Source organism: Capra hircus, chromosome 2 (genome assembly GCF_001704415.2).
Source record: "Capra hircus breed San Clemente chromosome 2, ASM170441v1, whole genome shotgun sequence".
Lineage (NCBI taxonomy): Eukaryota > Metazoa > Chordata > Mammalia > Artiodactyla > Bovidae > Capra > Capra hircus.
Genome location: NC_030809.1, coordinates 49,089,752 through 49,233,930, shown reverse-complemented (window position 1 = coordinate 49,233,930; position 144,179 = coordinate 49,089,752).

The window sequence follows — 144,179 nt, the reverse complement described above, 5'->3', positions numbered from 1 at the left end:
GGTTTTAATTTACATTTTCTATTGGCTAATGTTTTCTATGTTATTTACCATCAGTATATCTTTGGTCAAATGTTCAAAGTTTTGGTCAGTTTTTAAGAAATGGACTATTTCCTATTAGAGGTTTGAGAGTTCTTCATTCTGAATACAAGTCCTTTTTCAGAGATATGATTTACAAATACTTTCTTGCTCTCACTAGCTTGACTTTTAATTTCCTACAATTTCTTTGTTGTGCTAAAATTCTAAATTTTCATGAAGTATAATCAATTTTTCTATGACAGACTATGCTTTTGTAGTGTCCAAGAATGTTTTTCCTCAAAGTTCAGGAAGATTTAAAATTTTTTATAGATTTACATTTTGTACTTAGATTTATGATCAACTGAGTTAATTTTTGTATACATTGTGAGGTATGGGCCAAGGATCCAGCACCATTTGTTGAAAAGACTTTCCTTTCTCCATTGAATTGCCTTTGGATCTTGGCCATTTTCCATGTCTCTACTTAACATCTTTAACCTTTTCTCTAATTAACTGAATGTATGGACTATAGTTATAACAACAGTTAAAATGATAAAACAATATAATAATTATTTTACTATCCTTGTCTGCTATTTATCATCCATATAATTTCTGGGTCAAATCTGGTTGATTGATTTTTCTTATTCTTATGGGTTGTAATTTTTTCCCCTTGCTTCCTTGCCTGCCTGGCAACTTCTGATGGGATGCCAGGCATTTTACCTTATACCTTTGTGGATTCTGGATATTTTGTATCCTTTTAAATATTATGCAATATTTATTCTACAATATTATGCAGGGCAGCTAAGTTATTTAAAATGGTTTGACATTTTTGTGCCTTGCCTTTAAGGTTCATTAGAGTATTTCGGTTCAGTTCAGAAGCTCAGTCCTGTTTGACTCTTTGCAACCCCATGGACTGCAGCACACCAGGCTTGCCTGTCCATCACTAACTCATGAAGCTTGCTCAAACTCATATCCATTGAGTAGGTGATGCCATCCAACCATCTCATCCTCTTTTGCCCCCTTCTCCTCCTGCCTTCAATCTTTCCCAGCACCAGGGTCTTTTCAAATGACTCAGCTCTTCACATTAGGTGGCCAAAGTATTGGAGTTTCAGCTTCAGCATCAGTCCTTCCAATGAATATTCAGGACTGATCTCCTTTAGGATGGACTGGTTGGATCTCCTTGCAGTCCAAGGGACTCTCAAGAGTCTTCTCCAATACCACACTTCAAAAGCATCAGTTCTTTGGTGCTCAGCTTTCTTTATAGTTCCACTCTCACATCCATACATGACTACTGGAAAAACCATAGCCTTGACGAGAAGGACCTTTGTTGGCAAAGTAATATCTCTGCTTTTGAATATGCTATCTAGGCTGGTCATAACTTTCCTTCCAAGGAGTAAGCGTCTTTTAATTTCATGGCTGAAGTCACCATCTGCAGTGATTTTGGAGCCCCAAAAAATAAAGTCTGACATGGTTTCCACTGTTTCCCCATCTATTTGCCATGAAGTGATGGGACCAGATGCCATGGTCTTAATTTTCTAATGTTAAATTTTAAGCCAACTTTTGCACTCTCCTCTTTCACTTTCATCAAGAGGAACTAAAGTTCTTCACTTTCTGCCATGAGGTTGGTGTTATCTGAAGTTATTGAAATTTCTCCCAGCAATCTTGATTTCAGCTTGTGCTTTATCTGGTCTGGCATTTTGCATGATATACTCTGCATATAAGTTAAATAAGCAGGGTGACAATATATAACCTTAAAGTACTCCTTTTCCTATTTGAAACCAGTCTGTTGTTCCATGTCAAGTTCTAACTGTTGCTTCTTGACCTGCATACATATTTCTTAAGAGGCAGGTCAGATGGTCTGGTATTCCCATCTCTTTCAGAATTTTCCGGAGTTTGTTGTGATCCACATAGTCAAAGGTTTTGGCATAGCCAATAAAGCAGAAGTAGATGTTTTTCTGGAACTCTCTTGCATTTTTGATGATCCAGCAGATGTTGTCCATTTGATCTCTGTTCCTCTGCCTTTTCTAAACCCAGCTTGAACATCTAGAAGTTCATGGTTCACATACTGTTGAAGCTTAGCTTGGAGAATTTTGAGCATTACTTTGCTAGGGTGAGAGATGAGTGCAATTGTTTGGTAGTTTGAGCATTCTTTGGGATTGCCTTTCTTTGTGATTGGAATGAAAACCAATCATTTCCAGTCCTGTGGCCACTGCTGAGTTATCCAAATTTGCTGACATATTGAGTGAAGCACCTTAGCAACATCATTTCTTCTAGGATTTGAAATAGCTCAACTGGGATTCCATCACCTCCACTAGCTTTTTTCATAGTGATGCTTCCTAAGTCCCTTTGACTTCACATTGCAGGATGTCTGGCTCTAGGTGAGTAATCATATCATAGTTGTTGTCTGGTCATGAAGATCTTTTTTATATAGTTCTTCTGTGTATTCTTGCCATTTGTTCTTAATATCTTCTGCTTCTGTTAGGTCCATACCTAACATGTCCTTTATTGAGCCCATCTTTGCATGAAATTTTCCCTTGGTAGCTCTAATTTTCATGAAGAGATCTTTAGTCTTTCCCATTCTGTTGTTTTCCTCTATTTCTTTGCATTGATCACTGAGGAAGGCTTTCTTATCTCTTTTGCTATTATTTGGAACTCTGCATTCAGATGGGTATATCGTTCCTTTTCTCCTTTGCCTTCCACTTCTCTTCTTTTCTCAGCTATTTGTAAGAGTTCCTCAGACAACCATTTTGCCTTTTTGTATTTCTTTTTCTTGGGGATGATCTTGATCCCTGTCTCTTGTACAATGTCATGAACCTCTGTCCACAGTCCATCAGGCACTCTATCAGATCTAATCCCTTAAATCTATTTCTCATTTTCACTGTATAACTGTAAGGTTTTGATTTAGTTCACACCTGAATGGTCTAGTGGTTTTCCTACTTTCTTCAGTTTAAGTCTGAATCTGGCAATAAGGAGTTCATGATCTAAGCTACAGTTAACTCCCAGTCTTATATTTTGCTGACTGTATAGAGTTTCTCCATCTTTGCCTGCAAAGAACATAATCAATCTGATGTTGGTATTGACCATCTGGTGATGTCCATGTGTAGAGTCTTCTCTTGTGTTGTTGGAAGAGGGTATTTGCTATGACCAGGGCCTTCTCTTGGCAAAACTCTGTTAGGCTTTGACCTGCTTCATTTTGTACTCTAAGGCCAAATTTGCCTGTTACTCCAGGTATCCCTTGACTTCCTACTTTTGCATTCCACTGCCCTATAATGAAAAGGACATCTTTTTTGGGTGTTAGTTCTAGAAATCTTGTAGGTCTTCATAGAACCATTCAACTTCAACTTCTTCAGCATTACTGGTTGGGGCATAGACTTGGATTACTGTGATATTGAACAGTTTGCCTTGGAGACGAACAGAGATCATTCTCTTGTTTTTGAGATTGCATCCAATTAACTGTATTTTGGACTCTCTTGTTGACTATGATGACCTTTTTCTTCTTCTGTGTAGCTATCACCTTTTCAGTACTCTCTTTTGTGAACTCAAGCTACCTTTTGTGTCTTAGATCCCCAACTTTATTTCCTCAACTCAGGGGGACTACTGAGCTTTGCTTGGGTTCCTCATCACTGCAGCATGGCCTAGAAACTTTCTCTAGGCAGTAAACCCAGGTGTTCATAGCGTTTATCTCATTTATTTCCCATCTTCCAGAGGTCACTGTTCTTTTTTGTCTAATACACAATGTCATGGGAGATTTTGTTTCATCTGTTTTGCTTGTTCTTGTTGTCATTGTGTGTTGGAGGATAAATATGGTCTCTGCTATTTCATATTGGTCTAAGATACAAGTTGAAGATCTGGACTCCATTCCTCTTCTATTTCCTTATCTTTTTTCAGCTTACAAGTCTTGAATCCTTCCATATCCCTAGATGCGGAATTGAGAGGACTTTGTAGAAACAGCCTCTGGTCCATAACCTCCTGGGAATGTGTGTTTGGCTGAGTTTACCAGGTGCCAACCCTCCTGCTTTTGATACCTGTCTAGTTAGGCCTGACACTCTGGGCTCTAACATGGAGCTTTAGATCTGTGGAATGGCTACCAGGTAATATTCCCATCCAAGAGGGCTAACATAAGCCTTTTTCTGTTGCTGACAGCCCTGTACATGAGCTATTTCTATCATCAAGCAAATTTTATTTTTATTTAAATATAAGGCTCTATTTTTAATTTTTGCATAAACATTTAATAATAATTCCTAATCAGAGTAGTCCAAAGATGACTTTACTGTAGTATGTCTTTAAATAAAGAATAAATGGTATAAAGAGAACTTGAAGTAGAAAATATGGTGGTGCTGCCCTTGGTTTAAGGGACCCCAAACCTTGCCTTTTATAGGAACGTAAGTGACCACACTTCCTTCCTTCTCTTGGTACTAACCTCAGGTTCTCCTATGATAAACACCGGGGCCCAGGATGACAACTGTTCTCCTGGAGCATGTCTTTAACCATTGCTTCAGTAGAGCACATGGTGCCCATGAGCTAAACAATATTTTAACCAGTGCCAAATTTACTAAAGAACTCTAACAAAATAAAAGTAGAGTAATAGAAATAGAAGAAACAAAGACAGCAGTGTATTATTGTGCTAGGGTCGTCATAGTAGAGTACCACAGGCTAGGTGACTTGAACCATGGCCATATATTTTCTCACAGTTCTGGAGGCTGGAAGTCCAAGATCAAGGTGCTGGCAGGGTTGGTTTCCCCTGAGGCCCGTCTCCTTGATTTGCAAGTGGCTGTCTCTGTCTGTGCTTTCACATGCTCTTCCTCTGTGTGAGGGAATCCCTGGAGTCTTTCCTGTGTCCTAAACTCTTATAAGGACCCCAGCCAGATTAGATTGGTACACACCCCACTATTTTAACTTAATCACCCCTTTAAAGGACCTGACTCCAAATATATTCATGTTCTGAGGTATTAGAGCTTAGGGCTTCAACATATGAATTTTGGAGAAGCAATTCAGTTCCTTACAAGCAGAATGTTGCTCACTGTCATTCTGTATGACGGGTACATGTGTTGCAAAGAAGCTGATTCTGACTCCATGTTGGAATTGCTTCTTTGACTTATTTTTTTGTTGTTGTTGCTTTTGTTATTATAATCATACAGAAAGGCCTGCCTCAGAATCCTGCCACTCTGCCAGGCTCAGAGTACCTTTGCTCAGAACCCTGTCCACCTATAGATAGCAGGAAGGAAGAAATGAACAGATCCCTTGCCTGAGGCTTTCTAGGAGATGTTTACGAGATAAACGGCCTTTTTACTTTGCTTCTTCACCTCCCCCCATCTCTGATCTGTAAAAGAACGTGGTATCCAGACCCAGTGAGTCAGTTATTTTGAGGTGCTAGCCTGCCATCTTCTTAGTCAGCCGACTCCCCGATTCAAGTCTCTCAATCCCTTGTCTCTCAGATTCATTGACCTGTTTTGTGGTGAGCAGAGCAAGCTTGGACTTGGTTTTCAGTTCAGTTCAGTCGCTCAGTTTTGCGACCCCATGAATCACAGCACGCCAGGCCTCCCTGTCTATCACCAACTCCCGGATTTCACTCAGACATCCATTGAGTCCATGATGCCATCCAGCCATCTCATCCTCTGTCATCCCCTTTTCCTTCTGCCCTCAATCCCTTCCAGCATTAGAGTCTTTTCCAATGAGTCAACTCTTCACATGTGGTGGCCAAAGTATTGGAGTTTCAGCTTTAGCATCATTCCTTCCAAAGAACACCCAGGGCTGATCTCCTTCAGAATGGACTGGTTGGATCTCCTTGCAGTCCAAGGGACTCTCAAGAGTCTTCTCCAACACCACAGTTCAAAAGCATCAATTCTTTGGCACTCAGCCTTCTTCACAGTCCGACTCTCACATCCATACATGACCACTGGAAAAACTATAGCCTTGACTAGACGGACTTTAGTCAGCAAAGCAGTGTCTCTGCTTTTGAATACGCTATCTAGGCTGGTCATAACTTTTCTTCCAAGGAGTAAGCGTCTTTTAATTTCATGGCTGCAGTCACCATCTGCAATGATTTTGGAGCCCCCCAAAATAAAGTCTGACACTGTTTCCACTGTTTCCCCATCTATTTCCCATGAAGTGATGGGACTTGGTTTGGGATTTCATTATATATTTCTCTCCACTTTTGCATTATAATTGAGAATTTTCTCAAAAAATTGTTTAATAAATTACTACTGAGGGTAAAGATACTTGAGCTAACATGAGAGAGAAATTCTGCCCAACAAATATTTCTTTGTATAGTACTCCTTGAAAATATTGTTTTCTATTTATTGTCCTCTTGTGAAATTGACACACATGTGTACGTACACACACCCCCCCTTTGTAACCTTAGGCACTGTAAATTCTGAGGACATAAACTGTCCTGTCTACAACTGTATCTCAGCCACTGCAAAATAACTTTGACAGTAATAAACAGCAGTGGGAATTGACAGGCTTTTGAAAAATGATAGTACATATTTTTTCATACATTTCCTGTGTCTCCAAGAGGCAGGCAGTAGGAGTGATACTGTCCCAAGGTGAGAGTGAGGAGAGGACCTCTGGGCCCGTGACTCACCAGATCATGCAGGGTAGAGTTTGCAGTACCAGGTCAAGTCTGATTCCAGCCTCAGCGACTTCTCTGTGCATATGTTTCCTTTGTGATGAAACAAGGTGCTATAGCTCCCACATTATTTTGTTCTCTCTGTGTTGTAAGAAACTGGTTGAATAATGATACCTCTGGAAATGACCCTTTTTCAATTGCTGCCAGTTTTTCTCAAATGTTACTGCTTCAAACTGGCACTTTAATCCATCAGTACCCAAACCTACTTTCATGTTTAGCTGATCGTGTTTAATTTCTGAAGTGCTGAGCTTTAAGAGGTTTTTATCTTTTTGGAAAGATTGAACTTATGAAGTGGACACAGAGGACAGTTTTATGCTATGTTGTATATTTTGCTTTTTAATGCAATAGGCACTTTTAAGTATCACTTTTCTTAGGAATATTGCTTTCTCAGGTCTATTAATTATCCTGATATGAACTGAATTACTGTTCATTTCAAGGGAAGGCTGAGCTATAAATAAGGAAAATCTCTTTCATGAACTTTTTACCTTCACATCTTTCCTCTGATATATCCTTTCATCATTTTACTTCAAGAAACAATTTTATATGTATTGCAAGAATTCAGAGTTTTCCACCCATGGATGAAAATACCAATTCTTCTATCTCAAATAACCATGTGCTATAGAGTGAACTATTAGAAAAAGGAAGATGAAAACTGTTTTCCTCCTTTCTGTGGACTCACTCTCTCCTCTCACTCCCCATCTCAGGAAGGAGACACCAACCTTGGTCCCTGGAGGCTAAGCTCTGTCCCTGTCTCCTGTTCCCTGTCCCTACCCTACCCTCAGTGTGCTGGGTGGAGTAAACAGTTGAAAGGTTTTTAGGTCATCAAGATGATTAGCCTGGTTTTCCCAGAGGTGAATGGACTTGTGGGTTAGATAAGATAGAAATGGACAGACCTAAGAGATAGAAAGTTGCCATCAGAAAATGGGTGAATACTGGGCCTAGGGGGTTCCATGAATGGCAGCCCCACATCCAACTTGAGTGACAGCCAGGCATGGGCTATGGCAATGGATGCTGAATGCTGAGGCCATCAGAGCAGTAATGAGGGACTGACTCTTTGTGCCTATATGGGGGAGAGCAGAGCTTAAGGGACAATGGCAGGCCAGACACAACACAGTAGTGCTGGGCCAGGGAGAATGGCACCAATAAGGACAACCCACATGGATGACCGAGTCCCTGTCTGTTTACATCATATTCATTCCATCAGTTATTGTCGTCTTCTCTCTCCTGAAAAACTTCTCCTTAAGTATTTATTGAATGTATAAGAAGTGATTCAATGAGTTATTTTTGGGAGCCATTAAAGCTCCCAGATCCTTAGATGATACTAGGGAGAACCCTCAAGCATGTTTAGTCCCAATGTATTGCCACCGTGCGGTTTCTGTGTGTGTCTCAAGCCTCAGCAACACCATCTCTCCTGTTACATCAGTACAGGCCCTTGGAGTGGCCCTGGCCCTCTCTCCACTATGCCACCTCAACACGTTTCTTCAGGAGACACATGTGTAAAAGACATTTGTTCACAGCTTCTAGATCTTTATATCATCTGGAATGCTTTTGGCTGTGTTTTGGTTTTCCATTGCTGCTTAACAAAAACCCAGAAAACTGTCCTAAGACAACTTATCATTAGCTCTTGTGGCTTCATCAGTTGACAGAGCTCACCTGGGTGGCTCTTAGGATATTTCATATGGTTGCCGGGAGATGACTATAATTTACATGTAGTTCAAAGTCCTTTCCACTTCTGTTATCTCATACAGCAATAAGTTAACTATAACATGAGGTATAATTAGACAAGCAGGCACATCTAGAAGGTGGCTAGTTTAAGAAAGACATTTACAGGAGGGTCTATTAGAGCACAGTCTTGAAGGAAGAATATGATTTCCATGAAGGTAAAAGGTGGGAGGAAGGACTCTCTACACTGGAGGAAGACCATGGACAGAGATTCTAGAACATTCAAGTACCCCGTATGGGGAAAATGATCTAGGAGCTAGAGTAAGGGATGAGGAAGATAGACTGGATGAAGGAGATAGTTTATGAGGCGGAAGTGAAACTTTGAGACTTACTAATTGGAGAGAGAAATAAATTGGAGAGATTTCTTCAAAATTAGGAAGTTCTGGCTAAATCTGATGTTCAGAGATACAGATCTGATTACAAACCATGTCTTCATACACATGACTTTTATCACATTAATAAGTTGGCAAATTTACTTCTTATTCAAAATGGTAGCACCTATACTCTGACTAGAAAAGGTTCCTTGGTGTCAGTTCATCAAGAACAGGTCTCTATAACAATGTCACACATTATTAGTGATGTGAGGTAGATACTAAGCCCAGCACAGGAGGTAAAAATTATGAAGCATTAAACAACTTTTGAAAATCCCTTAGGAAGTTGTCATGGTGGAGATCAACATACTGTTTCTAACAGGTCCCATGGAGCTTTACAACAGATTTCTGTTTCTCTAATTGAGTATCAGATAAAGAACTTGGGTTTATATACCTTGCATGCAAAAAGTTAAATATTTGAATGTGGCTAAAGCAAAAGGGGACTCATACCTCCCACTTGAAGACACTTACTTCAAGGAAACCTTGGTGGTTATTTCTAATTCATTCATTAGTATGCTCTACCTTTCCCATAACCTCCTCCCCCCCTCCCCTCCCCCTCTCCATCTCTCATCTCTTCTAGCCACTCCTCAGTTCAGTTCAGTTCAGTCGCTCAGTCATGTATGACTCTTTGCCACCCCATGGACTGCAGCATGCCAGGCCTCCCTGTCCATCACCAATCCTGGAGTTTACTCAAACTCCTCTCCATTGAATTGGAGATGGTATGCAGCCATCTCATCCTCTGTCATCCCCTTCTCCTCCTGCCCTCAATCTTTCCCAGCATCAGGGTCTTTTCAAATGAGTCAGTTCTTCTCATCAGGTGACCAAAGTATTGGAATTTCAGCTTCAACATCAGTCCTTCCAATGAACACTCAGGACTGATCTCCTTTAGGATGGACTGGTTGGATCTCCTTGCAGTCCAGGGGACTCTCAAGGTCTTTTCCAACACCTTCAGTGCTCAGCTTTCTTTGTAGTCCAACTCTCACATCCATACACGACTACTGGAAAAACCATAGCCTTGTCTAGATGGACCTCTGTTGGCAAAGTAATGTCTCTGCTTTTGAATATGCTGTCTAGGCTGGTCATAACTTTCCTTTCAAGGAGTAAGTGTCTTTTAATTTCATGGCTTCAATCACCATCTACAGTGATTTTGGTGCCCAAAAATATAAAGTCTGACACTGTTTCCACTTTCCCTATCTATTTGCCATGAAGTGATGGGACCGGATGCCATGATCTTAATTTTCTGAATGTTGAGCTTTAAGCCAACTTTTCCACTCTCCTCTTTCACTTTCATCAAGAGGCTTTTTAGTTCCTCTTCACTTTCTGCCATAAGGGTGGTGTCATCAGCGTATCTGAGGTTATTGATATTTCTCCTGGCAATCTTCATTCCAGCTTGTGCTTCTTCCAGTCCAGCGTTTCTCATGATGTACTCTGCATATAAGTTAAATAAGCAGGGTGACAGTATACAGCCTTGACTTACTCCTTGTCCTATTTGGAACCAGTCTGTTGTTCCATGTCCAGGTCTGACTATTGCTTCCTGACCTGGATATAGGTATCTCAAGAGGCAGGTCAGGTGGTCTAGTATTTCTACCTCTTTCAGAATTTTCCACAGTTTATTGTGTGCCACACCGTCAAAGGCTTTGGCATAGTCAATAAAGCAGAAATAGATGTTTTCCTGCAACTCTCTTTTTTTCAATGATCCAGCGGATGTTGGCAATTTGATCTCTGGTTCCTCTGCCTTTTCTAAACCAGCTTGAACATCAGGAAGTTCACGGTTCACGTATTGCTGAAGCCTGGCTTAGAGGATTTTGAGCATTACTTTACTAGCATGTGAGATGAGTGCAATTGTGCGGTAGTTTGAGCATCCTTTGGCATTGCCTTTCTTTGGAATTGGAATGAAAACTGACCTTTTCCAGTCCTGTGGCCACTGCTGAGTTTTCCAAATTTGCTGGCATATTGAGTGCAGCACTTTCACAGCATCATCTTTCAGGATTTGAAATAGCTCAACTGGAATTCCATCACCTCCACTAGCTTTGTTCATAGTGATGCTTCCTAAGGCCCACTTGACTTCACTTTCCAGGATGTCTGGCTCTAGGTGAGTGATCCTACCATCGTGATTATCTGGGTCATGAAGATCTTTTTTGTACACTTTGTCTATGTATTCATGCCACCTCTTCATAATATCTTTGCTTCTGTTAGGTCCATGCCATTTTTGTCCTTTATTGAGCCCATCTTTGTATGAAATAACCCCTTGGTATCTCTAATTTTCTTGAAGAGATCTCTGCTGCTGTTGCCATTGCCTTCTCTGGAAGAGATCTCTGGTCTTTCCCATTCTATTGTTTTCCTCTATTTCTTTGCATTGATCGCTGAGGTAGGCGTTCTTATCTCTCCTTATTATTCTTTGGAACTCTGCATTCAAATGGGTATATCTTTCTTTTCTCCTTTGCTTTCCACTTCCCTTCTTTTCATAGCTATTTGTAAGGCCTCCTCAGACAGCAATTTTGCTTTTTTGCATTTCTTTTTCTTGGGGATGGTCTTGATCCCTGTCTCCTGTACAATGTCACAAACCTCCATCCATAGTTCATCAGGCACTCTGTCTATCAGATCTAGTCCCTTAAATCTATTTCTCACTTCCACTGTATAATCATAAGGGATTTGATTTAGGTCATACCTGAATTGTCTAGTGGTTTTCTCCCCTTTCTTCAATTTGAGTCTGAATTTGGCAATAAGGAATTCATGATCTGAGACACAGTCAGCTCCTGGTCTTGTTTTTGCTGACTGTATAGAGCTTCTCCATCTTTGGCTGCAAACTATATAATCAATCTGATTTCGGTATCAACCATCTGGTCATGTCCATGTGTAGAGTTTTCTCTTGAGTTGTTGGAAGAGGGTGTTTGCTATGACCAGTGTGTTTTCTTGGCAGAACTGTTAGCCTTTGCCTTCCTTCATTCTGTACTCCAAAGCCAAATTTTCCTGTTACTCCAGCTGTTTCTTGACTTCCTATTTTTGCATTCCAGTCCTGTATAATGAAAAGGACATCTTTTTGGGGTGTTAGTTCTAGAAGGTCTTGTAGGTCTTCATAGAACCATTCACTTCAGCTTCTTCAGTGTTATTGGTTGGGGCATAGACTTGGATTACTGTGATATTAAATGGTTTGCCTTGGAAACGAACAGAGATCATTGTGTGGGTTTTGAGATTGCATCCAAGTACTGCATTTTGGACTCTTTTGTTGACTATGATAGCTACTCCATTTCTTCTAAGGGATTCCTGCCCACAGTAGTAGATATAATGGTTATCTGAGTTAATTCACCCATTGCAGTCCATTTTAGTTCGCCGATTCCTAGAATGTTGATGTTCATTCTTATCATCTCCTGTTTGACCACTTCCAATTTGCCTTGATTCATGGACCTAACATTCCAGGTTCCTATACAATATTGCTCTTTACAGTATCGGACCCTGCTTCCATCACCAGTCACATCCACAACTGAGTGTTGGTTTTGCTTTGGTTCCGTCTCTTCATTCTTTCTGGAGTTATTTTTCCTTCTTCCCTGGTAGCATATTGGGCACCTAATGACCTGGGGAGTTCATCTTTCAGTGTCCTATCTTTTTGCCTTTTCATACTGCTCATGGAGTTCTCAAGGCAAGAATACAGAAGTAGCTTGCCATTCCCTTCTCCAGCGGACCGCATTATCAGAACTCTCCAACGTGACCCGTCAGTCTTGGGTGGCCCTACACGGCATGGCTTAGTTTCATTGAGTTAGACAAGGCTGTGGTCCATGTGATTAGATTGGTTAGTTTTCTGTGATTGTGGCTTCAGTCTGTCTGCCCTCTGATGCCCTCTCTCAGCACCTACCATTTTACTGGGGTTTCTTCTACCTTGGACTTGTGGTATCTCTTCCCGGCTCTCTAGCAAAGCACAGCTGCTGCTCCTTACCTTGGATGTAGGGTATCTCCTCTAGGCTGCTCACCACTCCAGTGCCCTGCAGCCGCTGCTCCTCTCTACCTCTCAATTCCTGCTCCCTCTCACTCTCTGCTGTGTGGTAGAAATGTGTGAATGTGTAGAAGCTGAGCATGTGTGTGATGTTTGTCTCATGATTGTAGGCTCCTGCCAGACATCTTTCTTCCCTGGAGAGCCTGGGCTGAATATGCTCAAGGAAAATTTTGGAAGCTTCTTTTTCACTCTACTTGTCAATCTGACAAGCAGCCAGCTTCTCCCTCTCTGCCCTGCTCCACTTCCTCTTAGCACTCCAGAACCAAAAACAACTCACACACTGAAGGTATCCCCAGCCCCTAGATGCACCTCCAGCTGCCAAAACAGCCACTAGAGGCACCAAAACAGCTTCCCGGGGCTCTTAAATCAGCTTCCCCACTTGACAAGCATTTATTGAACTCCCTATGGTGCCAAGCTCTAATAATGTGGCAAGGACACTGTGGGAAACAAGACTTAGTCACAGACCATGGTGTCTAAAAAGTAAGTCTGACTTCATGCTATTAGCCTTGATATCATATTTTATATTGAATAGTTCTGCGTATTGTGTGTATAGATGGTGTTACTGCTTTTGTCTTTTAACCCCCTACCAGTTTTGTGTGTTGATAATTTCCCACCTTTCTTTTATGTTGTCTTTACCAGTGAGTTTTTCATTTCATGATTTTCTTGTTTCTAATGGTGGCTTTTTCTTTTTCTTTCAGTTATTGTATTCTTCCTCTGAAGTTCTTCTCCTGAGGCTTTTTTCTTTTTCTTTTTCGTCTTTTGGCTGTGCTGGGTCTTCTTTGCTTTTGCATGGGGTTTCTCTAGTTGTGGCAAGTGGGGGCTGCTCTTCTATGTTGCAGGGCACAGGCTTCTCCTTGAAGTGGCTTCTGTTGTTGTGGAGCATGATCTCTAGGCACACAGGCTTCAGTGGTTGCAGAAGGCAGGCTCCATAGTCATGGCATGTGGGCTTAGCTGCCTGTAGCATGTGGGATCTTCCTAGATCAGGGATTGAACAGGCGTCCCCTGCATTGGCAGGTGGATTCCTATCTACTGTACCACAAGGGTAATCCTCTCCTGAGTTTTTAAATCATCTTTACCATCCTTAGTCTGAACTTTTTCTTGGTTAGATTGCCTATCCTTCTTAGATTTTCTTTAGGATTTTATCATGCTGCTTCATCTGAAGCATGTTCCTCTGCTGCCTCATTTTATCTGTAGCTGCTATTCATATGTATATGGTAGATTAGTTATGTTTCTCGACCCTGGAGAAGTGGCCCTCTGTAGGGGATGTTCTACACACCCCAGCAGTGCACCCTATTGTGTTCACCCATTGTATTCCCTAAGGATTCTCTCTAAAAGGGCTGCATGGGTCCTTCTGTCATGACAGGCTGACCATGTATGTGGTCTGGAGGTATAGTTGGCCCCTAGTTCGGTTGGTTGCCAGGCTCTGCAACCAACATTTTGCGGCTACTGCTGGCTGACAGCAGGACCTGTTATGAGGTGGCTGGCTGCAGAACCCTAGGGTTCTCTGGGGCTTTGGCTGGCTCACTGGTGAGCAGAGTCAGGGTCCAGAAGACTCTGGAGCTATTGTGGGTAAAGCCAGGTCCTAGGGCTGGTGCTGGACCACCGGCAGGCAGAGCCAAGTCCTGTTTCAGGGTGCAAGGGATCCCATAAGGGTTTAGTTGCTCAGTTGTATCAAACTCTTTGTGACACCATCTACTATAGCTTGCTGGGCACCTCTGTCCATGGAATTCTCCAGGCAAGAATACTGGTGTGGGCTGCCATTTCTTCCTCCAGGGGATCTTCTCAACCCAGGAATTGAACTTGGTTCTCCAGCATTGCAGACCGATTCTTTACTGTCTGAGCCACCAGAGAAGGAATCCCATAGCTCATGTCAGATTACATACCCAACTGTGTCATTCCCGTCTGTAATCTGGGGTGTCCTGAAGCTTGCGTTGGCTTCTAGTGAGAAGGGTCGGGGACCAACTGGTCCCAGGTAGGGTCTGGCCTGCTATGTGATTGTGTTTTCCTTGTATCTGTTGTCTGCCTCTTGGTAGATGAGGTTGTGTCTAGGGACTTGTGCAGGGCATGTTTCCTGGCAGAAGGGGCCATGCCTACCTATAAGTGGGCTGAGGTGGATCCTGGGCCACTGGCGTACAGGCCTGCACTAGAGGTGTGCAGCCTCTTTGCCGGAGGGTGGGCCTGTGTTCCTGTCCAGTTAGTTATTTGGCCTGAGATGTCCCAGCACTGGCCCCACAGGCTGAGTCTTGGCGAACCTGAGATGGCGTTGCTGGTACTACAAAGCTCCCACATGTGGCTGCCCCCAGTGTCTCTATCCTCAGGGTGAGCTGAGGCCACCCTCACCTCCACTGGAGACCCTCCATGACCAACAGATAGGTCTGGCCCAGGCTTCTGTCAAGTGACTGCTTTTGTCCTGCATCTAGATTTGCATCAGTTTTTGTTTGTGCCCTTTAAAAGTGAAGTCTCTATCTCCCAGGGCTCCAGAAATTAGGACTCACTGGCCTTTAAAGACAATACTCTAGAGGCTCATCTTCCTGGCACAGGACCCCTGGGCTGAGAAGCCCGTTGTGCACTCAGAGCTCCCATTCATGTGGGAGAATTTCTGACCTGTAATTATTCTCCAGTTTGTGGGTCGCCCACCCTGAGGGACATAGGATTCAATCATATAGTGAGTCTCCCTCTTACTCTCCTCACCTGCAGGAGTTCCTTCAAGGTGGTTCCTTCTTTGTCTTTAGTTGTAGAAGATCTTTCCTGCTAGGTTCCCATCTTCTTCATCGATGGTTGTTCTGCAGACAGTTGTGACTTTGGTGTAATTGTGAGAGCTGTTGAGCCCAGGGTCTTTCTGCTCCACCATCTTGGCCCATCTCCCTGTATGCCGGCAGTCTTTGTACTCAAAGGCACATGTAGTAAGAAACATATTTGTATCACACTCCTGCAGGGCTATATGGTAGCTTTCTGTGGACTGCTCTCCTTACATCCTTGCCAGGACCAGTCTTGTGAAGTTTAGGGAAGGAGGAGGAAAGAAGATTCATGCTAGCTCAGCTTTCAGGCTGGGCCTTGTCCCAAAGCCCCTTGTTGCCCATCTCAATGATGGTTTTTGGTGTTTGTTTTTGTTATAAGTGAGTTGTTTACTTTTTGTTCTTTTAATTCTCTAACAGTGAGGCCAATAAAATCAGCTCAGAAACACCCAAGACCCTTTCTCCTGCCTGGCTACACCTCCACTTCTGTCTCTTCCCCAGTGCAGTGTGCCCACCCTTTCCTGTCTCGCAGGACCAATGACCCTCATGGGCAGAACACATGCATGCTGGTGGGGAATTGAGCAAGCATGGGTGGGCTAATGTCTGTGGGAGTTGGGAGGAATTAGGAACAGTCGGAATCTATTATCTCCTGTTTTCTTCCATGATGATAGAGACATTGGACATGACCACTGTTCCAAGCTAAGACTACCTCAAGGGTTTCTTCTTTCTTGTAGCACTTGTTTTTGGAAGTGAGAAAATGGTCCACATTCTCTTTTCAGTCATTCACACCCATTTCCATGGATGCTGTAGGATGAGCAATAAGTAACTCTCTGGTTTTCTCTTTGTCAGCTTCCCAATATCCTCTGGCTTTTAGCATGTCTACAATTACCTCTGTCCAAGTTACTAAAAAGAGATTTTTCTCAGCATTCTAGGTCCCCTTCTGAGCTCAGTCTTATTTTAAAATTATACACTCACTGATGCTGCTGTAGTTGAGTTTATCATATTTTATCATTTGGATTATTTTAATATTTTTCTAAGTGGTCTTCTACTTCTCATGAGTCATAACTGTTACTCCCAGCACTAAACCATCCGTTAAAACTAACTCTCAGAAAGGGAAATCTCATCAAGTTGCATCCCTACTGATAGTCTGTCAGGAACTTTTTCTGCTTGTGAGAGCAAGTCTTCCCTCCTTTAAGTTTCTGTGTAAATAAAAAATTATCAGAAACATCTTCCCTTACTAGCCTGTTTCAGATAACACTCACCTCCTTAGTCTGTGTCTCCTTGAAAGTGAAGTCGCTCAGTCGTGTCCAACTCTTTGCAACCCCATGGACTGTAGCCTACTAGGCTCCTCCCTCCATGGGATTCTCCAGGCAAGAGTACTGGAGTGGGTTGCCATTTCCTTCTCCAGGGGATCTTCCCGATGCAGGGATCGAACCCTGGTCTCCTGCATTCCAGGCAGACACTTTAACCTCTGAGCCACCAGGGCTGTGTCTCCTTATATTGGTTTATTTTCCCTCTTAGCACTTATCATCATATGCTACATTATATATGCATTTCTTGCCTGTCACCCTTCTCTAGGATGTAAGCTCCATAAAGAGTTTTTGCCTCTTTTAGTCATGGCTATGTGCTGCATGTACTAGATGTTCAATACCCAGTGGTTGAATGAAAATTAAAGATATTTTTCAGTCAGTTTACCACTCACCTTGAGAGTTTCTAACCCTACTATAGACTGCCCTGAACCCCCTTACTACCTTCTGCACATACAGAATATACCATGTACTTTCAGATATCTACAATTTGGGACAAATGTTTATCTTTGCCTGGACTTGTCTTTGCTTCCTCAACATCCCCAGTCCCCAACCGAACATTTATATGGAAAATCCCTTCCCACCATCCAAGGTGAAACCCAGTGTCGCCTCTTCTCTAATCACCATTTGCCACTTACTCCCCAGTCCCACCCACACACCTTCACTTCTCCCACCTGGGCAGGATATTCCTTCCATTCTAGTCCTCTGGCATTTGGAACAGAGTTTTCCTTTCCCATGGAACACTTTGGTTACCCTGTTCTTTGGGAGACAGCAGAGAACATTGGTTATATGCGGAATCTAGACTTGTATTACTAAGGTCTAAATGATGGCTATACCATTTCTTGTGACTTGGGGCTTATTATGTCATCTGTTTCTCAGTGTGCTCATCTATTCGGATGAGAAGAATAATGGTAAAGATATGGAGAGGAAAGCCTGGCTCATAGTAAGTACTCAATTAATGTTTAGTGATAATGATGCTGTTATTCTCTTCTATGACTATGAGTGCATCTTGGGCAAAGATACTATTCTCTTTCTTGGGTCTAACAAAATTTCTGTCCTCAAGGAAACTAATCAATACTCTTTCTTTCTATTTTATTTTTTTCTCGCTCCCTTTTCCTTCCCATCTCTCTTTTCTAACACAAACTATGACTCAGTATCTCCCCCTGGTATACAGGGAAACAAGTAAAATGCTACTTGCATATTTATGAAAAAAGAGTTCCATTATGGGCAAAAATATGTTAATAGAGGCAGAAACAAAGTATTGTCTTTGGAAATTAGAAACCGTCATTATGGATGAGATACCACATGAGATAAAATTTGAAAGACAACTAGAATAGAGACTGAAGTTATTTAGAAAGTGAAAGTTATTTTGTAATAATAGTTTAAAGGACATTTAATGCGAGGGGATAAAAGCACTATACACAAATAAAATTTCATTTTTAGTATCTTTGGTCTTTAAAGAAATCTCACATGATTATAATTTAAGACCTACTGATTCTGAGCATGTGTTGGAATTTAGTTTTGATTCTAGTTAAGGCTACTTTCAGGCAACATTTCAGTAGCCAACAGATAAAATGGAACATCTGGTTCTCTTTCTTCTTCCTCTTTTCTTTGGCCTACACCCATTCTTACTCCCCATACTAGCTTTCAACTTAATCTATCCAAGTGGTTTCAGGACCTTTAGAAATTGTGTTCTGCAATCAGTCTCCTTGTTATTAAAATCTTTAACAATTCAGTCTTTATTTCTCACACCTTTAATGAGTGGGAATATTTAAATCTACTATAGACTTTTCCATATAGCTGAGGACCTTGTGTGTGTGTGTGTATGTTAGAAAAAGCACAGACATGGTAGTGTGTCTGCTACACACTAGCAACTTGCTCTTGGACAAATTCATCAACTTCTCTAAACACTGATTTCCTTATTTGAAAATTGGGGCTAATCATATTTATCTCACAGAATTAGCTTTTTGGGGAAGTAAATCTACTGATAAACAAAGTGCTTTACACAGTTCCTGACTTGCAATGCAGGCAGTTTAGGAAAGCTTGAATCCTCAGTGACAGTGGGAAACTTAATTTTACAGCTCAAAATTGTGGTATCAATTGTTTATTCTCCCTAGAACAGATGACTTTGTTTTATTAACTTTCTTATCTAGCCTCATTCCAGCCTTCCTTCTTGCCAGCTGGCTTCAGTAATATTGTCAGACAAATCTAGAGACAGACCTGGAGCGGAGGAGGAGAGCATGTTCATGAAAGCCCAAGGTTCTTTGCATAAGGGACAAGCCCTAATTTTGTTCTGCCCTCATCCATGATGTCGCTTGTTGTAAATTTTTGGAGAACAGTCACCAAATCCTATTTGGATTCCTCATTAACTTCACCTCATTTTTGCACTGGGACAGGCATTAGAATAGTAACTACAGTCTGCACATACACATAATGTTTTAGGGACCCTGTCATGATAAGAGTGCACCAATAGGGTATCTCACTAGCATGGGAATTCCTTAAGCCTCTTAATCTTGGCAATGTTGGGAATGTGGAGAAATCAAGACTGGAGGGAGGGCAAAGCAATGCCATTGAAGGCTGTTTCCTGCTTCTTCCTTCCTTGCTTACCAACAGATTTTATGAAGAATGAGAATGAGGAGGAAACAAACTGAGAGATGCCAGCAGAAAATTTCTTATTCTGGGCATTTCTACAGATTCAAAAAGAGCAAATGAATAAAATTAAATAAAGCTGCTAAGAGGACAGAAACGTGTCTTTCTCCCATTACTAGTCCTGGCCCTGTATCACATACTTGGATGCACACCAAAAGTAGGAAGCTTGCTCTTACATGGTCAAATCTCTTTGGTTAAAATAACCAAAATATTTTAGTATATTGTACTCTCTTAGTTAGCTAATTGCTAGAATCACAAATTCCTAGTAGTTTTAATCTAATGTTAGTGGTAGAATATCAGTGATATTATACTGATTCTGATTTAGCAAGGTTATAAATGATGGAAGTTTGCTGAAGCAATTACCAAAGTTTGATCACAAACCTGTATCATTACTGTAAAAAGAGCAGCTGGGTAAGCAATGCCAAGGAGATAAGCTGGTGTGATCTGCTGTGTACATAAGCTGATCTATATCAGCGGTGCTTTCAGATCCCTAGGTGTTAGTAAGACTTTATTTGGAAGGAGTAAAGTGCATTCCCAGTTCTGATGCACCAGAAACAAACATGGACAGCCAAAGTATTGACACATACTTTCTCAAAATTGATCATTGCTGTGGTGGAGATTACTAATTATCCACTGAAACCACTTTTTGCTTTTATAGTGAGCACATGGCTGGACTATATTTCCCAGACTTCCTTTCAGTTAAGTGCAGCCCCATGCCTAAGATCTCATCATGGAATGTGACTTGAAGTGAATTTGCCCACTTCACCTGGGACCCAAGGCAATGGATGATACTCCTTTACGTGCTCTTCTCTTCTCTGCCCCCTTCTCTTTTCTGTTGTCCTTTCTTCTGAAATGGTGTCAGTTCTATGTGTCAACCTGGCTAGGCTATAGCCCTCAGTTAGCAATACTAATCTAGGTGTTGCTGTAAAGCTATTCTGTAGATGTGCTTGATATCTGAGTTAACTTTAAAAGAGAGTATCCTCGGGATGGGACTGATCCAATCAGTTGAAAGGCTGTAAGAAGAATTGAGATTTCCTTGAGGAAGAAGAAATTCTACCTGGGAACTGAAACTTCAGTTTCTGCCTGCAAATTTCCAGCCCACCCTTGTGGGGAGACTGTGTTATGGATTTTAGACTTGCCTAGCCAGCCCACATAATCTCACAGACAGGTTCCTTGCAATAAATCTCTTGATATATATCATCTTACTGGTTCTGTTTTTATGGTGGAATCCTTCCTGATACATCCTATAGGTTCTTTTCTTCTCTATATACCTTCTGTCCCATATTCTCTTCTCATTTCCCACTGGCTTGAACCCATGGCGATCCCTGTAGATAGTGAAACTATCCCCAAGAGTGAAAGAACACTATGAGGGGAGGTACTTGGGTCCCCAAATGCCCATACAGAGAAAACTGCCCAGGCAAATTGGACCACTGACATCAGAACTATTATATGAGTGGGAAATAAATGTTTTTGTTCCTTAAGCTACTCTCCTTATGAGTCTCTTTGTTATAGCTACCAACTTTTCCTCCCAACTAATATGATTACCATTTCAAAAGTACTATTGCTTTTGGTGTTCTGTATATGGATATTAACGTGGCTGAGACTCTATTATTGGTTTTTATATAGGATACTTACATAGGTTTTGTCTGTAGTCAAATCAGTGTCAGAAACTCATCAACACTTGGGTGCTAACTTATACCAAACAGTCTGGAAATACCACAGCATACAAGTTAGATGGTGTCACTGCCATTACTGAGCTCACAGTCATAAGCAGTAGCAGATAGAGTGCATAACTTGTTCAAGGAATGGGAAGATGTACAGCTTGGACTGAATACCATACACGATGGGCCTAGGGAGATACGCAAAGAATAGATACTATTGGGCCTTGTAAGCCATAGGAGGGTAGTTGGGCTCTATCTTCAGAATAATGGAGGAGTTATCTGTACTTTTCCAAGATCAATCTGGTTGCACTGTGGAGAATGGGCTGGAGAAAAGCAAGGATATAAGGAAGGGAAGCAAGTAGGAGGCCAAGTCAGTAATCCAGCCAGATGATGACACCTGGCATGCGAGTAGCAGCAGTGGGCATAGGGAAAAACGATCTGATTCTAGAGATCACTGATGGCTGGCCCTGCCTGATATTAGGAGGAAGGACCCAGGATTGGCAAATTTCCCTTTGAGGTAATTAAGCCAATGAGATAATCAGTAAGAGATCAGAGCTGAAGAAGGAGGTTAGGTGGTGAGGGGGAGGGAGAGAAGATAGTGCTTTGTGTCTTGGTTGGGTTTGACAAAGATGTGGAAGCAGTTAGGTAAATGGGTCTATATGAGTTTAGGTAGATAATGTTAGCTGCTGAAACAGACAAACTCTTACTAGTTTAGCACAATGAAATTTTGTTTCTCACTCAAAAGTGCAATGTGGGTTGGAGGGGTGAGATGTAATCTGCTCCATAAAATAATTCAGACTCTCTAGGTCTTCTGTCTAGATAACTGGCATTCTTTCATTTATCTGACAGAATACGTTTTGCACATGAGGGTTTTATGGGCTAACCCTAGAAGTGGAGAATATAAATTCTTATTTCTACTGTCTGCAACCCACGACATAATCACTCTGAACTACAAAGGTGGCTGAAAAATACATTTTAGGCCCGTGCCCATAAAGAACAGGTGAATTCAGATATCGGTAAACATCAATAGTCTCTGACAAGGTTTCTGAGCCTGAGAAAGAATGAGGCAGAAATATACAGTTAATTGCTGTGGGTCTAGGTTTGCATCTAGTTATTTGGTTTATAAATAGTATTTGAAGTAAAGAATGCAGAAAAAAATTGTCAATGTAAACTCTATAGGAGTGGGCTTAGGATAAAATTATTAAAGAATATTAATTTAAGGAATGAACAAAGAAAGAACTTAAAAAGAAAATTGAAAAGCAGAGCCAGAGATGTCAGAAACGCCAAGAAGAGAGTATTTCTAGGAGGAAATGGTCATCAATGTTAAAGGATTATCTAAAGTGTAGGGTATGGGTTGGGGGAGGACATTCCTGCCCTTGGCCACAGGTATCAGAGTGGAAACTATATTTTATAAAGTAGCAGGACACTTGGGAGATTATAAGGCAGAAGCAGTGAAGGTAGTTGATCTGTCAACTCTTTCTAGAAAATAGAAACAAGAAACACATAGAAAATAATTTAAAAAAAAGATATCTATGATATTGTGATTTATAATAAGAACTATGTATTTATTTGGTCTTTGTTCCTGGCACAGAGCTCCTAAAACCCCCGCAATTTCCTAAGTGAGAGGAGCCAGAAAGATGTAATGACAATAAGGCATTGTAATGCCAATGAGGTGACTTTGGGACCCCCAAATAAGGATAGGAGCTTGTTGCCATGTGAGAACCAACCATGTAATTAGAAGAATGTAACTTTCAGTCCCAGCCCCCTGACCTGTCGGGAAGAGAGGAGTCAGAGGTTGAAATCATGCTTGTATGATGAAGCCATCAGAAAACCCCAAAGGAGAGTGTTTGGAGAGTTTCTGTGTTGGAAAGTACATGGAGAATTGGGGAGAGCAGCATGCCCAAAGAGGGCATGGATGCTCCCCATCCTTTCCCCACACCTTACGCTATGCACATCTTCCATTTAGCTGTTTCTGAGTTTTATTTATCCTTCTATAATACACTGGCAATCTAGTAAGCAAAATAGGCTTCTGAGTTCTACGAGCAGTTCTGGTGAATAAATTGAACTAGAGAAGGGGAATCATTGGAATTTCCAGTCTATAGGTGCTTGGTAAGAAGTCCAGGTGGCAACCTGGATTTTGATTCACATCTGAAGTGTTGAGGGTGGGGAGCAGCCTTGGAGGACTGAACCCTTAACCTATGGGCTGATGCTGTCTCCAGATAGTGTCAGAATTCAGGAGAATTGTTGGAGAATTGGGCTTCCCTGATAGCTCAGTTGGTAAAGAATCAGCCTGCAATGCAGGAGACCCCAGTTCAATTCCTGGGTCATGAAGATCTGCTGGAGAAGGGATAGGTTACACCACTCTAGTATTCTTGGGCTTCCCCTATGGCTCAGCTGGTAAAGAATCTGCCTGCAATATGGGAGACCTGGGTTCAATACCTGGATTGGGAAGATCCCCTGGAGAAGGGAAAGGCTACTCACTCCAGTATCCTGGCCTGGAGAATATGGAGAATTGCTTGGTGTGAGGAAAAAACCCACATGTTGCAATTGGTGCTTAGATTGTAATGCCATTTATAGTAGCATCAAACATTTAGTAACAAATATAGCAAAGCCTGCTCAACCCTCTCTTTTTATTCTCCATTTGCAGTATCCCATAGAGGTTTAGAGGCTTTTGATTTATAGAAGGGAATACTGTGGAAAATTCTTCAAGAGATGGGAATACCAGACCACCTGACCTGATTCTTGAGAAACCTATATGCAGGTCAGGAAGCAACAGTTAGAGCTGGACATGGAACAACAGACTGGTTCCAAATAGGAAAATGAGTACGTCAAGGATGTATATTGCCACTCTGCTTATTTAACTTCTATGCAGAGTACATCATGAGAAACACTGGGCTGGAAGAATAACAAGCTGGGGTCAAGATTGCTGGGAGAAATATCAATAACCTCAGATATGCAGATGATACCACCCTTATGGCAGAAAGTGAAGAGGAACTAAAGAGTCTCTTGATGAAAGTGAAAGAGGAGAGTGAAAAAGTTGGCTTAAAGCTCAATATTCAGAAAACGAAGATCATGGCACCTGGTCCCATCACTTCATGGGAAATTGATGGGGAAACAGTGGAAACAGTGTCAGACTTTATTTTGGGGGGCTCCAAAATCACTGCAGATGATGACTGCAGCCATGAAATTAAAAGACACTTACTCCTTGAAAGGAAAGTTATGACCAACCTAGATAGCATATTGAAAAGCAGAGACATTACTTTGCCAACAAAGGTCCGTCTAGTCAAGGCTATGGTTTTTCCAGTAGTCATGTATGGATGTGAGAGTTGGACTGTGAAGGCTGAGTGCCAAAGAATTGATGCTTTTGAACTGTGGTGTTGGAGAAGATTCTTGAGAGTCCCTTGGATTGCAAGGAAATCCAACCAGTCTATTCTGAAGGAGATCAGTCCTGGGTGTCCTTTGGAAGGACTGATGCTAAAGCTGAAACTCCAACACTTTGGCCACCTCATGCGAAGAGTTGACTCATTGGAAAAGACTCTGATGCTGGGAGAGATTAGGGGCAAGAGAAGAAGGGGATGACAGAGGATGAGATGGCTGGATGGCATCACCGACTCAATGGACATGAGTTTGAGTGAACTCCAGGAGTTGGTGATGGACAGGGAGGCCTGGCATGCTGCAGTGTATGGGGTCGCAAAGAGTCAGACATGACTGAGAGACTGAACTGAACTGACTGATACAAATTAAATTAGTTTAATCAGAAGCAAACTGTAAATTTCATGCAGTTTTTGGAAAAGAGTGGCTCTTACTTGGGGGATAACAGAGACTGTTGGATATACGCTTGGAGCTTCACACTGTAAGTGGAAGACCTACCTTGGAATAAAGTCAATATAGTGGAAGCTGAGAGATGGGCAGGGACCTGAGCTCCTGGGTTCATCCAGTTTAAAAATCTACTCTTGACCTGTTCAGTTACACAAGTCAATATGTTCCATTTTATTTCCCCTTAAACTAATTTGAGTTGAACTGCTGCAATTCATGGGGTCGCAAAGAGTCGGACACAACTGAGCGACTGAACTAACTAACTATGCTCTTTGCAATAAAAAAATCTTCATTTCCAAATGCATCAGTAAGATTTAGCTGATGTAAATAGAGGACATAGGTGGAAAGGAATATCCTCCTTCCTGAAGAGAATTACAACTTGATTGTCAGACAGCTTGCTCTGTGTATCACTAGTGTAGGTTGATTTAAAAGAGCAATGAAAGTTGCCATTCCTTTTCAAATTATCTCTATACCAGCCTATTTGGATATATGACATCCTGTGATTAGGAATCTATTATTTTAAGATATTCCTTTCCTAGTATATTTTATTCTCATATTTTATTTCATTTCATGATTTTATTTTGCTTGTGGTTTCCATCTTAATCACTATTTATGTTTTAACACTAGGTCGCAGTCTATGGGGCTGCAAAGAGTTAGACATGACTGAGTGACTGAACAGCAATACAAAATGTTTTAACAGAAATATCTTGAAATTAACCTGCATGGAATCCCAGTGTACATATTGAAAAATGGGAACAGAGATATTTTGGTGGCTGGGAATGGTGGGACCTAAAACACCTCCATTTAGACCTGGAACCCATAGTATATAGTTTGGAAACCCAGGTTCGATCCTTGGATTGTGAAGATCCGCTGGATTAGAGAATGGCTACCCACTCCAGTATTCTTGCCTGGAGAATCCCATGGATGGAGGAACCTGGCAGGCTACAGTCCATAGGTTGCAAAGAGTCAGACCCAACTGAATGACTAACACTACTACTACTAAGGTGCAGAAGTCTTTTAGGTCTGTTTGCTTTTCTTTCTTGTCAAATAAGCATGTTTTTAAAAGTCTTATAGAATTTGAAGATACATAATAAAAGTAAGTTAAAAAGTCAGTGAGAAAATGACTTATTTTTGCTATCTTCCCCAGAAGACATTCCTTAAGCCTCTCATGCACACTCCCAGTCCCACTCCTCAGTGAAGAAACCACTTTCAATATTTTTAGCTATTGCTACTGATATTAATTCCACATTTTAAATGAAATGCTTGAATTGTCACTTCCTTTAGTTCTTAACTCTAGACATCATCTGTTGAGTTTCACTAGTGGACTAATTAGCTTCTATATAACCGTTGCTTCCAATCCTTTTTCACTCATCTTCCCAATATAGTCACAACAGAGTAATTTAATAGCTAGTATTTGTCTGAATTATTTTGGTTATTTAATATTACTCTGTGCTAGTCAGACGCTCTACTGTTTTTATATGTTTCATAACTCCTTGCTTTTCCTGGACTTAATAACTGCTTCAATTTTTCCATTAGCTTAGTTTTCAAAATAAATGAGCCTATTATTAATTAGAACCCAAATTCAAATAGCTCTGTTAACTCCTGTCACTATAATTTTCTAAATGGTTGACTAAAGAAAATCTTCCATTTCTTGTGTCTCACCTGCAGAGCCATCTCTTCTTTTTTCTGTCTATAGAGGATACTATGATGACCCATTGCATTATTTTCTGGGGAGGTCTCTCACCATCCTTTTAGAGTTTCTCTCTACTGATAGCCTGTGTGTTGAATCTCCTATATACAGGATCTCATATCTTTTCCTTTCTAAATTCATTTGATTTGCTGTATAGCTTCTTAGTAGTTTTATGTAGGATGCTCACAGAAATTAATTAAAAATCTGTGTATGTTTGGGAATGTTTTTATTCTGTCTGTTACTTGGTTGATAACTTGGCTGAGTATAGAATTTTAAGTTGAAAATTATTTCCCTCAGTCTTCTGCCATTACTTTATTGTCTCTTAACTGCTAATTAAAAGTCTGAATAGATTAGTTCTCCCCTGTGTAAACATTTAAAATCCTCTCTTTATTTTTACTCATTTCTCATTTTGGGGAGCCAGTTCTCCCTGGGTCTCTGGCATTTCTACAAATTTTATGAGCTAAGGCACTGATAGCCTGTTGTTCTGAACAATCTTTTCAAAGACATTTGTATAGAAAACAGCCTTGGGAGATATAATGTTTCTTCAGTGAAGGGCATATTTGGTTGTCATCCAGGATATTAAGGCAGGGTTTCGCTTTTATGCACGGTTTGGGCAGGTTTGCTTGAAGCCCACTATGAAAGAGTCGATTTTGCCAAGCTCAGGGTTTCTCAGCTGTGACACCCACAGCATGTGCAGCATCACCTGGATCGCTCTGTGTTGCCTCCATGGGACTTAGGGAGCAAGGAGAACCATATGAATATGAAACTCATCCTGCTTGTTGCTTGGTAATAAAGTCCGTTGTCTCTAACTGAGAAATATTTAATCTTCTGCCAGACCTATGAAACTCTGGCAGGCTTGTTTGCTTAGAAATTGGATAAAATTTCAGACCCTTCTAGTTATTGATGGTGGTGACTGGTTATGAAACTTTTAAATTTATTTTAGGGGCCCTCAGTGAGGTCTTTTGTGTTAATGTTCTCCAGAAATACAGAGCCAATAAGGTAAACACATGCATATACATGTGTGAGTGTGATATAATGAATTGGCTAATGCTATTACAGAGGCTACAAAGTCCCAAGATCTGCAGTCAGCAAGCTGGAGACCCAGTAGAGCTGATGTATAGTTCAAGTCCACTTTCGAAGGTCTGAGAACCAAGAGGGCTGATCGTGTATATTCCAGTCCAAAGGCGTTGGACTAAAGACCTGTGACCCTTTGGATTAGGGTCTTTTTGACAATCACAGCCTTTTTGTTCTATTCAGGTCTCCAATTGATTGGATGAGGTCCATTCACATTAAGGAGAATCATCTGCTGTACTTGGTCTACTGATTGAAATGTTAATTTCATCCAGAAACATCTTCATAGACACGCCGAGAATAATATTTAGCCAAAAGTCTGAGCACCCTGTAATGTAATCAAGTTAACATAAAATTAACCGCCACAAATCCAACCCTTGTCAACTTGGCACCCAATGTGTCTTCTTAAATCATATTAATTCCCAAATAAAGATAATCATAATTCCATCTAACCCCTTCTTCAGAAGAGAGGGAAAGTCCATGAATAATGTTCATTTTTTAATGTCCTGTAAATTGAATACTGTGATGTAAAGGAAGTGCATTTTATATTACATGATAAGAGAATAAGAGAAGGAAGAAAATAAAGTTATTTGCTTAACATACACACACATATTCATAACAAAATAAGGAGAAAATACTCATGACAGTTAACAGTGCCCGTTTCTATACCTGGTCATGTGGTTGTAGCTGGTAGTAGAAGAACCAGACTTCTGCCATCCATTCTACAGTCCTTTAGCAAGCACCTCAGTCGCTCATGGTTCTTTTTCTTGTGGGGTGGCATGAATCTTCATTCCTGAAGGATCTGGGTCATTAGTAGTCCTGCTTAGATTGAGTTATTATAGTTTTCCATTAACATTAATCACAGGGCATGGTGATACCAAGAGAGGTCTTAATGGGCTTCCTGTACTCCATACGTAATGGGCATTGCCTCCATTACTCTATTAGGGAATAGTAGTTCATTTCCCCTGTGGTAGTCCAGATTAATCACACCAGCTAGCCCTGTAACTCCCTTCTCTGCCTCTTGTCCATCATTGTTAATATTTTGCATTGAGGTGATTCAAATCTCAATATTTAATCTTTATATCTCTTAGTTCAAATTCAGATTTTTATTGGCCATCAATTAGCCAGTCTAGTCTCTTCATCCTTCTCAGGTGCCACCAATGATGCAATTAATAGTGCCTAGGGGCTTATATCCTGTAATATAGAGATGGCTGTAGTGGTTCGCTCTGTTGGGTAAGAAGGCCTATTAGAGACAGGACCATAAATGGGAAGGCACCCCAAATGGTATCAGCTACTCAGATGTAGGAGTAGTTATCCTACATTGCATGAAGTTATTAGCATACTAGCAGAGATCTGTCCTCAGGACAGAGGATAAAGTAGTTAATTTTAGTCACTGTAACTAAGGGTCAGGAACAAAACTACAAAATGTATACAGAAATGGTGGAAATATCGTGTTTACACAACCAGAGTTATCATTAAGGGCAGGCAGGCTGTGTACAGTGCAACTCCAGGCACCACCATCTGCAACGATGTGGATGGTGCACCCCTGGTATTTTGAAAAGTGGTAACCTTATTCTCCACTTGGCATAAAGACTTATTGAAAAGTGGTAACCTTATTCTCCACTTGGCATAAAGACTTATTCTACGTTGAAATCACTTGTGTAGTATTGACAAATTTCCTACCACAAGGCTAGAAGGGTCGTGAACCAGGTTTTACCTTTTCCCATGTCTGTGCGTGTGTGCTAAGTTGCTGCGATCATGTCAACTCTGCAACCCTATGGACCGTAACCTGCCAGGCTCCTCTGTCCATGGGATTCTCCAGGCAAGAATACTGGAGTGGGCTGCCATGCCCTCCTCCAGGGGGTCTTCCCGATCCAGGGTTCAAACCCACATCTCTTAAGTCTCCTGCACTGGCAGACAGGTTCTTTACTACTAGCACCAACTGGGAAGCCCTTTCCCATGTCTATCACCCATAAATGTGATGAAGCCACAAACAGAGCCTTCGGTAACTTAACAGAGAGAATGTCTTTAAGAGACACCAAAAAGCAATAGAACATAGACAAGAGGGTTCAAGACCTAGTCATTTGGAGAAAGCACAATACATTTAAAATATTAGCTCTGAGCTTTCCTATGCACAATAAAATGCCTATCTGCTCATTACATACTGTCTCTGTGAAAGGAAGAAACTTCACAAAGATTTTTCAATGACTGATAATTTTAGTAAAATTATTGTCACTTGGGGAGGTCTGTTTTAGCTTGTCAGACAAGCAGAGGGTAAGAGCTTTTATAGACCCTGGGAGGGGCCTACATGCAGGAACAGCACAGTCAGCTCTGACAGTCCTCTTGAAATTTGTCATGGGGTGGTCTGACCAGCATCATCTTGATTGTTTTAGGTACAGTTAATCTTCAGTCACAGAGTTGGTTTGTTTCCATTTCCTTGAGGCCAGTTCTTGGATTTGTGGCAGCTTATGTTATGGCTACAATCTGGTCATTGTGTAGTTAACTTCTTCCACATAACAGAAGTCTATTTCCCACAGTTCTGGAAGCTGGAAATCCAAGATGAAGGTATCAGCAAGGTAGATTTCATTCTAAAGACTCTTCTCTTTGCTTTCAGGCAGCCGCCATCCAGCTCTGTGCTCACATACCATCTTCTTTACGTAAGTGTAAATAGTGATGGTCTTTATCTTTTGGTCCCTTGATCATTAGCATCAGCATCACCCAGGAACTTAGATATCCAGATTCTCAGACTGGAAAAAGTTTGAGAAATGCTGCATCAGAATCACCTGATGGACTGTTAAAACACAGCTTCTCTCCATCCCCCATTCACCCTCTCTACTCCAGACCTGATTTAGCAGGTCTGGAGTGAGGCTTGGGAATGTGCTATTATTGGAGAGAAAGTTTTCTTAAAAAATAGTTTCCACCCCAAGATTGGTAAATGTATTAGGAAAAGTTTTTTTGGACTAGTGAAACAGCATATGTTTCATATAATCCCTAAGAGGACAATTTCCAGACAGTTGGATTGTCTACATCAAAATACAAAGTTCTAAATTTGGCAAGATTTCCCATTTCTAATGTTATTTGCTTTGGGACTGTGAAGTCTTCAGAAATCTTTTATAAAACATTAACACAGAAAAACTTCAAGAGCTCACAGAGTTTGTTTCAAATTTAGCAGAAAAATCAAATAAGACCCTGTATATTACTCATGTAAATGGTCACTATTAACTGAATTTGAAAAGTGGTTTCTAATGAGTATAAAATAAGCAACCAAGTTCATATTTCAGTGTCATTTGAGAATCTTCTGCCAGTATCCTAGCAAAAGAGGAAATTAAAGACTGGTCCACACACTTCTTACAAAAGTTTTTTCTCATTCTTTGATAGTATAATACTGTTCCTAGGCCCAGCAATGGCTATCTGTATGCATTAGAGGACTGTGTGGTTACCAGCACAGATGCACCAAGCCAGTGAAATGACTTTGGAAAAACAGTGAATATGTTAGGAAACTGCGTATCACCACCCCATCCATTAGGTGGGCTTCCCTTGTAGCTCAGTTGGTAAAGAATCTCTCTGCAATGCAGGAGATGTGGGTTCGATTCCTGAGTTGGGAAGATCCCCTGGAGAAGGAAATGGCAACCCACTCCAGTATTTGCCTGGAGATTCCCATGGACAGAGGACCCTGGCAGGCTGCTGTCAATGGGTTTGCAAGAGTTGGACATGACTTAGCGACTAAACCACTACCACCACTCATACCATAGTAGATACAAGAGTTATGTTTTGTTGTCTTTGAGAGCAGCCATGATAGGCTGGTTCCAAATTGGGAGAGGAGTACGTCAAGGCTGTATATTGCCATCCTGCTTATTTAACTTATATGCAGAGTACATCATGAGAAACGCTGGACTGGAAGAAGCACAAGCTGGAATCAAGTTTGCCGGGAGAAATATCAATAACCTCAAATATGCAGATGACACCACACTTAGGGCAGAAAGTGAAGAAGAACTAACGAGCCTCTTGATGAAAGTGAAAGAGGAGAGTGAAGAAGTTGGCTTAAAGCTCAACATTCAGAAAACCAAGATCTGGTCCCATCACTTCATGGCAAATAGATGGGGAAACAGTGAGAGACTTTATTTTGAGGGGCTCCAAAATCACTGCAGATGATGACTGCAGCCACAAAATTAAAAAACGCTTGTTCCTTGGAAGAAAAGTTATGACCAACCTAGACAGCATATTAAAAAGCAGAGACATTACTTTGCTGACAAAGGTCAGTCTAATCAAAGCTATGGTTTTTCCAGTAGTCAGGTATGGATGTGAGAGTTGGACTATAAAGAAAGCTGAGCACCGAATAATTGATGCTCTTAAATTGTGATGATGGAGAAGATTCTTGAGTCCCTTGGACTGCAAGGATATCCAACCAGTCCATCCTAAAGGAAATCAGTCCTGCATATTCATTGGAAGGACTGATGTTGAAGTTGAAACTCCAATACTTTGGCCACCTGATGTGAAGTACTGATTCATTTGAAAAGACCCTGATGCTGGGAAAGATTGAAAGAGGGAGAAGGGGATGACAGAGGATGAGATGGCTGGATGGCATCACTGACTCAAGCGACATGAGTTTGAGTGAACTACGGGAGTTGGTGATGGACAGGGAAGCCTGGGGTGCTGCAGTTCATGGGGTCGCAGAGTCGTACGTGACTGAATGACTGAACTGAACTGATGATAGACATTTCCCTGCCTTTCGTAACTTAATTACTGACACTGCGCATTATTATCATCCATTACCACAGATTCCAGAATGTGGAAAGTCATTGGAGCTGGAGCAAAGGAGCCAAGTGAAACACCTGTAAGGGATTTCAAAAGTGATACAGTTTAGCTGCAGATGATGACACGAAGAAGCATTGGTTCTTTCCTCTGGCTCGGTGCAATACTGTGTCTGCATTTGCCTTGTGACATCCATCGGCCCCGCTCCCTCAGAGCATGCTTTACTCATTCACACATATGGTCATTCAACAAACACTTGTGCCTGATAAATATTTACTAAAGAAAAATGATCAATGTCTGTTAGCAACAGTTTTTGGAGCAGATGCTGTTTTCAGAACTTGGTAGTCATCACACAGATGACAAGAGTATAACACATTTCTGGGCTTACACCTGTCAATTGTATGATTTTACTCAAATTCTGAAGGAGATTTCTTATATAATATTTTATATTACCCTATCCCCAAGCCTGGGATTAGAACAGAAAGCAATGATCCACACCACCACCACCCCCCGCCCCCTGCCAAGGAAGAAACAGAAACCTGTGCTGAGTGACTTGACCAAGGTCTCAGGGCTAATAAGTAGTGGGGTGGGCACGAATATGTAGGTTTTTCATTCTCAAGTTCAGCAAATAAGTTAAAGCACATAACAAAAGCAATGCTGTTAGGATTCATCTTTCCTTTCTAGAATACTAGGGCAAGCATTTCCCTTTTTCATTTGGCAAATGAGAGCAGATTATTTTTAATCAATTCCTTTCTCAAGATACAACTGGCTGCAGAATTAAGGACAGAGGTGAAAAAGTGGTACCTTGGTTCCCAAAGTTCAGGTATATTCCAGGCTTTGGGGTCCCTGGTGTTTGGTACAATGGTTAGGGAACTGTAACTGTTCAGTGGAGGTTCCTCTCACTGTCCTATCTGCCTTCTTTTCTAGTCTCAGCTGCTCCGACCCTGGCCAGGGCAACCTACCAAGAAGGTGTAATTTCTATAAAACAATGTGTCTTTTTGTAAAACTAGCTTTAAAGGCTTCTCCTCCTTCTGTATATGCTGAAAATTTTCTGTTTCTAGCTGGAAAGGGACTGCATCAAATGCCTTATAAAAAGAGGGGCACAGTATACATCCTATCTGTGGTACAGCTATTGGTTTTGCTGCAGGGGAATCTGAGAAGTTTCCTTAAGATTCCTCAAATTCCATAGTTGGTTTCATATAAGCTAAAGTAAAACTAGACAAACAGAGAAAGTATATCCAATTTTAGCTCAGACTATAAAATAAAACAAAAATAAACAGAACATGATTCAAGCTTTCCCTTGAGGTGCCTACAAGTCTTGCACAAAGTATATTGGAATAAATAAAGTCATATTTGTGCCTGGTGATGTAGCTAGGTTATATTTCTAAACATTTTGTGTATACAGCTAGTAGGAGACATTACATGCTTACTTTTAAGCTTTATTTTTAACATCATATTTACTGATCATGAAGCATGCTAGACATTAAAGTCTTATTTTTAGCAAAAAAATAAATAAATAAAAATAAAGCCCCCAACTGTTTATTCTGCCACAGAAGTACAGATCCGTCTTCACATATCCTGAAGAGCTCTATGCAAGGCACCCCTTTCAAGGCAGACAGTGCTCTGGTGGTTTTGGTCAGGGCCAGGAACATAAATTTCTCTGCTTAGTTTAAGCAAAAATGGGCTTGTTACAGGACTATAAACAGTTTACAGAATTGTTAGGAAGGTTTAAAAGTGAGCCTCAAAGAATTGCCTGAAGAGCCCAAAGGCTGATGAGAAATTAAAGAATTGATAGGCTCCTGGTGCCAAAACCAAGTGTCCCTGTCACAACCAGAAGGCCCCGGTGGTCAGGAAGCCCCAAAAGCAAAACAGACATCTTCAGGAACTGCTTGCCAGCAGAACCAACTGAAACAGCAGAATGTCAGCCTCTACCTCCTTGTTGATGTTCAGTCGTTAAGACATGTCCAACTCTTTGTGACCCCATGGACTGCACCATTCAAGGCTCCTCTGTCCTCCACTCTTGCCCTGAGTTTGTTCAAACTCATGTCTATTGAGTCAGTGATGCTATCCAATCATCTCATCCTCTGCTGCCTTCTTCTTCTTTTGCCCTCCATCTTTCCTAGCATCTGGGTCTTTTCTAATGAGTCAGCTCTTACATCAGGTGCCTAAAGTTTTAGAGCTTCATCTTTAGCATCAGTCCTTCCAATGAATATTCAGGGTTGATTTCCTTTAGGGTAGGCAGGTTTGACCTCCTTGCTATCCAAGGGACTCTCAAGAATCCTCTGCAGCACCACAATTCAAAAGCATCAATTCTTCGGCACCCAGCCTTCTTTATGGTACAACTTTCACATGGCTACTGGAAAAACCATAGCTCTGACTATATGGACCTTTGTCTTTTGTGGCTGCAGTCACTGTCTGCAGTGATTTTGGAGCCCAAGAAAATAAAATCTGCCACTGTTTCCATTTTTTCCTATCTATTTGCCATGAAGTGATTGGACTGGGTGCCATGATCTTAGTTTTTTGAATGTTGAGTTTCAAGCCAGCTTATCTTACTGCCTTCCAAATGTCATGAAATTCCATCTGACAGAGTTGCCTCAATCAGATCAGAGCCCAAGATGCAAAGGAGTCTAGGGAAATGTGATTTTTGCCTTTAAGCTTTCTAGCACTGAACTCAGTATTATCCATCACACTTTCCCTGTCTGCTTGCTTAGTATGGGCATATGAGATTGTTTGCTTTCTGCAACCATAAAACTTTCATGAAGGTTCTTGTGGACTGTATGATATTTTCTCTGGGATATACCCAGGAGCAGGATAGCATGGTTAAAGGGTATATGCAGTTTTGTGTTTTTGGCTAAGTACTACCAGAATGTCACTCTAGAATGGTTCCGCTAGTCTAACTTTCAAAAGTTTAACATATAAATAACTACATTTATACATACTATCATCATAAAATGCGAACAGTTTCTACTTTCAAGGAGGAGCCTATTTACATTTAAAAGCAGACAGCAGATTTCTAAGTGTTAGGTCTGAAACAGTATAGAGAAGATATTAAATCAGTAGGCTAACAATAGTTTCTTGAAATTTTATTTTCTTTCATAAAAATGGGCAGTAGAGAGAGCACCAGAGGCTCTTGTGTCTGAAGAATCTTAGAATCTCAGATCAAAGCCTGCTTGTGAGACATTAGTTAAGCTCATTAACTTCATTTAAGCCTAATTTCTTTGAATATCAGTAAAATGGTGGTAACGATACTAAGGATGTTGTTGAAGGATTGGAGTTCATGGATAAGAAGGAATCAAGACAATGCCTGGCAGGTGGCCCTTGTGCGAGAAATGTCAGTTATTCTTATTCTGATGATCACCCACAGGCTTATCCTTGCAATAGCTCATTTACATTTCCCCGATGAATGAATTTCAGAGCAAACAGAGACCTAGATTGTTGACTGCAATAGCTGTTTCTTCTGGCTGGGCCCTTCTCAGGGCTGGAAGAGTTACAGAAATAAAGATATGGTTTTCCTTGAGGGACTCAGAATGTAAAGGAGATAGAACACAAATACCTCCATACATTTATGGATGGTGGATGACAGTGGAGAAACACTTGAAAAGGAGAGCAAAAGGTGTCAGCAACCCTGGAGTGCAGGCTTCTGCTCTCTGAGTGGGAGGTTCTGGGTTGCAAGTAGTGCCAGCCTTCCCATCACACTGTTTCACTCACAGATCTGAGCCAGAGAAGGTAACTCCTGTCTAGGTCAGGGGCTGATCTCTATCCTCCATAACAACCTACATTCCTTTTCCTTTGAAACATAGCTTAGCATATTGTACTCTACTCTTTCACTTATGAGAGACTGAATAGATTTATTCAGTTATTTGGCCAAGCCCATGTTTGTTCTTCCTTTCTGGAAGGTTCTCGAACTTCGGATGACATTTTATTTGAATGATTTCTGTATCAGGTCAGGGGCAGTCAGCAGGTAGACATAGATCAGTTATTTGAAAAGAGTGAATGTAACATAGAGAATCATGAACCAGTTATAGTGTATAGTCGCTAACTAGGTAACTGAAAAGGCACAAAGAGACTAATGATGTAGCTCAGAGGTAGCAAATCTGGGGAGCAACAGCTCTCACCCTTAACTGAAGCTGAGGGTAAAATGCCAGGCTAGAAATTACTAAAAGGCAGAGGCACGGAGGTGTCATTCAGGCCCTGGAAGGGGGCTGCACAGGTGGTACTAAAGCCAGGGTGCAGTGAGGCTGGCCATGCCGGCATCAGAAAAACTGCAAACCATGTTCAGCTGCTGGGGTAGTGCTGGGAGGAACTGCCAGGCCAGGCGAAGAGTGCTGCTGGGGTTACAGTGGAACTGCAAGTTTACCGAAAGCTATGGAGAGCCAGGAGGGGCGAGCACTACCTCCTCCTCTGGCTGATGTGCTGCCTCTGCTGCTGCTGCTGCTAAGTCGCTTCAGTCGTGTCAGACTCTGTGCGACCCGATAGGTGGCAGCCCATCAGGCTCCCCCGTCCCTGGGATTCTCCAGGCAAGAACACTGGGGTGGGTTGCCATTTCCTTCGCCAATGGCCTCTAGCGCCTCCTATTGACAGGGTCTAATGGGGGGGTGGTGTGTGTGTGAGTCACTTAGTTGTAACTGACTCTTTGTGACTCCAGGACTCCATCAAGCTCCTCTGGATTCTATCCACGAGATTCTGGGAGGCCCTTAAGTCTAACAAAGTCAGCAGGAAAAGAAGAAACTGGATTTAAAGAGTCTCAGTCCCATGGGAATACCAGACCACCTAACCTGCCTCTTGAGAAATCTGTATGCAGGTCAGGAAGCAACAGTTAGAACTGGACATGGAATAACAGACTGGTTCCAAATAGGAAAAGGAGTGCGTCAAGGCTGTATATTGTCACCCTGCTTATTTAACTTATATGCAGAGTACATCATGAGAAATGCTGGACTGGAAGAAACGCAAGCTGGAATCAAGATTGCCGGGAGAAATATCAATAACCTCAGATATGCAGATGACACCACCCTTATGGCAGAAAGTGAAGAGGAGCTAAAAAGCCTCTTGATGAAAGTGAAAGAGGAGAGCGAAAAAGTTGGCTTAAAACTCAACATTCAGAAAACGAAGATCATGGCATCCGGTCCCATCACTTTATGGGAAATAGATGGGGAAACAGTGGAAACAGTGTCAGGCTTTATTTTCTGGAGCTCCAAAATCACTGCAGATGCTGATTGCAGCCATGAAGTTAAAAGACACTTACTCCTTGGAAGAAAAGTTATGACCAACCTAGACAGTATTTTCAAAAGCAGAGACATTACTTTGCCGACTAAGGTCTGTCTAGTCAAGGCTATGGTTTTTCCTGTGGTCATGTATGGACATGAGAGTTGGACTATGAAGAAGGCTGAGTGCCAAAGAATTGATGCTTTTGAACTGTGGTGTTGGAGAAGACTCTTGAGAGTCCCTTGGACTGCAAGGAGATCCAACCAATCCATTCTGAAGGAGATCAGTCCTGGAATTTCTTTGGAAGGAATGATGCTAAAGCTGCAACTCGAGTACTTTGGCCACCTCATGCGAACAGTTGACTCATTGGAAAAGACTCTGATGCTGGGAAGGATTGGGGGCAGGAGGAAAAGGGGACGACCGAGGATGAGATGGCTGGATGGCATCATGGACTCAACGGACTTGAGTCTGAGTGAACTCCAGGAGTTGGTGATAAACAGGGAGGCCTGGCGTGCTGCGATTCATGGGGTCGCAAAGAGTCAGACACGACTGAGCGACTGAACTGAACTGAACTGAACTGAGTCCCTATTGGTCTCAAACAGAATATAAAAGGGTGAGTTTGGAGCTGAGAGACAATAGCATAGTAATTGACACATTTCTTAAAATGCTTTATGTTACATTCAAAAAATTAGGGCACATATCCAATGTTCATTCACAGATGAAAGAATAAACAAAATGTGGTATATATATATTCAGGAGAACATTATTCAGCCCTTTCTGGAGAAAGGGAAATCCTGCCACATGCTACCACATGTTGTTGTTGTTTTAGTTGTAAGTCACGTTCGACTCTTTCGCAACCCTACGGGCTGTAGCCTGCCAGGCTCTTCTGTTCATGGAATTTTTCAGGCAAGAATACTGGAGTAGGTTGCCATTTCCTTCTCCTGGGGATCTTCCTGACCCAGGGATTGAATTGTGTCTCCTGCATTGCAAGCATATTCTTTACTGCTGAGTCACTAGGGATGCCCAACCTGGATGCTGCAACTTGGATGATGCTAAATGAAATGAGTTGGTCACAAGAGGACAAACACTGTGTGATTCCACTTATACAAAGTATCTGAAGTAGTCAAGCATAGAAGCAGAAAGAATGATGGTTGCTGGGAACTGGGTGGCGGGGGTGGGGTGGGGGGAGGAAGTTGGGAGCTGCTGTTTAATGGATATAGAGTTTCAGTTTTACAAAGATGAAAGGTTCTGGAGATCAGTAATGAGAATACCCTTAACACTGTGTGCATGCTAAGTTGCTTCAGTTGTGTCTGACTCTGAAACCCTATGGACTGTAGTCTGCCAGGCTCCTCTGTCCATAGAATTCTCCAAGCAAGAATACTTGAGTGGATTGTCATGCTCTCTTCCAGGTGATCTTCCTGACCCAGGGATCAACCCTGCATCCCCTCCAGCTCCTGCTTTGGCTGGTGGGTTCTTTAGTGCCACCGGGGAAGCCCACCATTAACACTACCAAACACTTAAAAATAGTTTAGATGACACAGTTTCTGTTATTTTTTTTAACCACAAATAAAAAATTCAGATATAAAGACATTAGGACTCACAAGTACTGGTTATTTGTAAGCCATTTTAGGTCTCTTTATTAATTGCTAGGCCTGATTTCTGCATTGCTCTCTGGAGAATTCTTGATCTTCTTCCCATAAGGCTATGGGATTGATCTCCATTGCTACTTTGCTCGGAGAAGGCAATGGCAACCCACTCCAGTACTCTTGCCTGGAAAATCCCATGAACGGAGGAGCCTGGTAGGCTGCAGTCCATGGGGTCTCAAAGAATTGGACATGACTGAGAGACTTCACTTTCACTTTTCACTTTCATACATTGGAGAAAGAAATGGCAACCCACTTCAGTGTTCTTGCCTGGAGAATCCCAGGGATGGGGGAGCCTCGTGGGCTGCCGTCTATGGGGTTGCACAGAGTCAGACATGACTGAAGCAACTTAGCAGCAGCAGCTACTTTACTAACAATCATAGACACAAATGGTAAAAGCAACTATTTATGAAATACAGTTGCACAATAAGACACAGTCATCCTGCAAAAGGGCTCTGCTTCACAACAGCTTTTAAGATCCAATATCAATAGAATGGTCCAAAGTAAAACAAATTGTTTAGGAAACCATCAAAAACATTTTAATTGGGTTTACAAGACACAGTGAAATTTCTTTGTTGAAGTCGTGTGTAGTGGAGCCAGGTTTCTGCTGTTCGTGGTCCACTCTCAGTTAAATTGCCTGCTGGAGCCAATCTTTGCCATGCTACCTCATAAACTTGTACAGTAAATATTCCATTATTAGACACTGGGGTGGAGAGTGATGGAAGGGAATGTAATTGTTTTAGCTTTAAATTTACCCTGGTCCAAATCTGTCTTAGACATACAGCACAAGACGAGCCTGTAAGTCATGAAGGCGTTCACCTCTCTCGAGGCCAGATTGCATTTAAGCCATTCCAGGCAGATGAGGGAAGTGCCCCTGAGGAGAAGGGAGAAGTAATCCCACAACCTCCCTTAGTAACTCATCCTCGTGTTTGACAAATCTTGCCACCAGGATCTTTGTAATTAGCCCATGTCTCATCTGCTGCAATTTCCTCCCCCCTTTCCCCCTTCTGGTTACATCATTAATGGAGATTGGAACCAGCTGGCCTCTTTCTTCTGTATAAGAGGTTTTATAGATGTTAAAATGATTATTCCGTTTTTCTCCAACTACTTCACTGAACAATGCTTTCCTCTAACTTTGCCCCATATATTTTATTTTTCATATCCTTCAGTGACCCTTTTGATACTTCTCTAAGCCCTTTGAACTTTTACCATGCTGCTCTAAAATTGTGGGATTCCAGTTTTCCATGGAATTCTAATACATTTCTAAACATTTTTTAGATAAATGGAAGGATTACTCATTCCTATACAATATTCATTTAGAAATAAATATCATTATTAAATCACCTCCTAAATCTTCATGGGTTTTCTGACAGGAAAGGAAAAAATGTCACTCTCACCATCTTCTGCAAAGCTGCAAGCCTTTGTAAACTCAGGCAGAATATTAGCTTCTCCTTGAGAGATTTTTAATCTACGTGAAAAATAAGACAGAGATAATGGAAAATATATAAATATATATTGGTGGAAGTGGAGATCAGTTCAGACGAAAATAACTGTAAGAGACTTCGCTTATATCACAAGAATATTTTGTCATTCTCTTATTTTCTTAAAAAGTATGTTATAGGGATTTCCCTGGTTGTCCAGTGGCTAAGACTCTGTGCTCCCAGTGAAGGAAGAGTGGGTTCAGTCCCTGGGTAGAGAACTAGATCCCACATGTCCCAACTAAGACCTGGGGCAAATAAATAAGTAAATAAAATAAAAATATGAATAAAGAAAGTTAAATTAAAATACCTAAATTCATACCATTTTGAGGTATCAGGATTTAACATTTTAGTGACCACCATTTTGCTTCTCTTTATTTTCACATATTTATAATTATCTTGAATGTGATCATGTTATTTTATTGGTCATGTTTTAAAAACATTTTTTCTGTACATATTCTTATTTCTTATCTTCATATAATCTCCCTCTTCCTCATATGATCTCAAATAACTGATGTATCCTTCCATTTCTTTTTCATAGATATGTAACATCATATTCTAATATGCATTTAAAGGCTTGTCAGTGTCTGTTTTAGAAAAAATTACAGTCTTGTTTATATCTTTCTTTTCTCATTAGACAAATACTTTTGGAAATTTCTGCCAGGTAATCTATATAAATTTAACTCATTAATTTTCTTGGCTGCATAGTGGTATGAATATAATTCAATTCAGCCAGCCTCTCATAAATATTTGTAATATTCATATTAGCTATATCAGGTTAGATCTTCAGAATGTGGTTCAATAGCTTTTACTATATCAGGAGTATAAAGGGTATTAAATAGCAATGGCAATAAAATAAATGCAAGCAAATTCTATACCTTACACAAAAATCTAGAGTTACAAAGGAAATAGAAAAGCATAAGGAATGAATTAATAAAGATAAAAATATAAAATAATGAATTAAAACAAAATAAGAGAGAAAGAGTGAACCAACGAAAATGTAAAAAAAAAAAAAAAATTGGGGGAAAAAAAATCAACAAAATAGAAAACCCACTGGTCAAACTAACAAAGAAAAGAGGAAACCTAGAGTTACAAAATTAAAAATCACAAGATAGAAGTTTAGAAGAGAGAAACCTTTAAAAATTATAAAAGACTACTTTGTACAACTCTGCAAATTTAAATTAAATAATTTTCTGGTATAATAAATTCACCAGTAGATATGGAGTCTATAAACTGACCAATTTTCTTAGAAGAGATAGAAAAATCAAACAGCACTCCAATCTAAAGGCCAGATGACTTCACATAGGAATTTATTAATATTCAACTTTAAAGATCAGTTAATTGTAATAGTATTTAAGCATTACAGAGCATGGTCTAAGGAAAAAAAATTCTAAATTCTTTCTATAAAGTAAACTGATTCCAAAATCTGACAAAATATGTGCTAAAAAAATAAAACTACCAGTCAATCTCATTATGATCATAAATTAAAATGTTCTAAATAAAATGTTAGGGAAAAGAACATAACAGCCCATTAATAAAATAATACATTATGACCATATAAATTTTCTTGCAATGTAAAGCCTCAACATGAGAAAATCAGCTAATGTAATATATTATTTTAATAGAAATAAGCATAAAGATCATATGATCATCTCTATATATGCAGAAAAATACTTTGACAAGATTTAACACTTGTTTATTAAAACAAAATGAATACTTTCTAAACAATATTATATACATATATACATTAGAGAATTTCTTGCTAAAATGACAGGGAAGGCAAACATTTCCACACCATTTTGGAAGCACTAGGCAATGAATTTAGATAACATAAAGTAATTAGAACTATAAGAATTGAAATGAAGAAACAGAACTATATTTACTTGCAGATGTTGTAATTATACAGCTTGAGTCCCAAAAGAATCAATTGAAAAACTAAACAAAAATAATTTAGTAAACTAGCAGTTAATGAAATCATCATGCAAAAATTAAACAAAAATCAATTCCATAGGTAAATACATATTTAATGCTCAACAGAATTCTTTTTGCCAGGCCTCTCCAGTTTCTAGAAAAGCTCATTTTCTAGAAGAACTCTCAGAAAGTGCTGATGGGAACAATATTTATTTATACTTAAAGGTCAGTTTCAGTGGATATAAAATCCTTGGATCACATTTTCTTCTCTTAAGCAATCTCAATACATTACTCAGTTGTCTTCTGGTATAATCATTGCTGTTGAAAAGAGTGATATCATTGTTTTTTTCCCACTTTAAAAGTGACTTGGTCTGTTTGCCCTCCCTTTTCTTTTTAAAATGTCCAATAGTTTTACTAGGCAAAGTTTTGATGTTGACTGCATGATTTGATTTTTTTTCCCCCAAGTATACAAAATGCCCTCTAAATATGAAGAGTCAAGGGTTCTTCTATTTTAGGAAAGTTTCACTGAATTATAGATTGTTTGGTCACTCCCACTGCATGTATGATGAAACTTCTTTGCTTATCTACTACATGTATTGTTTCCTCTCAAATTTTTACAATTTTTTTCTTTTCTGTTTCCTTTTAATTTTTTTCTTCCTATTAATCTTCTTTTATGGCATAATTATTTTCTCTTATGTTCCTTCTTGGAGAAGGCTCCTTCTGTGCTGTGCTTAGTTGCTCAGTCCCGTCCGACTCTTTGCAACCCTATGGACTGTAGTTTGCCACCCTTCTCTGTCTATGGGGATTCTCCAGGCAAGAATACTGGAGTGGATTGTCCATGCCCTTCTCCAGGGAATCTTCTTAACCTAGAGATCGAACCCAGGTTTCCCCACACTGCAGATGGATTCTTTACCGTCTGAGCCACCAGGGAAATCTATCAATACTGGAATGGGTAGCCTATTCCTTCTTCAGGGGATCTTCCTGACCCAGGAATCAAACTGGGGTCTCCTGCATTGCAGGTGGATTGTTTTTTACCAGCTGAGCTACCAGGAAAGGCCCTGTGTTCCTTCTAGTTGGTCTTAAGTCCTGACATACTTCTTATGAGTTCTAATATTTCTTTTCTGTTGGCTCTTTTTTGTCCAGTCATCTTATTTATGAGGTTTTTAAAATTTTGAGTTATACTATTCTTTTATTGCTTCTATACTTTTCTTATCTTCTTTTAGCTTACTTTAAAATGTAATAAATACATTTGTATCCATCCACAAATTTCCAAATGTCTTTCTTATTTGCAGCAATATTTTTCTGATCTTTGTTCACTTTCTGCTTATCATAACTATAGGAAAATCACTTATGATTGTCTTTTGTTGCTAGTGTGTAAGTGAGATGTGGTTTCCTGAATTTCTCAGGAGAGAAGGATGAAGAGTCTGTATAGTTTGACTAACTTTGTCACTCTGGGACTCTCTTTTGTCCTTATTATGAGGTGTTTCAAATATGACAACTTTTTGTACTTCCAGAGATCTGTCTACTGCCCCTTTCCCTCCCTCTCACTACTCTGCTCTTGCTGAGTCCACTGTTGGAATGTCCACCACTGATGTAATTCATTCTCTTTTTTTTAATGTTTATTTGGCTGCATCAGGTCTTAGTTGCTGCACACAGGATATTTTTTGTCACTTGAGATCTTTCACTGTGACGTATAGGCTCAGTAGTTCCTGGGCAGCATATGGGATCTTAGTTTCCCAACTAGGGATCAAACCCACACCTCCTGCACTGCAAGGTGGATTCTTAACCATATGGCCACCAGGGAAGTCCCCTAATTCACTTCTTTTAGCATAGCCCATAGCTGAGGGCTCATCCTGCTGACTCTTGCACCCCAGACTATGGTGGAATTGCAGCTTCCTCCAAGATTTAGGTGTGACTCTCACTGGAACCTCTGGAATTCCTTTTCATCTACTATCTTTATTAATAGGAGTGCTTCCTAAAGCCCACTTCACTTTGTTCTCCAGAATGTCTGGTTCTGGGTGGCTGACCACACCATTGTAGTCATCTGGATATTTTTAATACAGTTCTTCCATGTATTCTTTCCATCTCTTCTTGTTCTCTTCAGCATCTACTAGGTCTTATTCTAGTAGAACTATTCAAAACCCTAAAGGATGATACCATCAAGGTGTCGCATTCAATAGGTCAGCAAATCTGGAAGACCCAGCAGTGGCCACAGGACTGGAAAAGGTCAGTTCTCATCCCAATTCACAAGAAGGGTAGTACTAAAGAATGTGCTAAGCATCAAACAATTGCATTCATCTCGCATGCTAGTCAGGTATGCTTAAATTTTTGCATACTAGGACTCAGCATTATGTGAATTAAGAACTCTCAGATGACCAAGCTGGATTTAGAAAAGGAAGAGGAACTCAGATCAAATTGCCAACATTTGATGATCACAGAGAAAGCTAGGGAATTAAAAAAAAAATCTACCTCTGTTTCATCAATTACACCAAAGCCTTTGACTGTGTGGATCATAATAAACTGTGGAAAGCAGTTAAAGAGTTGGGAATACCATACCATCTTACCTGTCTTCTGAGAAACCTGTATGAGGGTCAAGAAGCAACAGTTAGAACTCTGTATGGAACAACTGATTGGTTCAAATTGAGAAAGGAGTATGACAGGGCTGTTTACTGCCACGGTGTTTGTTCAGTCTATACATTGAGCACATGAGCAATATCAGTTTATTTGAGTTACAAGCTGGAATCAAGATACGAGGGAGAAACATCAACAACCTCAGATATGCAGATGATACCACTCTAATGGCAGAAAGTGAAGAGGAACTAAAGAGCCTCTTGATGAGGATGAAGGAAGAGAGTGAAAGAGCCGGCTTAAAACTAAAATTAAGATCACGGCATCCAGCCCCATTACTTCACGGCAAATAGAGGGAGAAAATGCGGAAATAGTGAAAAATTTCCTTTCCTTGTGCTCTAAAATCACTACGGTTGGTGACATGAAATCAGATGTTTGCTTCTTGGCAGGAGTGTTAAAAAGTGGAGACATTACTCTGCCAGCAAAGTCTGTACAGTCAAGGCTATGGTCTTCCCAGTGGCCACGTACATTTGTGAGAGCCTGTAAAGAAGGCAGAGCACTGAAAAATGGATGCCTTTGAACTATGGTGCTGGAGAAGACTCCTGAGAGTCCCTTGGACTGCAAGGATTTCAAACCAGTCAATCTTAAGGGAAATCAACCCTGAATACTCACTGGAAGGACTGATGCTAAAGTTGAAACTCCAGGATTTGGGTCATCTGATGCAAACAACTGACTCATAGAAAAATCCCTGATGCTGGGAAAGATTGAGGGCAGAAGGAGAAGAGGGTGTCAGAGGATGAGATAGCTGAATGACATCACTGATGCAATTGACATGAACTTTAAAAACTTCAGGAGATGGTGAGGGGCAGGGAGGCCTGGCATGCTGCAATCAATGGGTCACGCAGAGTCAGACACAACAGGACAACTGAAAAACAACTCACTGAAACCTCATTTTTGGTGGTCAGTTCTCTAGTTCTCTGTTAGGTCATTTTGTCTCTGTCCAGTGCAACCTCCCCTTTCTAAAATTTGGCCACTGGAGTTCTCAGCTCTCTTTAGTGCCTGCCTGCCCCATGCTACTGGGGAGCTGAGGGAGGCAGATCGGGGTGGCAGTGGTGCAAGGCAATTTCCTTAGACCCTTAGTATTTGTTTATATCTGTCCTCATCGCTCTCAGGCTGTAAGGGTTTCTCTTGATGCACCACTCATTCTTCAACATTTGTGTTTTCACTCTGATTGGGGTCAGCAATAGAGCCCTTTAAGAGAATTCCCTGTCCTCTCTAGTCTGACATTTATTTTCTCTGTGTGCGAATACTGTTTTTTTGTGTGCGTTTATCCTTCTTTTTTTTTTTTTTTCTATTCTGAATGCTCCAAATTCTCAAACCTTAAGCTCAACACATGTTTGATCTTACAAAAATTCTGGTTCTTGCAATGGAAAATCTGGCTTTTATTCCTTAAGTTTCCTGTGATTGCTCTTACTAGGCATTTAATAGTAATATTTAGAAATGTGTCCACCTGATTTTTTCTTGCTGTATCTCACTTCCCTCAAGAGCAGCATGTATAAAAAAACTGTCATTGTTGCTTAAATGCTTGAGAAGAGGGTAATGAATGTAAGTGTATCCTAGAGGTGGTAACAGAAAATCGTCCCAAATCAGATCTGATCTGGGACAGAAGGTTTTTGTGATGTAATTCACAATCTCCAGGGGGAAAAAAAATTCCTGATAAAAATGTTGAAGCCATTTATTTCCCGAGGAACTTTAATTAAAAATCTAAGAGTCCAGTCACTTATGTACCCAAATGATGGCTGTCAGAAGTTTGGCAAATTTAGTAACTTTTAAAAAACCATTCTTGTAGATTTAAGTTTCAGTTCAGTTCAGTTCAGTCACTCAGTCGTGTCCGACTATTTGCGACCCCATGAATTGCAGCACGCCAGGCCTCCCTGTCCATCACCAACTCCCGGAGTTCACTCAAACTCATGTCCATTGAGTCGGTGATGCCATCCAGCCATCTCATCCTCTGTCGTCCCATTCTCCTAGTGCCCTCAATCCCTCCCAGAATTAGGGTCTTTTCCAATGAGTCAACTGTTCACATGAGGTGGCCAAAGTATTGGAATTTCAGCTTCAGCATCAGTCCTTCCAATGAACACCCAGGACTGACCTCCTTTAGGATGGGCTGGTTGGATGTCCTTGCAGTCCAAGAGACTCTCAAGAGTCTTCTCCAACACCACAGTTCAAAAGCATCAATTCTTCAGTGCTCAGCTTTCTTCATCATCCAACTCTCACATCCATACATGACCACTGGAAAAACCATAGCCTTGACTAGACGGACATTTGTTGGTCAAGTAATGTCTCTGCTTTTATTTTTTATTTTTTAAATTTTAAAATCTTTAATTCTTAAATATGCTATCCAGGTTTGTCATAACTTTCCTTCCAAAGGGTAAGCATCTTTTAATTTCATGGCTGCAATCACCACCTGCAGTGATTTTGGAGCCCCTCAACATAAAATCAGCCACTGTTTCCACTGTTTCCCCATCTATTTCCCATGAAGTGTTGGGACCAGATGCCATGATCTTCGTTTTCTGAACGTTGAGCTTTAAGCCAACTTTTTCCACTCTCTTCCTTCACTTTCATCAAGAGGTTTTTTAGTTCCTCTTCACTCTCTGCCATAAGGGTGGTGTCATCTGCAAATCTGAGATTATTGATATTTCTCCCGGCAATCTTGATTCCAGGTTGTGCTTCTTCCAGCCCAGTGTTTCTCATAATGTACTCTGCATATAAGTTAAATAAGCAGGGTGATAATATACAGATTTAAGTTTAGTGGTAATCTAACCCTTCCACGGGGCTTTCCTGGTAGCTCAGCTGGTAAAGAGTCCACCTGCAACACAGGAGACCCTGGTTTGGTTCCTGGGTTGGGAAGATCCCCTGAAGAAGGGGTAGGCTACCCATTCCAATATTCTTGGGTTTCCCTGGTGATTCAGATCATAAATAATCTATCTGCAATGCAGGAGACCTGGGTTTGATCCCTGGGCCAGGAAGATCCTCTGGAGGAGGGCATGACATCCCACTGCTGTGTTCTTACCTAGAGAATCCCCATGGACAGAGGAGCCTGGTAGGCTCACAAAGAGTCAGACACAGCTGAGCAACTTAGCACAGCACAGCAAACTCTTGGATCTCTACCAGAGGTAATTTTTTCCCTAGGGAACTTTTGGCAATGTCTGGGGATGTTTTTGTTTGTCTTACCCTGGTGGAGAGAGTGTCGAGTGTGTAGAGGTCAGCAATGCTGCTAAACATGCTATAATGCACAGGACAGCTCCTAAACCCCCAAAGAAAGAATTATCAAGTACAAAGTGTCCATAGTACTGAGCATGAGAAACACTGATCTAGCTATTCTCTCTTCAGGTAATCACAGTGGTGTGATCACTCACTTAGAGACAGACATCCTGGAATGTGAAGTCAAGTGGGCCTTAGGAAGCATCACTATGAACAAAGCTAGTGGAGGTGATGGAATTCCAGTTAGCTATTTCAAGTCCTGGAAGATGATGCTGTGAAAGTGCTGCACTCAATATGCCAGCCAATTGGGAAAACTCAGCAGTGGCCACAGGACTGGAAAAGGTCAGTTTTCATTCCAATCCCAAAGAAAGGCAATGCCAAAGAATGCTCAAACTACCACACAATTGCACTCATCTCATACGCTAGTAAAGTAATGCTCAAAATTCTCTAAGCCAGGCTTCAGCAATATGTGAACCGTGAATTTCCAGATGTTCAAGCTGGTTTTAGAAAAGGCAGAGGAACCAGAGATCAAATTGCCAACATCTGCTGGATCATGGAAAAAGCAAGAGAGTTCCAGAAAAACATCTATTTCTGCTTTATTGACTATGGCAAAGCCTGTGACTGTGTGGATCACAATAAACTGTGGAAAATTCTGAAAAAGATGGGAATACCAGACCACCTGACCTGCCTGTTGAGAAACCTGTATGCAGGTCAGGAAGCAACAGTCAGAACTGGACATGGAATAACAGACTGGCTCCAAATAGGAAAAGGAGTATGTCAAGGCTGTATATTGTCACCCTGCTTACTAACTTATATGCAGAGTACATTATAAGAAATGGTGGGCTGGAAGAAGCACAAGTTGGAATCAAGATTGTCGGGAGAAATATCAATAACCTCAGCTATGCAGATGACCCCACCCTTAAATGAAGAGGAACTAAAGAACTTCTTGATGAAAATGAAAGTGGAGAGTGAAAAAGTTGGCTTAAAGTTCAACATTCAGAAAACTAAGATCATGGTATCTGGTCCCATCACTTCATGGCAAATAGATGGGGAAATAGCGGAAAAAGTGTCAGACTTTATTTTTGGGGGCTCCAAAATCACTGCAGATGGTGACTGCAGCCATGAAATTAAAAGACGCTTACTCCCTGGAAGGAAAGTTATGACTAACCTAGATAGCATATTAAAAAGCAGAGACATTACTTTGCCAACAAAGGTCCGTCTAGTCAAGGCTATGGTTTTTCCAGTGGTCATGTATGGATTTGAGAGTTGGACAGTGAAGAAAGCTGAGCACTGAAGAATTGATGCTTTTGAACTGTGGTGTTGGAGAAGACTCTTGAGAGTCCCTTAGACTGCAAGGACATCCAACCGGTCCATCCTAAAGGAGGTCAGTCCTGGGTGTTCATTGGAAGGACTGATGCTGAAGCTGAAACTCCAATACTTTAGCCACCTGATGCGAAGAGCTGACTCATTGGAAAAGACTCTGATGCTGGGAAAGATTGAAGGCAGGAGGAGAAGGGGACGACAGAGGATGAGATGGTTGGATGGCATCACTGACTCAATGGACATGGGTTTGGGTAGACTCCGGGAGTTGGTGATGGACAGGGAGGCCTGGTGTGCTGTGGTTCATGGGGTCACAAAGAGCTGGACACGACTGAGCGACTGAATGAACTGAACTTCCTATAAATTCTCTACTGAGTCTTTGAATCAATCTGCTGTATACTTTTTCCCTTGAAGCAATATTTAGTAAAATTTTTATATATTCTTCTTATTAATGAGTTTTAAAATTTTTTGTTATTTAAAATTGAGGGATAGGTTTCAGTTATCTCCTAAAAATATTATCCTGCTATGGTGGGAATCAGGCAGCTAAGAACTGATCTAGGACTCACGAGAGCACTGTTCCCAGGTCAGGCAAAAAATCTTAGTCTTTCACTTTAAACAAGGATTTCTGGTATCCTTGGAGAAGGGAAAGGCTACGCACTCCAATATTCTGGCCTGGAGAATTCCATGGACTTCATAGTCCATGGGATCACAAAAAGTCAGACACTTGAGTGACTTTCACCTCTGGTGGCAGAGCTGATCATAACCTTGCAAACAGTCAAACACAGCCGAGTGACTTTCTTTTTTTCTTTCCTATCACCAAGAGGATGCTACTCTGTGAACACTGCCTTTTTTTTTTTTTTTTTTTATAACTACACATTGTACTTCTAGGAACTAGTCTTCTTACCCTTTCCCATCACCAGAAAGGCCAAAAGGAAGATGAGCTGGTGAGATGCAGAGCAGGTCAGTGGGAAATACAAAATGCTCTTCCATCCTGCCTGTGGGAGAATGCAGAGAGCACGCAAGATGCCTTGTGAAAAAGACAATCACAGCTGCCTCTCTGAGTTTGGCCAGATGCTTAGGAGAAAAGTGAATGTACCTGATCTTCATTTTTGCAAGGCAGATGGAGGTACTGGTAGTAACACATAGGCTTACAAGATGAGGAAAGCCTGCTTGTGCTCAGTGGCTTCAGCTGTGTCCGACTCTTTGTGACCCTAAGGACTCTAGCCCATCAGGCTCCTCTGTCCATGGGATTCTCCAGGCAAGAATACTGGAGTGGGTTGCCATGCCCTCCTCCACGGGATCTTTCCAACAAAGTTTGACAAGATGAGGAAAGCAAGGAAGGAAAATTATTCTACAGAATTGTTTGAAAAGACACACTTGGTAGGGTCTTTTTCTTTTATATTTTCATGTACGAAGAGGAGTTTTTTTTTTTTAGACTTAGTTCTCCTAGCAGAGACCCTGTGTTTAAGGCAAATCAATATAGTAGTCTTTCTAAAAGAAAGATGAGAAAATAAAAGCCAAATATTCAAGCGTTCAAGGGTACAGAGAGTTGATGTGGAAGCTGGGAAAGAATACATTATTTTAATAAGGAAAATTTTCTTTTTCTGAAGTGGAAGGAAAAGTGAGAGCATTTGAAAAAGTTTGAGATTCTGAAAATATACACCTTCTTAGACATCTTCTGCCACTATATTCTCAACTGAAAAATTAGGCAGATTTCTAGGTATTTGAGATTGGTGCCTTGTCCTGTTGGCTTACATTTTGTAGCTTTACTTTTTTGGAAGATCAAGCTGTTGCTTTCCTTCCAAGCACTCTCAAACCAGTAAGTATGTAAATCCCAGCCAAAACTGCATGTCATCATCTAAAAATCCTCCTGTGTCCTGGCCAGCGGGCGCCCCTTCAATTCATCTCTGATGCCTGTGTTCACTTCTCAACTCACTTCTCACATGCCATATTTTCTTTCTAGAAATAAAAACCCTCATAATTCTTCCTGAAACAATTTAAGCTACATTCTTAAATCTTACTCTGTTATCTGTCAGAATTTTTTTTTAAATTATTTGACCTGGCCCAAACCTCCAAGTCAGTTCTGAAGATGGTGTTGTGTATAACGACGGTGACATGGCTTTGAAAGAATGCATGTTCCTATCGTCCTCCTTAGGATGGAATATGTTCTTGTAAAAGAGAAATTAGGATATTTGACTCCATGCATACCCCAAATGGCATTCACTTGATGAAAATGAAAAAAGAGCTCTTATCTCCCCTGAAATGTGATGCAGTACCTGGCATTAGGGTACTATCCATTGTACATCAGGACACTGATGAACAAGAGGGCAGTCTCTTTTTTCAGGGACTTAGATCTGAGGGGTGATCCAGACCATTAAGATGTTTGCAGTGTGTTCTAATAGGGAAGTAGAGGGGATGACGGGACTACAGAACAAGGGCTTTCTTATAACTTAGGGGGAAACTGGGACTCTTTCTTGGGAGAAGAGGCATTTAAGTTGAAAGCCAAAGGGACCCCTTTCCCAATTTCCCCATTAGTAAAGCGAGGGAAGTGATACAGTTAAGGGTCCATTATTCAAAGCAGGACATGAGCTAAGCCCAGAGGGTCTACCCGTGGGTGTGGGTGTGCATGCATAGAAATTTTCATATGGACATGTCTTATCTGAGAACTAAAAATGAACAAATCTATAACATGCCAAAACACCTGTGGAGAGCAGGGTAAATGGTTTACCCTTCTTGAAACTTCACTCTACTCTGGGATCTTTGGTCTCAGGCAGCAGGCTAAGTGGACCTGGTTTCTTCAGTCCTTTTGAGTGAGGGTGACAGTGGGGCAAATGGCATTTTAAAGTGTCTAAAGTTAACGACTGGAAAATTCCATTTAGCCTTTTCCTTGAGGAAGAGGGGTAGAGACCCTGCAATGTCGCTCCCAGTGGGAGATTCGTGTTTCTTATTCAGAAGCACTTTCTGAAGTAACTCTTGGTAGATCTGCACTTGATTCTGAGTCATGACCCTCCACTCTGGCTGTACCTGACAAATATTTAGAACTGTGGATGCTCCAGTTCCATACAAGACTCATTCACTCACAATTTGTAGACATGGTGTTGGCATTTAAAAAAGCCTCCCTGGTGATTTTAACGGGCAGCCAAGATTGATGTGTGTTATGCTGGGGGAAGTGGGGAGGGTATAGTATGCCAGGCAAATACTGATATTTAGTTCAGTCAGTTTCTTAACCTACCTGGGGGCATTTGGGAATGTATTGGGCTTGTTCTTAGTTACTTAAATATACTGGACAGGTGAACAGGTGGCCAGACTCTGCAAACAGTAGGCAAGGTCAGATTATAAAAACTCTGTGAGAAGGACACAGGAAAATACACTGGCTTCCACCTCATGTCCCCTCATGCCTTCAGTATCTTGGGGTGTTACTGGGATTTGAAAGCTCAGGCATGTTGCTGTGTAACTCTCTCTGTCTTCCTGTGTACCGAGCTGTCACCTTTAAGCAGATTAAACTTAAAACTTCATCCATCGGCATCTTACAATTGCTTACTGCCAGCCCTGTGATAATCCTGAAATTAATACTATACTCTTACAGGAAAAGAAAATATTTGAACCATTGAAACTGTGGCAGAGTGAGATTATCTTCCCTTTAACTATTTCTTTACTTCCACTCCTTATATCTGGAGGAGACGGGAACTTTGCTAAGAGTAAGGAGTCCATCTGTTAGGACAATAATATATTCATGTTTTATTATGAGAGGCAGCTAATAGCAGCAAAAAGAAGACATTTGTTTTTATAAATATTCCACTCTGAGGATTGCGACTATTCCTCATGATGGATTATACCTACATGCCCTGTAGACAGTGTGGGCATGAATAATAATATAGATTTTTTGAAAGCACCAGTGATTTGTTGACTAAATGTTTGCAGTAGCAGCTTGCCGTTTTAGTGCTTAATTTCTGAAGGCAATTTGTAGTTAAAAAAATAACTTTAATAATATATTGTCATTGAAGAAAAATCAGAAAATATGAGCAATTAAATAGAAAAAAAGCTATTATAACCTAGAAAAAACTTACATTCTTCCATGCAGATGGATTTTCAGAATCATCCTTGTAAATGTACTTTTATATGTATTAACACATTCACTGACAGGTTCTCTGTACCAGGCTTTATACTATTTGTAATTAGATATATCCCTTCCTATGCTCTCTCTATAAAGGGTGGGATGACTATGGCAGACAACATTTCCTGTTTTCTGTCTTTACCTCATCAACTGGGTTTCCTTAAGGTTTGGCCAATGGAAGGCCTTGATGAGAGATTAGCGGGCAGGAGGAAGGGAGAAGCCAGGGTATTTTCATTTCCCTCTCTCTGCCTTAAGGAACATCTCCTCAAGCTTCTGTGAGACAGGGTGATTGAGGTTCTAGTTGCCATCAGTTAGCCTAGCTTTGGGGCTGTGCTTTCACCGCCTTTCCCTTTGTCCCGCCAGTCTAGGAACTAGGCAGTGGCTTCCTGTTCTTACTAATCTGTCATCTCATCTTCTGATTTCTCAACTCTTTCATCTCCTGTGTATCCAACTCTCTGATTTCACCTACTTCTGTTTTACTTATTTATTTATTGGCTGCAGCATGCAGCATACAGAATCTTAGTTCCCTGACCAGGGATTGAACCTGTCCCCAGCAGTGAAAGTGTGGAGACCTAACCACTGGATAGCCAGGGAATCTCCATAACTCTCCTCTATTTTAAATATTAGTGTGATTCTTGTGTACCTGGCTGGATGCTGATTGATACAGGTGGATGCTGCTGCTGCTGCTGCTGCTGCTGCTGCTGCTGCTAAGTCGCTTCAATCGTGTCCAACTCTGTGCGACCCCATAGATGGCAGCCCACCAGGCTCCCCCATCCCTGGGATTCTCTAGGCAAGAATACTGGAGTGGGTTGCCATTTCCTTCTCCAATGCATGGAAGTGTAAAGTGAAACTGAAGTCGCTTAGTCATGTCCAACTCTTAGCGACCCCATGGACTGCAGCCTACCAGGCTCCTCCATCCATGGGATTTTCCAGGCAAGAGTACTGGAGTGGGGTGCCATTGCCTTCTCCAGATACAGGTGGATAGTGATATAAAAATATGTTTTGCTCTCATCTGGGAGATACCAAAATTAAATGCTGCATTTTATCACAACTTGTTTTAAATAATTAATTAAAAGCTATGAACTTTTACCCTTACTGGAACTCATTGTAGACACCTATCAATAAGCTGTGGGGCTTGTTGTTACCAACTGTTTATAGAATGATGGAGTTGTTTCATCATTTCCCAGAGGCTAATTTTCAATGCTTGATATGTATAAGTACCACTAATACCTACAATCCCCCCTGAGCAAGCTACTCAGTGACTTCTTCACTGACTTGGGTTCCCCTGCCTGCCAAGAGAGTGGACACACTTGGATTTTCTTCTGGGGGTCTTTGTTTTATTATTAGAGTTTAAAATGCTGTTTTACAACATGCTTTTCCCTCTATATACTATTTCATGAAAATCTTACTGCATCAAATGTATTTATAACATTTCAATAACATAATTTCCACAATAATTGTTAAACATTTAATTTGTTTCTAAGTTTTTTTTGCTTGCTTTGATTAACACCCTAATAGTTAAATATCTGAATCTATTTTTAATTATTTTCTTAAAATTGCCAACTTTTTGTGAAACTCTTCATTAAAAGTTTTAGTTGAGATGCAAGCTGCAGAGAAAGGGCTGACAGAAGAATTAAATAAAAAATAAACAATAGTAGGATATCTCCAGAGATCTTTTTCTTATTCATTTTCCCCTTCCTCCCTTCTGATTGGTGTCCATCTTTGCACAGTTCAGTCCTTGTGTCTCAAGGGGAACCCTATCCTGCCCATGTTCCAGTGTGCGCCTATGATTATGCCTATCTTCCTTGCCTAGGATTGCTTCAGAAACTGTCATATGACGCTTACTGTGCCAACAAGCATGAAGGAGCAGCTTGCTATGGATTATGGGAAAAGTATCTCCTCCCTCTTCTGGGAGTTTTCTCCTCTTCCTTTGCATGTTGTCATGTGGCCCAGAAATCCTGCAGTCATTTCACATCCAGCCTAAGTAGGAAGCCACACACACCTGAGGGCAGAACAGCAAGCAACCAGAGCCACAGGTGATATCAACCCTGAAATCTGCTCAATTTTCTAGATGTATGTCTTATGTAAGCCAAGAAACGTTCTTACATTTGAAGACAGGTTGAATTGAGGTTTCTGTAACCTCTGGCTCAAAGCATCCTAGTTTGTACAACAAATTAGTAAAAAAATTACTAGAAATAACTGTTCCAAGCCCTAATATTTAAAATTGAGAAAGGAAGAAAAGGTAAAGAAGAAGATAAAAAAAATCTAAGTGATTATGTGTCAACCAATATACAAATGTCATTTCTACATCTGACCAAAAAATTGAGACACTTATATTATTTCAGAATAAATACATATATATATTTTTAAAATGTGACTTCAACATAAATATCTGTTGATTATTTATGTTGGCAAGTAAGACAAAAGTGAAATAGCTGTGACGTATGTTAGAAGTTCATTGGCTCATCAAAGAGATGAGAAACTTTTTGCTGAATTGAATGATATTTAATAGTTTAACAATACTAGAAGAAGAGTTCCTCAATTTTTTTGTGTTCTGTACAATTTAATGACTACATTATGTTATGACATTCTTTTAAATTTGATATACATTATTTTATCTATCATTTTGTTAAGTCTAGACTATGGGTTGACAAGCTATAGCCTGTGGGCACAATCTGGCTGCCCCTGTTTTGTAAATAGTTATATTGAAACATCTGGAGGAGGAAATGGCAGCCCACTCAAGTATTCTTGCCGGGAAAATTCCATAGACAGAGGAGCCTGGTGGGCTGCATTTATGGGGTTGCAAAGAGTCAGACATGACTGAGCAACTGAGCTTGCATGCATATTGAAAGATAGGTGTATTCACTCACATTTTGTCTATGGGTATTTTGTCTCTACCACAGTAACACTGAGTAGTTGTGACAGAGAGAGTATGGCCTGCAAAGCCTAAAAGAACTGTCTGACCTTTTTTAGAAAGTGTTTGCCGAATCTCAGTTTGAATGATCAACAAAACAGTAAATCAAGCTCTGCTTTGTATCATTTTTCTGGTTCCTGTGGTGTAAATACTCCCATCGTGGCTGATTTCAAGTTACCAATGTGATGTTACTGAATGAGAAGTTGGAAAGAGATGCACACTATTTTATGGTATTTTCACCATACAGATATCTTAGACATAACCGCAGGAATATGAAGAATATGTGTGTGTACCTGTGTGCTAAGTCACTTCGGTTGTGTCTGACTCTTTGAGACCCCATGGCCTGTAGCCTGCCAGGCTCTTCTGTTCATGGAATTCTCCAGGCAAGAATTCTGGAGTGGGTAGTCAATCCCTTCTCCAGGGGATCTTCTCAACCCAGGGCTTGAACCCGCAGCTCCTGCAGCTCCTGCATTGCAGGTGGATTCTTTCCTATTGAGCCACCAGGGAAGCCCAACCTCAAGAATATAGTAAAATGTAGTAGAATCATTAGGAAGTGGTGAGTTTTGATCATATATGTATATCCATTATTTGTAATATAACAAATATAAGTTTATGCAATTTTAAATTATGGCTGTATTTAACACCCAGGTTGCAAAATTCCTAAAAATTTAATTGGATCCTGCAAGCCAATATGACTCATCTCCAGCATCCAACTGTTTAAGCTATATATGTAGTATTGAATTAGTTCTAAAGTGTCATCAGCAACTTGGGTGAATTAACTGGATACTACTGGTCGCTTATTTGCATCCTTTTCTCCCCAATCAGAGATTTTGAAGATTGTCAGGGGTTGACTCTCCTATGGCATCTCTAGCACAGAGACTTGCAGGTGGTACTTACAGAATGAATCCTTACAGAACAGCTCTGGTAATTTTGGTGCTTAGAATACTTGTCCGTATAACTCAGGGGTTCTGTAAACTGACCCTTGTCTTCTAATTTGTGTTCTATGTGTGTTACTATGACCATTATCATTTGTAAGCCTAGGTATCAGACGCTTTCTCGTTAATGAAAATTGTAACAACTGAATTTAATTTTCCTCCAAAACATTGAGGGAAAATGACTGAGTTCATTTCAGATTCATCCTTGATTAGAAACAAGTAAATTTGGAAGGGAATTGAGGGTGGAAAATCCCAACACAGATTTTTTTTACATCTTGAACTGTGTACAGAAGAACCTCTACTGGGATCATGCTTTAAGAATCAACATAATGAGGAAGTAACATCAGCAACATGGCCTAATAAAGCATCCCTCAGTTGTATCTCCCCCTTAACAGCAGCAACTTGGCATCCATCCATGAAAAATGCCATTGTGGGAGCTGCGGGATGCAACACCATTTACCTAGGGGCCTGGGAAAAGACTCACTTACCTGTGCCTTGACAGTAGGCGTATAGACCTCGGTTCTGGCTGTGGACCCTGCAGAGACCCATGAACCCACTCCCACCCCTCTTAGTTGCAGTTCAGGAGCCCCTAGAGAACTCTGTTGTAGACAATCCGTGGACAAGGAAACCTTTGTGGAAGTCTAGGTTTCCAGCATACCATGGGAGGAAAGAAAAGATTCCACTGGACACAATGGAGAGGGTAAGAATTGTTTGACTTTACCTAAATCGTATCTTCTCCAAAGTGGCACAGCTCAATGCCAAAAGAGACCTTCTTGATTTATTGTTTTTCCTGCAGGTGAAAATCAGAGAACGTGAGTACAGGTCTGGCTTTCCCAGCTGTGCGGGATGCTGCCAAAGAAGCCCAATTCTCTTTCATTCTATCCAGAGTACTGGGTTGTAAGTTGCATGACTTAGAGGGAAATTGGCAAGAAACTGGAAGAGTGGCAGAGAGGACTATCAGAGGACATTGAAAGCATGTGAATGCTTTCAATGCTACTAGTGGTGTTAGGGACTCTGTCAAAAAGCCCACCCACTAGCTGCTAGAAATGCCTTGCCTGCGGATCTCCCTGAATGCCCAACTACCCTGAGCATTCTGCAGCTTCATCCATACACCTTTTGAACTTGTGGCTGGATCCTGGTGGTAGCAAGAATGAACTCTGGCAGACAGATAGTGAACAAACACAGAAAGTCAGCCTGAATCTGTGGGCCAGGGAAGGGCCACAAACTTGATTCTATCCTTGGGAAAGCAAAAAGGAGGCTTTCAGTACCCACCCTGGCACACTTCAGGGTCAAGAGAAGGCATACAATTTTAAACATTCTGCCATGAGAAAGAGAAGTGTGGAGCAGGAGTATCTCTAGGTCTGAGAAGGCCTCAGAAACCCTCGCAGGACTTGGCAGTAGGTATTTCTCTTCTGAAGACAGTAAAGACTGGAGTAGGGACTGCTACTTCAAATGCAAAGACAGCAAGACAAGACTTCAAGGAAATGAAAAATTAAGAACATAAGACATCACCAAAGGATCACTATAATATTTTAGTAACTGATTCCTGGCCACCTGATGTGAAGAACTGACTCATTGGAAAAAACCCTGATGCTGGGAAAGATTGAAGGCAGAAGAAGGGGATGACAGAGGATGAGATGGTTGGATAGCATCACCGACTCAATGGACATGAGTTTGAGCAAGCTCTGGGAGTTGGCGATGGACAGGGAAGCCTGGTGTGCTGCAGTCCATGGGATTGCAAAAAGTCAGACACAACTGAGCGACTGAACTGAACTGATTCCAAGAGCTTTCTTCCCAGGTGGCTCAATGGTAAAGAATATATCTGCTCGCAGCACCATTTATAATAGTCAGGACATGGGAGCCACCTAGATGTTCATCAGCAGACGAATGGATAAGAAAGCTGTGGTACATATACACAATGGAATATTAATTACTCAGCCATTAAAAAGAATGCATTTGAATCAGTTTTAATGAGGTGGATGAAACTGGAGCCTGTTATACAGAGTGAAGTAAGTCAGAAAGAAAAACACCAATATAGCATATTAATGCATATATATGGAATTTAGAAAAATGGTAATGATAACCCTGTATGCGAGACAGCAAAAGAGACACAGATGTATAGAACAGTCTTTTGGACTCTGTGGGAGAGGGAGAGGGTGGGATGATATGGGAGAATGGCATTGAAACATGTATATTATCATATGTGAAACAAATCGTCAAGTCCAGGTTTGATGCATGATACAGGATGCTCGGGGCTGGTGCACTGGGATGACCCAGAGGGATGGGATGGGGAGGGAGATGGGAGGGGTTTTCAGGATGGGGAACACATGTACACTCATGGCGGATTTAAGTCAATGTATGGCAAAACCAATACGATATTGTAAAGTAAAAAAAAAAAGAATACACCTGCCAGTGTAGTATATGTGGGTTCAGTCTCTGCATCAGGAAGATTCCCTGAAGGAGAAAAGGGCAACCCAGTCTAGGATTCTTGCCTGGGAAATCCTATGGACAGAGGAGCTAGTGGGCTACAGTCCATGGGGTCACAAAAGAGTGAGATATAACTTAGTGAGTGAACAACAACAGCTGATTTCAAAGACATGGAGATCTGCGATTTACCTGATAAAAATTCACAACACCTGTTTTAAGGAAGTACACTGAGCCACAAGAAAACATAGAAAGACACTTCAACAAAATCAGGAAAACAATACAAAAATAAAATGATAAGTTTAGCAAAGAGACGATCATAAAATAGAAACCAGAAAATCTGGAGTTAAAGTATAGAAAGAAGAAAATGAAAAATACAGTAGAGACAAAATAAAGAGTGTGAATTAGAAGACAGGATCTTTGAAATTATCCAATCAGAAGGCAACAAAGGAAAGAGGAAGAAAAAGAATGAAGAAGAAGGCATGTGAACTATGGGAAATCATCATAAGAAACATCCTACAAGTTTAAATTTGTGGATCAAAAGAAACAATCGGGCATTCCAGAAGGAGAAGTCAGGGTAAAGGGAAAGAAAGCTTGTTTAAACAAATAATGGCCAAGAACTTCCCAAATCTGGGGATAGGTTTGGATATCCAAGTTTAGGAAACTCATAAGTGCCCCCCCAAACTCAAGTCTTCTCCATGAAGAAACAAAACTATCACAATAATTTGAAAAATAAAATAAGCTATCAAAAATCAAGACAGAATCTTAAAAGCAACAAGAATACTCTATCTGGCAATTTTTGTCTTTCAGAATTGAAGGAGAGAAAAACTTTCCAGCAAACAAAAGCTAAGGGAGTTCTTTACCACATGACCTGCTGTACAAAATATGCAGAAATGAGTCTTTTCAGCTAAAATGAAAGAATGCTTGACACTTGCCCTTAATTATCTCAGTATGTCTCTCCTGCATGAGTCACCAGGGGTGACTTGTTAAAATGCAGATTCCTCGGCCTGAGCCAGGCTCACTGGATCAGAAATTGTGAGCATAGGGCTTGTGAACTTTCAGCAAATATGTTTGATCAAATATTAAGAAATCAGTGTGACCTTCCATGTGACATTGAACTAAGTCTTTAGGCCTTGTTTGTAAAAGGAGGGGCTTGAGTTCTCTGATTTTATGTAACACATTAAGATTGGTTGTTTTCTCACAGTATAGGAGGCTCCAGTGTGAAGAAAGCAAGAGCAATCATTCTGCCTTTAATTCTGCTGTTTGTTTAAAAATATATGTAAGCATCCCTTTGCACCGTAAGCATTCTAAAACATGCTCTTCTCTTGCCATGTGTTTTTGGCAATGGCAGGGATTCATGGCAGGACTACTGTTTATACACAGCCTCTTTGGCATCAAACGGAGCATCATTAAATCCAGACATGTTCTAGATGAGTGCATCCACACTGCACCTGCTGCACTAGTGGGGAGGCTTCACAGGGCGAGTTAAGGATGGAGTGAGTTACTTGATGAGCGCTGCAGCACTTGCTCTCAAGGCAGTCACTGTGGACCAGGCAGGTGGCTTGCTTCAACTGAGCGACCAGGTCTAGAATCTTACCACTGGCTTCTGCTGCCAATGATGAGTCCTGTTGGCAACATGGGATGTAAATACCACCAAGACTCTCCCTCAGCTTGCATTTAGAGATCCATTTTTATTCTTTTTTTTTTCCTTATAAAAACTTCAAAAATTGCTTGGAGGCCAAACATTGGGTAGTTTCTATAAACATTTTAAGATCAGAGAGAGTAGAAAGGTACCTACAAATTAATGTGGTAACTCAGAAGCAAGAATTGGACTGCACAAGGACATGACATTCTATTCCTGTTGTAATATTTCCAAATAGATGAAATTGTTTCTTTAATGACTTTGGTAATAGAATGTGGGTCATCCTGCCAAGCCATTGTTCATGGGGTACTTCGTTTTCATGTTTCACTTCTTATTTGCATAAGACTGTACAATCTCTCCTCTGCTTTTGCTGGTTTCCTGGATGTTTTCACACAAACACCTTAATTTAAAAATGAAAAAACCTCTTTGCCTGCCTGCCAGTGGAAAATCATTTGCCACAAGGAAGACACATGGTAGAGGCAGGCCAGACAGGACTTGGACTCCTAGGTTGCTCTTACATTACTGCCAGCTTGCACTCAGACTTTTCCAGGCACAGGCTGTGGAAAAGACTCGGTGTGTGTCCTTGCTGAGAAGATTTCACAACATAATACCCTTGCATCAAGGCTGAATTTATGCAGACCAAAGCAAAGTCTGGGCACCAGTGGTAAACAGGCCATCACCTCTCACCTACTCACATGAATACTTCTCATTGCCCTCTCCACTAAGATTCAGAGAATTCAAGATGAAGGAAGGTAGAGTAAATTCTGAGATCCTTACTGAAAAGAACTTCCAGATAGAAAGAGCTTTCTAAAGGAGTGTTAACATTAGGAATAATTTCTAAATAATGTTCTGTAAAGCAAACTAGATATGTTAGTTTGCTAGTGTTGCCATAACAGAATACCACAGACTGGGTGGCTTAAACAACAGGAATTTTCTCACAGGTCTGGAGGGTGAGAAGTCCAAGCTCAAGGGGTCAGGTTTGGTTTCTCTAAGGCTTCTCTCCTCGGCTTGCAGATATATGGCCATCTGTCTGTGTCCTCATTTGATCTTTTCCTCTGTGTACACACATCTTCCTTTTGGGGTGTCCAGTTTCCTCTTCTTATAAGGATGACAGATTAGATTGTAGCCTATTTTGCCTCGTTTTAACTTAATTACTCCCTTAAAGGTCCAATCTCCAAATCTAATCACCTTTTGCGGTATTGGGGGTTGGGACTACACCATATGAATTCTGGGACATAATTCAGCCCATAACACTAAGTAGCCCAGATTACTAGCATTCCTTGAAGAAATGGAGCACAGGAATGATTTTAATTTTCCATCCAGTAATTTTTTAAATTTTGCTAATAAGCAAATGCTACAGAATTAGAAAAGTTTATATATATATTCATATCTATACATTCTTTTTACTCTGGATCCATGGTTGCATCTGTTGACAAGCTTCAACCTCATTCCCTTTATTCAGGGATTTCCTTTTTCCAATTTCTTAAACATAACAATTGTGACTCCCTTGCATCCAATAATTGTTTCATCCCACCAGAGCCGTCCTTTATTGGGGTCACACCTCTGACCTCAGCCACAGCATGAATGCACATTTCTAAACTCCTGATTCCTTGCATCCACTAGTCTATTTTAGGCATCCACCCAGCGATTCTTTGACCTCATTGAGACCTTTAGCTCACCGACCTTACCACAGTCTAATTATCAATCTTCCCTTCCACCCTATTGTGTCTTCTTTTACTTTCTTGTCCAAATGAGAGTCCCAAATCCATCACTAGAGTTACCTTTTCTCCCTTTCTCTCTCCAGGGTTGCAGTCTTGGTAAAGCCAGGCTCTCTACCTCCACCGTGCCTTTTTTCCCCCAGCAGCCGTAGAAAAGTATAGTACAATATGTGCAAAGATGCACATATTCCAAACCTTGGAGATGGAAAATGAGACTTTGCTTATGTGATTAAGAATCTTGAAATGAGTACAGACATGGAACACAAACTGAAAGTTACCTAAGGGAGGAGGGAAGGATGGATAAATTAGGAATTTGGAAATAACAGATATATAACACTACGTATAAAATAGATAATCAGCAAGGCCCTACCATATAGTACAGGGAACTGTATTCAATATCTTGTAATAACCTATATGAAAAAAGAATCTGAAAAGGAAAATCAAGATCCTACTTTTGAATGTTAGCTGAGTATCTGCTTGTGTTATGATATACCTGTAGTATGTAAATGAAAGCTTCTTAGTATGTGTGTGTATATATATATGTATGTGTATATATATATATAAACATTTTTGCTTTAATTTTTGATTAGGTCTTATTCTTATAAAATTATTGTGACACACTTACTACAACTGGTGGCTTTGTATAACAGTATTCCTTTCTAAACAAAGACATGACTAAAAAAATGGATATACCAAAGACTTGAACTCTTTACCATAATGACCAGCATAAACCAACTTTATAATTCCATTATTAAGATGAGTGAAGAAACATGTCACTTTCCAGTTTCCTGACTACACTAAAGTCTATTTGGCTACAAACAAAAAGATGACTTCATAGCATTTAGAAGTGGACCAAGAGAATATAATATTACTAAGACTGATCTTTAGACCAAGGAGTTGATCCTAGTGAAAGAAATGTAAATGAGAATTGGATGCAGAAAAATAAATACTAAAGATTTTAGAAAAGAAAGTTGGAGAAAAATAGAGAGACAAGAAATTTTGTGATTATCTTGCAAAAATCATTTAGAAAAGTCTTGAGACTGAATTTAAGAAAACTCACAAAAGCTATGAACCCAGTGAAAAGAGACTATTTCTGTGTGATCAAGTTAAACATTACTATTTCTGTGAAACTTCTGAAATGGGAAACTTCTAGTTTTTATATTTAGCATTTATATTTATATTAGCATTTATATTAGAGACATCAAATGCTAGCTGTGGAAGCTGAACCAGTCTCAAAAAGAATACAGAAAATCATTCTGAAAAAGTATTCTTTTCTTCTGAAAAGGTGTGCTAAAAGAGAAGACTGCCTTTGACTAAGGATAGAAATGAGGGTAAAGATAGGGGAAGATTCAGGAGATAATTACATTTTTTAAATAAAGACCATTAAATTTATTAATTGACAACAAACATTGATCACCCACCATATGTCAAGCACTGTGTTAGGTACTCGGAGATCTGTGCTTGGAATTACTAGATGAGTAATTAAGGTGCTCAGTTATTTGAGTATGTGTTTTGCATTCCCTGGCAGGACTTCATTCATCCTTAAAGTCAGACATTCCTAGGTATATTTGGAATACTTGTGAGGAGAAATGATCAGACATACATTTGCATGAGTGATCAAACTGATGATGTTAGTATTGATTGCTCATGAGTACTGCTACATCATTTATTCAAATGAATGAAACATACATACAGTCCCCTAGATGTGACCATTGACTGCTCACATTCCTTCTATATCAACAGCAGTCATGAAGAAGCTGTGACTGTTCTGTACATTAGTGGATTATCAGAGAGTATGTTATTAGCCGATAGTATTAGAAACTGTTAAGGACCCCCATCTTCCTTTAAAGGCTTTTATACCTATAATTCATTAGTGAAATGTAGTTATCTATGTCACAGTCAAGGCTGTATATTGTCACCCTGCTTATTTAACTTCTATGCAGAATACATCATGAGAAACGCTGGGCTGGAAGAAGCACAAGCTGGAATCAAGATTGCCAGGAGAAATATCAATAACCTCAGATATGCAGATGATACCACCCTTATGGCAGAAAGTGAAGAGGAACTAAAGAGCCTCTTGATGAAAGTGAAAGAAAAGAGTGAAAAAGTTGGCTTAAAGCTCAACATTCAGAAAACGAAGATCATGGCATCCGGTCCCATCACTTCATGGGAAATAGATGGGGAAACAGTGGAAACAGTGTCAGACTTTATTTTTTGGGCTCCAAAATCACTGCAGATGGTGATTGCAGCAATGAAATTAAAAGACGCTTACTCCTTGAAAGTTATGACCAACCTAGATAGCATATTCAAAAACAGAGACATTACTTTGTCTCTAGTCCGTCTGGTCAAGGCTGTGGTTTTTCCAGTGTTCATGTATGGATGTGAGAGTTGGACTGTGAAGAAGGCTGAGTGCCAAAGAATTGATGCTTTTGAACTGTGGTGTTGGAGAAGACTCTTGAGAGTCCCTTGGACTGCAAAGAGATCCAACTGTCCATCCTAAAGGAGATCAGCCCTGGGTGTTCTTTGGAAGGACTGATGCTAAAGCTGAAACTCCAATACTTTGGCCACCTCATGCGAACAGTTGACTCATTGGAAAAGACTCTGATGCTGAGAGGGATTAGGGGCAATAGGAGAAGGGGATGATAGAGGATGAGATGGCTGAATGGCACACCGACTCGATGCACATGAGTTTGGGTGAACTCCGGGAGTTGATGATGGACAGGGAGGCCTGGCGTGCTGCATTTCATGGGGTCGTAAAGAGTTCGACAACGAGCTGAACTGAATTGATACCTAGAATTCATTAGTGAAATTTAGTTATCTATGTCATATATTTCATTAGATCAAATCTCACTGAGCTCCTTCTGGTTGCTGTGTTGGGGATGAGGAATACAGAGATACATGAATGTTGCCATTTCTGGAGAAGATCAGAGTCTAATAGTGGCAGCAGCCATGTGGGCAGATAATTACTGTATAATGTGATAAGTACTTCCAAGAAATAAAAGCAGAAGTGGAACTGCAGAGGGAAAAATGACCAATTATCCAGAATATCAGAAAAAGATTTATAGAGGAGAGGGTATTCTAGTCCTAAAAAGAAGAGTAATCTGACTAGGCTAATGGAATCACTGAGTTAGGAAGACAATGATGTATCCAGAGTCCTGTGGCATGGGACTCAAGTAGAGGTGAGGATGGCCTGAAAACACTTCGTCAAAGATAATGGAACTGAGGCTGAGCCTTTCCAGGCAGGCAGGTAGAATATAATACTTGATTTTTTTTTCTTTAGCATCTTTGCTAAAGCTGGGCAAAGTCTATATTCAGTATCTTCAAATAATGAACTTTTGGAAGTGCATTAGCCTAATTAACTATTTGGAGTTAAAAGTTTGTTGTGAAGTTGGGGAAATGATTATAATTAACTCCCCCTTCTACCTTTCTAGTGAGAACCCTTGATTCTCAGCTTCTGAATACATAAATACATATTTAGAAAGAACATGAATTACATTATGGGTATGCTCCTAACCTTAGAGAGGCAGAATTACATTCACATTTCCATTGAAAATAGAAGGTGCACTTTTAAATCTGCCGCTTGGTTGCATTAAAGCTTCATAACAGTTCATTAATTCCCACTGATGTGTAAATATATTCTAAATAAATTCAGAGATACAGACCCAGTTTTAGTTTGGAATAAAAAATTAGGGCCAAGTGTTTCAAGTCTAAAATAAGAACAGCAACAATGGGAATGTAAAGACAATTATTAGGCCATGAGGTATAGGAAATCTAAGAGGGCTTGGTGCTGACTGTGAGTGAACTGCCAATTATTCTCTCAGGTTTTATTTATCTAAGACTGTAATAATTTTTCCTTCATTTTTGGAGAATGTGTGTGTGTCAGCTGCTCAGTAGTGTCCGACTCTTTGCGACCCCATGGGCTGTAGCCAGCCAGGCTCCTCTATCCATGGGATTCTCCAGGCAAGAATATGGGAAAGGGTTGCCATTTCCTTCTCCATTTTGGAGAATAGTTTGGTGCAATATAAATTTTTAGTGGACAGGTTTTTATCTTTCAGTACTTTGTATATGTCATTCTACTGTCTCCTGGTCTCTCAAGTTTTTGATCAGAACCTAGATGTTAATCTCATTGAGAATCCCTTGTGTATAATAAGACACTTTTCACTTTCAATATTTTCTTTTTGTCTTTTGACAGTTTGAGAATGATATGTATAGGTGTGGATCTCAGTCACTTTATTCTACTTGGTTTTTGTTGAGAATCTTGGAGGTACAGATTAATAGTTTTCATCAAATTTGGGAAGTTTTTGATGACTATTTCTCCAAATATTCTTTCTGCCTCTTTCTTTCTCTCCTTCTGGGCCTTCCCGTTATGCATATATTGATATGTTTCAAGGTGCTCCATAGATATCTGAAGCTCTATTCATTCTTCTTTATTCTTTTTCTTTTTTGTTCCTAGGACTGGGTAGTCTTAATTAACCTATCTTAAAGTTTGCTGATTCTCTCTTTTGCCAGTTCAAATGTACTGTGGAGCTCTTTTAATGATTTTTTCATTTCAGTTATTGTAACTTTAAAATCCACCATTTATATTTTATTTTTTTCTTTATTCTCTTTTTGGTGAGATGTTTGTCTCCTACTTTTTAATATTTTTAACCTTGTTTCCTTTAGTTTTTTGAACATATCTATAATAGCTGATTTAAAATGTTTGTCCAACTGTTTAAATGAAAGTCTGATGTCTAGGTTTCATCAAGGTAAGTTTCTATTGACTTCTTTATTTCCCCTATGTAAGGGATATAATTTTCTGGATTTCATTTGTTGGTTTGTTTTGTGTGTGTGTGCCTTATAATTTTTTTGTCAAAAGTGGAGCATTATAAATAATATAATGTCACAACTCTGGAAATCAGACTGTTTACCTTCCCCAAGGTTCTTGCTGTATGCTTGTTTAGTGACTTTCTTAGGCTAATTTTGTAAAGTCTCTCTTCTTTGTTAGGTGCAGCCACTGAAGTCTCTGGTGGTTTTCTTAGGGGTAAGCTAAGGATTGAGTAGAGATTTCCTTAAGTGCTCTGAACCAGTAAGTCTCAGCCTGTGCTGAGGAGCTTGGCCCGTGTGTTGGGTCATGACTTCAATACTTTAGTAGTCAGTTTACAGCTCTGCATTAGCCTTCACTTCCTGCTTGTGTATAGCCTGAAGGTCTGTCAGATGTGAGAAATTTGAGAAATCTCAAGTTTTTCCTGGGCATACACATAAGGTCTGAATATGGACATGACCTAGATTCCCAGGAACATCTAAAAGGTTTTCAAAGCTCTGTGGACTTCTCATTCCCCAGTTTGCCCTTTCAATTTCTATAGTCAGCCTCTTGTTATCCTCAGCAGAAGCTGTGATGTTATAGAATTACTGCTGATTGTTTTCATCAAATACCTTAGAGATAGAGTTCTCACAGAGAGTGATCTCTGAGTTGGATCACATAAACATCAGCCCTGAGATTGGAGCTTTTCAGTAAGCTACCAGGCAAGTCAAATAGTGACAGTTCTCTGGAAATGAGGCTTTTGAGGCATTCCATGCCCATCTTGTTTCCTCCAGTGGCTGCTAGGCTGCTGGTATTTACAGCTACCATAGTTACAAGTCTGTTGTTTTCCAAAGATATCATAGGGCTGGGGAGAGGAGAATTAGCTTAGGACAAGTTAAAATGCTACAAACTCACTGTTCTTAATGACATTCACCTATTTTTCATGAATAAAACTTGTATTGTTGTAAATCTTTAGTTAATCTCTAGAGTTCTGAATGGGTTGATTTTGACAGTTTTTCCCAGTGTTATCTATCACTACTTTTAAGGATTAGCAGATTTTCAGAGGTTCTTACTCTACTTTTCTAGAAGTCATCCATCAGGCTGCAACCTCTAAACTAGATTTCATGGTAAGTTTGGACATAATCAAAGGGAAGTTTAGCACAGAAAAACATCAACTGCCACTGGATGGGATGACTTTCATAATCCAGAGACCCAGACTTGTACTGGGAAGTCTTACCAGATCTTTCATGCTTGGTTACAATAAAGATAGGGTGCTCTCCAGACTATTTTCATGTATCTGGCAATGACTTGATCCTAATTACCAGGAAAGCAATAGAATTTGTCTCTTACTGTGGGCTTATTAGACATTACCATGAAGCAAGCAATAGGTAATAAGTTTTTACCCTCACCAAAGTCCAATGGATTCATCTCCTGTTGCTGGGACTTCTTCTTCTCAGGTGATTGACAGTGGGAAATTCACTGCCTTCAAGGAGAATCTTAACCCTCCACAAAGAGTGTAATTATGACCTTGCACTCTAGCCTTAGTGAGTTAATCACCTGAAAATGTAATGGTACAAAGCAGATATTCTTCAAAGTCTAGGTTCTCTCATGTGAAATAGCACAAGCAGGACATTAACACTGTTCCTGCTTGAAAGTCATTAGATTCTGTCTAGTTTCTTTTGGCTCCTTTTTCCAATTTAACTCAAAGAAGCCTATATAAATCCTTTCCCCAGGTTTCTTGATTCCAACTCCTCATCTTGTCTAAGGTTTGATGCTCAAAGAGGAATTCAACCTATGTTCACACAAACCAGGGCAAAGTTTTAGGCAGAGTGCACAATGAATTCCAAAGGAAAAAGAAGCATTTTTCTCTGCTCAACAATACAATGTCTGCAGAGACTCCATTTATTTTACATTAGCAATGAAACTGCTAGTTGCTCATTCATAAGGCCAACAGAAGGATTTATGGGGCTTCAGATTTATCCCCAAGAGAATGGAATCATAAAGTGAAAGTCACTCAGTTGTGTCCAACTCTTTGCGACCCCATGGACTATGAAGTCCATGGAATTCTCCAGACCAGAATACTGGAGTGGATAGCCTTTCCCTTCTCCAGGGGATCTTCCCAACCCAGGGATTGAACCCAGGTCTCCTGCATTGTGGGTGGATTCTTTATCAGCTGAGCCACAAGGGAAGCCCAAGAATACTGGAGTGGGTAGCCTATCCCTTCTCCAGTGGATCTTCCCAACCCAGGAATCAAACTGGGGTCTCTTGCATTACAGGCGGATTCTTTATTTTTAATTTTTATCTCTAAGGGTGCCTATTCAGTCATAAGAACAATGAAGTAGCAAATCTCAGAAGAGAATTCAAGTTACTCTATCTTGCAAGATGGAATATTTTTGCAGATTGCAGATGTCAATTTTCAGTTATTTTTAAAACTTCTGCTCATAAGAATTTAAAAATTCTTAAGGATCTGCTTTTAAAGAGGTCATCCTGTTACAAAGGCACTGTTTAAAAACATTTAAACACACACAGACACAAGAAATAGGGTGACCCTTGGTTGAAAATGAAATACTGAGGAGTCTGTGTTCTCCAAAATCACAAAGACAACTGTTTGTGAAACAGTGACTTAACTGGGGGGAAAAGACAGTACCATCCCTCCTATTCCTATTTGGAGTGAAATCAATTTCCCTACAATTGCAAATCCTAGGTTGAGTGCTTGATTTTATAAGATCTTAAAGACCTGCCAGATGGCGACAGAAGTATGAACTACTGTAATACAAGTTGGAGTCTTTGGTATCTAGGCAACAGTCACATAAAGTTCCCTTTACAAAGAACAGAGAGAACTTGAAGTTGAACTTAGCAAGGGAGTATGGTAAAAGCATACTTAGATATCTAGCTGAGGACCATTAGCTTATGAGCAAACAGGTAATGGTTCCTTTTATACTAAAAAACAGAGTTAACAGTACAAATTGAGTACAGCCCTCTCTGGAGTTTGTCATAACTCCGGAGATTTTCTCTCTGTCCTGGTGGCTTAAGCTTTGGGACATCTTGTCCGGAATGATTAGAGAGAAGCTCCAACAGAGACATTTAGTAAAAACACAAAAAACCTAATTTTAGAATTGAGAGAGACCGGTTACATTTTTGCCTTACTCTGTAATCTATTTCACATGAACAGAATGGAAAGTTTTGTTCTTGTTCTATCAAAAGTGATGAAGCGCTTTGATTCTGGACTCATCTTCACAATTCCTGCTTCCTCATCTATCATTTCTGTAACCAGCACTATAATTAGTTATGGCATACTAATGTCCTCCACCACAAAGTAGAAATTAATATCTTATATGTATGCATTTGAAGAGCAAGTGAATAAAACAGATATGCGAGTCTCATGAAGGGTTGCTTTGTTTTCTGTTACACTTCACTTGTCTGGCTTAAGAAAATAAAATATGTAAATCACAAAATGTTACATTTCTGATCATAGTTGTCATAGTGATGAGGCCATGGTAAATGCTTAATAAATATCTCTTGAATGAGTAGGTGAAATAAATATAAAATTATTGTATTGTCTAACTGTAATTGAAATGCACATAGAATTCAGATATAAAATTGTCTTTCTTAAAAAATATATCACAAATTAACCCTGAATACATCACCAAGAAAAACACTTGTTTTTGTAATGAACTCTGAGAGAGCAACTGTCTCCCTTGTTTCTACTATGAATAGTCTGTGGAAAAATGAATCTCTTGAGAAATTTGAGTTTACTTTCAGAGCAATATACTCAATTTTCTAAGATCAGTAACACTAGAAATTTTGTGATGACTGCAGCATGGAATAAACTTAGGGCTAATTCCCCTACAATTGGTTTATTTATCCTCTACGGGATATGTAGGGTGTGGAGGGGGGTCATGAGTGGGACTCACTGATGGTGGTTGTTGGCAGAGGGGTGTTGACTTACTCCTGACAATGGAAACAAGCTATTATCTCATTTTCTGAGCAATAACAAGTCCTGGTGTTGGGCACAGGTATTGTAACTCAAACAGTCTGTCAGGAATAGTATACAAAGATCTGAAGAGAATAAAATAGATAAATTTCATTTATGAATGTCAAAAGTAGTCTTTAGGTAATAGTTCACCTTATTATCATTAAGAATACAGAATGGGATTCCCTGGTGGTACAGTGGTTAAGAATCCACCTGCCAATGCAGGAGACGTGAGTTAGATCCCTGGCCCAGGAAGATCCCAGGTACCACAGACAGACTAAGCCCATGCACCACAACTATTGAGCCTCTGTTCTGGGCCCATGTTCTGCAACAAGAGAAGCTAGCTCATTGAGAAGCCAGAATACTGCAATTAGAGAGTAGCCTTCACCCTCTGCAGCTAGAAAAAGCCCTCATGCAACAATGAAGATCCAGGGCAGCCAAAAGAAAAGAGCTATCAGTAGGAGAGCATTGATAATCTGACAAATTTCATAGCGGCTTCTCTTGGAATCTCATATTATCATCCTCCAGAAGCAGAAGGGTTAGAGTAAGTGATGCAAAGGTTTGAGAAGAACAGCTGTGCTATTTTCCAGGGTCAACCAGCTGTAAGTGTCTCTGATTTTTCCATTACAGTCACCCTGGCCTTCAGCTCTTAATGCTGTGATGCTCTTTCCTGCCACAGGGACTTTGCACATGATTTTATTCGAATACTATCTCTGCTCCTTTTGCCTAGTTTACTGCTACTCTTCACACCTTTTAGGAAAGCCTTTTCAAATGTCTAAATGACCTTATAGTACCATGCTCTGCTCCTTATCATAGTTTAATTTATATTTGTGATATTAATTAATTAATGTCTGACTTTCCACCAGACTGTTTGCTCCACAAGGGCAAGAATGATATCTGTTTTGACCTTACATCATATCCCCAGTATCATACTTGAACGGAGTTCTCTACACTTAGAAAAGGAAATGGTTAATTCTTCCTGGAAGCCAGCAAAAGATTAAATAAGCATGAAGGATAATTTAGATAACATATCAGCTTAGTCTGGAGAAATATAGTATGTCAGATAAGCAAGGTATTCCAATTGTGGGAACCACAAAAGAAAGGGAATAGAAGTAATTAAGTATGTGATGTATTCAGAAGTCAGAGCACTGATGTAGAGGAGGGAATGAGTAGAGATGAGCTTACAGGGGCAGATTGGAACCAGATTGTTTAAAGCCTTGGGCTTGTTAAGGAGTTTGGACATTTTTTAGGCAGTAAGGAGCCATTTGCAAACTATTAAGCAGCAGAATAACACAATCCCATCTGTGTTTCTGATATAACTCTGGCAGCAGTGAGGAAGGCAGTGGAACTAAAAATAGGATTATAAGTAATGTGCTCATTGCTTTTCCCCTATTTGCACAGTAACCCAATTTTTAGCCTTGACATACATCCTGTTTGTACAAGAAAAATCCTTAATCCTGAAGAAGCATCTTCTGATAATATCTTAAAGAGAGTTTTGTTATAAAGCAAAAGGGCAAAGTAGCCATCAGCCATTGCATCACATCATGTGCCATTAAACATCCAATAATGAAATCATTTAACAGCAGTAATTAACTGAATTCATGGAACTGTTAAATTCAGGTATTGTTTGAGCATTCTCAGAAACTGATCTTTAGGAAATGTTGCAGAGAAATAGCCTAGAGAATTAATGATATACATCTTCCCACAAAGGTCCAGGTCAGCTGGAGAAGTCAACCAATTCTAAGAAAGTGATCAGTAATATTGTAGAAGTAACAGGTTGTAGAAACCCAGAATATATCTTGCCATTACTAGACTGCTTGAGAAATGTCAACATTAGTTTCTGGGGACACAGTTATTTTCACTGGCAACCTATTTTGCACAGATGCTGTTCTATTTTAACAAGAGTAGCCCAAGTAATCCCCACACCTTTGTGACACACTATTATCAGCTCTATTTTACATAAGAAAACATGGAGATACAACAAGGGTGAGTAATTTGTCCATTGTTTAATAGGTAATAAGTGACAGAATGGATTCAAACCAAGGAGTCTCACTCCAAGGCCATGCTCTTCACAGTTTTCATCCAGATCTATGCTCAGCTTTGGAAAGGCCATCTCTTCTCTTACGGTCATACCTTTATTCATCCTTTATTTTTTCCAGCTAAAGAGAAAACATTGATTTCATCAGATTCATGTTTCACTGACTTTCATGTAAATCACATGTATATTGCCCGTTTTTATTAACACATGATTTTGTTGGTGATCATTAAAAACTAACAAACCAACAATGTGGCGCAGGCTGGTCTAGTTCTGCTGCTGCTGCTGCTGCTAAGCCGCTTTAGTCGTGTCCGACTCTGTGCGACCCCATAGATGGCAGCCCACCAGGCTCCCCCGTCCCCGGGATTCTCCAGGCAAGAACACTGGAGTGGGTTGCCATTTCCTTCTCCAATGCATGAAACTGAAAAGTGAAAGTGAAGTCGCTCAGTCATGTCCGACTCTTAGCGACCCCATGGACTGCAGCGCACCAGGCTCCTCCGTCCATGGGGTTTTCCAGGCAAGAGTACTGGAGTGGGGTGCCATTACAGGCTATTGGAAGTTCTGACTCTCAGGATGTCTACTGGGGCTCAGAGCTCTAACCCAGAACTCTAACTTTTCTACCTCTCGGGTATTGTCTTAGAGTTAACTATATCACTCTTTAAAAAATACTTTTGGGGGGAAGAACACAATGAAGTTATTTTTTCCTAGGGCTCTATTCCTAGAATTTATGCTGTAAAATAAAAACACAAATAAGTCTGCATTTCCTTTTGTTTCACTTGCACAGTTCACTCATCTGATAAAAGTTCTATAGTGTCTGAACTGAGTTTTACACAATATTCTTTCTGGTGTTTCATCTGAAAATATTTTCATAGAGATCCTGAAAACTCTTGGCAGCTTGGACACAGTAATGTTCAGAATTTTTGAGGGAAAAAAAGTTTAAACTACTAAGTGACACGAACTATTTTGATAGAGCGCATATGAGTTTGATATGATAATATTTAGAATAATTTTTTTGTTACTATATGAATAATAGTAAAAATTCCAAAGCTATCTTGATCATGATAGTCTCCTAATTTTATGCCTGTCTTAGTTGCCTAAAATGACTAACTATAGTCTAAGGAAATTAATAGTAACTATTAAGATACACTCTATTTTTATATTATAGATTTCTAGGACCTCAGGGATAATGTATTTCAGCTCCTTCCCTCTCCCTGATCACTGTTCCATTTCCCCACCCCACCCTGACAATCAGGTGACAATTACTCCAGCATTTGTGAACATAAATGCCTGTAGACATCAGACCATAATATAACGAGTGTGATATAAATGAGTAAAGCAGTCTGGAGAAGGCAATGGCACCCCACTCCAGTACTCTTGCCTGGAAAATCCCATGGACGGAGGAGCCTGGAAGGTTGAAGTCCATGGGGTCGCTGAGGGTCGGACACGACTGAGCAACTTCACTTTCATGTTTCACTTTCATACATTGGAGAAGGAAATGGCAACCCACTCCAGTGTTCTTGCCTGGGGAATCCCGGGGACTGGGGAGCCTGGTGGGCTGCCGTCTATGGGGTCGCACAGAGTCGGACACGACTGAAGTGACTTAGCAGCAGCAGCAGGCCTGAGATCCCATTCTCCTCTGAACCAGTAGAACTCAAATCTATGTTTTGTTTTTCTACCTTTGATAGAGACATGGGTACAGGACAAAGTGAAGAAAATCTCAGTGTGATTAAGGTGATAAATGGCAACAGAGGTTTTGCTGAGATAGGGATGAGTGACCTCCACTCTGAAATGCTGGGCACCACACTGCCCTCTGCTGGCCCTCCTGTTTAGGGGTTTATTTCCTCATTCTTAGTACCAAATACTGTATCAGTTTGAGTTGCAAGTAATAGAAAACAAAGTTAAACTGGCTTAAATGAGAAAGTAGTTACATAATTTGAAAACTATAGATAGCATTCCAGAGGTTGAAAGTGCTCAGGCAGGGTTTGATCAGGGCTCTCTGAGTCTCTCTGTTTTGTTGGACTCTATCCTTCACATGCTGACTACTTTCTTGTGTGAACTTCTCTGAGGTACTCAAATGGCTGGAGCAGTTTCAGGGATCACATTGGTATACTGTACTATCCAGGGCAAGGAAGACTCTTACCTCAACCATCACAAAGAAGTCCTGTACAATCACTCGTGAGACTGGTCACTGTGGCCAGGAGGACCTGACTATGCCCATGACGCTTTTGGCCCATCTCTGGAACTGCAGCCTGGACCAGTCACACCAAACTACAGTTGCTGCATAATCGGGAAAGAGCGAAAAGAGGCAGAGGAGCTCTGACCACCAGGTTCTCCCAGGTCACCACCCAGAGAGAAGAGAAACAGTCCTCCAGCAGCCATATACCTTGACTCTACTTGGCGATTTGATATTGTCTGACCTCATTTGGCTTTTGGACCAACCACAATTGGGAAAACCACTACTGGCAAGGTTTGGATCACATGCTTACTTATGTAGCCAAATGTCAGGAAAGGTCCTGTAGTTAACACTTCCTTCCATATCACATGAATCAGGGAGATCATTTTCACAACAGAAGGAGGGTAGGCCATGAGTAAAAATAACCAATGTTCACTCTACCTTATATTCATGTTTTCTGCTCTTCAACACGGAGCTGACCTCGCCCAGAGGTGATACCACACCCCCAGGCACTGATATTAAGGGCAGAATTATAACATGCACTAGTGTATTTTTAAAACATTATGGGAACAATGCATGGAATTTGTCTGAGCATTTCTAACAAGTACCACTGTTTGGATATATTGCATACTACAAGCTTCCTTAGCATAGTTTGTGAATCATCCTATGGTACACATATTCCTTAACATACGTCCAAATTTTAGTTCTTAGCACAATGTTCCACCCCATCCTTTCCCCCCCTGCAGCATATAAACAAAGAAATCATCAGAGAATCAAAAAACAGGAACTGGCCTCTCATTTCAGTTCATTCACTCTTAAGAATTTCTCTGCCTGGAAGGAAGGGTAAATATCATGTAAGTCTCTGGCCATTGGTTAATGTTAATTAGTCCTCAGAGACCCTTACTGAGTGAATTTGTGGTTTTTGAAAAGGTAATCTTGATAATTAGCCATTTTTGGAAACCTCTGGAAAAGGATGGTCTCTGTTCTCCTCACCAATGTATTTACAGCCCTGTGCACAGATGATGTAGTGCTGGCCTCCTCTTCATGGGAAGCCAATGAGCTTTCTATGGAAAACACTTAGGAAAATTCTCTTTGATGAGTGCCTGCATTTTCTAGCATCACCATGTGACTATATCTGCTTCCAATGGAAATGAAAGCCATTAGCTGACTGTAGAGCTGGCCTCTCCTCTCTAGCCACATCTGTGTCCTGTTCCAAGACTCAGATTAGATCCATGGCAAGGAGGAACACATGAGGGTTTGGCAAACTTCTACCTAAACCTCCCTCTTTGTTTAGGGGTCAGCTCCTTTGCTTTTTATGTTTCTAAAAGAAGCTTACCCTTCATCTCTGTGACCCAGCTTAGGTAACCGAGTGATGGGATGGTATCACAGGACCATAGTTTCTGTCTTGTGAAAAGTAATAAAAGAGGTCACAGCAACTTCCACCTTCTCACCTGGAACACTGTCTAGGTAGGTTTGTGTTCATATAAATTCAGCTAGAAGTCATGGGAAACTCCTCTGCTCTATGATCCCAATTACTGAGTGGTAAGACCAGTTCTAAAGCTTAGGGCTCTTTGGATGGTCTAAAGATCCACCTTCAGGGAAAAGGGCAGAGGCAGGAGGAGTGGTGTCTAGATCAGCACTATCCAATGGTGATGCGATGCAAGCCACAAATGTCAGCCAAGTAGGTGATTTTAAGTTTTATAATAACCACATTAAAAGAAGAAGCAAATGTTACCTGGCATTGGATTTGATAGGGATTAAAGGGAAACTGCAATATTTTGACAGATAACTTTTGATAACTCACCATTTTTGCTTCACTTTGATTAAATAAATGAAAATTAATCAGGAAAGGTCTGGTCTGGAGAAAGGAGTTTGGCAGATGCTAGGACAGAGCCCAGGTACCTCGCCATGGAGCATAGAGCAAAACTGTAAATGAGAACAGACCATACATTGTTCCCATAACATGCAATCAGGGCTACTGTAGGATAATTCACTGAGGAATTGAAAGTGTAAGGGGAAGAAATAAATTACACAAATTTGAAAGTTAAGATCTATAAAGCTTTGTCTTATAAGTCTGTCTGAGCTGTAGGAAGTTAGATAATATTTAGAATATTATATATTTGTATTATCAGAGCATGGTCAGATAAAAATAGTTGTTTCAACTCTAAGTATCACTGAAGATTATTTTTAAGGATTTAAATCTATACACACAAGGAGAAGCAGCCTCCCTTCACAGGTAAGAGGAAAAATGACAAGCTCTCTGCTGTGATAATACTATCCTTGTCTTGCTTGTTTTGGTGGCTTTGAATGTCTAGGTTGGTACAAATTAGAGTTCTCAACAAAGATTTGCATGAATTCCATGCTGCTGCTGCTGCTGCTAAGTCACTTCGGTCATGTCTGACTCTGTGCAACCCCAGAGACAGCAGCCCACCAGTCTCCCCCGTCCCTGGGATTCTCCAGGTAAGAACACTGGAGTGGGTTGCCATTTCCTTCTCCAATGCATGAAAGTGAAAAGTGAAAGTGAAGTTGCTCAGTCATGTCTGACTCTTCATGACCCCATTGACTGCAGCCTGCCAGGCTCCTCTGTCCATGGGATTTTCCAGGCGAGAATACTGGAGTGGGGTGCCATTGCCTTCTCCGATGAACTCCATAGCCAACCTCAAATAAAACAGAAATATTGAGCTAGATATGGATTTAACATCTAGAAATTGCAGTAGACTTAGCAGTGGTGACTGTATTTCCAAGTGTCATTGAAACTGAACATAAACAATGTACTTCTACACTCTGAAAGGAGTCTTGGCAAAAACAAGTATTCTTTACCATTCTATATCACAGTAATCCAAGTCTATGCCCCAACCAGTAATGCTGAAGAAGCTGAAGTTGAACAGTTCTATGAAGACCTACAAGACCTTTTAGAGCTAACACCCCAAAAAGATGTCCTTTTCATTATAGGGGACTGGAATGCAAAAGTAGAAAGTCAAGAAACACCTGGAGTAACAGGCAAATTTGGCCTTGGAATATGGAATGAAGCAGGACAAAGACTAATAGAGTTTTGCCAAGAAAATGCACTGGTCATAGCAAACACCCTCTTCCAACCACATAAGAGAAGACTCTACACATGGACATCACCAGATGGTCAACATCGAAATCAGATTGATTATATTCTCTGCAGCAAAAGATGGAGAAGCTCTATGCTGCTGCTGCTAAGTCGCTTCAGTCATGTCCGACTCTGTGCAACCCCACAGACGGCAGCCCACCAGGCTCCGCTGCCAATGGGACTCTCCAGGCAAGAACACTGGAGTGGGTTGCCATTTCCTTTTCCAATGCATGAAAGTGAAAAGTGAAAGTGAAGTTGCTCAGTCGTGTCTGACTCTTCTTGACCTCATGGGCTGCAGCCTACCAGGGTTCTCCACAAATAGGATTTTCCAGGCAAGAGTACCGGAGTGGGGTGCCATTGCCTGGAGAAGCTCTATACAGTCAGCAAAAAACAAGACCAGGAGCTGACTGCTTACCCCTTGGAAAAAGTTATAACCAACTTAGATAACTATTCAAAAGCAGAGACATTACTTTGCCAACAAAGGTCCGTCTAGTCAAGGCTATGGTTTTCCAGTGGTCATGTATGGATGTGAGAGTTGGACTGTGAAGAAGGCTGAGTGCCGAAGAATTGATGCTTTTGAACTGTGGTGTTAGAGAAGACTCTTGAGAGTCCCTTGGACTGCAAGGAGATCCAACCAGTCAATTCTGAAGGAGATCAACCCTGGGATTTCTTTGGAAGGAATGATACTAAAGCTGAAACTCCAGTACTTTGGCCACCTCATGTGAAGAGTTGACTCATTGGAAAAGACTTTGATGCTGAGAGGGATTGGGGGCAGGAGGAGAAGGGGACAAGCGAGGATGAGATGGCTAGATGGCATCACTGACTCGATGGACATGAGTCTGAGTGAACTCCGGGAGTTGGTGATGAACAGGGAGGCCTGGTGTGCTGCGATTCATGGGGTTGCAAAGAGTCAGACACGACTGAGTGACTGAACTGAACTGATCCTCATTGAGTCAGTAATGCCATCCAACCATCTCATCCTGCTCTTGCCCCCTTTCCTCCTGCTCTCAATCTTTCCCGGCATCAGGCTTTTTTTTTTTTAATGAGTTGGCTCTTCACATCAGGTGGCCAAAGCGCCAGAGCTTCAGCATCAGTACTTCCAGTGAATATTCAGGTTGTTTTCCTTTAGAATTGGCTGGTTTGATCTTGCTGTCCAAGGGACTCTCAAGAGTCTTCTCTAGAACCATAATTCAAAAGCATCACTTCTTTGGTGCTCAGCTCTAGTTTCTTCACTATTCCATTCTACAACCCAATTATGAATTAATTTGTACAAGTTAATAAATGGAAGAAGAAAGAGGTCATTATAGGAGTTTGTACCCAGTTTGGAAGAGGACTAATTTGAAGGCATCAGGTATTATATAATGGAGTGACTTTAGAAGGGGTGATAATGTAGACAGCTCTGGGCAACCATGCAGTGTTTTTATTTATTTTAATATGATTTACTTTTTAGAGCAGTTTTAGGTTCACAGCAATACTGAGCAGAAGGTACAGAGATTTCTCATATACTCCCTGACTCGCTACATGTACAGTTTCCCTCATTTGTAATATCTCTCACCAGAGTTGTACGCTTGTTACAATTGATAAGCCTAACATCATGATCACTCAAAGTCCTCATTTATATTAGGGTTTTTTTGTTGACATTGTTCATCAAATAGAGTTTTAAGAGAGCTAAAGTTAGGGCAGGGTGTTGAACAGAAGTAGGGAGGTATCTGTTTCATAGCATTAATTAAGATTGGCCCTGACTTGGTCCTTCTGTTTTATTTTCTTCCCACTTGCTCCTCAAGCATCAAGAAAAGCTTAATTAGAGTCTGGTAACAGGTTTTATATAGAAAGCAGTGAGTGCAGTACTGAACACTCATCACTATGCGTGGCCAGTGCAATGGTGAATATGCTGTACTTGGGGTCTTTTAGTGACTAAGAACAAGCGGAGCCAGGGCATAGCTCATTATTCTAAAAATTGATCATTAAAGGAAAAGAAGTCTATCTCTTGGATTACTGTCATAAACTATTTTTCAGGGTAATAAAATGGATGAGGAAACTATTTTCTATTCGGGAAAATTTCAGCAAATAAATGCAGAAGGAATGATAGGATTGGAAATAGTTTTCCAATTCATTTTCAAGTTCTAATGAAATGACTGATGCAGACAATGGTCACCAGCAGATAATAAAACAATAAAATGATGTGTGGATGGGGAACTGAACTCTCTGATCAATTTAGCCTCACTAAAAGCAAGAAAGCCATCCAGGGGTGCCCCCTGATATGATGCAAGATGAAAACCATGGTACCACTTATAAGGTATGTGTGTCAAAAGTAAAACCTGAGGCTAACAGTAATTAGGTTATTGAATTAGGCATCTCACTTTCAACTCATAGAAAACCCCGGGGATGGGACCAATTTAGGAATATCTGATGAAGGTCATCAAAGATATGATATATTTTCTATAATAACTGATACAATTTTGAGTTCAAATAGACTTTTCCCGAAGTAAGAAATATTTTGAATAACTTGACTTTAGAAAATTTGTCAGTTGTGGTGAAGCACTGTGGTAAGTTACAAAGTAAAATGCAGTAAATTACAGAGTCTAGGAGATTTGTAGGCAGATTCATCAACTGATGGAGGACCCCTCAGAGATTCTGCTCATAAACTGACTTTTTAGATCCCTGGTTTCTGGTCATAAATCAGTGTAGGGACAGGAAAGAAACGTGATGCATATTTTGAAGAATGAATTGGTTATCCTATCCAGTTGACCAGGTTAGCTTCCTGTTAATTTTCTAAACTAATATTTCTGGAGAAATTTCAGCAAGTAAAATAAAGAGATGAACTACTTAAAAGTGACACCCCATTCACCCTCCAAAATAAGATTAAACAAGTATTCAAACATAACATTTGATCTTGATACTAGAGCAATGATTGAACGGGGTCCATCAATTAGGATATGTTTCAGCTACAGTGATGGAGAAGTAACAGTAGCTTAGACAGTGTTAGTCACTCAGTTGTGTCCAGCTCTTTGTGACCCCATGGACTGTGGCCTGCCAGGCTCCTCTCTCCATGGAATTCTCCAGGCAAGAATACTGGGGTGGGTAGCCATTGTCCTCTCCAGGGGATCTTCTCAATCCAGGGATCAAACCTGGGTCTTCTGCATTGCAAGCAGATTATTTACCGTCTGAGCCACCAGGGATAGCCAGGTAGCTTAGACAAAGTAAGGTCTATTTCTTTCAGAAATAAGGATAGCAGCTCCCTACTCATCACTGTCCTGGTCTTTTTCCTTTGTGTCCTGTGTTAGTTTGTAACCTTGTGGGTTACCTGGATGAAATTTGAAACTGGTCCTATAGAAAGGGGACAAGGAGAGACAGAACAATCTGGCTTGGCAGGTGATAGGTTTAATAAGCAAGCGGATTTCCTTATGAGGCTTGTCTTGGGCAGCTGCAAGATGAGTAAGTCTCTGCTCCTGCCTGTCAGAATCTTTCAAAGGCCTTATCTTTGAAAGAACGTTCAGAGACCTTATTAACAGAATTCAGCCACATGCATAGTCTATGTTTGCTCAACAACACATTGCTCTCTTAGGGCTGTGTCCTTGAAATGGCCCCTAGAGCGGAAACGTGGGCAGACCATACATTCCAAGGATAGGGGTTGGGGTACAGAGCCTTGATTGCCCAGGTCCAGCTCATGGGTCAAACAGTGGTCAAGTACTTGTGATGATCTCCTCCAACACTCCACCATCCTAACTGTATATCTGTTCCATGCATGATCCAGCCCAGCTGGAAAGGAGAGACAAAGGACAAAATGTTCCTCCTCCAGGTTGTGTCAATTCCCTGAAATCAGCTTTCCTAGCAATTTCATGTAAGAATTCTGTTCACGTTGCATTGACCACCGGGTGACATGGCCATACCTAGATGCAAGGAAGGCTGGAACTGCAGTCTTTCAGTTTAGTGTGTTGCTGAACTAAATAAAACTAGAGTTTTGATGCAAAGAAGGAAGGGCCACCTGGATTGGGACATCTCTGTCAGTGAGGACAACTGACGTGAGAGAAAATTAAAATCACCGTTCAAAGAATTTCATTTCTACAGAATGCTATAAAGTAGAACATTCTATGGAAGATCTAATTTTGTAAAATATTCTTAGTTATTTTTAACAGTAGGCCAGATTATGTGACTAAAAGAGTGTGAATCTGTTATATCTACTATTTTAAACACTTTTGGGGAAAGACCATTGGCCCTGGTTAGTGTCTAATTTTATACGTGTGTTATATCCCTTTTGATGACTTTATGGTCCATTATTCTGCTACAAACTTCTGTGCAATTTACTGAAAAATGTGTCAAGTCCCCATTACTTGACAACTCCACCATTTTTTTCTTTCACATCGTGCATCCACATAAGGCCTGTTCAGTTCAGTTCAGTCCAGTCCCTCAGTTGAATCTGACTCTTTGCGACACCATGGACTACAGCACGCCAGGCTTCCCTGTCCATCACCAACTCCTGGAGCTTGCTCAAATTCATGTCCATCAAGTTGGTAATGCCATCCAACCATCTCATCCTCTGTCGTCTCCTTCTCCTTCTGCCTTCAACCTTCCCAGCAACAGGGTCTTTTACAATGTGTCAGTTTTTCGCATCAGGTGGCCAAAGTATTGGAATTTCAGCTTCAGTATCACTCCTTCCATTGAATATTCAGGACTGATTTCCTTTAGGATTGACTGGTTTGATCTCTTTGCAGTCCAAGGGACTCTCAAGAGTCTTCAACAATACAGTTCAAAAGCATTGATTCTTTGGTGCTCAGCTTTTTTTATGGTATAACTCTCACATCCATACATGACTACTGGAAAAACCATAGCCTTGACTAGACAGACCTTTGTTGGCAAAGTAATGTCTCTGCTTTTAAACATGCTATCTAGATTGGTCACAGCTTTTCTTCCAAGGAGCAAGCGTCTTTTAATTTCATAGCTGCAGTCACCATCTGCAGTGATTTTTGGAGCCAAAGAAAATAAAGTCTGTCACTGTTGCCATTGTTTCCCCACCTATTTGTCATGGCTAGAAGAATGATATTTGTAGATCAGAGGTTGTTTCATAGTTGAGTAGCTCTGTCATACTTTCTTATCTAAGAAGTAATAATTGATTTGGCAACCAAGCAGTGGTGCAGTCTGCAGCTTGACTTATTTTGTATTGATTTCTGTCATAGGTCAATTCTCTGAAGAAAGTGTATGCACAGAAGGAAATCTATATAGACTTCCATCTTTGAAATCTCAGAAATACAGGTATCCCTTACTGTATTCTTCAAACCTCCATTCATGATTGAGATGGCTCAGGATTTTAAATTATCCAATAGGGCTTCTGTAAGAACACATTCCCAGGGAACCGAGTTATGCAGAGCTTTCCTGCTCCCAAAAGCCCCATATCACGGCAATACACTTTGTAAAGTTTGATTTATGTCAAAAGCTAAGCTGTTCTTCTATGTCAGTCCCTCTCTTGTATTCATATGTCATGGTTTTATTTGAAAGAACTAAAAGACTTTATGGGTTTCCCAGGTGGTGCTGTGGTAAAGAATCTGCCTGTCAAGCGGGAGATGTGGGTTTGATTCGTGGGTCAGAAGATCCCCTGGAGAAAACATGGCAATCTACTCCAGTATTCTTGCCTGGAAAATTCGATGGACAGAGGAGCCTGGTGGGCTAAAGTCCATGGGGTTTCAAAGAGTCAGACATGACTTAGCAACTAAGCATGCATACAGTGGACTTTATAAACACATGGAATGAAGCACCATCTACCTACTATGCTGTAATAAGGAAAACGTGGACTTTGAAGTCTGAGGACTAGAGAGACTAAGTCTATCTTCCTCTGACTTGTGATTCTTGGCAACTATTACTTCTCTGAGCCTCAGTTTTCTCCCTGCTACTTTAACTCTACCCTATTTTGAATGCCAGATGTTCAATTCAGTTCAGTTCAGTCATTCAGTCATGTCCAACTCTTTGCGACACCATGGACTGCAGCATGCCAGGTTTCTCTGTCCATTGCCAACTCTTGGAGCTTGCTTAAATTCATCTCCATCAAGTCGGCGATGCCATCCAAAAATCTCATCCTCTGTTTTCCCCTTCTCCTCCTGCCTTTAATCTTTCCTAGCATCAGAGTCTTTTCCAAAGAGTCAGTTCTTTGCATTAGGTGGCCAAAGTATTGAAGTCTCAGCTTTAGCATCAGTCCTTCCAATGAATATTCAGGACTGATTTCCTTTAGGATGGACTGATTTGATCTCCTTGCAGTCCAAGGGATTCTCAAGGTTCTTCTCCAACATCATAGTTCAAAAGCATCAATTCTTTGGTGCTCAGCCTTCTTTGTGGTCCAACTCTCACATCCACACATGACTACTGGAAAAACCATAGTAAGCTCTCTGTTTTTTAATACATTTTCTAGGTTGGTCATAACTTTTCTTCCAGGGAGCAAGCATCTTTTAATTTCATGGCTGCAGTCACCATCGGCAGTGAAAATAAAGTCTGTCACTGTTTCCATTGTTTCCCCATCTATTTGCTATGAAGTGATGGGGCCAGATCCATCATCTTCACTTTTTTAATGTTGAGTTTTAAGCCAGCTTTTTACTCTCCTCTTTCACTTCCATCTAGAGGCTCTTTAGTTCTTCACTTTCTGCCATAAGGTTGGTGCCATCTGCATATCTGAGGTTATTGATATTTCTCCCAGCAATCTTGATTCTAGCTTGTGCTTCATCCAGCCTAGCATTTCACATGATGTACTTGCATATACATTAAATAAGCAGGGTGACAATATACAGCCTTGACATACTCCTTTCTCAATTTTGAACCAGTCCTTTGTTCCGTGACAGGTTCTAACCATTACTTCCTGACGTGCATACAGATTTCTCAGGAGGCAGGTAAGGTGGTCTGGTATTCCCATCTCTTGAAGAATTTTCCGGAGTTTGTTGTGATTCACATAGTCAAAGGCTTTAGCATAGCCAATGAAGCAGAATTAGATGTTTTTCTGGAATTCTCTTGCGTTTTTATGATCCAGTGGATGTCGGCAATTTAATCTCTGGTTCTTCTGCCTTTTCTAAATCCAGCTTGAACATCTGGAAGCATTTGGTTTACATATTGTCGAAGCCTGGCTTGGAGAATTTTGAGCATTACTTTGCTAGTGTGTGAGATGAGTGCAATTCTGCGGTAGTTTGAACATTCTTTGGCATTGCTTTTCTGTGGGATTCGAATGAAAACTGACCTTTTCCAGTCCTGTGGCCACTGCTGAGTTTTCCAAATTTGCTGGCCAGATGTTACTATGTGCAAGTCACTGTCTTAAGCTTTGGGAGATGACTGTGAACAAGATAAAGGTAATTGTGGCCTTCATTAAAATTGAAACTGAGGTTGTAGATTCCATTGCTTTCACAGGTCACAAATGCCTGAAGAGGAGGAAAGTGAAGCAATCAAGGAGAAATGGGGGTTTCTGCTGAATTTGAGGCTTCATCTCACCAAAAGGTACTTAGATTTAAAAAACTGAAATACTTGATGTCCTAATGTTACCCCTGCTATAGAAAGATTTCTATTTCTACTTAACAGCCTCGGATTAAGTGTGGTGAAATATAGGCAGTGTTGACATACTCACAGGTAACTTCTGTGCTTAACCTAGAGGTTAAGAGCAAGGCTATGGAAACCACTCTGTTTGGATTCCAACTCTTCCATTTATCCAGCCATGATCACTTACTCAATTGATGACTTTGGGCAAGTTTCTTAATATCCATGTGTCTCAGCTTTCTTCTCTTCAAAATGATAAAAATAGTAGATTTAGTGGCCTTGCAGTTAATTGGGTTCTGCATGTAACTAATGCATATAAAATAGAATATGCCTGGTACATAAAACACACTGAATGAATATTATCTCTTATTATGGGAGCACATAGAAAAAGGACTGGCTTCCCTGGTGGCTCAGAGGGTAAAGTGTCTGCCTGCAATGCAGGAGACCTGGGTTTGATCCCTGGGTCAGGAAGATCCCCTGGAGAAGGAAATGGCAACCCACTCCAGTACTCTTGCCTGGAAAACCCCATGGACAGCGAAACCTGGTAGACTACAGTCCATAGGATTACAAAGAGTTGGACAGGACTGGGCGGCTTCACTTTCACCAAGAAAGCTTTAAAGGGTAAGTTAGAAACACTGTGGGTGGAACTCTGGCAGCTGGAGAGTACCTGCTTTGTAGCTATACCAGGAAGGGTGAATTTGATGAGAGGAGCTAGACATAAGTATGAATGGATCACTGAGAGACATTTCTACTCTTTGGTGGAGTAATGCTGTGATGCTTAATTTTATGGGTCAGCTTGGCTTGACTGTGATGTCTAGATATGTGGTCAACCATTCTAGATGTTTCTATGAGAGTGGTTGTAGATGATATTTAAGTGAACTTTGAATAAAGCAACTGCCTTCCATAATGTGGGTGGGCCTCATTCAGTCAATTAAAGGCCTACATAGAAAAAAAAGCTCACCTCCTTCAAGCAAAAGACAATTCTCTAGCGGTCTACCTTCAACGTCACCAGCAACTAACTCTTCGTGGTTCTAGCCTTTCGGCTCAAACTGCAACCCTTTCTCTATTATTCAGCCTGTCAGACTCCCTTGCTAGATATTGGATTTGTCAAGCCTCCTCAATCACATGATCTGATTCCTCAAAATAAATCCCTGTGTACACACACACACACACACACACACACACACACACACACACACACACACATCCTCTTGGTTCTGTTTCCCTGAAGACTCTTAAGACACTTTGGTTGGCAGAATAATGCTCCCCCCAAGTTGTCCACATTCCAATCTCCAGAACATGCTATATTACATGGCAGAGAAAACTTGAGATTGTGGATGGAATTAAGGTTGCTAATCAGTTGACCTTAGGATAGGGAGCTGTGATATTGTAATTTTAAATAAGAAATATATATTTGCCCTTCATCCCCACTTCTAGCACAGAGCTCCTAAAACTGTTGGAATTTCCTAAATGAAAGTGTGATAAAAGTGTCTTGGTATGTATAACAAACCCATTTCAACCATACCTGGGTTTGTTAATGAAATGCCTTTTGGAAACACATAAGGATGCCAGGGAAACCAATTATGTGATTAGAAGGTTGCTACTTTCATTCCCACCTTCTTCCATTCCCACCTCTCAGTAAGAGAGAGGGGTTGAAGGTTGATTCTCAGTAAGAGAGAGGGGTTGGAGGTTGAATCAATTGCCAGTGGCCAATGATTTAGTCAACTATTCCAATGCAATAAAGTCTCTGGGGCTTCCCTGGTGGCACAGCGGTAATGAAGCCACCTGCCAATGGAGAAAATGCAAGTTCGATCCCTGGGTCTGGAAGATCCCTGGAGAAGAAAATGGCAACCCACTCTAGTATTTTTCTTGAATTTTGTTAATGGAAAATCTCATCGACAGAGGAGCCTGATGGACTGTATAGTCCATGAGGTTGTAAAAGAGTCAGACCCTACTCAGTGACTAAACACACAAAAAACAATAAAGCCTCTAAAAAACCTCAAAAGGAAGGGGTTTGGAAAGATTCCAGGTTGATGAGCATGCAAGAATCTAGGGGCAGTGACACCCTGAGAATGTGGAGGTTCTGAGCCCCTTCCCACATACATCTCTTCTGTCTGACTTTCTTGAGTATATCTTTTTGTAACAAACTGGTGCTCTATAAGTGAGATGTTTCTCTGAGTTCTCTGAGCCACTCCAGCTGATTAACTGACATCTCCAATCCATAGCCTGTCAGTCAGAAGCACAGAAGTAGCCTGGAATGCAACTGACATCTGAAGAGAGGAGAAAAGCGGACTTGTAGGACTGATGCTATTCCAGGTAGATAGTGTCAGAGTTGAGCTGAATTGTAGGTCAGCCAGCTGGGATTGGAGAATTGCTTGGTGGTGTGGAGAAAAACACACACTTTGGAACTGGTGTCAGAATTGGAACAGCTTAACTTGGATTATCAGGATGGGTCCAATATAATCACAAGGGTCCTTAAAAGTAGAAGAGAGACACAGGAGAATTCAGAGTCAGAGGGAGATGTGACTTGAGAAGCAAGCCAAGCAGAGAGTTTAGTCACAAGGAATGAAGGGCAGGCATAGCCAACTCTGCCACCCTTACTTCTCCTCCTCTTCCCTGTACTTCCCCTCTGATGTTGGGGTAGAGAAGTGAAGGGCAGAGGTTGAGATTTCCTTTCCTGATGGTGCCTTATGAAAGTTGCTCAGTCATGTCTGACTCTTTGCGATCTCATGAACTATACAGTCCATGGAATTCTCTAGGCCAGAATACTGGAGTGGGTAGCCTTTCCCTTCTCCAGGGGATCTTCCCAACTCAGGGATCAAACCCAGGTCTCCCACATTGCAGGCAGGTTCTGTACCAGCTGAGCCACAAGGGAAGCCCAAGAATACTGGAGTAGGTAGCCTTTCCCTTCTCCAGGGGATCTTCCCTGACCCAGGAATCAAACCATGGTCTCCTGCATTGCAGGTGGATCCTCTACCAACTGAGCTATCAGGGAAGTCCTGATGATTCCTTGGCGGCTCTTCTAATATTAACTACAAACTGTATGGTCTGTGGGACAAACAGTGTCCAAAAATATGTCTACGTGTGGTTCCTGGGCCAATGGGAGGAGTCGCTTGGGCTCTGAACTCTTCTTCCATCCTCTCCAGTCTCCCCACTATGTGGTACACTCCATTACCTCTTGCTATTAGGTCTTCCTTAACCAGCAGTGTTAGCTATTTAACCTTAGCTAAATACTAGCAAGACTGCTCCAACCACCTCCAACCACCTTCATTCTGGTCCGCTACCCACTAAGAAACAAGTAGACTCTTGCCCCTCACACGTGGAAATGTGCCCCACTGGCATTTCAACTGCATCAGTGGTGCTGAGAGAAACTGAACAGCTTTCAGACAAGAAAAGAGGAGATTGTCATTAGGACTTGACTTACGGGGTGAAGAAACCCTCATTCTTTGAGAGTTATTCTGTCGAGCCTCCCTTGACTTTGCGGAGGGTGATAACTCCCCTTGCCCTCCTCAGAGTGAGCTCAGGGAAAGGATAGTCTTTTCACAGACATCGCTGCTTCTAAGTCACTTCAGTCTTGTTCGACTCTGCGCAGCCCCATAGACGGCAGCCCACCAGGCTCTCCCATCTGCCACTTTTCTTTTTCCCTCAGTAATCTTAATATGCAGCTGTGGTGATGGCGGTGGATCCTCTGGGTAAGAAATGGTCATTTCTGGCAGCCCCAGGGGGAACTGAAAGGTGTTAACCACTGGCAGTTCTCTGAGTCTCTAAACATAGAATGTAGGATAATTAGTCCTTTGGGGTCTTATGATTCCATGAAAATTGGGGAAAAAAATCTCACTGAGCATTTGACACCATCCTTATTATAGGCTAGAGAGACGGTGTGGAGTCAGAGTCCTTTGGGTCTCCAGTTCAGCCAAGTTGGGTGAAAGTGAGGGTGGGCTCTGCAGTCATATTAATGGGTTGGAACTTTTTTTTTTTTTGAACAGAAAAATCATTAAAGGATTTTAAACAGGGGAGGCGAGTGATTTAATCTTGTGGTAGGATAATCTTTTAAGACTTTTTTCCCCCACTCCCTTTATTTCCTCCTTTCTTTATTCAATTCTGATATCCAAGTCCTCTTCTCTAAAAATATTTTATTTATTTATTTGGCTATGCTGGGTCTTAGTTGTCAGGTCTTAGATTTTTTAAAAAATGTTTATTTATTTGGCATGTGCGATCCAGTTCCCCGAGCAGGGACTGAACCCAGGCCCCCTGCATTGGGAGCATGCAGTCCCAGCCACTGGATCACTAGGGAAGTCTCCAGATCCTCTCTATTTTATTGTTTCAGGATTTTTTGTGGGGATGGAAGGTGAACACAGGAGCACCTGCTTACTTAGGAGATGCCTTTCTAGGCTTTTAGAAGCTAAGTTCACAGAAGAAACAATACCTGTTTTGAGTGGTGAGAAGGGAGAGGGAATCTTTAAGGGTCTTTAGGGAGAAACGGATTTTACTAAGTTTGAAAAGGTCCTGCAGTTAGACGGTTCTGGAAGCAGCAGGACTCTACTTGTGTTCCTGACTCTGCTGAGAGGTGATTTGTGGACCTGCCTTGGTGGTGAGTGGATGAGAGAGGTGCCCAGTGAGGCTGGCTAAGCACAGGGGTTCCCAGTCCAGTCCCAAGGCCCAGGAACAGCAGCTCCTCAGACTCTGAGTGGCAGGACAGCTTGGATACTCACCATGTCATCAATGAGCTTTGTTGGCTGAAGACCAAAGAAGCTTCTGTCCTGCAGGACATGTGTGTGAACTAAAGGAAGGAGGATCCACATTCATGACTGACAGGATTTCTTCAAAATATCTGACCACAGGCTTAGAATTATATGTAAACATGTGACTTAAAGAACTATGATACTACCTGTACATCTGAGATTATGATTATAAAATCATATGGTTAACAGTCAGATATACATTTTTTTTCACTTTCTTTTTTAAATTTTTATTTATTTATTTATTTATTTTAATTTTTACTTTATTTTACTTTACAATACTGTATTGGTTTTGAAAGATAATTCTGACTACAGTGTGGGTTCTGGAGGACAAGATGAGATAAAAGAATGCTAAGCAATAATCACATTCTGGGAATCTACTGACATTTTAAATTTTATTACTATATACTTGGCTTTAAAGACAAGATAAAGACAAGATATAGCTATATGTCAACTGATGGTTTTGATTCTGTGTTCTTATTTTGATAATATTAGGGTTGGAGCCTGCCCTAGACTATAATTTTATTGACTTACAAAATATTTTTGTGCGAAAACCTTTTTACTTTGACTATGTCATCTTCTATTTGATGGTTTAAAACATTGTGAAGAAAAAATTTCCAGCATATTCAGGAAATCAGATGGTTAAATAAGAGTTGTTGAAAGAAGAAGATTTCATCAGGTGGCTTGGGGATGGCAAAAGGAAGGACAAACTTCACCTGTAGTGGAGAATTTTGAGTTAGTCGCTGGAGCCCATGGAGAGCAGACTTTTGGCAAAATTAAGTGGAAAGGGGTTAGTGCTCCTGGAGTCCTAAGAAACTGTGAAGGGCTAGTAATACTTTCTCCGAATATCATTGGATTATATTAATAGTTTATACCTGAAAAGCCAAGAGTAAGAACAGATCCTGGGGCAGCTGACAGTAAGTATATAGCAATTAGGATGACTTCTGCTACAAAACCAGAAATCCACCAGGAGTGGCTTCAGCAAGGAAACATTTAATTATTTCACTAAACCAGAAGCCTGGAAGCAGGCAGCTCAGAGAAAAAGTTTCATCTGCTCAGTAGTAGCCATATGGCCTGGGCTTTTTCCATTCTTTCCCTATGTCAGCTCCAGCTCATCAGACTTTTCATCCTTAGACTTATTGTCTTAGACACAGTGGTCTCAGCAATGAGGAAAGTAGTTTTGTTCATTTTTCCTGTCTTTGTTCCCAATACCTAGTGCTGAGCCAGTATATAACTGTAGCACAAAGTAGCTGCTTGAATAAATATTGTTTGAATAACTGATTATGTTGCTTCTAAAGAGACAGTTGAAGGGTCTTGCTATCTGCTGGTTTTGTAATTAACTTTGTAATAGAACTTTACAACTGGCGTTAATCAGCATCATTCCTTTCTGACAGATGGCAATAGTGACGCGGGCAAAGAGATTCTCTAGGATGATAGGTAGTTAGCAGTAGAGGACTCAGCTGGAGTGAGGCAGGACACAGGGTCTAAGCTTTTCTTCTTCCCTCTGAAAGCCCTGCTGGGTGTGTGAATAGACTCTTCTCTGCAGGTGGGGTGGCTTGCCTTTTCTCTTGTCCCCTTCCAGCGTAGTGTTATAGCAGGAACTCTGGGCCTAACTTCCTCTATGGCTCAGCCTTAAGTTCTAAAACACAGGGTCTTTATAAATCACAAGTTTTAGCCTACAAGAACATTGCCCCTTTGTTCAAAGGAAGGAAGACTACAGTGAAGTATGGGAGGTGAGGAACCACCATGAGATCTGAAGTCTAGCCAAGTAATTGGGATCTTCTAGAACTAGGGCATAATAGACTACCTTCATTCTAGATCCTATAATCCTGAAAGAAATGAAGAGATTCATACCTCAACAAACCAATGAGTTAATCATGACCCAGAAGAAGAGTTGAAAATCTGCCCAACAGCTGGCGAGTGTCCTCTGAGGAAATGGTCGGAGTGGCGATGGCGCAGCTGATCTTGGTTAGAGCACCAGGTAACACAGCCTGGGGGTCTAGGAGGGCGTTCCTAGGGCGGAACACAGCGCCAAATCTGTTTCAAGGGGAATCGTCTGGTACTATGTTGTTGTTCAGTTGGTTGCTCAGTCGCACTCTTTGCGACCCCATTTATCCAACTCTGCGACCCCATGGACTACAGGACACAGGCTTCCCCGTCTTTCACTATCTCCCCAAGTTTGCTCAAACTCATGTGCACTGATTACTATAACCCCTAGGAAATCAGCCACTCCCACCTCTGAGGCTGAGGAGTGTTTTGTGAATTGCTAAAGACATATTGAAAACCAAGATACTGCTGGTTTTCTTACAAATGTGCATCACAGCTGCTGACCAAACAGGGAGATACATGTGATTTGAGGCTGCCCAGCCTCACTTGCTTTGTCTTTAATGAAGTTCTGCCTTGTTTACTGTGGAGTCTCTGTTTCATTTTTCCCCTGTATGTTTCTGAAGCGTTCAGGAGTGAAAGGGGAAAGCACTCCAATGGGATGAGTCTACAGGTGATAAAAACTTGGGAGAAACTGCAAATAGTTTAGGAGGTATTCTTAAAATGCAATTTTATCTTGATAAGTGAAAGACATGGACTGAAATCTGTAAAAGGATATTTAATAAAGTAACTCTCATAGGGAGAAATGAAAATAGAGGATTCAACTGGGCAAAATCTAGCTTCAGTAATACTGCCAAACAAGCTTTTGGTAATTTGTCTGTTAACGAAATGATTATAAATCATGTGAGTGTGTTAAAATAACAGTAAATGTATTGTTTTACATCAATTGGTATATAACAAAATTACTTTAGAAACACCATTTCACCATACATGAGACAATTAAGTAGCTGTTGTCACTGAAGCAAGAATAGTAGATTTAGAAAATAAAATAGCCCCCAAACAACTCATGTTTGTGGACTGTATATTCCCAGATGTCCAGAGAAAGAGGTAAGAGGAAATAGCAGAAGTATGAATGCCACAGCATCTCTCTACCATCTACAGAAAATGCCTTGAACTGCCTTATTTGTAAAGATAGAAATACTTTTCTGTTTGGATTTGGCTTCTATCTCTGCAACAGTCTCTTTTCCTCTGACTCAACTCCTGTGCTGTAGACAGCTATGTAACCAAGAGACGAATTCTGTGACTATCTTAAGACTATTGTTGAACTGATCAATTGAATTCTCCCCTCTACTCTCACCCTGGACTTTGGATGTCAGATACACAGATTTAGAATTAATCATAAATGTGATTCATAACACATTCCCAACATAGATCGATTATAGCTTTTAAAAAAATATTTAGTTATTTTTTTACAGGGTAATAAACATTTGTAAACCCACCACTTGAAACACAAGCCAGGAAATTGCAATAATCTCCATTTAAACCCCAGGTTCCACTTCGTCTTCTTATTACTCTGTCTCCCTGACCTGAGATGACCATCATCTAAAATGCCACATTCATTATTTTTCCCTTTTCCCACATGTTTTACATAGTTTTATTACAGCTATTTATAATTTGAAAGATTATATATATTTTAACATTATAAAGAGTATCATGCTGCTGCTGCTGCTAAGTCACTTCAGTAGTGTCCAACTCTGTGCGACTCCATAGATGGCAGCCCACTAGGCTCCCCCGTCCCTGGGATTCTCCAGGCAAGAACACCGGAGTGGGTTGCCATTTCCTTCTCCAATGCACGGAAGTGAAAAGTGAAAGTGAAGTCACTCAGTCGTGTCCGACTGTTAGCGACCCCATGGACTGCAGCCTACCAGGCTCCTCCACCCATGGGATTTTCCAGGCAAGAGTACTGGAGTGGGGTGCCACTGCCTTCCCCAAAAGAGTATCATAGTACATGTTAATTTGGGGGGATTTACTTTTTTCACTTCTATTTCCGAGATGATCCATATCTTTGTGAGTTATCGAAGTTCACTTGTTTTTACTACTGTTTTACATGGGCTTCCCTGATAGCTCAGTTGACCCTGGTTTGATTCCTGGGTCAGGAAAATCCCCTGGAGAAAGGGACAGGTTACCCACTCCAGTATTCTGGCCTGGAGAATTCCATGGATTGTATAGTCCATGAGGTCACATAGAGTTGGACATGATTGAGTGACTTTAACTTCACTTCACTTCACTTCACTGTATAATATTCCATTGTGTGACTATACCGTGTTGTAGTCACATTTTCTCCTACTGATGGATATTTGGGTTATTTCCAGATTTTTGTTGCTGTGGAATATCATTATGAACATTCTAGTAGATTTATTCTGCCAAAAGAGTTTCTCCTGCAATGCTTTCATCATCAATCAAACAGGCTCCAGTGTCTTTGATGCTAAATTCATCTGTCCCTACCCTTATTCCACATCTTCTTGCAATTGCTGTTATATCTCTGCGTTTGCCTTTTCAGTCAAGACTCATAGTTGTATACACATTCTTTCTACTTCCTCAATGCTTACTCTTCAGCACAATCTCTTTTGGTTTCTGTACCCACTACTCCATCCAAACTGCTTTTGCTAAAGATTATCAATGACTTTCACGTTGCAAAATCCAAGGAGTATTTCCCCACAGTCTTATTAGAGCTGTTAACATATTTGATTCTGTTGAGCATTCTGTCCTTAAGATACTTTCTTCTTTTACCTTCCATGTCACAGCATTTCCCTGGATTTCCTCTTTCTAGCTATCATTTGGTATTTGGTTCTTTCTTCTCCATTTACTACTCAGGATAAATATTGTAATTCATCAGAGGTTAGTTCTCTGTCTCTTCCTCTCCTCACTCTGTACTCTCCCATGTCAGGGGGTGGCTGTTTATGCCTAGTTCTTAGCAAAATTTCTAATAGTATCCCCTTTAACTCTCAAAAGTATCCCAGTTTGAATGACAGAATATATGTTCTCCCTACCTCAATTCCAGTGACTCCCATTTTACCCATGATTCATTGAAACTTCTGCTACCATCTTTCCTGGGATATTTGATAGGCACTTTAAAGTTAACATTTCTAAAACTAGACTCTTGCTTTTCCATTCAAAACTCATTTCTCCCCAGTCTCTGTCTCAGAAAATGGCACTGCCATTTAATTGCCCAAGCTCCAAACTCTAGAGACCTTGTTGTTCTTTGTTCCCCAGCCCATCTCCCTCTGAGACTCGTCAATTCTCATCCCATTTCTGTAGTCGACGCCACTACTTCTCTTACCTGGGAGCTGCAGAGGGCTCAGAACTTACTCTGGCTTCACTCTTCTCACCTTTCTCAACCTCATCCATTCTCCAACTCAGATATTGCCTGCTTAAAGCCTTTCATGACTTATCACTGTACTTGGAATAAAACAACTCTGCTTTCTCCCACCTCCAAGACTCAGCGTGCTCTGTCTCATGACTACTGATCTGGTCTCAGCCTAATCATCTGCTCTGGCCACACCATCCCTGGGCTCAGCCACTGCAGCAGGCTCTGCCCTGTCCCACATCCTTGGCACCCGGAGAGCACCCCTACTCCACCCTAATCCCACTGCCCAACACTTACTTGTTCTGTAGATTTCATCTGAAGTATCACTTCTATTGGAATGTGGCATCAATTTGCATGCCTGTGGGTGTAGGTAGAATTAAAAAATTACTTTTTTCAATTCTGAGGTGATATATTTAATTTTTTAATTTAGAAAATGTAGGTAAGCAAAACAAAAACAAAAACCTCACAATCCCACTGCTGAAAGATAAATATAGTTAACATTTTGGTGTGTTTTTTCCAGACCTTTCCTTTGTCTACATAGCATATAAGTTGCTTGTGTGTGCTGTGCTTAGTTGCTCAGCTGTGTCTGACTTTGCAACCTCATGAACTGTCACCCGCCAGGCTCCTCTCTCTGTGGGGATTCTCCAGGAAAGAATACTGGAGTGGGTTGCCATGCCCTCCTCTAGGGGATCTTCCTGACCCAGGATCACATCCAGGTCTCCTGCAATGCAGGCAGATTCTTTACTGTCTGAGCCACCTGGGAAGCCCAAGATGGTACCAGGTCCTGTGATTGGTGAAAGTCGTTCTGTCCCATAAATTTCACATATAATTCACACTAGGACTACTTTTCCACATTGCAAAACTTATTATCCTTCTCAGTCTCTCCAGGGATTCATGGGTTGGTAAAAAGTTCCTCCTGCTTACATCTTGTTTCGGTTTCCAGCTTCTGCTGCTGTCCTCATCTCCCTGGTGTCTAGTCTCTTGTATAGACTAAAATATGGAACATAACCTCGTATGCTTGATTCTAGGGTTCTCCTTCCTGGGGGCTGTGGGGAGAACTGGAAAGCCTTACAGAAGAGCACATGCTTAACACGTCTCCATTTTCAAAAATTCTTTCGCTACTTCAGTCTGAACATGCTCCCCTACCTGAGTGAGTAAAAACGGGCCGCACTGCTGATGGGTTCAGTCTCTCTCTCAACCCATGCCTCTCTGCACACAGTCTTCCAGCTACCCCACATCCAGGGCTTTCCTTATAGGGAGCATATCAGTGTTCTGTATGTCTTGATGGTTCTCTCCAGACCCTTTTATGAAAGGTCTCATTCTTATACCCTCAAGCCTATTCAGACATCTTTTCCAAACAGTGGGTATTTTAGGCTGGTGAGAGACATGCCACTTCTTTGGGAGGCAGAACCAGTTCTCACTAGCTATTGTCTTAAAGCAGGATTCCCCCTGCGGGGGACTGCCCGTGAAGGGTTAAGTCTTAGGCACGTTCCTAAGCTCCCTGTCCCGCCCCCCTGAAGAATTTATTACCCTTAAGGCTCCAGGACGTCTAGTTCTTGCAACATTTCATAGAAGATAGATTAGCTTATTGATAGAAGATAGATTATCTATTTGTGATCTGTACACAATGGTAAGGGTCTTGTGATTGTATTTGGAGATTAAGAACAATCTTGTGAATGTCAGAAGTCACGTACTTTATCCTATATATACTGCAGCACAATAAAGAAAGGCATCCGCCATTTTGGTCTGATCCTCTCAACCCCATCTTTTGTCTCTCTCTTATTTTTCTTAGCGGGGACGCTCCGTTCTCTCCCTGTGCAGGTGCGACTCTTGCTTGTGCTGGCCGCGGCACCCCCTGCCCCCTTCTTGGCACACAGAAATGCCTCCCTGCCCCTTCTCCCACCCTAAATGGGATCATGCAATATTTATATACTGGTTAGAAACCTGCCTTGTGTACTTAATGATTGATGTGAATATCTTTTACAGTGAGTGAAGCAGAACATTTAATAAGCCATGGTTGACAATACGCCCGGGAGGTTGTTACCAGTGCATAGTCTCAGTCTCTATGCCAAACAGAATCCACTCATAACTATATTTTGATCCCTATTATGTGCCTATTCATGGGCACATAAGAGTTGGAGACACATTGTAGAACAATATTTATATGACTTTAATAAGATCCAAAAGCAATTCTTATTTTTTCTTCATTGGAAAATCTATGAAGAAAACTTGGAAAACTGGAAAACTTGTCTAAAAGACAAGTCTGGACATTCATATGGCTGTTTAATTTGTGCTTTGACACAGCTAGCTTTACTTATAAAATATGACATCGTTGCCAAAATGCAAAACAGTTTCTTAGAATGCAATGTCTTCAACAGCTTTCCTTTAACTCTCTAAAGGGAATTGCAGAGTCTGTGATTTTCACATTACATTTTTACAGAAAATTAAAACAGCAATTTAGTGGTTTTTAAATTAATAGAAAATCATCTCTAACCTTCCAAATATAAAATTCTATACAGACAGTTTTAAAATAAGTTTTCAAATACTCATATTTAAGACTAAAGTACCTTTTGCTTTTGATTCATTGAGAACATAGTTACTTGAGTATGAACTCTTTAAAGGGGGACTACCATAACTCATAGTAAGGGTGGAATATACTTATTGGGTCAGGTCAATGCAGTTGAAAATTGCGATATGGTCTAATTTGAAAACCCAAGTTGAAAAAATATCACTCTTGGTTTTCATGTTGCAGAAGATTACAATGAAGTATACTGCTATCCCCTTGCAAACAAATAAGCAGACTTCACAACAACATATGATTTATTTCATTTTAGAGCTTTTAGAAAACATTAATTGAATGAGTAAGCTACTTGCTGTGCTGGAGTAACCATGTGAAAATCTTGGTTTTTAAAATACCTCCAATGAAAAGTTATCTAGCACATTTTTCTATTCATAGTTGAAAAGCTTCAGTTTCCCAGCTGGCAAAAGCATTAAGTGTGTGTATGCTTCCAATTACAAGCAAGATTTTCCCCATGCGTGGTCCAAGGTTACACAGTGGTCCTTCAGGGATTTGTAGAGTTTTTTCCCTCTGTCTTCTCATTTTCTGCTGCTGTTCCATGGATCGTTCGCAGAACTTTGGCTGCTGAGCAAGATGTAAAAATTTTTGAACATTCATTCATTAGGAAGTAGCAATTCAATCCGAACAAACAGAATGCTGCAGCTATGATGATGTTTCCTCAGGAATAATTTTCAGGAAGTCAGAGAGCTAAAAACCAGAAGGGCATTGTTTCACAAATGGAAGCTATTTGTTCCTGCGCCAGTGGGAATTGTTTTATAATGTTCCTTTCAGAACAGAATTAAATAATACATTCTAAAATTTTTCACCACATAAAATGCAGTTACAAATTTTCACAAGTTGTAAAGGGAGGAGAGAAAAGCCAAAGTAAAGACTAAAAAGTATTTCTAAGTCAAGTATTCTTTCAGAACAAAGAAATCACTCCTATTCAGATCATAAGGATATTCAAATAATGCACTTACTATCAGAAAAAACAGTCATTTCATACTTTGGCCTCAGTCTGCCAAGCATAATCTTTTTAGGTTATTTGTCATGTGCCACTGTGAAATATAGACCTGAAGGTTGGTATACAAGCTGCTTTCACATCTTTACAAGACGTCCAGGAACAGTTCCTACTGCAGAAATCAAAGGAACTTAACCTGACATTAAACAAGAAATATATCTGGAAAGAGATTAGCATATTTCCAAATGTTCAACACAGAGAAAGGACATCTTGCACAAATGATATTTAAGATGGTCACAACTTATTTTTTTTTCCTGTATGTATATGACATGCAGGTTGAATAACAGGTCTATCCATTCACTGGATAAAATTCACACAGATCTGTTAGTATTATTATTTACTGAAGTAAAAGAAAAAACAAAACAAGTCTTTAGGAATATTCTAATGTCTGTCATATAAAGTTTAAAATTGATAGTTCCTCTCTTTTTACCCAGTATGTTTGTGATGTTAAAGTATTATTTGTATCAAAATATAGATGGACATCTGAGCAAATAGTCACATGGACTTACATGAGGATTTTTCCACTGTTTGGAGTGTGGGTCCATGGATAGAGGAGCCTGGTGGGCTATGGTCCATGGGGTCACAAAGAATGAATTAACTTGACGTGACTGAACTGACTTTGCACGCATGAACTCATGCACCCTGCCTCTTCTCTGCAAAGTGCTTGATGCATGTACCCCTATCCATCCCATATCCACAATATTGAGGAGCATTAGTGCTTTTTAAAAAAATTAAATTTACTCCAAGTGGAACCAGCTGGTACAGGGACCTAAGTCCCTTGCTCAATCTACTTGTGGTAGTGGAAATAGACGTTTGTTTCAAATTATTGTTACAAGTGAGTGAGTGTTAGTTGTTCAGTCATGTTCTACTCTTTTTGACCCCACGGACTGTAGCCCACCAGGCTCTTCTCTCCATGGAATTCTCTAGGCAAGAATACTAGAGTGGGTTGCCATTTCCTTCTCTAGGAGATCTTCCCAACCCAGGCATCGAACCTGAATCTCCTGCACTGCAAGCAGATTCTTTACTATCTGAGCCATGAGGGAAGCCCATGTTATTATTACAAAATCCGTTATTAAATGGCCTTACCAGTTGGAAGGGAGCACATGCCCTTGTTGTTTCAAGCCACCATTTTCTTTCATGCCAACAGCTGCTACTGCAGTCTTCCAATTGGTCTTTCCATTTCCATTGTTTCCCTCCAATCTATTTTTCATACCTCAGCCAGAGTGATAGGTATTTTAAGGTTTCCAGCATTTTAAAAACTTGTTACCTATATTTTAAAATATAGGTAACATAAGGGCTTCCCTGGTGGCTCAGATGGTAAAGAATATGCCTGCAATGCAGAAGATCCCAGTTCGATTCCTGGCTTGGGAAGATCCCCTGGAGAAAGGCATGGCAACCCACTCAGTATTCTTGACTGGAGAATCCCCATGGACAGAGGAGCCTGGCAGGCTACAGTCCATGGGGTCACAGAGTTGGACATGTCTGAGTGACTAAGCACAGACATACACACAGATAACATAAACGTTACCATTTCAGCTCTTTTCAAGTATACAATTCAATGGCATCAAGTACATTCCAGTTGCTCTGCAATCATCACCACCATCCATCTCCAGAAATGTTTCATCTTCCCAAACAGCAGCTCTACTCCCATTAAACACTAACTCCCCCTCCTGCCTCCATCCTCTGGTAACCATGATTCTACTCTCTACTTCTATGAATCTGACTATTCTAAGTCCCTCTCTTAAGTGGAACTATACAACACCTGTCATTTTGTGTGCATTTAATTTCATTTAGCATAATGACTTCGGCTTCACAAGTGGCTCAGTGGTATAGAATCTGTCTGCCAGTGCCAGAGATGCAGGTTCAGTCCCTTGGTAGGGAAGATCCCCTGGAGGAGGGCATGACAATCCGTCCAGTACTCTTGCCTGGAGAATCCCATGGACAGAGGAGTCTGACGGCCTGCAGTCCCAGCACCCATGCACACAGCATAAATGACTTCAAGTTTCATCCACATTGTATTATGTGCAATTTCCTCCCTTTTTAAGGCCAAACAATATTCCATTGTATGTATTTAATATATACCACATTTTATTTACCCATTCATTGGTTAATGGACATTTTGGTTTCTACCGTTTGGCTATTATGAATAATACTGCTGTGAACATTGGTGTAAAAATAACTGAGAGCCTGCTTTGAATTATTTTGAGTCTATGTCCAGAAGCAGTTTTGCTGGATAAACCAGTCATATGATAATTCTGATCTTAATTTTTTGAGATACTATCATACTGTTTTTCATAACAGCTGCACCAGCAATGCATATGAGTTCTGGTTTCTCCACATCCTTGTTAATGTGTTATTTTTTATTCATTTTTTTTTGATGTTTCTTTCTGCTTAAAATCTCCATGACTTTCAATTGCTCCCTACCATATTCAATGGGCCTGAACATATCTGACCTCTGCATATTTTTCTAACCTCATCCTGTGCCTTCCCTTTGCCTTCCTAGGACACAAAACTCATCCCTCTCTCGGGAATTTTATACTGTCCTTCCCTCTGCCAGGACCATCTACACCTCCATTCTGCGTGGATAGTTGCTTATTATTTTGAGGGTCTTGACCTTCATAAGGGTAAACTAGCCATCGTTTGTAAGTATATCTCCCTTTTTTTTTCTCTCCCCCAGCACCTTGCTCTTTCCTCTGAAGCATGTGTCATCATCTGTAACGATTTCATCTCTGCTTGTTTCCTACCTGCCTTCAGTAGAAAGTCAGCTCTGTGAGGACAAAGCCAGGGGCTTCCTTCACTCTTGCCTCCCTAGAGCCTGGTAGGCTCCTCAGAAGGACTCAACAGAGAGTTAATAGCTAAATTCCAAAAAGTCGAGGATGTTCCTCTGATATTTGTAACTTCTTCCCTCTACAAATAAACCATATGTTCACTTTCTTTGATTTGTCAAATCAAAATCCTTCAGAGACTAAATTATTGTGTAGAATATTGTAACATTTTTCTTTTCTTGGACATGTGCTTAATATGAACTAAATTGTAGTTTAATATTTATGTTACTACAGTCAGAACTGCTAAACAGCTTATAGCTAAATTGGCTGCTTTCTAACAACTGGTGATTAAAATCACTTCCATTTAAAAAAATGTGGCTGATACATTTAAAATGTAACAAATTCCAAATATCATTTAAGCATTTTTGATTCATCAAGGAAAAATGTCAGCTATAACTTTTATTTGAAATCATGCCTGTTTCATTCCAGTGTTACTCCATAAATAAGAAAACACCAAGTAATTTGCCAAAATACGTTTAAAAGTAATTTGAAGTGTAGGTGGGAGGGAATTGGAGAGAATTTACTCTCTGCTTACTTTGATTCCATATTGCTTACCTTGAGAAGAAGATGAGAAGTATCAGCATCAATTATAGACTTTGTAAATTAAAAGAATAAGTGAATTTCCTGGGATTCATTGAGCAAAAATATTTTCTACATGGATGATTTTAGTGTTTACACATTTACAGGCTGGTGTCTGGATGTAGGTCATCTTTATCTATTCTCCTCAGCATTTAATGTGTCTTTTGATCTAAAAACTACTCTCTTCTCACCTTCACTGTATCTGTTCTTCTATGATTTTACAGTCCAACATCTATTACTTTACCTTTTCTTGCACAATTTATTTTCAATTTTTTCTTTGTATCTCTTTTGCTATATGTACTATAGAGACATTGTCACTCTTTCTAAATTAACGGTTCTCAAACTTTTAGCTTCCCAGGTGCCTCAGTGATAAAGAGTCTGCCTGCCAATGCAGGAGATGTGGTTTGAGCCCTAGGACGGGAAGATCCCCTGGAAGAGAGCACAACAACCCACTCCAGTATTCTTGCCTGGAAAATCCTATGAACAGAGGAGTCTGGTGGGCTACAATCTATGGGGTCAAAAAGGGTCAGACACAACTGAGCACACACACACAAACTTCTATGTGTATCAGAATGACCTGGGGGGCTTATTAAAAATAAGTTGATGGACTCCATCCCCAGATTTTCTGATTTAGTAGTTGTAGAACTGAGGCGGGATGGGGGGCTAAGAAATTGCGGTTCTCACAAATCCCCAGGTGACACTGAGCTACTGATATGGGAACCACAATTTAAAAAATACTCATTGTGTATATGTACCACAGCTTTCTTATCCATTCATCTGCTGATGGACATGGAGTATTACTCAGCCATTAAAAAGAATTCATTTGAATCAGTTCTGATGAGATGGGTGAAACTGGAGCCAATTATACAGAGTGAAGTAAGCCAGAAAGAAAAACACCAATACAGTATACTAACACATATATATGGAATTTAGGAAGATGGCAATGATGACCCTGTATGCAAGACAGGGAAAGAGACACAGATGTGTATAATGGACTTTTGGACTCAGAGGGAGAGGGAGAGGGTGGGATGATTTGGGAGAATGGGAATTCTAACATGTATACTGTCATGTAAGAATTGAATCGCCAGTCCATGTCTGACGTAGGGTGCAGCTTGCTTGGGGCTGGTGCATGGGGATGACCCAGAGAGATGTTGTGGGGAGGGAGGTGGGAGGGGGGTTCATGTTTGGGAACGCATGTAAGAATTAAAGATTTTAAAATTTAAAAAAATAAAAATTAAAAAAAAAATAAAATTAAAAAAAAAATAAAAAAATAAAAAATACTCATATCCTTGCAACTCAAAGGGTATCTGAAGATCAGCATGGTATTTCTAAAAAGCTGCTTGTTGATGAAGCTTCTGGTCTCTGGGCTGTACTTTGAGTATCGAGGATTTAAAACAGTAATTCTTCAATTCCAAGTCCTGGACCAACAAACAGCATTAAAATCACCTGAGGATTCATTAGAAATGCAGTTTCTCAGGCTACATCTGAAAACTATTAAATTAGAATCTGCCTTTTAACAAAATCGCTAGGTGACCAGTCCTACTCCAGTACTTTTGCCTGGAGAATCCCATGGACGGAGGAGCCTGGTAGGCTGTAGTCTGCGGGGTCGCTAAGGGTCAGACACGACTGAGCAACTTCACTTTCACTTTTCACTTTCATGAATTGAGAAGGAAATGGCAACCCACTCCAGTGTTCTTTCCTGGAGAATCCCAGGGACGGGGGAGCCTGGTGAGCTGCCGTCTCTGGGGTCACACAGAGTCGGACACGACTGAAGCGACTTAGCAGCAGTAGCAGCAGCAGGTGACCAGTAAGCACAATAAAGTTGTTAAGCCCTGTTCTAAATCACCTAGTCAGTCTTCACTACACCAATTTTATTATATAGCCCACCAGTTACATTTATTTCAGATAAAATTTTAATTTTATTTACTTGTGTTAAAGGCTTTAATTACTCATTGTTTATCATAGTCTAATCTTGATTATAGATGCAATATCATATCAAAATACACTGAGGTTGCTAATATTCCTTCTGGGTCTCCTTATTTGGTTTGTTAATCATGTTCCTTTTATTTGTTAACTGTCCTGTGGTAGTAAATAATCCCACATATCTCAGTGACTTATAAAAACAAAAGTTTATTTCTTGTTTATCTTTTACGTTGGATGAAGGTCAAGGCTGTTTCCACTCTTACTCCACATGTCTTTATATTCCAAGAGGCTGAAAGAAGGCACATAATATGGGCCAAGCCTTTCCTGAGGCAGAATGAAAAGAGCAAGAGGGCTGATAGAAACGTATAAGGGCCCTTAAAAGTTTTGCTTGGATATGGGGTCCAGCTTATTTGCTTATGTGTCATTTCTAAAGCAACTTGCAAGGATAAATGCAAAGTCAATAGAATGGGAAGTATGCTTTTCCCACAGAATGTATGTAAAGAATGAACATTATTTCCTCATCCCCCAATCTGTATGTTGAAACCTAATCTCTACCATGATGGTAATAAGAGATGAGGCCTTTGGGAGGTAATTGGGTCATGAGGGTGGAGCCCTCATGAATGGGATTTGTGGTCTTAGGAGACAGTGAAAGGACCAGAGAGCTCTCTTTCTGCCATGTGAGGGTACAGGAAGAAGGGAGCAGTCTGTACCTGGAAAAGGGCCCTCCCCAGACCCTGACCACACTGGCACCTGACCTCAGACTTCCAGACTCCAGAACTGTGAGAAAGACATTGTTGTTCTAAAGCCACCTGTCTGTGGCATTTTGTTATAGCAGCCAGAACTAGATACATAGTATTACTGAGTCTCTTTCTTTCTCTCAATGAATAGTGAAACATAATCCAGTTACAAGAATGGGGAGTAAATAATTGCAAACAATAATATGATTAACACTTTTACAATTATTGATTTTATTTAAAGGCCTGGTATGTAATATAATATGTAACAAAGTAATGAAGCAAATGGGTGTATATATATATATATATATATATATAAAATTCATAATATGGCAGAAATATATTAGGTACAGACACGCACATGTGCACACACACCACCAATCTGTGTTGGTTTGTAAAGACAATTGGCAAGGGTTTCTTCTGAAGCTGTATAGGTCTGTTTCCCTTCCAGATTTCTCCCTTGAATGGGATGGACAGTAATTATCAATATATATTCAGTTAACGGAGAAGGCAATGGCACCCTACTCCAGTACTCTTGCCTGGAAAATCCTATGGATGGAGGAGGCTGGTAGGCTGCAGTCCATGGGGTCTCAAAGAGTCAGACACGACTGAGCAACTTCACTTTCACTTTTCACTTTCATGCATTGGAGAAGGAAATGGCAACCCACTCCAGTGTTCTTGCCTGGAGAATCCTAGGGATGGGGGAGCCTGGTGGGCTGCCGTCTATGGGGTCGCACAGAGTTGGACATGACTGAAACGACTTAGCAGCAGTAGCAGCAGCATTCGGTTAACTGTTTTAGCTCTTATGTGAGTTGAGGGTGGAGGTTTGATTTTTCCCTGCCCAGAGACCCAGCCTGGGCAGAGTCTCAGACACACAAAACCAGAGAGCTGTCTTGGCAATCACAGAAGAGGGGTGCTCCTTGCTGGCGGGTGATGATGAGAAAGTCCCACACAGCTCCCAGTACTGATGGACCACGTATGTCAGTGGGGGGTGGGAAGTGGGGCTTCTGCTTTCTTACATTTTCTCACTTATTAGTGTTTCTATCTGGTTATTTGTAATGGCTAATTTTATGTGTCAACTTGGCTAGGCCATGGTACTTAGATGTTTGGTCAAACATTTTTCTGGATGTTTCTGTGAAAGTATTTTTAGATAAGATTAATATTTAAACCAGTAGACTTTGAATAAAGTACCCTCTATAATGTGGGTGGGCTTCATCCAATCAGTTGAAAACCACAGGACAACAAAACAGACCTTCCCCAGGAAGAGGAAATTCTGCCAAGGCTTTGGACTTGACCTCCAACATCACCTCTTTCCTGGGTTTCCAGCCTACTGGCCTGCCTTGCAGATTGTGGACCTAACCTGCCTCCACAATCATGAGCTAATTCTTAAATAAAATAAACATCTTTCTCTCTCTCTCTCTCTCTGTATATACTTATACACATAGCCCTGATTAATGAATTTTTTTTTAATCCGGGTTTTGGAAATCAGAAAGCATAACCTGAAAAGATGTCTCAGAAACTCTCTGTCTGCACTTGGACTCACGTATGGCACTTTCACACTTGCTTCCACAGTAGATGGTTGTATGTAACTGTATCAGAGGAGGAGGTAGTGGGAGGTTATCTTCCAGGCACAGGTGGGCTCTGTGAAGGTAGAAGGTGGGGAGGTGCCCAACAGTCTTTGCTGTGAATAGAAAATGACCTGGCCATCAGGGCTTCCCTTCTCAGCATTCACTTCTTTATCCAAGACAGGTCCAAGCAATAGTGCACATCTATGTATGAGACATAATTTGTGCAATATTTAATATGTGGCTTCATCCATTGGGCTGCTATCACAGAATAACACAGACTAGGTGGCTTATAGGCCACATAAGTCTATTTCACACAGTTCTAGAGTCTGGAAAGTCCAAGATCAAGGTACCAACATGGTCGATTCTGGTGAGCCTTGTTCACAGAAGTGTCTCTGTAGTGTGTCCTCACATGCTGGTGAGCTTGAGGGGTCTCTCTGGGGGGTCTCTTTTATAAGGGCACTCATCCCACCCCAAGGGCTCCACCGTCATGACCCCATTACCTCCCAAAGGCCCCCCTTCCAAATACCACCACATTGAGGATTGGGTTTTAACATATAAATCTTAGTGGGACACAGACATTGTCTGTAGTGATGTGTTTTCTATGTTGGACCAGGCTCCAGAGAGCATGTGTGGAAGCTAGATACCATAGTTTTAACCACTTAGAGGAGATCGCTCTGTTTTCTCTCAAACTTCCCCTCCCTCCTTTCCTTTCTCCCTATGGACACACACTGCATCTCAGCTTTAGCAGGCAGTGGTTCATTTCCCCATGTGGGTGGGAAGGCAGGCCTTGGGGCACAGAAATCCACCTGGCAGGGAAGGCAGCAGTCATGCTGAGCTCTGCTGCTCTGAGCTCCATGACAATGAAAGAAATGTCTTCTCATATTCCTAAAATACTCTCCACTTGTCTATTTCGATGCCAAGTACGAGCAATTTATTATGTGAGGCTTGGCCGTGTCCTTGGACTTAGTAAAAGATTGATGGGATATTTAATGTTCATGCTCTGAGGACTCACCAAGGGGTTTCTTACTCAGAAACTGCATGGCACTCATCATGTCCTTTGGAAGACTAAGGCTGGGCCAATTTTGTGGTTTGTATTCCGGACAGTCAGTGTACGAAACAGAAGAGCAGAGACTATTAAGTCATATTTGTGGCTTAGTGTTACTAGCACTTGACGATCATTTAAAATCCTAAGCCTTGACTTTTCAAGTACTCTCCTGAGTTGGAAAGTAAAAGCAATAAACTTTAGGACATTTTGCATAGCTTATAAGAAAGTCATTTAAAGCATTTGTTGCTGTTGTTGTTGTTCTTCAGTTGCTAAGTCATGTCTGACTCTTTGTGGCCCCATGGACCGTAGCACATCAGGCTTCTCTGTCCTTCACTATCTCCCAGAGTTTGCTCAGATCCATGTCCATTGAGTTGATAATGCTGTCTTAATCATCTCATCCTCTGCCGCCCCTTCTCCTTTCCCAGCACCATGGTCTTTTCCAGTGGATCAGCTCTTCCCATTAGGCAGCCAAAGTACTGGAGCTGCAGCTTCAGCATCAGTCTTTGCAATGAATATTCAGGGATGATTTCTGTTAGGATTGACTGGATTGATCTCCTTGAAGTCTAAGGGACTCAAGACTATTCTCCAGTACCACAATTCGAAGGCATCAGTTCCTCAGCGCTCAGACTTCTTTGTGACCCACCTCTCACATCCATATGTGACTACTGGAAAAACCATAGCTTTGACTATATGAACCTTTGTTGGCAAACTGATGTCTTTGCTTTTTAATCCACTGTCTAGATTAGTCATAGCTTTCCTTCCAAGGAGCAAGTGTCTTTTAATTTCATGGCTGCAATATCCATTTACAGTGATTTTGGAGCCCAAGAAAATAAAATCTCACTGCTTCCACTTTTCCCCCATCTATTTGCCATGAAGTGATGGGACTGGATGCCATGATCTTCATTTTTTGAAGGCTGAGATTTAAGCTAATTTTTTCACTCTTGTCTTTCACATTCATCAAGAGGCTTTTTGGTTCCTCTTCACTTTCTGCCATGAGGGAGGTGTCATCTGCATATATGAGGTTATTGATATTTCTCCTGGCAATCTTGATACCAGCTTGTGCTTCATCCAGCCTGGCATTTCTCATGATATACTCTGCATGGAATTTAAATAAACAGGGTAACAATATATAGCCTTGACATACTCCTTTCTCAATTTTGAACCAGTCCATCATTTCATGTCCAGTTCTAACTGTTGTTTCTTAACCCGCATACAGATTTCTCAGGAGGCAGGTAAGGTGGTCTGGTATTCCCATCTCTTTTGGAATTTTTATTTGTTGTGATCCACACAGTCAAAGGCTTTAGCACAGTCAATGAAGCAGAAGTAGATGTTTTTATGAAATTCCCTTGCTTTCTCTGTGATCCAGCAGATGTTAGCAATTTGATCTCTGATTCCTCTGCCTTTTCTAAATCAAGCTTGTACAGCTGAAAGTCCTAAGTTCATATATTGCTAAAGCCTACCTTGAAGGATTTTGAACATAACCTTACTAGCATGAGAAATGAACACAATCATATGGTAGTTTGTACACTCTTTGGCACTGTCTTTCTTTGGAATTGGAATGGAACTGACTTTTGCAGTCCTATGGCCACTGCTGAGTTTTCCAAATTTGCTGGCATATTGAGTGCAGCACTTTAACAGCATCATCTTTTAGGATTTGAAATAGCTAAGCTGGAATTTCATCACCTCCACTATCCTTGCTTGTAGTAATGCTTCCTAAGGCTTACTTGACTTCAGACTCTAGAAAGTCAGGCTCTAGGTGGGTGACCACACCATCATGATTATCTGGATCATTAATACCTTTTTTTGTATAGTTCTTCTATGTATTCCTGCCACCTCTTCTAAATCTCTTCTTCTGTTAGGTCATTACTCTTTCTGTCCTTTATTGTGCCCATCCTTGCATGAAATATTCCCTTGGTATCTTCAATTTTCTTGAAGATAACTCTAGCCTTTCCCATTCTACTGTTTTCCTCTATTTCTTTGCATTGTTCATTTAAGAAGGCCTTCTTATCTCTCCTTGCTATTCTCTGGAACTCTGAATTCAGTTGGGTATATCTTTCCCTTTCTCTCTTGCTTTTCATGTCTTTTTTTTTTTCAGCTATTCGTAAGGCCTCCTCAATCGTTTTGCCTACTTGCGTTTATTTTTCATTGGGATGGTTTTGGTCACTGCCTCTTGTACAATATCATAAATCTCTCTTCATAGTTCTTCAGGCACTCTGTCTACAAGGCATAATCCCTTAAATCTATTTGTCGCCTCCACTGTATAATCATAAGGGATTTGATTTAGGACATACCTGAATGGCTAGTGGTTTACCCTGCTTTGCTCAATTTCAGCTTGAATTTTGCAATAAGCAGCTAATGATCTGAGCCACAGTCAGCTCCAGGTCTTGCTTTTGCTGACTGTATAGAGCTTCTCCATCTTCAGCTGCAAAGAATGCAATCAATTTGATTTTGGTATTTACCATTTGGTGATGTCCATGTGTAGAATTGTCTCTTGTGTTGTTGGAAAAGGATGTTGGCAATGGCCAGTGTGTCCTCTCGACAAAACTCTGTTAGCCTTTGCCCTGCTTCATTTTGTACTCCAAAGCCAGACTTGCCAGTTACTCGAGGTATTATATAACTCTAGATAGATTATAACATTTAGCATGTTATGAAAATAAGTATTGTCTTTCATGATAATTCAGAAACAGACATTCCAGGGAGAAAAACCTAGTGCATTCTTCATTTTAAAGTGTATTTACAAGTCATTGCAAGAAGAAAATAATTAATTCTCCCTGCTTCTTCTTATTTTTAAGTGAGTCATGCCCCAGCTAAGGGGGGCGGGGCATCTTACCTGATCCATTTAAGATAAAAGTTGGAAAAGCCCTGAGCAGGCCTCCTAGCCATCCCTATAATGTCAGGGAAGAGGTGTGGCTCCTGCTAAATGAGATGTGGTGGGGAAGATTCTACAGGGAGTGGGGAGGAGAGCTCAAAGGATGCACACAGCTGCTGCTTTCTCTCAAAGGTAAAATGATGAAGACGAGACCTCTTGGAACTAGAAATACCATTGAGCCCTGGAAATCTAGAATCAGAACAGGCAAGATAAAATAGATAATGGTATTACCAAAAATTAGTTTTCTTTTAATGAAAGATTTTTTAATATCTAAGTAAAAATGTGCACACTTGCACATTTTCCTTAGAATTCCATTTCTTTGTTTCTTTTTATTTATTTTTTTGACTACTCAAACTCTTAAAGTACATTAGAATTAGAGTATCCTGGCATTCTCATTAACAACAGCATAAAAGCATAATCAAGTCAATAAGACTAAAACAGATTTGAATAGTCTCTCAAAATTTTCAGAAACAGAGCCCTCATTCAGAAGATTAATCCCAACAGTTCCTGTTTTTATAAAAAGTTAGTTTTTAAAAAGGGACATTTTAGTTTTTCTTTCTATTTTCGCCTTCTTATCTCCTCTCCTCCTCTCCTTGTAGCCCTCCCTGATTCCTTTTCCTTCCTCTCCTCTCTCTCCTTTATTGATTTGTAGCCACATTTTAAAAGTGAAAAGAAACACCAATGTTAATAACAGATTCATTTAAAACAGCCCATAACAAATATTGTCATGTTTGCAAGTAATCAGTATAAAAACTATTGATGAGGTATTTTGCATTCTTTGGGGATTTGGTACAAAGTTTGGAAACTGGTGTGTATTTTGCACTCACAGCACATCTCCATTCATATTCACCAGGTTTCAAGTGCTCAGTGGCCATGTGTGGCTTATGGCCATCACATTGGACAACACTGATCTAAGGGAAGGAAGAGAGTCATCGGCAAACATGTGGTTGATGTCAGTTTGGGGAGAAGTATTTATGACATGACAAAAAATATTATTTGGTGCTAGCTTATAAAAGTGCCTTAATCTTTCCTGCATGCTTAGATATTTAACAATATCAATCCTACACAGCAAATGATGTATCAATCAAAATTACCTTCTAGGAATTTCCAAGCAGTTGCATTCTCAAGTTCTGTTGAGGTCTGTGGATTGACAGAGGGAAACCGAACTCTCAGTCTGGCTTGGTGGGCTAGGGCTCATGCATGTTCTTCGCCCTGGTTATCATCACAAAGTGAGAAAGAATGTCAAGGGCTGTGAGGGAATCATGCAGTTTGTTATCAAAAACCAGCTCAAGAAATCTAAAAGGAAAAGCAGCATAAAGGCAGCAGTGGGGTAAAGCTAAAAAAGAAATACTAAAGCATTTATGTGAGGAAATATCTCACAAATGTATGTGGAACAAAATTGTAGATGACAAGTGAAGTTTTGTGTTGATTTTTCTTTTTAATTAAATATGGTGAGTTTACAGCTAAGAAGACATTCACACTTCCCTTCTTAGTGTTTCCTCAGCGTGACGTCTTCAGTATGTTATTCAGGTTTGCTGAAACTGCAGAGATTAGAAAGTGGGGTTTGGGGTGGTGTGATCTATCCACCGACTTCCATGATCCTCCCCTCCAGTCTCTTCCTTGCGCAGCAGGCTGGCGAATTTGTTCCAAAGAAAACGAGCAGAAACGGTCCAAATGAACAGATGCTGTACTCAGGATTCTGGACCCTGCAGCGGGGTCTGAAGAGAACCCATAGAATGGGGCCAAGCCAGGTCCCACTGCTGTGTCCTCTCCCACTTCCCGCCTGTTCACCACCTCCAGCCAGCAGATTCCTCAAACACCTGCATTTATTCCCACTTCAGGACCTTGGCCCTGGCTAGTGCTGACCTGGGAGTTGGATCAGGTGTTAGATCATAAGCAACCTCTCTGTGTGTGCCTCTGTCTCCTCATTTGTAAAGCGGTAATAATAATAACACAACCACCTCAGAGTGCCGATATGAAGATTAAATGAATTAATGCATGTGAGCACTTAAAACGGTGCCTTGTATTGAGAGGTTAAAAAAAATGTAGGTTTCATGCAGATTCATTTGGCAGTAAAATGTGATCCAAACTGATATATGGCCATTCATGTTTACTTACCCTGTTCAGTGTGATAAATAAATGTTTTCTGCAGAAACAGCAATAAGATTATAGGATGCTGCCCAGACCCTGCCAAGCAGGGTCTGCTCTTTTGAAATCCCCAATACTCTAATCCTGACACTTATTTTTCCCCAAGAGTTTGGTGTAAGGGATCGTGAACAGGATTACTACTGTTCCTGATTCAGCTTATTTTTTCACCTCTTCTGAGAGACTTTCTGACCCTTCTTCCTTGGCACCCCATCCTCTCCAGTGCCTCCTATTATCTGACCCTGTTGACTGTCCCTGGTAGAACTTTTCACTACAGACAATGATAGTATTTTTTTTGTAGCTCTGTGTGCATGCACTCAGTCGTGTCTCTTTGTGACCCTGTAAGCTCTAACCTGCCAGGCTTCTCTGTCCATGGGATTTTCCAGGCAAGGATGCTGGGTTGCCATTTCCTCTTCCAGGGGATCTTCCCAATTCAGGAATCAAACCCACATCTCCTGCACTGGCACATGGATTCTTTACCACTGGGCCACCTGACCATTTATTTCCTGACAGTTCCAAGAATTATACCTCCAGCAAAGACCTCTTCCCAGAACAGATCATATTGGCAGGTGACAATCTGACAAGGAAGGAAGGAAAGAAGGGAGGGAGGGAGGGAGGGAGGGAGGTAGCTCTGTTTGGATATCCAAAATTTGAACTTCTGATCCACCCCTCCACCTTGCCTCGCCCACATTCTCCCCTGTCATGTTTCATGGAAGCGCCATCCTTCCAGTGTTTGAGGCCAGAATCTTTGGAGTCCTTCTTGGTGCCTCTCCTCCCCCCACACTCCACCACTGTGCCCAAGCGAATTCTACTGGCTTTGCTTTCAAAGTCTATTTGAGGTCTGACCCCTGTCATCACTTCTGCCCTTTCAAGTCTGGAGCAGGTCACTGGGGATCCCTAATGTTTTCAAATACTTGTGCAAATGTTCAAACCCTTCTTAGAGGGTCTCACCTGACTGTCCTATGAAAGTTGAAAACTTCTATCATGCTCACATTGCATTCCCTAGGTCGCTTGCTGTTTATCTAAACATATTCGTAATTCATGAGTTTTTATGACACTTAACACTTTCCAGCTTCTCCTCTGGACCCAGTTTTTGTACCTTCCTGGATTCATTCACCCCTGCCTTTCTGCTCAATGCTGATAACTGTCCAGGAAGATCACCTGGCACTACCACATTCTGAGGGCCATAGAGGAGGGGCCTTGATCTTGCCTGAAAACAGACTCACTATGCTCTGCCACCACCTGGCAAGGTGGCAGCTGGGGTCACTGTCCTGTGCAGCTGGGCTCTCCGAGACAGCTGCTCCTAGACACTCATGCCCAGCTCAGGCCCCAGAGAAGGTGTTGCCCCAAGTCTTCCACTGTTGCACCGCTGCTGTTTCTGGGGCTGCTGAGGACAGAGACTTCACAGGAATTCTGAGAGCACCCATGCAATCATGAGCTCACCTAGAGGCTCAGGCGGCAACAGGTCAGGTGCGGATCCTTGTGCTCACCCAATGCTGGGCTCAGGGGCTGCTCTTCCTGTCTTGAGACCTTGCCTCTCTCATGGGTGCCAAGAGAGTTTTGAGGGCACAAACTGTAAGACAGTGGGGTTGGCAGTTCTTGGGGCAAACTGTCTCGAATACATCACAAGAGCCTGTGGTTAAATATTTCTCCCTTTCTGTTCTGTTTACATCTTGGAATAACAAACTACCTTAAGGATGGAAAATAGCAACAACAATTTATTTTGCTCTTGAATCTGTAGTTTGGCCAGGGGGTATTGGGAGTGACTTATCTCTGCTCCACTGGAGCTGGAGGATCCTGAATCAAGGCTGTGTGCTCACGTAGTTGGCAGGGTGGTGCTGGGTGTTGGCTGGGAGGCTCAGTTCTTCTCCACATGGGGACTCTCCCCAGGACTTCTTGTTTCCCACAGCAGGGCTTCTGGGTTAAAGCTGAAGCATCTCAGGAACCAGGAAGTAGCAGTTGCCAATCACTTAAGGCCTAAGGCTTGGAAGCTTGTACTGGGTCACTTCCTCTATATTCTATATCAACAGCCCATCCAGATCCAGGGAAGGAACATAAACTCTGGCTCTCAGGGGAAGGAATGACAGGGAAGTTGTGACTGTTTCTTTTTTTTTTTTAATTGAAGTATAATTGATTTATAATAATATATTAATTTCAGATATACAACATAGCAGCTCAGCATTTTTGTAGATTCCACTCCACTTAAAGTTATTATAAAACAATGGCTGTGCAATATATCATTGTTGCTTATTTATTTTATACATAGCAATTTGTACCTCTTAATCCCATGCCCCATCTTCCTCTCTCCAGTCTTAACAACTAGTTTGCTTTCTGTATCTGTGAGTCCACTTCTGTTTTGTTATATACATTCATCTGTTTTATTTTTTTTTAGATACTATGGACAAGTGATAACACACAGTATTTATCTTTCTGTCTGATTTATTTCACTAAGCCTAATACTCTTTGGGTATATCCATGTTGTTGCAAATTGCAGAATTTCATTCTTTTTATGGCTGAGTAATATTCCACATTTTATACCACATTTTCTTTATCTGTTCATTTGTTGATGAACATTTACATTGCTTCCATGTCTTGTCTATTGTAAATAATGCTGCTATGAACACTGAGTTTCATGTATCTTTTTGAATGAATGTTTTCACTTCTTTTGGATATATACTCAGGAGTGGAATCGCTGGATCATATAGTAGTTCACGGCGAAGATCCCCTGGAAGTCGGCATGGCAACCCACTCTGGTATTCTTGCCTGGAGAATCCTGATGGGCAGAGGAGCCTGGCGGGCTACAGTCCGCAGAGTTGCAGAGGCGGACACGACTGAAGCAACTGAACACGCACATGGTCACTCTGTTTCTCGTGTTCCGAGGAGCCTGCATCCTGTTGCATAGTGGCTATGCCACTTTATACTCAAGTTGTGGCCATTTTCAACCTGCCATATGTCTTCCTTAAGATGAATTGTTCTGAGACCCAGTGATTCACAGGGCTTTTGTATAGACTAAGTAATTGGCTGTGTTTTTATGAAGCAAGAAGCCTGGTTGGTAACCCATCCCTGTATTTGTTGCTCTTCTTTCCTTGCATCATCCTCTGTTCTCATTCCTGCTTATCTGGATTTTACTCTCAAGGAAACTGCTAGCCATAGCTTTTGCTTCAGTTCTGTTCTGTGTTCTGGAGAACCCAGTGCAAATCAGATACTAGGTACTTTACATAGGGATTTCCCTGGTGGCTTAGACGGTAAAGCGTCTTGCTTACAATGTGGGAGACTGGGTTCAATCCCTGGGTCGGGAAGATCCTCTGGAGAAGGAAATGGCAACCCACTCCAGTACTCTTGCCTAGAAAATCCCATGGACAGAGGAGCGTGGTGGGCTACATAGCTTTGTTTATTGTCTATCTCCCTCCCTAGTATGTAAGCTTCTTAGAGCACATGTGCGTGTGTGTTTCATTTAGGATTATATTCTTAGAGCCTAGAACAGTGTCTGGCTCATTGAAGGTACTCAGTAAATGTTAATTGAATGATATTTATATCTTGATTATCTAGAGCTTAATTTCCATGAAAGCAGGAACATCGCCATCTCAACATTGTTCCCTTGGCCTCCTATAATACTTTAGAAAAGAATACATGAACAAAACCAGGAGAAACAATACATAGAATGTTGTTGAGGGAAACATAGTCATTGAAAACCAGGGAATATCAATAGAAGCTTCTAGAAAGGTCCAGGAACCAGAACAGCTCAAAAGGATCCATGCAAGGTCATCACATTTGAAAGGTGACAGCATCACAACTGTCACAGCATTTGGGGGATGTTATTATACAAACATTTTGAAATTGAACTTTAATAGCCTTTGGAGAAGAGGAGCCAGATGAAGCCTCTGTGGCCCCAGACTCCTCAAGTGTCAGAGACCGGCAGAGCTGTTCAGGTGCCTGTCTGAGGAGCTGGACATATTCCTTCATGCCCTTGGCATACCTATGTCTTCCAGGAACATGTATCTCTAAGAGCATTACCTTGACCAACCCTGGTTTTGCTGATTTGAGTTGCCCCTGATGAGTTTTGATTATCTTAGTTTTGTATGAGGATTTGTTTCCTTATCTTTTCGATGCATTCAATTCAAGTCAACATTTTCTTTAAAGTTGAGAGTCTATTTGCCAGGTACAATTCAGTTTTTGCACCATGTCAGTCAAGACACCAATAGAAAACAGGGAACCCTCCATGAGAGAGATCAATTCAAGGAGAGTTCGCATACCAGTGGCTGTTTCCAGAGCTGTGAGTGCCAGGGGCCTGTGGAGGCCAGCCCAGTAACTGGAACAATAATCAGTTCTCTCCTGGCAGCTGTAGTGCCTTGGGCAGAGTACAGACAGAGGTCCAGGGGTCACAAATCAGAATATTCCAAGGTTACAACTCAAGCTAACACACCACTGAGTAAAATTTGTTCTACCCTCCTGCTTCACTAATGTGGTACTTGTGTGAAGACCTGGAGAGCCAGGTCTGCATAGAGAATTATTACGTCCCTCTGAGTTACAGACCCTGGTGCCAGAACATGGTGGGGAGAGACAGACAGCTCATGTCCCTGCCCCCTCCCTTCCCCTGACCTATGCTCACGGCAGACACCTTTGCCAGCTCATGGAGGGACACTCTCTCCATTCATCCAAGCTCTGTTCACAATTCTGCTGTCCTTTGGCCATCTGGGGTCTAAGGGTGGGCATACCAGGGTCACAGTCCCCCAGCCACCCTGAGACAGAACTGGAGCTGAGACCTGCACACACCTTGGAAGCTGGCTTGGTTCTATTCAAGTGGAGAATTCCCAGTCTGAGTTCCTAGAATGTTCTATAAGTAAGGAGTTTGATAAAGATTGGTCAGGGATCCCACTTGCACTGATCTGCTAGTGGCAGTGCTGTGATGACTCCAGGGATTGAGGGCAGGTGGGAGGTCTGCGGACTGTGCTATCCTTGATCAGGAGTAACCTTCCTTTTGGACACACAGTCATCCACAGGTAACCTTGCAGGGAGGGAGTGAAGGGACACAACCTGCCTCTGATACCAGCACTCCCCACTGGCTTCCCCCATCAGAACACAGAGCACTGGGGCATCCTCGTGATGGAGCCTCCAGGCTGGAGAGCAGAGAGAATCTGGAGGGGCCAGGCCAAGGTCACAGGCACAGGTCACATCAGCGGACAATGCAGACCACCATCTGCCTCTTCAACCACAGGGGATAATTTATCAACGCTAGAAGAGAAGGAGGTAGTGCCTATGGAAGGACTAGCCTGGGCCTCCAAGCAAGTCCACGGGGGAGCCTGGGATCTGCGGATCTGCTTTACCCTTGACCGTCATGTTTTTAAGAGTTGAGGTGGGAGAGAGGCGCAAAGGGTACCAGCAACAGTCTTCATGGGTGATGTCATTTGGTTAAGCCCTTGAAATAATCCTTCACAGGGTACTGTTGAAAATTATTTCATTTTATGACTTTTTATCTGTAAGAACACCCTGCTGATTAACACGCCTAGTCATCCCCACAAGCGGATGTTTAGGGTGCTTTGAGCAAGGCATGGTGCCAAGTCTAGGCAGAGGCTGTGCCCCAAGGAGCTTGTAGTCTGAGTGGAGAGGCCTGGACTCTGCTCTGAGCGCTCCATTCTCAGAATTTCTCCCCTTGCTCCCCTCCCTGCACCCCATCTTCTTGAGGCCTCTAGGCTCTAAGTTAGACAGAGTCAGAGAGGACTTAGGGAAACTTCTGTGTGTGAGAGAGGGCAACAGAGAGAGAATAGATGGAGAATTTTTTTAAGGGGTGTGAGGGCGCTCTGAATGCAGTACCAGTGAAGCAGATGGAGTTCCGGGAGGAGGTGGTGAAAGAGCAGGGGAAAGGCAGGAGAAGGAGCGGGGAGAAGGGAAAGAGAAAAAAGAAGGGGAGGAGGGAGGGAAGGAGGACCAGTAATAAAAAGACCTTGAAGGAGCGAAGATAAAACAGGTAGAGGGATAAACAAAGGACCGTCATCTCATCTTTCATGCATGAGTTCGTATTGGGTATCGTTTCCTGTTCATTCAGAAACCATGCGTATTACTGATCTCCTGCTCTCTGTGGCTTTGGTCTCCAATGTGCACTAATGTTTTCAGTATCTCCCATGTTGTTTATTCCTGATGTCTTTGTACCGTTATTTTGTACAATTTTGCATTGTTTTGTATTTTGTATTGTTTCTAGGCTGCTGCTGCCAAGTCACGTTGGTCGTGTCCGATTCTGTGCAACCCCATAGACAGCAGCCCACTAGGCTCCTCTGTCCCTGGGATTCCCCAGGCAAGACCACTGGAGTGGGTTGCCATTTCCTTCTCCAATGCATGAAAGTGAAAAGTGAAAGTGAAGTCGCTCAGTCATGCCTGACTCTTTGAGACCCCATGGACTGCAGCTTACCAGGCTCCTCCGTCCATGGGATTTTCCAGGCAAGAGCAATCATATTTTTTAGGACGAAGGCACTAAGGCACATTTTGAGGCAATCACCTGTGGTACCAAAAACCTGAGGAACCAAGACAAATAATATTTTAATGTAGTAGTTTAAAAAATCAAAATCAATGAGAAAAGTTCATGATGAACAAAATCTCAAAAATTCAAATAAAATCAGGATCAACATCCTAAGGCTGAAACAACAAAACAGTTTTGTTCCCATCAGTAGCGGCTACTGGTTCCTTATAATCAAGGCCAAAGGGAGGGGTGGAGGGAAAGTCACCAGTCAGGGCAGCCGTCCCTGTCCACAGAGTGCTGGTTGTGCTCTGCAAGTGAAGCTCTGTTGTCTGAGTGCCCCTGCTGCCTTAGGAGTGATTCTGCGGTAGGTTTGTGCTTCCATCTAGTGGTCATATATGCCAGCCTCACTTCTGGAGTCTTTTGGGGGAGGCACGGTTAAACCCGAAAAGACAGAAAGCAAAGAGATAAACAAATATCAGGAACTCTCCGGATCAACAGGTTTTTGAAGTTGTGTTCACTTTCAATCCGTTGTTTGGTATCTGTTTTTCTTTCCTTTTATTAAATACAAATTGAATTCCTTCTATGTTAACGAGAGGGCTGGACCCTGGATATGGAATGGCAGACTATCCTACGTGGACAGCTCTTTCAGGAAGTCTGAGTAGGAAGAGATTGTACAATTCATCTACTAGTCCATTTAATTAAACGCAAAAACCTAAAAAGAAGCCTGGAGAGGGCTGCTGAGAGAGCGAGCTTTGTCTAAAGTAATATAACTGGTTAGCAGAGTCAGACTTCTGACTCAGTGAGGTGCACTTTCCAAGGCATGCTGTTTCCTTTCTCACGTCAGGATGCTGAAACAAGCCTTTTAAAGCTCCTCTTATCTTCTTTGTGGGAAGAGTAATTGGAGTGTAGTTTAGAAATGGATTAGAGAAGGAAGTCAGTCAGTCAGTTCTGCTTAGAAACAGACTCTGCCAGTTCCCCAAAGTCAAGACAATATAGAATGTATGACTCATGTTTGAAACGTATTTAATTCACACTAGAGAAGGAGAAGCAATAACTTACATCTCGCCCATGTGCCAACAGCTCCCTCATTCCCTTCTTTTGTGACTGAGCTACTCCCACTTAAAGTCTTAAAAGCACCCTGGCTTCAGGGGCCACCACTAACCCATCCTTCATTTTTCTATTATAGATACAGAGTATTAAGTGTTCCCCAGCAATGCATTATATTGGTGCTTCGTGTTCGGGATAAAATAACTTACTCTGATACAGCAAAACAAAAAAACCGATTGAAAGCTAATTTGCAAACATATTTAATATATCATGTATTTAGTTTTTTATCATTAAAAATTTCAAACATGCACAAATTCAGAGTTTGCAGTGAACGCCAGCATACCAATCACCCAATTTACCAACATTAGCAGTATTACGTATTTAGTAAGATTATGCCCCATTTAATTCATCTTCCTTCCTTTCTTTTTTTCTTTCTGAAGGATTTAAACAAATTTTAGACACTTCATTCTTAATACATTATTAGGAATTTCCTAATAATATGGACTTTTCCTTGCTACGATGCCATTATTATACTCATAAAATAAACAATAATTCCAGGATATCATCCAAGGTTCAGTGCATCATCATATTTCCTCATCACATTTCACAGTTCAGTTCATGTCATGTTGGACTCTTTGCAAACCATGGACTGTAGTATGCCAGCTTCCCTGTCCATCACCAGCTGCTGGAGCTTCCGCAAACTCACATCTGTAGAGTCAGTAATGCCATCCAACCATCTCATCCTGTCGCCCCCTTCTTCTGCCTTCAATCTTTCCCAGCATCAGGGTCTTTTCCAATGAGTCAGTTCTTTGCATCAGGTGGCCACAGTATTGGAGCTTCAGTTTCAGCATCAGTCCTTCCAATGAATATTCAGGACTGATTTCCTTTAGGAGGGACTGGTTTAATCTCCAAAATCACCTTTTCTATTGTTGGTTTATTCAACTCTTGATTCAAACAAATTCCAAAGATGACATTTGATTATTGTCTCTTAAGTCTCTTTCAGTCTAGACAATCCACTCTCTCTCTCCCCCAACATCCCCCGCATCAGACAATGTTTTGTAAAGAAACCAGGTCAGGTATCCCGAAGAATGAATGTCCCCCATGCTGGATTTGTCTGCTTCCTTCCTTGTGGTGTCATGCAGTCCATCACACTGTGCACTGTGATTACTGTGAAGGGATGTGAGTACTAGAGGCTTTGCTACACTCAGGTTCTTTCCATCCTCCACCTTTTCTGCAAGAATACTTCTTAGGTTGTTTGTGTATATCACACAGCAGCACCTCAGGAAGTTCACCATGTCCGGGTATTTCAGTTCTGGTGTGCAAATGTATATAACCAGAATTATATTTTGAAAGTCATTTATAACAGAAAATTTGCAAGAATAGCAGAAAATTGAGTTTCATCTAGTTTCAGGCATGGAGGCATAAACTGCTAGATTTTTTTCTTTGTTTGTTCTCTCTTCTTTCTTTTCATCACTGTGAGTGCATGCTCAGTTGTGTCCGACTCTTTGTGATACCATGAGCCTGCCAGGCTCCTCTGTCCATGGAATTTTCCAGGCAAGAATACTGGAGTGGGTTGCCATTTCCTTCTCCAGGGGATCTTCCTGACCCAGGGATCGAACCCGTGATCTCTTGTGTCTCCTGCATTGGCAAGCTGGTTCTTTACCGGCTGAGCCACCAGGGAAGCCCATTTCATCCCTAAGTAATTGAATTATCGTCACTATTTCCAATAAATTTAAGTGATACAATAATATTGTCCTATTTACAGTCCAATTTAAATTTTTCCAATTGTCCCCCAAATGTTTTCTGTAGTCTTTTTTTTTTTTTAATTCTGCAACAAGAGTCATGTTTGCATTTGGCTTTCTTGTCTCCTACCATTCATTATCTTTACCTTGCCTCTTTTTGTCTTCCTAGCAGTTCCATTTTTGAAGTTCCCAGGCCAATTGTCTTAAAGAATTCCTTTTGATTTAGGTTAGTGTTAAGCATTTTTGACAAAACTAATTACGTGGGTGGTATTATATCTCCCCATTGCCGCGATTTGCAGGCCACGGTGCCAGTTTGTGCCATGACTGATAGGTCAGTTCAGTTCAGTTCAGTTACTCAGTCATGTCCAACTCTTTGCAACCCCAGGCACTGCAACACACCAGGCCTCCCTGTCCATCACCAACTCCTGGAGTTTACACAAACTCATGTCCATTGAGTTGGTGATGCCATCCAACCATCTCATCCTCTGTCATCCCCTTCTCCTCCTGCCCTCAATCTTTTCCAGCATCAGGGTCTTTTCAAATGAGTCAGCTCTTTGCATCAGGTGGCCAAAGTATTGGAATTTCAGCTTCAACATAAGTCCTTCCAATGAACACCCAGGACTGATCTCCTTTACAATGGACTGGTTGGATCTCCTTGCAGTCCAAGGGACTTTCGAGAGTCTTCTCCAACACCACACTTTAAAAGCATCAATTCTTTGGCACTCAGCATTCTTTATAGTCCAACTCTCACATCCATAATGACTACTGGAAAAACCATAGCCTTGACTAGATGGATCTTTGTTGACAAAGTAATGTCTCTGCTTTTGAATATACTATCTAGGTTGGTCATAATTTTCCTTCCAAGGAATAAGCGTCTTTTAATTTCATGGCTGCAATCACCATCTGCAGTGATTTTGGAGCCCACCCCCCCCCCCACAAATAAAGTCAGCCACTGTTTCCACTGTTTCCACTGTTTCTCCATCTATTTGCCATGAAGTGATGGGACCTGATGCCGTGATCTTAGTTTTCTGAATGTTGAGCTTTAAGCCAGCTTTTTCACTCTCCTCTTTCACTTTCATCAAGAGGGTCTTTAGTTCCTCCTCACTCTCTGCCATAACGGTGGTATCATCTGCCTATATGAGGTTATTGATATTTCTCCTGGCAATCTTGATTCCAGCTTGTGCTTCCTCCAGCCCAGCGTTTCTCATGATGTACATGGCAACCCAATCCAGTATTCTCGCCTGGAGAATCCCATGGACAGAGGAGCCTGATGGGCTACAGTCCACTGGGTATCAAAGAGTTGGAGACGACTGAGTGACTTCACTTTTACTTTCACTCTGCATATAAGTTGGATTAAGTTGTTGTTTCCAGTTGAGGTTCTCCAGAGAAACAGAACCAATAGGAGATATTTATAGATACAGATACAGAGATCTTTATTTATCTATCTATCCATCTGAAATTGGGTAAAGCAGTTATAGAAGCTGAAAGGTCCCAAGACATGCAATCAGCGAGCTGATATCCAGGACAGCCAAAGGTGTTGTTCCAATCTGAGTCTGAAAGCCTGAGAACCAGGAAAGCCAGTGACATAAGTTTCAGTTTGGAGGTGAGCAGGCTTGAGGTCCAAGATGAACCGATTTACTAAATCAAGTCCCAAGGCAAGAAAAGACCACTGTACCAGCTTAGCAGTTGGGCAGATGGAGTTGTTGCTACTTAGGGAGGGTCAGCCCTTTTGTTCCAGTCAGGCCTTCATTGGATGAGGGCCATCCACACTGGGGAGAGCAATCTGCTTTGGTAGTCAGTCTACCAATTCAGAGATTCATCTCATCCTCAAACACCCTAACAGACACACCCAGAATAAGGTATGACTAAATATTTGAGCATTCCAAAGCCCAAGTTGACACAGAGGACTAGCTATCACACCAGTGTCCCCCAGGCTCTCCATGTATGGTTCTTCCCCAGTGGGGATGAATGAACTGTCCATGTGGTCACAGCCTGTGCCTGTGAATATCCTGCTCCCAGTGTTTTACCCAGCAGAGTTCTAGATTTTTAAACTGCAGAAAAGTCCTGCAAAGTACTTGAGATAATTGAAAAGATGGCAAGAACCTCCTTCAATGTGAAAAACTTCCTACAGAGTTAGGGTTCAAGGTGAAGGGCCAGACTACAGAGCTAAGGTCCAGACCAGAGAAGTGCATGGATCTGATAGGGAGTGACTTTCTAGGGCCAGGCAAGGGCAGGTGAGAGTCTGGCTTGACTGACAGCAGGTACTTATGTAAAGCCAACTGTCAGGTAAACACTGGGGGAACTCCCAGTTTGTTCTCCTAACTCTCCCCACTTCATTATCATTTTAAGCCACTATATAAGATTTTTAACCCACCAATGTCACCTATACATTGCTTAATGGCCTTCCAAATGCTTACATCAACTTAGGGGTTTTATTTATCTCTTTCCCAGCTCATTACCTCACCTCCACCATTACGGATTCTAACCACCTTATATGTGTGTGTGTGTGTGTGTGTGTGTGTGTGTTTTAACTTTATTTTACTTTAAAATACTGTATTGGTTTTGCCATACATCAACATGAATCCACCACGGGTGTACACATCTTCCCAATCCTGAACCCCTCTCCCACCTCCCTCCCAGTACCATCTCTCTGGGTCATCCCAGTGCACCAGCCCCAAGCATCCTGTATCCTGCATTGAACCTAGACTGGCGATTCGTTTCTTATATGATATTATACATGTTTCAATGCCATTCTTCCAAATCATCCCACCCTCTTCCTCTCCCACAGAGTCCAAAAGAATGTTCTATACATCTGTGTCTCTTTTGCTGTCTCACATACAGGGTTATCGTTACCATCTTTCTAAATTCTATATATATTTGTTAGTATACTGTATTGGTGTTTTTCTTTCTGGCTTACTTCACTCTGTATGTTTTATAGCATTTTATTTTAAAAGAGGAATTTCACACTTTATTTTATCCTCACAATAACTAGGAGGATCTTCCCTGGTGGCTCAGACGGTAAAGAATCTGCTTGCAATGCAGGGGACCCGGGTTCTATCCTTGGGCTGTAAAGATCAGCTGGAGAAGGGCATGTAATCCACTCCAGTATTCTTGCCTGGAGAATTCCATAGACAGAGGAGCCTGGTGTGCTATAGTCCATGGCGTCACAAAGAGTCGGACACGACTTAGTAACTATCACCAAGTAAATATTGCAATTCTACATTAGTTTTAGGGTGAACTAAGAATAGATAAATTCTTATCCTTCAAAAGGCTTTTGAATGTGGAAAGGTATACAAAATCTCTTTGTGTAGTACTTTACTTACTAATTTTAACTATCCGGATAACAAGCTATTAGAGTTTTTAAAAGTAAACAGTTGTATTAGATATTCATATACTACTTACAATTAAAAAAAAATTCCCCCAAGATTTGAATAATGTGCATGTGATCAAATGGGCTTCCCTGGTGGCTTAGATGGTAAAGAATCTACCTGCAATGCAGATCTGGGTTCGATCCCTGGGTTGGGAAAATCCCCTAGAGGAGGAAATGGCAACCCACTCCAGTATTCTTGCCTGGAGAATTCCATGGATAGAGCAGCTTGGCAGGCTACAGTCCATGAGGTCGAAAAGAGTAGGACATGACTGAGCAACTAAACACACACACACACACACACACACACACACATACACACACGCACACACGTGCACGTGCGCGCACATGTATTCAAATTCTCTAAACAATCAGATTAGTTAAACAAATTAGGTTCTTATTAGAAGATCAAAAACCATTAAAATCAGACCAAGCACAAATAAGGTTGAGTGCTAACCATTTTTTTGCCCTTACGATTCACTGACCTAGTCTCTTAGCGTCACTAAAAACATGTGCTCCTTATCATAATTTTATAATTATGTGTGGGTTATCTAACAGTGTTAGCTCCTGGGAAATGAGGAAGTCATTCTGCTTTGTGAGCCCTGTTCTTCAGATTGTCTTTCTGTTGTATTAGCTTGTAGGATGCTATTGAAACTTCCTTCTGTTTGGTTATTTTGTGTGACCATCAGGTTGTAAACAGTGAATCCCCAGGAGGCTGATAAGCCCTTCCTGTTCTGAATAGGGTTCCTTCTATCTCTGTGTTAGCTCAGTTCCCTTCAGCTATTTTTTCCTCTCTTCTTTCCTACTTATTCAGATATACACATATGCGCACACGCATACACGCACACACTAGTATATTTATAAACTAAAGTAGGAACAAAATACGTGTATGTGTATATATACATACGTACACTGGTTATGCATATACCTCCCTTAATGCAATAATGACAAACATAAATCTTATTTCATCCATCTGTGGATTCACAACTTCCTTTTTGTACTTTTTAACCTGATCTTCTGACTCTGATTTTGATCATGAAATTTTATAGATCAAATCATTGCAATTAACCATAATGCCAAAAGCAATTTTATTATATAATTATAATTTAATAGCTAAGAATTACTACCATTATTTAAGACTTGAAGTATTATAATTTTTCGACAGAACCTCTTATGTGGGATCCTTCGGTTATATGTCACTGTTTCCACTATTCCTCGCATGCCCCTGGTTTTCTGATACACACAGGATGATCCTGACCCATCCTGAGTGTTTTCCCTTAGCCCATCACCTCTGACTTTCCCCTCCTTCCTCCATCTCTCTCAGCCACAGTCGCCTACCATGCCAGCTCCTTGGTTACCCCTTGGCCACAGGCAGTCCCACTCTGCTGGCTGCCTGTCCAGCCACCTTCTGAGGCACAGTGGGAAGTAGCTTTGCCTGCAATTTGTGCTGATCTCCACAGTAATGCTTATTGAATCTATAAAAATATGCATTTTTTTGGCAAGACTTGTGTTTCTCTTTACAACCAACTTATAGTATTCTAGCACGGTGTTGTCCACCACTTACAACAGCATAGTGCCTGGGGAAAAATTATAAACACAACAGCATAATGCCTGGGGACAAATTATAAACAGGGACTTGACTTTATGTTTTGGACGGAAGAGGGCTGTTGCAGTGGGGACTTAGCTTTAATAGTGGTCAGATTATTAGTGAATATTTAATGTTAGGATGACTTTTGCTCTCCTAAGAAATATGGCAACTACAAACATTTTATAATCAATTCTTAGATAACAAAGATGCGATAAGTTAACCTGGTGGACTTAATTCTAAGACTTCCAACTTAACCCACTATTCAAAATATAAATGATTAATCAGCCTGATCGTCCATCTTGAAAGGATGAGATGCATTCTTTGTCTTTTCTCTGAGATTGGAGATTGCCCAGGATGTGAACTTGAAAAGGCTTACAACATTCTCAGGCTTCCTTGTCTACACCTGGGCTCTTCTGCTGGTGTTTACCTTTTACCTCTCCATCTCTTGAAGACATGTCCTGCTAAGTAAGAAAAAAGCAATGGTGGCTATCGAGTCCCTTTTGCCTCCTGGTATTGCAACAGGCTTGATGAAAGTCTGGTGCTGTCTAGAGTCCCTGGTGGCTCAGATAGTGAAGAATCTGCCTGCAATGCAGGAGACCTGGGTTTGATCCCTGGGTCAGGAAGATCCCATGGAGGAGGAAATGGCAACCTGCTCCAGTATTCTTGCCTGGAGAATTCCATGGACAGAGGAACCTGATGTGCTACAGTTTATGGGGTTGCAAAGAGTTGGACATGATTGAGTGACTGACTCTTTCAACTTCACTGATGAGAATCATGACACAAACATCTTACATTTTTGCCTTATAAAAGGGACATTGGGAGACTGGGTTCCCCTGAGAAGAGGTAGTGGAAACAGGCCATCTTAATTAACAAAAGGACTGATGAGCAGGCATGTTTGCTATCACCTTTGAAAGTCCTGGTGGCCTTCAGTATAAGGATTCATCCCTTGGTAAGAAGCTTTGGGCTTGGGTAATCTGAAGAAAAATGGAGCTGCAACCCAGATCCAGAGTTCCTAGAGAGAGAACCCCTTCCCTCCTTGGAGATGATGTGTTTTCCTGTAGCTTATGGTAAAGTGGTTCTCTGAGGATGTCTTCTTTGCCAATTACCTCCAAACTCATCATCTCACTGGTTTCACCCTAATTGTAGCTTACTTAAGATATAAGAAAATGTAATCCTTACATACCATATTCTATAAATCTAACTAATAAAAACGTTTCGTAAGAGCATTTTGAAGTCCAAGAGGATGTTGGAATAATTTTTATGAGATTAAAAAAATAATCTCTTCTTACAGACAAGAAAGTCCATTTTGCCAAGAATAAATGAATTCAACTAGCCAAGGGATTTCGGCTTGACTTGGCTCAGAGGTTAAAGCATCTGCCCGCAATGCAGGAGACCTGGGTTTGATTCCTGGGTTGGGAAGATCCCCTGGAGAAGGAAATGGCAACCCACTCCAGTATTCTTGCCTGGAGAATCCCATGGACCGAGGAGCCTGGTGGGCTACAGTCCACGGGATTGCAAAGAGTTGGACACGACTAAGTGACTTCACTTTCACTTTGAGATGCCGAACCCACTGTGTTTCACTGGCCTCCTCCCAGAGCCAAGCATGTTTTCTAGGGCTGAGAGTTAGTGCTAGTATCTAATGTTCATACAAACATGTTAGTACTTATAATTATTTTAGTGTGCCAGTTGCTCTTAATACAAAAAGCTTGGTTTCTTTTTTGAACCAGTTTTACTCTACAGGCAAGGAAGAGAGAGATTATTGATGTTACAAGTCATCCTTTTATTAGAGTTTGTTAAAGTTATGTGGAAAAATTTGAGTTTCCTCTTTGATATTTCCTTAAGTATTCTTACTTTCTTCCTTCATATGATTTTCAGGTAATTTAAATGTTTTTTCATGATTAGGTTCAGAAACATTTTCTAGGAATACTTCCTAAAAAGAAAATTATGGTAAACAATCAATGTTGACAGCCATAAAAAATTCATGGAAACTTCAAAGAAAACATCATGCTATTTTACATGAGGGCTCATCATTTCCAAATAAATTTTTCTAAAAGATGACTATAAAATAAAAACAATAGCAAATTCCTCTACCATGTTAAGATAGATTGATTTAAAAAACAGAAGCATTTCACCAGTCACTTCTTTTCTGCTTGTTGGGACTTCATTCTCTATCAGTACAAGCTTCTCCAGTTTTCTCTGCTCTTTCCTTGTCTGACCCTGCTTTCTCTGGACTGCTACCATTCTTCCTATTTCAGTCTTGTTTATTATTGTTGCTGTTGCTGTCATTATTGTCTTCATCATCATCATCATCATCATCATTCTGTTTTTACCACTTCCCAGGCTCTACATCAGCGATCCCCAACATTTCTGGCAACAAGGAGCAGTTTTATGGAAGATAATTTTTCCAGGGGATTTCAGGATTACGCCACTGCTGACGTGATAAGAGACAAAGCTCAGGCAGTAACGTGAGCAGTGGAGAGCAGCTGTAATTGCAGATGAAGCTTCACTCCCTTGCCCACCACTCACCTCATGCTCTGTGGCCCAGTTCCTAACAGGCCATGGATGGGTACCAGTCTATGGGTCTGGGAGTTGGAGACCCCTGCACTATACTATTCTGGACCTTCATTTTAAAAGTTCAGGCCCAATGGCTCTGTTGTTCTTCCACCCACCCCCTCCATCAGTCCACAACATCCTGCCTCCTTTTACCCTGTCCTCTTTCACATCCCCTCATTCCTCATCTCCTTTTAGCCTACATACTTCTCAGAGCCCAGTCTTAGCCAGACAATCACCAAATAACTAGTTGCAGGCTTCCTGACCACTCCTCAAAGAAAGATGTTACATCCTGCTTTTGACTTCAGACAGGACTGTGTACAGGCACCTTCCAACACCCCACACCCTCCCTCCCCATGAGTAGTCAGGATGCAGCTTGCACTTGGAATCCCATGCATTAGACCCACTTCTATCTTGCAATCACTCAGGGAGGACCAACTGTGTGCAGGGCAAGAGGAGGAGTAGGTGACTTATAGGCAAAGATGAATGAAAAGGGACTCGTCTTTGTAATAGGGTACAATGGAGGCAAGCCCCCAGAAGAAGCAGTGATGAATGCTGTTGCAAGAGATCGTCAGGAACAGGAAGTGATATTTGTGGTGGGTTCACCCAGGATAGACAAGCAATGCTGAGCAGACAAGGGGAGAAGATCATTCCAAGAAGTAGCCATTTATGCAAAGGTACTGAATGTTAACAGCAAGATATATATGTATCTAACATATATGCATGCATATATATGTGTGTGTTTTGCATATCAATGTATGCATTATATTTATTATATATGTGTAAAATGCATATGCATACATGTGAGTATGTGTGTGTCCATGTGTATTAGCTGGGGTTCTTCAACGAAACAAAACCAATAGGCTAAGTATATATAAAAAGAGATTTTTTTTTAAGGAATTGGGATGGGTTATATCTGTTTGGCTCCCCTGAATGCCTTGCCTGATGCAAGCCCTAGCACTCAGGAGGTGATGGTCACACAGTATGGTGGCTTTAGAGTCAAGCACTTGGTCAAATCTCCTTCCTTCACCTCATATTTGTATGGCCTTGAGTAATCATTTAAGCTCTTTGTGATTTAGTTTCCTTTTGCCTAAAGTAGGAATCATAATAGTACTTATGTTTTTGAGGCACCTATGAAAATGAGGCTTGGAAAGCCTCTGGAAGAGTGCCTGGAACATAGGAAGTGCTCAACAAATTTTAGTTAATTATTTGGTACTCAAAAATACTCATTGAATTAATGAATGGATGCTAAGCCCAAATCTGTCTCCCACTACCTTTACCTATAGCCATTTAAAATCAACCTACAAGCTAAATTCTCCCAACTTTGCTCTGACTCATAAAATCTGTATATATATATATATATATATATAATATATACAAACATATATATAAAATTTGTATATTATGTATTACTCATATATGTATAGAAATATGCATTAGTATATTAGTCAGGGATATATATATGTATATGTAACATATATGAAAGTTATATATATAGAAGATATATATTTGTATATGTTTTTTATACAAATGTATATATAAAAGAGAATGATTTAAGGAATTGGCTCATGGGATTATGGGGGTGGCGAATTTGAAATCTACAGGGCAGACTGGCAGTCTGGAAAATCAGGCAAGTGTTGCTGTTGCAGTCTTGAGTCTGAATTCTGCATTGCAGTAAGCAAGGTTCTATGTTGTAGTGTTAAGGAGAATTATTTCTCCCTAGGGAAACCTTAGTCTTTGCTTTTAAGACCTTTGACTGATTCGACAAGGCCCATCTACATTATGGAGGCACCCTGCGTTACTCAAAGTTTACTAATTTAAATGTAAATTGCATCTAAAAAATACCTTCACAGTAACATCTAGGCTGGTGTTTGACCAAACAGCTGAGCACCATAGCGAAGGCAAGGTGACATATAAAATTTACTGTCACAGACTGCTTGCTTTACTTTCTGTGCCCCCCTGCAAAAGGGGGAGTTCTGGTGTGTCACAAAATTGAATGAGTTTACATATTTGTATTTGGCTTTTATTACATACTTGGCCAAACTAAGATTTTTATGTAGTTATTTTTTAGTTCTTTATAGCTTAAAATGTACTTTAATGCACATTGTGTTATTTGATCTTCTCAACCATCTTGAGAGATACAGATACTCTGTTAACCCACTTTACAAGGAAGGAAGTCAAAGCTCAGACAGTGTCTCCACTTGCCAGTAGGGTAAAGGACACTTGGCATCCTTAACCCAGGCCTTCCCTGCACACCTTGCGGGCTTTCTAAGGCATTAGAAAATTGCTCTAGACACTTGGAAATAAAAATAAGATGAATCAGACATGGTTCCTTCCTCAAGGAGCTTATAGTCATACCCAGCTAGCTAAGAACAATCTGACTTCAATTTTCATAATGATGAGAACAAAGTTTTCTAAACTCCAAGGATGGAGGAACTCATGTTAGCTGGGGATGGGGAAGGTTTTAAGAGTGCTGACACAGATGTGGAGGATCCAATGACTCTCTTATTTGCAGGCACATCTGGATGTCTTCAAATTCTCTGCACCACTTATTTGCATTATTATTTGTTTATCCAGATGGTGAAAAATATAATGATTAAAATATTTGACCAAAACGCCTAGCAGGGGGAAAAGCCAGGGAAGAAAAAGGAGAGAATCAGTTATTAAATGAAATCCTTAAATGTTCCTTTTGTTTTAATCATGGAAAAGGCAATTTTATAAAATGGTGAGGGTAGCATCCTCTGAAGATAATATTTATTTCACAGTGTTTGACTTACAATGAGTAGGAAGTTGTGTGTATGTATACGTGTGTGTGTGCGCGCGTGCGTGCGTGTGTGTGTGTGTGTGTGTGTGTGTGTGTGTGTGTATGTTTCACAGGGGCTGGAGGTGAAGCTAAGACCTTTTGCCTTAGTGAATTGTCCTCCAAAACCCAGAACTTCCTAGCTTTGTTTTGGTTATTTTGCGCTTACCTCTAATTTCAGACTAATTCCAAGGGTCTGAAAAAATTTAAACCAATTCCCAAGAATGAGGAAATCATTAGCATAATTGCTTTTAGGTTTATATTAAATTTCTAAATTGCATTGAATAATCAGCTGCATTTTATTACTTATACCCTTTCCTTAAGTATTTATTATGTGCTGTCTTATTAATGGGGGCTTCCCTAGTGGCTCAGTGGTAATCTGCCTGCCAGCGCAGGTGTTGTGGGTTCGATCCCTGGTCAGGAAGATCCCCTGGAGAAGCAAATGGCAATCCACTCCGGTATTCTTGCCTGGGAAATCCCATGGACAGAGGAGCCTTGCATGCTACATTCCAGGGGTCACACAGGAGTTGGACATGACTTAGTGACTAAACAGTAACATCTCATTAATGATCAGTAAAGGAAGAATTATTCCTGTTTTAATGGTGATGATACTGAGGTTCAGAGAAAAAAAGTAGATTTGACCTATTCCTCTTCCTAGACTGTGGAGAGTTATGATGAAAGCCCTAGTTCTCTGCTTTTATGTTAAATGTTCTTATCCAGTCTCGTAGCTGCATCTAACGAAATCAGCTTCAAACTGTCTTTGTTCTCAATGGTTGTCAATCTCTCAACTTATAAGGTATTTATTTTGCCTTCTCATCTTCTGGAAGCTCCTGGAATAGCCCTTGTCGGTTTTCCAATCCCCTTGCCTTTGGAGTTAAGTTTAGTGAATTCACTCGGGGATTTTAATGATTCCTGTAGGAGAAATAAAGACCATGCCTCAGATGAGCATGGTCATATATCTGAGTATAGTGTAAATATAAATAGATTTTGATGTGTGTGTGTGATTTGAACTAAATTGTAGTAATGAGAAATAGGGATAGGTTCAGATGGTTTGTAATATAGATACCAATTCACATTTTATGATATGTACACCAACCAAGGAAATAACCAGGGTAGATCTGAGTTGGGGAAATTCACTTTAACTTGCAATGTGACCTTTTATACCATGATCACCAACATACTAAACAAGTCTGCATGATGTTGTGTTTTGGCAGTTTTCTTATGTTCCTTCATCTTTTTGATAGGAATAGCAATGGTGGCATTAACAGTTGGTAGCTTGAACAAAACTATACTGCAGACAGCATAAGTTATGGTTTCACTTGTAAAAATACTTTGCATAATAATTTCCCATGGAAATCCGAGATAAAAATTTTTAAAGACTACCTAGATGAGAAGTAATTTAGGACTAGAAATATGAAGGATTAATAAACCAGTATAAATGCCTATTAATTATAAAAGCAAATGAAAAAGCTTTAGTCTAATACTACAGATAAGCTCAATACTCAGGGACACACATCATACAGAAATGTTTATTTGAAAATTTATAACATGTATTTTAACTGAGTAGTATTTTTATAACTGGTGTAGTTCATGTAAGAAGGGAATTTTATTTCTATCGAGGGTTCCCTGACAATTTTTAGAGGCGAGTAAGAGACACAATGGAATTGCTTGCTCAAAAATTCCATGAACAAACCTGTCCCAAATGGACACAAGAGGGCGCCAAGCCTCTATGCTAAACATGCAGAAGCTGCTGGAGATTTAATGGACGAAACAAGCTCTGGCACTTAAAAATGAAGCCATGTTTATTTTATTCTGGGTAATATATTATGCACCTGCTTGTTTTATTTTTTAGACTGATTCGTGTCAAACGACTTTCCAGAAATATGACACATATACTGGATCCAGGCAGAATTAATCTTTCAACAAGCAAGCATAGTATTATTTTGTACAAATTTTATTCCATGATATAATGAAGTTTTACTTTATTATACTCACTCTAAAGGGAATTAAGAGAATGTAACAAGTTGTCACATACTTTTTCAAGTATTTTTTTTTCCCTCTGTAGCTTACTAAGATACAGTTTTTGGCCATGGGCTATCACACACACACACACACACACACACACACACACACACACACACACACACACACATTAAAACTCCTTTGTTAGAAGCAAAGAATAGGAAAAGTTTGTCCAGAAGGTTGAAGGGAAGTTTTAAGGCTGAAACTTCTGGAAAAAAAAGAAGATAAAAAGGGTACTTGAAAGAACTAGAGTTTGCTATAGATGGGGAAGAAAACTAAGGCATTTTTGTAGGTAAATATTTGGTTTATGTGTCAGACCAAAATACAGACTTAGTTACTTAAACAGACTTAGGTGCTTAAACAACAGAAATTTATTTTATCACAGTTCTGGAGGCTGGCTGTCCAAGATGAAGGTGCTGGCAGGGTAGGTTTCTCCCAAGGCCTGTCTCCTTGGCTGGCAGGCTGCCACCTTCTCCGGCGACCTGTCTTTCCTCTGCGTGCACACAGCCCTGGTCCCTCTTTGTGTGTCCAAATCTGTTCTTACAAGGGCGTCTGTCCGATTGGATCAGGGCACACCTGAACGGCCTTATTAGCTGCCTCTTTAAACGTCCCGTCTCCATATACTGAGGCGTTAGGAGCTATGGGCTTCACCATATGAATTTTGGAGAACACAGTTCAGCCCGCACTTGCTGCCTTATTTGTGTAAGTGTACCATGGAGGTGGGTAGTGGACTCCCTTCTGTCTGAGTGCATTTCCATTGAAACCATCACTGAGCCATAGGCACATCAGATGTTGAACATGCATTTGTTGAATGAATGAATTTCTGCTTTGAAAGGCTACCCACTTTACTCAGCTCAGGCTTGCCTGAAATCTTCAACCGCCTGACAGGTAGTAATTAACTGCTGAAAGAAAGGCATAAATACTTCCTTTTAAACACTGACATTATGTCCATTTGGTGAAAGAAAAGGATAGAGGCAAATAAAGAGAGTTCAGGAAATGCTAAAATTTCTTTGAAATAATTTCATTGAAAATTAACAAGTTGATTATTGTGAAAACAGATTCCAATTTACACATAATGGCCAATCATCTAGCTTTCCTGGCCTTTGATGAAACCCTTCCTACTCAGAGCGATTTGCTTTTTACCCCGCTGGAGTGGTTATCCAGGGCTTCTTAGGTTAATTTGCCTTTCAGACTTCAACCACTTAAAGATGATACGTTTAACTCAATTATAAGCCTCATCTTGTGCACAGGGTGGTTTCTTCTGCCCTGGCAGCCCTGCCTGGGACTTCTGTTGCAGTGCCCACCTCTTTTGTGAGGTGCAGTAACTGAGTTTTTTGCAATTGGATAACTTGTGCAGGATCTCCAAAACTCAAAACTGGAGCACAGGGGCCAGTTGGGGCAGGCTTTGGGGACTCCTGTTTTCAGGAGTGGTTTGCTGTTTCAGGAAGAATTTCTGGCCACATAGACAGAATGATGCCTCCTTGGTCGATCAACTTCAAGTGAGTCAGAAGGCTGGCATCACGGGGCAGCTTCTGTCCACCCTGCTTTGCAGGAGCCATTCCTTTGGGGCTTGGACAGTAGGCATACCACTCAACTCTAAGGGCCTGTTTGGGGCACAGCTCGGAGGAAGAGACCTTCAACTTGGTCAGGACTTATAATAGCATTCTCTCCCTTGAAGCCTGTTTCTGCAAACAGTTGATGAGTTATCTGTTGATTTTCTGATTTCTAACTTCTTTAATTAGAGGGATGTGGACTAAAAGATAAGGCATGTAGTTGCTTTTGTATTTAAAACAAACTCCTTATCCTTTAAGCCTTCTCTTTAACCTTGTAGCCTTTCAAAAAAGACTGTATCTTCCTCTTGTCTCTTGAACTTCCCCTTTTCAGGCTACTGTGTGATTAAAGTTCTCCATACTTTCTGTCACAAAAGACTTTAAAAAAAATCCTTTATGCTGGCAGGGAATTAACTCATGAATAAATGGATAATAATGACGGCTGACATTTTTGGAGCGCTGACTACTTGGCAGGCACTGAGCTGAGGGATTTGCTTGCATTATCTCACTTGATCCTCTCAACAGCTTTATGACAAAGCCCACTTCACCAAAGAGGAAACTAAAGCTGAGAGGTTTGAGGCCCTCATCTGAGGTCATAGGATCAGGAAGCGGAAATGTTGGACTCTCGAGGGTAGAGGAAGGGAAATGGGTCTGGAAATGAAAACTCTTGACTGAAACACACACAAGGTAAATGGTCAAAAAACTAAGGTTTGTTATTTTCACTTAACAAAGGTGTGGTACTGGAGGTAACAAAAGGGACTCAATCTGCCCTTTGAGATTTTTAATCTAGTTCAATGGTTCCCACATTCTGGAAAGATCTAGGGGTCTGGAACATATGCTAATGCCTGCCAGACCCCCAGGGAGTCATTTTAAATGGTGAGGATGGGAGTGTAACCTGAGCATCAGAAAGTTTAAAAGCTCCCCAAGTGATCCCAAGGTGCAGTTGAAGACTGAGAACCATTGGTCTAGTTGAACAGAGAAGCTATAACCCACTGATGGTGAGGCAGGGGATAATATGTGCCATGGCTTGGCTGAATTACAGTTTCCACAGGAATTTTCATAATTCCTTTGCCAGTGAAGTCAGGTTAGCAGAGCCTCACGTCCGCTTTTTTCCCCTAGGTCTCTCACTTTGGTCTGGATAGCACATTTCCTTGATTCACAAAGCCTCAGAACAAAGGTGTGTGGGTTCCTTTCTTTCCAGCACAGGGTTGCATAGCATCTCAGTCCGGCTCTCTGAGGTCCCACGTCTGCTGCTGCTTTTCACTTGTAATACATTTCACTATCCTGCGTAAGCTTTTGTTCGTTTTCACTTGTTTCTTTTGGCCCACTTAAATTTTTCTCTTCATTTACTACTCATCTGTCACTCATCTCTCTCTCTGATTAAAATGTGACAAGCTCAGTCCTTAAAAAAAACAATTTTTTTTTTTTAAAGAAGAACAAAGGCTCAAGTGTCTTTGGTGCCCTTATTTGGTTAGAAAATTTATACACACTCTGACCTCCTTTCTATAAAACTGTATTCCATCCATTTGTGCCATTTCCTGTGGTCCCGTAGGGACATGCTCACCTCATCGTTTTTCAACTAATATCTGTTGACCACTCTATCTGAAGTACTGCCATTCTGCTCTCTGTGATGCTTTTCAAATCATTACGAAGATACAGAATTTTCTTTGCATGTTACCATTACTCCATTTGGTGTTTAACTCTGCTGAACATATTGAAAGGTTGAAAGAGACATTACTATTTTGGTTATTTATCTGTTGCCGAATGTACATGAAAAGATGTAGCTTTTTCTTCCAACGTTCACCAACATTAGCTAGGATTTTATGGCTTTAGAGATTTTTAAAGCAATTATAGCTGTTCATTACTGATTGTAAAATTTTACTAATTTGGATGACGTTAGAAAAATAAAATAATGGTTTAAATGAGGACTCATAAAAAGATAGTTTGGAAAAACCAGAGAAAGAAAAATTAAAGTAAAGAAATTAAAATCAAAATTTAAGTATGACGTGAATTCCAAATGTCACTATAGACCTGGAAAGATTAGGTACAAGATAAGCAGCAGAGACACATACATAGAAGTGATTATAGAGAAACAATTTCTAAGATAAAATGAGTTGATAAGTTTGATCTAAGGTTATGGTAAAATGCCAGAAGTTAAAGACGAAAATGGGAGTGTGGGAATGAGAAATTAAAAAATAATTTTGCAGCTAGAGACAAAATCAAAGAATTTTCCATTTACAAAGGTGTACATATCGAAGGAAAAGAAACAGGGAATTAAGGTGTCCCATTTCTATTACAAAGGCACAATATCACACATGTCAATGAAAATGCCTCAGTTGAAAACCTGGCGGAAGATTATTCATTATCCAGATGAGAACATGAAGTGGTTGAATCGCTTTATTTGTTGAGCCAGAAGATGGCACTGTTGTCAACGTTTGCAGGGAAAATACCTCCAGGTCTGGAGAGTTCGTGAACAAAATGCGTCAAGCTGGTTTCTGCACGGTTCAGAGCAACAAAATGTACTTAAAGGAGGATTCCGTGTAGGTTTCTTTTTATCTGGGTTATGTGTAAAGTACAACAAAATTTTCCAAAGCAAGCTGAAACACAAAAGTAATACAGGATAGATGTTTTAGACCCATGTCTGTTACTTACCTTATGACTGTGTAGTTACATCTTTATATTGGCATTCTATTTTGGCTAGGTTTTTAGTTCATTTTCCCCATAAAGGAAAAACCTATATCTAGCTGATTAAGGGTAAGGGATGGACTCACTGTATTACATTTCTAATTTAGCATTATTGGAAATCTATAGAAATACTCGTGTTACTCTTGTTTCAGAGGATGTTAAAAACCTCTCCTTGGAGATCGCTTTGTCTTCCAGCTGTGGCTTCTTACTGTGGGAGGAGATATTCTCATCAGGCTTGGGACAAAAAAGTGGTACAAGGAAAAGCATTTTGATTTCACTTAGAGTAAACCTGAAACAAAGCTTCTTCACTGTGGAAATTCCTTTTCATTAATATATTTCTTGGTTTGTTCTTTCCAAAACTAAAAAAAAATAAAGTGTGTCAAGCAAGTTAGACTTGAAGGGTAATTCCTGGACCTCAAAAGGGCAACAGGAGTGAAACACTCACAACACTCACACTAAATTTTTCCTTTTATTTAACTGTGTGTATGTGTGGCTTGGGAGCACAGTAAGGAGGGATATGAGGGGTGATGTTAAGGTCAGGAGACAGGAGAGTGGAAGACATTCTAGCTTGGGCTATTTTAATTTTAAACACAAAATTTCATCACATTCTTTGAGTAAATGGGACTCTAAAGCTATATTCTTAAAAATTACAGAATGCTTTAAAAGAACATATTTGAAAAGGACTTTAAAAATTAATCAATAATGAAAGAATAAGGATACATTCTGCCACAGGATACCTTTTTAAAAATTGCATTTGGTATCCTATTAAATAAGGAATCTAGGTAAGCTTCTTGCATTTATTCACACAGGTGGGTACATTTCATCACCACCCATATGACTCAGACTTCTAAAAAGTAAAACATGACATTTTTGGTTAATAATAATTTCAGCAACATTTCCCAAGCATCTTTTATATCATAAACAATGTGGATCCTGATTCAGCTCTTCTGGATTCCATAATAACAGATGGATTTCGAGACTGTTTACTGCTGCTTCCCACAAACTTCCTCTTTGTAAACTACTATATTATTTATGAATCAGAAAAGTTTCAAAGGAGACTCCTATCTGATTACTGCTTACTGATGAACTTGCATCAGAGAAACTTTTAGTCCAATTATACCCGTTTGTTGTAAAGAGCTGTTATTATTCCAAAGTCTGAATTTGTTAACTGGTTACTTTGCCTGCTTCTCTGTGCCATTTATTCACGAAGACCTTGTCTAACAGATTGCAGTAACTCAATCCACAGGAAACAATGGATAGGGAGGGTATCGGCACAGCAAAGTCAAGGTAGACTAATAATAAAAAGTGTTTGTAAGCAGTATGACTAGACACTGAGATATATTTAAAATATACTTAAGAAATTATTGCAAGTAATTTTGTCTTTGAACTGGTTTTTATTCATCCTTGGGGAAAACTGTATCTAGTTTTCTGTATTAACCTAGTAACAGATGTTTATACAGTTTATAGACATTTCTGGTTACTGACCTTGATACTTTAAATGTTGGTTTGAGTGTCATGCAGGAGTAGGTGTGAAAAAGAATGATGTTGAAATGTATCTCTTTAAAGTTTATTTGATCCATCCTGTTACTTTAGCAATAGAAGCAATTTCCTTTTCTGTGTGTGTGTGTGTGTCAAGTGGGCACAAAGATGTTCACATTCATGGGATTTTAATTAGATGCGAGAGAAGACAAGATACAACAAAACCAAACAAAGCAAAAATCTCCACTAAAATAAAATCCTGCAAAGAATTCTAACCTTGCCTTAAAATTTTCACCCTCTATGCTACTTAACGATAGTCAACATGACTATGATGAATTCATTATGACTTTGATAAGAAACATATTTGTGGGGAAGTGTCAGCAGTTACCGTGGTTCTTGGGCTGAACCTGAGCTTGCGTGTGTGTGAGTGTGTATGACAAGGCCAGTTATATCATCATCTCAAAAACCTAATTGTCAATATCCTGCTGGTGAACTGAGTGAGTTCTCACCCTGCACCTAGATGCAGTCCTCACTGGGGACCCTTTGCCTTCATGGGAGCCCAGTGCTGAGGCAGACCAGCTGAGCGATCCCTGGATGCCAGACTCAACCAGAAAGGAGTCTATGACAGATGCTTCTGTGTTTTATGCAAATAGCAACTTCATGGATCAGTTTTCTTTCCCTCTGCGGAATATAAGCATCTGGAAAATAGAATTCCAAGAGCCTTAGCACATTAACAAATGAACAGAAATGACCAAATAAAACAGTGGCGACAGGACTGACCAGGAATGTCAAAGAGGAATATGTTTATTAAAACCCTAGTTTTATTGTAAATTTCCACTCCGCCTCAAACCATGGACTTTTATCACTTCCTAGTACTTTTCTTTTCATAAATGTGTAATAACTGAGAAGTATGTATTTTTTGTATATATGTCTCCTGGTCACTGTACTGTAGTTTTTGTGGATCACAGGTCTGGAATCATAGTGAAGAAATCCACACATTGGCTGAAGACATGTTTAAAATGATTCTAAACAAAAGCAAAACCAGAACATTCTTTCCGAGAAAAAAAGAGTTTCTTTTTTTTTTTCAAAGTAGAAATAAATTTCCAAGTTTAGGGGTTTAGATCTAGTTGCAGTTAAATAATTGCTATTTTTTTATATTACTGTGCCTCTTAAAATACACTTATGAAAAAACATAAGCTTTACAATTAAGGATGTAGCAAACATGTATGTATATTCTGACATTCAACTTCAGCTTTTCGATGGATATTACTTGTATGTCAACGCATAAATAATTTTATAGAACTCATAGATTTGCTTCAATAAGACTTTCACATTATATCTAATTTTATGTAAATTTTATTCAGATTTCAATCCAAGAGTTTTGTAGGGGAGGTTAAAGGGTGTTTATCTTGATTTGTTAAAAACACACCATTAAAATTAGGCAGTGACAAATATTATGACTTTTTAAATTGTTCTAAATGGTTGAATTTGTTTATTAGACTTGTGTTTATACAAAATATTTTAACTCTCTAAATGTAACCTAATTTGATGAATTGTTCATACAGGAGCCATAATCAGCAAAGAGATCTGATAATCTCATAAATTCAACAGTCGGCTTATATTCTTAGTAAAACCCCTCTTTAAGAGTATTGTTTAGTGACGTAAAATAGTATATATCACATTTAGAAAAATTAATGAAAAGAAAGCTTAGATTATTTTATTTTTTAAAATACTAGCCTCTCTGTAGCTAATCTTTATGATTAGTACCAAAAATGTATTTCCTGCACATACATTTTTAACATTTGAGAAAATATATATTTACTTAGAATAATCATAATAAAAAATAAATGCAAATTGACAAAAAAATTTCATTTTTTCATTTAAAAATACTTCAGAATGTCATAGTTTAAGGAGGAAAAGAAAGTAATTAGAACCATCCCTCCATAAATATATGACTAGTATATTCCTACATGTTAGTTATTAAAAGTAATCAGTGATGATGGACTATAGATAAGACATGGCTCTAAACTAAACCTTAACCAAAAATTCAAATAGCACTTCAGCATCACATATTAATAGAATAAACTTAATTTTAGTTTCTCATAAGTGCAGCTGCATTTTCTATTTAATTACAGGTTTTCAACAGTAGTAATTTTTCCTTGACCTACTCAATCTCCCAAGTCAGAAAATTGCTTCTTTTTAAAAACTGACAATGGCACGGTATGTTTCCAAAGAAAAAAGACAAATTACAGAAAACCATTAGTTTAAACAGATTTAAATAGCCAGAAGAAGTTCTAATAGAAACTTGGCTGAATAAGAGGAAAAGTTAGAAGTTACTTTTATTACATGGCATAACGTGAATTTTAAGATATTATTTTTTTTCTAAAAGTAAAAAAGAAAAAAGATATGTTGTATAATTACAAAAAGCCCGATGCATTAAAGATTACTTGTTTCTTGCTCTTTGGTAAAGGGAATTCTTTACAACTGCAAATTCGTGGAGATTTTGCCTACAGCCTGGGTAGTAAGGTGAACAGAAAAAATGTTTTAAAAGATAAAAGTTCAGCATTGTGAAATAGGATAGCAAGAAAAATGAAAACAGAGCATTAGTC